Below are 144,179 nucleotides of genomic sequence, written 5' to 3' on the forward strand. Positions count from 1 at the left end.
TTTGATTGTCCAACATATTTTATTACAGGTTAACAAAATAATAAATGTGAAGAGTAGTGTGGTACACAACCAAAAGCAGGATGTCCACATGTACTATTGTGTACTGTGGGCCTGATTCAGTAAGGATTGAAACTGAGATTGCAATAGCGATTACGCACACAGTCGGACTGCGATGATATGCTAATCCACTGCCATCGCTATGCCACCGCAGCACAACATAAAGACGTCCACCTTACCTTACACACATCCATAATACTTAGCAAGACTGCGAAACCATCGGTAACATCGAGTACCATCGCAGCCTCACGCACACTTGCACAAGATCAGACCTTACTCAGAAATTGCTAACCTTCCGGTACACAGTGAAAGCTCAGGCTGTGTATGCCATCGCAGTGGATAATTTACGCATGCCCCTGCAACGGCGTTCAAACGCACTGGCACGCCTGCGTTTCGCCGACCACTCCCCCGTCACCACCCCAAATGGTACTTCATGTCAATCACTCTGCTATGGGTCTGTGTAGCCACTGTGTTCGTGCGCACACACTGCGATGCATACGCAGTATGCAACAATTGCGTGCGTAATCACAATTGCGATCCTTGCTGAACCAGGCCCTGTATTCCCAAAAGTTTCATATTGAGAAATTCAGCAAAAATTATTCAACTAAGTAAATTGTGCTTACCTGTCACCCTTAGGTTCAGTTATGTGTTGGTGTATAGGGTTGTGCTTTTGTTTGTCCACATATTTTATGATTTGCAGCCACCAGCTCTGGTTTTGCCGATCACACTGACCATAAATAACTGAATTTGGTCCTGTAACCACCAACCCGTGGCACCCCTGCAAGTGCCCCATGGCATGGAGTTGCAGATGCAACAGCATATAAACACCAGCAATGGCAGTGGACTCGCCCCATCTCTGCCTGACCTCGCCCTGGACTTGCTGATTTTTGTACACATAGGGGCTGCCTACAAATATCAGAGAGTCCGGAGCTACCGTAAGTGTGGCATATAGCCACACTTACTCGCCCAGACTCACGGGGCGACTTTATTGAGTCAATCCCATTAATGCACAACAAATATAAATTTTGTCGTACACTCTACTGCCACCATGATTAGGCTCACTACCAAGGAGATAAATTCTAATAATAAGATAATCCAACTCTATTAACAAGACCTGTGCTTTGTGAATCAAGTGCATAGGTTAGTGGCTCTGCTGACCAAATCCCTCCCATTGCATACCCCAAACATTGGCTTATCATGCAATTTATAATGAATTCTCATTATCCTCTTGCTGACCCTCTTCCCCAAGAGCTAAGGTATACCAACTTAGGGCCTGATTCAGTACCGATTGCAAGTGCGAATACGGATGCAGATGGAGCGAATAAGCCGCATCTCGTGTGCACTGGGATGGCATTGTGATTATGGACGCACAGAGGAAACCAATGTCAGCATTTGGGGTGTGAAGGTGGAATGGTCAGAAAAACGTAGGTGTACATGTCTGTTTGAACGCCGTTTCATGGGCGTGCATAAATTAGGCACTGCAATTCCTTATGCAGCTTGAGAACTCACTAAGTGTGATGAGATTTGCAGTTTCTGCGGCTGGTCAGACCTGATGTAAATGCTGCGTGATGGGCCGATGTGCGTCGAATGTACCGCTGTATGCGCAGAAGAGCGAGGTTTGACGGATATAAGAAAGCAGCACTGGGTGTCTTTATGCCGACTATGCTTTGGCAAGCAATAGCATATTTTCACAGCTGCGATCTGTAGGCGATTGCAGTTCGGTACTGAATCGGCCCTCAGTACATATAATATAGATAGCCATCCCAGGTTTCAAAGATTTGTCCCTGGAAATGTCTGTTTCTAACAACTGCACAATAAACATAATTTTCTGCATGTACAGCCGGGTACACACTGGGGCGATGTCGGGCTGATATGCTGTTTCGTAACAACATATCGCCTGCATTGCTCAGTGTGTACTCATTATTGCGCACTCCCGCGGTTGCTAGCGACAGTCGCCAGGTTTGATGCGCTACACACCATAACTAGCGCTATATCGCTAGCAGCCAGTGCATTGTTATTGAATGACGTAACAGTGATCGTTCCGTCATTCGTAACAGTCGTCCAGTGTGGATGCACAATCACTGTTCACGGGCATTAGTTCCCAACTGTAACATGACAGTTAGGAGCTGAGTGGCTGGTTGTTTTATCACTCTCCACTTTATCACTTTCCAGAGCTTCATACATCTGCCCCAATAATTACACCTCCTCCTTCTCCATGTGGTGCAGGGGTTGTGCAGACTATTGTAAAGCATAGACCCTGACCGTCCTTGGCCGCCACTACAGTGAGTAGGAGTCTCTGAGCTGGCTACGCATCGTGTGTGCAGGTTATGGCAGGTATCCACTAGACGATATGCTCCATGAGCGATATTGTCTAGTGCAGTGGCGTAACTAGGGTATTTGGAGCCCATGGCAAATTTGAAAAGGGAGCCCCCCCACAACATCTCGATATGTGTGCACGCCTAAGGCGCGCGCTGGAAAAAATGGGCGTGGTCACTTAAAAATGGGGCGTGTCAACATGACACACCCCTTTATTTTCACGCTGAACATTCCTATCCATATGCACCTTAACCCCAGTAGTTCCCCTTATACAGTACCCCCAGTATGCAGTTGTGGTCCCTCTTATGCAGGCCCATAGTAGTGCCCCTTATACAGTATCCCCAGTAGTGGTTCTCCTTATACAGCCCCCAATTAGTTCCCCTTACTCAGTGCCCCCAGTAGTGGTCCCCCCAAATGCAGTGCCCTATGTAGTGTTCCCCCTTATGCAGTGCCTCCAGTAGCCGTCCCCACAATGCAGTGCACCCAATAGTGGTATCCCCTTATGCAGTGCCCTTTATATAGTGCCCCCAGTAGTAGTCCCCCCCTATGCAGTGCCCTTTATATAGTGCCCCCAGCAGTAGTCCCCCCCCATGCAGTTTTCCCAGTAGTGGTCCCCCTTATGCAGGCACCCAGTAGTGATCCCCCCCTATCTAGTGCCCCTAGCAGTAAGCCCCTTATATAGTGCCCCCAGCAGTAGTCCCCCCCTCCCATGCAGTGCCCCCAGTAGTGGTCCCCCTGATGCAGGCCCCCATTAGTGACCCCCCCTATCCAGTGGTCCCTGTAGTGGTCCTTCCTGTTATTGCCCCCAGTTGTGGTCCCCCCAGTGCAGTGCCCCTAGTAGTAGGCCCCTATTATAATGCCCCCAGTAGTAGTTCCCCCCCAAGTAGTGGTCCCCAGTTGAGGTTCCCCCTCCCAATTAAGTGCCCCCTGTAATAGCCCCACCCAGTAGAGGTCTTCCCAATAATGGTGCCCCCAGTAATAGCCCCCCCCCAGTAGAGGTCCTCCCAATAATGGTGCCCCCAGTAGTAGCCACCCCCCGTTGTGCCCCCACCCCAGTAGAGGTCCCCCCAGTAGTAGCCACCCCCCTTCCCTGTTGTGCCCCCAGTAGTGCTGACAGGTTTTTCAAAAAAATAAAAACATACCTGAATCCACGCTGCTGCTCCGGACCGCGACACCGCTCCCTCCGCCCGCCAGTCCTCCCGGGCTGGCGCACTCATGATAATGGGAGAGACGTCATGACGTCTGTCCCATTACCCACTGCAGGAGCCGGACTTCTGCATTGGGGTGCTTAATGTTGTTAATGAGTGCTCAATGTCATTAACAACATTAAGCACCCAAATTGAACGATATATCGTTCAGTGACGTCACCCTCCCTCATCCCTGTACTTGCAGAACCTGACAATATCGTCATGTTGCCCTGCAAGTACGGGTGATGAAAGATGCCATCAATGACCAGCGGGAGCGCGCATTGCTGATCGTTGACGGCATATCCACTGCACGATATTGCGGATGATGAATTATAACTATATAGTTCAAATCGTCCAATTTATCGTGTAGTGGATATGCGCCTTGAGAGGGCGGGGAGGGGCAAGTGTCTGTGGGGGGGCGCAGCCGACAGAACGATTTTAATGTGCTCCCCCCAACATAAAATTGTTACGACGCCGATGTGCACAGTCAATGGCAGGGCCGGATTGAGGGCCACATGGGCCTGGAGCTGAAAATGACCAAGGGCCCATTATGAGAAGAGAGGAGGTGTGACCAGTGCTGTGTGGGTGTGGCCAATGCCATGTGGGCGTGTACCCCCCTATACTCTCAGCCCCAGTGTCTCCCTAAATATATTAAAGAAAAAAATGCTTCATTTTGTGAGGTAAATAGAAATACAATTTTACTACTTATGATTTATGGCCGACTGTGTGGAGAGCAGATGGCCAGTCAACATCATGTTGTCATGACAAAGGGCCTATTTTTATGTGTGGCCTGGAGCTGTAGCTCCATCCGCCCCATTGTTAATCTGGCCCTGGTCAATGGGATGATGCAATGAACGATGCCATGCTGCTAAATACATCATGGAACCCTATATATATATATATATATACACACAACATCGTTGTTTCATTGCGTTGTGCCATCGCTGGGTACATACCAGCTTTAGTTCATCATATGTAATAGTATATATATGTAATATTATCATGACTGTCAAACCGAGCAGCACTGCAGTTGCAGCACTGGAAGAGAGGGATCGGGGGCGCGCAGCCGTGCACAGGAGGAGGAGGGCGAATATGTTATACTCCAGTCCCTCCCCACCATCCTCTCCTGCCAAGCCCCAGCCGCGGTTGCCAGGCACACTGAAACCATCGTTGCCTTGGTGTCTCGGCCTGTACGCCTGCGCACTGACGATTTTCTTGGGTCGGGTGTCATGGCGGCCACCCGGAGAGTAAACAGTGCACGGAGTCATCCATGGTAACAGGGAGCCAGCGGAGGTGCGAGCTGCGTTCCTGCTGGGGCTGAAGACGGTGGTAGCGTACAGAACCATGCAGCCAGACAGGGTGATGCATAATATTATTTACACACATTTCTGCTCGTCATTGGCAAATGGGATCCCCAGCTATTGTGGAACCACAAATCCCAGCATACTCATAGGGCATCATGTGATGTATAGTTCCTCTACAGCTGGGGAGAGCTGGCAGAGCCATGCTACAAAAGTGCACCTCCTGTTGTAGTGACGTTATGCAGCAGCTCATTGCTTTAATGAGATTTTGCAGGTTTATGATAAACTCTGCTGAGTCTTCAGTATAGTTATCCTATCTCTTATGTCATGATAATGTATTCGTAGAACTGTATGTTCTGCCTGTGATATAAATTCTAATGTATCTAATCTTGTATCTGGTCAAATGTATCAAAATTCCTGCTACAATTGTAGCATTATTAGTGTTATTATCTCTAAAGCACTAGTACCGAGTAGGCGGGAATACAAGTGACAATTATAATTGACATGACTAGTACAACCAAGTTAAGTTTCACATAAATAAATAATTACAGCGAGCAGTTGGCATAATTATGTAGGTAAGAGGGCCCTGATCGCACAAGCTTACCATCTGAAGCAGGGTACCAGGGGCGTATCTATAATGGGTGCAGGGTGTACGGTGCACACGGGCCCCTGGGTCCAGGGGGGGCCCGCACCGCACACCCTGCACCCATAATATTTAAAACTTACCTTTTCGAGGTCCCGCACCAGGTGTCAGCGTTGTACAAAAAGCCGAAAAATGGGCATTTTTTTTTACCGGCATTATGCGCAGTAGACTGGGCACACTCTAGTACCCAGAGTCTACTAATGCTCCGGTGGCCGGTCAGCCGCGTCAGTTGGCCGCCGGGAAGAGAGGAGGTGGCCCTGGACGGGGAAGGCACATGGACCTCCTCCTCTCTAAAGATGCCTCTGCCGGATGCACACTACTAGACCATATGAGCAGACATCATATCGTTCACATCGGCCAGTGTGAACCGGCTATGTCGCAGACGATGTGTCGTCCACGTAATTGTCCATTGGAACGGGCGATATCGGCAGCGGGAACCATGTTGCGAATGCAGCATGGCCCCCGCCGTCGCTCCTTGCTCGGCAAGTGTGTATACACTTGCCGGTTAGCAGGATCGTGCTGGGCACACATCGTTTAGTGTGTGCCCAGCATTAAGGGGATATGGGTGGACACAAAAAGGAGAAATGGTCAGACAAGAGTTAGCGTTGGGAGGATATGCAGGGCTGCCAAGAGCCAAGGCGGGCCCCGGTAATAGGGGGCGTGGCCTAATCTCGGGAAGGATGGCCACGCCCATGCCAAAAAAAAGTAATAAATAAGATTTGCAGCGCCGCGAAGCGGCGCTGTGCGCCGGGGAGGGGGGCGCTCTGAGCCCCCGCAGCCCGGCGCAAAGCCAGGGGGGGCACGATCAGTGTGATCGCTCCCCCGCACAGGCATAGGAGACTGCTGTGGCTGTGTCTCCAACTGCAGCTCAGCACACGCTGCGTGCTGGGCTGCTGTGAGCGAGGGGGGGGCGACGTTGGACCCGGGCCCCCGCCGGGCCCCTCAGGAAGCCCGGGCCCGGGTAATCTGTACCCGCCCCCCCCCTCTGGGCGCCCCTGAGGATGGGTGCTAAACTAAAATGAGTTTTAAGAGCACGTTTGAAGGCTGGTAGGCTGGGTGAAAGTCTGGCAGTGCATGGGAGAGCATTCCATAGGATAGGAGCAGCTTGGGAAAAACACTAAAATGTGAGAGCGGAAAGAGGCAATCGGAGGTGAGGGGGCAGACAGAAGAAAATGACGGATTATGTGAGTAAAGGAGGCTGGATATGTAGGGAGGAGAGGTGTGATTGAGAACTTTGTAAGTAAAGAGGGGTATCCACTACGCGACATGAAAGTCTGACCATCCAGTATTCAGACCTTCAGGTCGCCGAGGTGCGTTGCCCGCACTGAACGGCATTCACTGAATGTCATTCAGTGAAGGAGCCCGACCTCCTATCCCTGAACATGCCGAACCTGACGAGTGTCGTCAGGTTGACGGGCATGTTCAGTAGACAGTCGGGGACGGCAGGGACCCAGCGTGCACGCGCATCGCTGGTCCTTGCCGGCTATCCATTATCCGACTTTGTGAACAATGCGACCAAAACTTCCTGGCTTTGGTCCGATTGTTCACAAAGTCGGGTAATGGATAGGCCCCTTAAGGGAGAGGAGCTAGAATTTGAATCTCAGAAGGATAGGGAGCCAGTGGAGTGACTGGCAGAGGGGGCAGTGGAGAGAGAAAAATGAGGTGGGCAGCAAAAGTTCAGAATAGACTGGAGAGGGGTGAGGCGTGAGTTTGGAGCAGCCAGAAAAGAGCCGATTACCTTATTATTGCTTGTATAAATTACTGTAATGGATAAGAGTTTATTAGTATCTTACATGGTGAGGAAGGGCCTGATTCTGGATATATTCTAGAGGTGTTGAACATAAAATACCAGGCTACAAATTCTATAGCATAATAACGCAGAATAGCATGTCCGGGGATAGACATGCGCATTCCATACATGTAACATTTAACATATAATTTTTAGTGCCTTGTCTTAGTTGTATGTAGAATGTTTTTTTGTTTTGTGGGAAATCAATGTTACTCTGCAGATGCAGTGAACAAAGTGAGTATTGATTAAGAATTCACAGAAGAGCACATACAGTACATAGAGCATGAACAAACTACATTACTTTATCCGTGTGATTGCCATACATTGCACTGAGCATCTTAGTGACTGCCATACATTGCACTGATCATCTTAGTGACTGCCATACAATGCACTGAGCATCTTAGTGACTGCCATACAATGCACTGAGCATCTTAGTGACTGCCATACAATGCACTGAGAATCTTAGTGGCTGCCATACATTGCACTGAGCATCTTAGTGACTGCCATACATTGCGCTTAGCATCTTAGTGACTGCCATACATTGCGCTTAGCATCTTAGTGACTGCCATACAATGCACTGAGCATCTTAGTGACTGCCATACATTGCACTGAGCATCTTAGTGACTGCCATACATTGCACTGAGCATCTTAGTGACTGCCATACATTGCACTGATCATCTTAGTGACTGCCATACAATGCACTGAGCATCTTAGTGACTGCCATACAATGCACTGAGCATCTTAGTGACTGCCATACATTGCGCTTAGCATCTTAGTGACTGCCATACATTGCGCTTAGCATCTTAGTGACTGCCATACATTGCACTGAGCATCTTAGTGACTGCCATACAATGCACTGAGCATCTTAGTGACTGCCATACATTGCACTGAGCATCTTAGTGACTGCCATACATTGCACTGAGCATCTTAGTGACTGCCATACATTGCACTGAGCATCTTAGTGACTGCCATACAATGCACTGAGCATCTTAGTGACTGCCATACAATGCACTGAGCATCTTAGTGACTGCCATACATTGCACTGAGCATCTTAGTGACTGTCATACAATGCACTGAGCATCTTAGTGACTGCCATACATTGCACTGAGCATCTTAGTGACTGTCATACAATGCACTGAGAATCTCAGTAACTGCTTTGCTGGCAAGACAGCGGAAACATCGGTAACACAGAGAACCATCGTACCCATACGCACAATAGTGGCTGACCTGACCCTCCTGCAGACATAGCGAGATATCCTGTGTGCAACTAGACCTCAGGCTGCATCAGCAGCCGCAAGGGCTTAATTATTCACGTCCCCTGAAACCCCGTCCAAAGGCACAGGCACGCCTGTGTTTGCCCGACCACTCCCCCGTCACCACCCACAAACGGCACTTCCTGTCAATCAATTGTCCCTGGGGCTGCGGACTCCCTGCGTACACATACTCCATCGCGCTGGCTGGTTCGCGCACTGCGATGCATGCACAGAGCAAAACCATCGACCGATTGCGTGTGGGTCTGCATCCGTGCGTTCCTTGCTGAATCAGACCCACAGTAGGCTGTGCATCCCAATGACTGCTGTGCAGCACAATGAGTATCCTAGAGACCACAATACAGTACATTGAGCATACCAGTAAGCACATCAAGATACAGAGAGCATAATGCAATTGTTTGCCTCTGTGGTACCATCGGGCATTTGGTTTAATTCTTGGGCCAACAGTGAGGGTTACAGATGAAAAGTAAACCTGACAATATAGCCAGTCATATTCCACTTTGCAAGAACAGTTCAGGATACAAATGCTGCTACTTTCTGGGTTCAGACATTAAAGTGGATATCTGTCTTATGTATGCGCACCACAAGTAGTACATTACGGAGCTGAGACAGGAATGTCACACAACTGTCTGACATGAAAGTTTGGAATTCGTTTTGTTCTGCATCCCAGGATGTGCCTCCCAACCATCCTGCGCTGCTGTCCAAGCCCCCATATGTAAGTTGAGAGCTCTCCAACTATGGTCGCAAGTTTAAGCAAATTCAGTTGACAAGGTGTGCTGGGACTTGTAGTCCCATCACAGCTGGACAGGCACAGATAGCATTTTAATTATAAGATCCCCCTTAGTTATAAGATCCCCTTGCTCTCCTGATAATTAGTGTTCATTCTAGCACCCTGCACCTTTTACAACCTGTGCAGTTCCTCTTTCCTGCCTGGGGTGTCGCTCTCTGCTCTGGTACTTCTAGCACACTCAGCTGATGCAACAAACAGCTGAGAATCAGACCAGAGTGTGCTAGAAGCACCAGAGCAGAGTGTGACACCCCAGGCAGAAAAGAGGAACTGCACGGTTTGTGACATGTGCAGGGTGCTAGAATGAACACTAATGATGGACCCGTAGAGGAGGCCACAGGGCTGGGGAGTCTGCTGTAGGAGTTTTATGCTGGAATGTCAGTCTACTCTGGCTGTTGTGTTGAAGGAGGGATGAGGGGGAGAAGGATAGGAAGGGATGGGAATGAGAAGATTGATTGCTGATCATACAGCAAGGTAGCTGGTCTCTGTGGATGCACCAGCTACCAGGAAGCATACCAGAACCGTACCCAGTGAACTCTGGCTGCTGAGACCATGGTGCAGGCAGAAAAAAATAGATATATGCATATAACAGAATTTGGAGATGTATTGGATGTGGGAATCAAAGGATATTTATGCGTTACAAATGATAAGTTGGCCTTAAGCTTCCATTGTCGACAGAAATAGAGTACGTAGGCTGCTTGTGTTGGCTGGTGGAGATGGAGAAGATTGACATAGCATTGAGTAGTACAGACCAACACATAAATATAGTTACATTCTGTTATTGTCCACATAGAGGTGATGATGAAACTAAAAGGAACTCATTCATTTAAAGCAGTGGCTTCAGTTTTCATAATTTTTTCTTATTCCCCTTGTCAATTATTATTATGTATGATCATTTTGCAGCAAACAAATAAGTACATAGGGCATAAGCCCCATGAGATGTTACAGCTACACCAATGTACAATTTACCACAAATAACTAAATCTGCATATGTAAAAAATGAAAACTCAGTCTTCACCCAATTCCATATGTGTTGTGTGACACACTGCTAAGTGGGGGTGTCCTGCTCCGCCCAAGGGGTGTATTTATTTATCCTTATACATAAAAAGGTAATTATAAAGTCAATATAAGACACACACACAAACATGTCATAAAATGTATTTAAAATATATATAGCTGGTTGTGTAACACCTCCTGACCAAGGCTCCTTGTCGGTCAGGCTCAAGCTTAAAGGATCTGTCCCCAGCATATGGGGTTTTTGGTGTCTGACCTGTCTCAAGCAATTAGCCAGATATTTAATGTTTTGCTGCTGTCTGTAGAGTTGAGCCCTATGCCTAACATGGCTGAGAGCCTTTTCTGTCAGGCCAAAACTGGATACTTGGACGTAGGGCGCACAGCTAGTCAGGGCAAGGGGCTGATCAGCTTCTCCTCCCTGATGTCCTGCTGGCTCACCACTCGCCTACTCTCTCCTGTTTTTCCCATTACCCTCTGTTGTCTTCTTGCATCAGTTCCTTTTCTTCCCTCCCTCCTGCTGCCTGCCATCCTGTTTTACACTGTTCCCTTTCCTCATGACTACTCCCCTCCTGTTTCTCACTATCCCCCCTCCACATGGTGTCTGGACTTGTGCATGGGCAGTCTGGATTTGCAATGGGGCAATGGAATCTGGGATTTTAGCCTACTCTTTGCGTTGATCTGGGAGGGTAAGCAACCTTGCCCCATTCCAAACATCAAGAATGTTAAAACAACAATATTAACTTCATAGTTTGTTGTTGGAATGGAACCTGTGTTGAACAAATACTGTACAAGTAAAGATTACAGTGTCTGAAACTGTGCGGGTAACCCAGATTGAGCGTTTCATACCCACAGGGCATACAAGTAACCCTGGTTAAGAACCAGTATTTTAAGGAGAAGTGTAATAGATAGTGAAGAGTAGAGAGCCTAGGACTGAGCCTACTTGCACTCAAAGTGATAGAGGAAATGGAGATGGGTAGATCCTGAGAAACAAATACTGAATAAGCCATTTAAAAGGTAGGTTGAAAACGAGGGTTGGACAGTGTACTAAAAGGGAGCAGGTATATACAAAACAAGTTTTTAAAAATGTCAGCACTGAATTAAACTGAAATTGAATTGCAAACTGTAAGAACTTTTTATTTGTACTATATTTATCAAAACATTTCAGTATTGAATGCAGTGGTCCTCCATAAAAGTGCAGCAATTTAGGTAAACCTAGGGAGATCCCATGTGAGTGTAACCAATTGTTTTTCACTCATCAAATTGCATTTTTAAATATTTTGTGTGTTAATTCAGTTACAGGTTTATAATTAGAATCTGGTCAGAAACTCTATTTGTGCCAGTTTAGAAGATTAGGATAAAGCTTCTATTAACTTGTGCCAACAACAAATGATATAATTATTTTATTTGTCCAATACAGCGCACAACTTGAATATCTTGTTTCTAAAGATTTGTATCTCCTACCACTTATGGTGCGTACGCACTGGGCGATATTATTGTGCGATTGCATAACAGCATCGTAATCGTGCAATCGCTCAGTAATCGTACACAAATTGTGCACTATAATGTCGGAAATGACTAGCGATGCGCGCTTCCGCTGGTCGTTTCCGACATTGTCCATCACCTGAACATGCAGGCCAATCTGCCGATAACAACAGATTGGCTATGTTCAGGAATGATGGAGGGTGCCTACACTGAATGACATATCGGAAAGATGGAGGGTGCCTACACTGAATGACATATCGTTCAGTGTGGGCACTACGATGTCGTAATCGTACTGTCTTTCCTAATCGCCTAGTGTGTACGCACCTTTAGATTCCAACTTCTTTCTAATTTTGCTTAAATAACATATCTAAATAAAGTAACTATAAAAAAATAAAAAAAAATATAAAAACATATTGAGCGCACTCACCAGACTTGCAAGCGTAGAAAAAGTTTTATTAGTGGAAAGCCAACATCAGTAATCGACATTTCAGTCATTGCTAGGACTTTTATCAAGATAACAAATCCAGGTATCCCCACCCCTAATATACCTCCCCAACAATCAAGGCGGCAACTCCCGCATTAATCATTGTACATCTGTGTCCTACAAAAAACAACAGTCTATTGACATACTAAATACACAAAACATACAACACAAACAAACAATACACAGCTATATGTCACTGTTCTATCTTGTTAAAACTGCGTCCCCCGAGACTGACCTGCCATCCAGGAAGTTCACATCAACCATAGACACACAGATCACTCGCGTGTGTATCATAGCGGGACGCAAACAAATCATTAACTTAGCAACCAATCAGCTGCGCCCAGCATCGGACATAGCTGACGGCCGACACATGTAATTACAGTAAGAGATTAATAACTATTAGGATCGGTCAGTATCCAATAGCATTAATGGAGGCATAATATCTTGCACAGTATAACATTGAGTAATACTCCGCATTAAATGTAAATCAGTGTTCCATATATATACAAATATAGTTACAAAAAAACAAATAAAACACTAAAACTCTTTAAACATACACAATGCATAGTATCTGATCAAACACATTCTTTTGTTGACTAAATTATCAATATTAAGATTGATTAAATTATCAATGTTCATAGACTGCATATAGAGCCAAACCAAAAATAAAAACAAAAAAAGGAAAAAATAAATAAAATATTTTGCAAAAAATTATCGAAAGGTTACGGTCATCCACGTACTACATAGGAAATAGATGCAAATTATTTCCCTTAACTGTACTTATAGGCAAAGTCACAAAAAGTCAATCCAAAAAAATACCAAGATGGATCGAGTCATTTAATCCCTGTGACCATACTGTATCCAAATGATGGATCCATTTTGCTTCTCTGCGGAGTAGCATCTTCGCTCTATTTCCACCTCTAGTAAGCGGTGGTATACAGTCTACCACCATACACCTCAAAGAAGCCAATGGATGTTTCAACTCTAAAAAATGTTTGGCTACAGGTTTGTCCGTCACACCCGATGACAAGGCGGATCTGATCGATGATCTATGGTTCGCCATTCTCTCGCGGAAAGGACGAACCGTCTTCCCCACATATACAAGGGAACATGGACAACTTAAGGTGTAAATCACATAGTCAGAGGTACATGTCAGATGATGTTGTATTTTGATTTTCCGACCAGTGTGTCGGTGATGTAAAAAGTTTCCAAATAAAGTAACTATAAATATATTATTATTTAAAAGTGTACGTGTTACGGGGATGTAGTTGGTCTCAATACCAATATCCAAATCCGAGTAGGGATTTAAGATAGGTGCCGAAATCCCAATGCCTATCTTAATCCCGGTGCCGGACCGAACGAGGTAAGTCCGGGTGCCCTTAGCGTTAGCCGCGGGGAAGGGGGGGGGAGGAGGGTTAGCTCCTTATAGAGCGTAGCAGTGTTTGGGTTAGGTTTTGGGGGTAGGGTTAGGGTTAGACACCCCCGGGAGAGGTTAGGGTTAGGCACCCCCCCCCCAGGAAGGTTAGGTTTAGGTTGCGGTAAGAGGGGGTTAGGGTTAGGCACCCCCGGGGGGAGCTTAGGGTTAGATACCAGGGTTCGCAAAATACGAGCTATTGTGCGTATTTACGCGTTACATGCTGTTGGGGACCCAAATTTTAGAGCTAAGTGGGTCCCGCAGGACGCGCTTTGTGCAGCCAATCGTCGCTGGCAGCGGCGGCCTCACAACCAATAGCCGCCGACTGAGTTTCATCATCTAGTCCCCGCAACTCGCCCAATCTCCAGACAGCTCCGACCAGACACCGGGACAGCCAGGCTCCGCTCACTCCCCGGAAGAAGCAGCAGCGCCTCCAGCCAATCACTGGCTTTGTCTGTTCAGCCAATCGCAGCCTGCAGTGTCTTCCTCCCCCTCTCTGAGCCGCTAGCGCAGCGCGTCGATCTGCTGGTCTCTTTCCTCCAGCTCAGGTCGGTCTCCTGCGGTTCCTCTGCATCCTCTACAGGGCACGCTGACCCTGGTAGCCGCCACAGAAACTGTCCCGACTCACCCAGTGCTGTGCAGCCACCATCCTCCTCTGCAAAGGTAAGTGCTGCTCTCTGGGCCTGATTCAGACCCGCTCGCGAGCGTAGGACGCTCGCAAGCGGGTCGATGGTGCCCTAATGCGCATGCGCACGACGGAGGGAGCTCCGTCGTGCGCATGCGTGCGACCCGAATAACGACGGCCAGCCGTCGTCATGGGTCTTGCACCAAAGGGGACGTGCTGTCGATGGTGACTGACAGCACGCCCCCTTTGGTGGGCGTGCTGGGGGCGTTTCCATGGGAACGCCTGCCGTCTGAGTCCGGCCCCACTGACATCAGTAATGATATCAGTGGGAGTGATTTTGGCTCTGATAGAGCCAAAATCACTCCTGGGCTTGCGGCAGCGAGACCCTACCGCAGGGTCTTGTCGCAAGCCCGATGGTCGCGATGGTCTTGACCATCGCGACCATCATCATGGACGCTCGCTATAGCTGTGGGTGGTAACCCACAGCTATGCGAGCGTCCGTGAGGCCGCTCCATTTTCAGGTAGGAGGGCCCTGATTCAGAGCGAGCGCTCTGGTCAGAGCGTCCGGCTCTGAATCAGGCCCTCTGTCACTGCCCCATGATGTGTGGTCCGGTCTGTGTATGGGTAGCGATCCACCGTGACACCCCATACCCCCTCTCCCCAGTACTGCCCCAGCTGATATCTACCCTTACCCCTTCCCTACTCCTAACCTAACCCCATCCTTGCCCCCCAGTCCTGCCCAACTGCTATCTACCCTTGCCCCCATAGTACCCCCATAGTACCTGCCCCTAACGTAATCCTTGCACCCCAGTACTGTCTTAGCTGCTATATACCTCCTCCCTACCCCCACAGCACTGTCCCCAGTACTGCCTGCCCCTAACCCCCTCCTTGCTCCAATGCTGCCCCATATGATTTCTAAACTTACCCCCCTACCCTTAGCACTGTCTGCCCCTAGCTCCATCCTTGCCCCCAGCACTTTTCCAACTTCTGTCTGCACGTACCTCCTCCCTGCTCCCAGCACTGCCTGTCCTTACCCCCCACTTCTCCTGCCTCTTTCTCCAGCTATACCCCAACTACTGCTTACCCTTAACCCTCTATACCCCAATTGCTATCTTCCCCCAGCATTGTACCATAATATGTGATGGGTCCCAGAAAAAGAGGAATAGGACCCCAATTTTTTAAAGTAAAGGGTCCCTGAGACCCACTAATTTTTTCGCTCACCGTGATCACTGGGCACTAGGGGGAGGTTAGGGTTAGGCACCACTAAGGAAGCGTTAGGGGTAGGGATAGGGTACTTACCTTACCTGTCGGGATCTTCTCCCTTCGGGCTGCTGGTGTCGGGATATGAACCCACCGGGACTTCATACCCATTCCGTGTTACCTACATACAGTCTACCTTTAGAAAAAATATTAATATTATATAATGTTACTGTAGGTTTTCCACTTTCTATTTCATTACAAGTAACTTGATGATGTTATCCAAGTATGTGTGTGCATGTACATGTGCTGCTCCTTCTGTTGTTATATGTAATAGGAACACTGCTACGTTCACTGTATGAATGATGACTGTCCTGTTCATAATTATGGCATGAATACATTCCTGGGAGAGACACTTGTACTCGTATTTTAGACTTTTAGAGCTACATAAAACATGTTTGTCATCGTTTCTTTATTGTGATCGGTGATTTTGTGGATCATTCAATTCTAAAATAGGAGAAATTCTCTTATTTTTTTTTTTACCTCTTAGTAAATATATCAGGATGCTTATAGTCAGGTATGAGTCCAGGCTGTTTGCCATCTGCCAGATGAGAAGGATAAGCCGCTCTTGTCTCTTCATTCTGTAATGCTGAGAATCACTAAACTGAATATATAATCTCCCTGAATACAAACTGTTACATGAATTTCTATTTCTTTGACTGTTGTTGGAATAGACATCATTGAAGTGACTTTGTGACTGTAAGCATGGACTAAGAAATAAAACTGTATCCCCATTTTACTTCGTTATCCTCTCTGAGCTGTTAATAGCAATTATCTATATCTTTTAAATGAAAACTTAATGCATGTGTTTCATGCTTTGCTTGAAGTCTGCCATCTAATCATCCTGCAATCACCATGACCATAATTGAGCATGGAGATGTTAACCCAAGTTAAAAGAAAGTTTCTTTGCAAAAGAAGGAAAGTACCATAAGGAATCTACAAATCCCGTTTTAAAAGTAATCGTAGTGAAACAGACCTTGTTAATTCTGTTAATGGAACCTCTGGCAATTTTTCATTGCTAGATTTTTTTTAGTGTGTTTAACTAGGTCACAGCTGTATTGTATGCATTTTCATCTTATGCTAGTCCCATTGTAACTAGTTTTAACATTATTGGTTCTACAAAAAATAAATAAATAAATAAAATCATATAAATTTTGTATACAATGCTGCTAAGTCTGGGTCTAGCAGCTTCACAGTAGAAAGATGACGGGAGTCTCCACCCCTCCCCTTCCAGCTCTCATCGGAGCTACAGTATTATTGATTTATGGGTCATTCCATGGTAACATATACGTTACAAAGTGACAATGCAAGTATATGCATTACTATCAACAGCAAGAGGAATTTATGTGAAATTTTATTTACTGAGAAAATAATAAGGCAGGTCATGCTTGAAAAACCGGTATACAGGAATTGTTAATTGTTTGCTTTGTCAATTTGTAAATTTACCATGGAATGACCCTTATACTTCTGGAGTTTCTACATTACCATGTGACTACCATGGCAACCACAGTTACATGGCACATGATATAGTGAGCAAAGACGCTTTGGAAAGCTCCCCTGAGCTCTCTCTGCACTATAAATGCAGATGCATGCTTAAATGCTACTTAATTAGCTATTTAAAGAAGAAAATAAAAATAAAAACTATTTGGGAATCCTGTTTTAAATTGTGTGGAGTGCAGCAACATTGCAGCTACAAAATGTTATGGGTAGCCCTTGCTGCTCATATTACTGTCTTTAAGAGAGGGGAATGTAAGATTTTAAACTGCATTACCACCTAAGCACTAGAACATTTAAGTTTGCTACTTTAAAATGGAGTAGTTGGAGTGTGTGAATGGAAGGATCAAGCAGGAGCTGCAATCATTCAGTGAAACTTGGTGACTGGGCTCTAAGGTCTGCTACTGAGATCAGGCGCATATTAAGAGATACGGGGGGCCTGGGTTCATTCCCCGTCCGAGCCCCCATTCTCTCTCCCCGGCGGCCGGCAGTAGACTGACTCATCTGATCGCCAACCACAGCATCAGTAGACTCTGGGCACTAGAGTGTGCCCTGAGTCTACTGCACTTGTGCGCGCCATTTCCCCAGCGATTTGTGCAGGGCTGAGACACCCGACGCGGGATCTTGGAGAGGAAAGTATTAGATAATATGGGTGCAGGGTGTGCGGGCACTCCCTGGACCCAGGGGCCAGTGTGTACTGCACCCATTATAGATATGCCCCTGACAGAGAGTGCTACCCGTTATGTGATTAGATTAGTTACTCAGCACCAAAGTGTCCTGCTCCCCCCCCCCCCCCATCCCTCCATAACATCCTAGGGTTGGATACAGGATCTCGGCGGTCAGAATCCCGACGGTTACAATGTTAGCGCATGTTGGTGAGTATTCTAAATATTACCCTAATCCTCCCCCTAACACTAACCCACCCATTCTGCAGCCTAATCCCAACCGTTCCCTTTGGCAGCCTTAAACTAAACCTCCCCTCCCGCAGCTTAACCCTAACAATTCCTTGCCGCAGCCTAACTGTCCCCCTAATGTCATACTCTAAACTTGTCCCTAACCCCATCCCTAATACTCACTGTCGGGACTCTGACGGTCGGGATCCCGGAACCGGTAGTCTGATGCCCTTCGGGATTCTGGAGCCAGTATTCTGAACGCTGGGATCCTGACTTACATCCCTCCATAGCATCATACAGCTCTGGGTCCTGGCTGGGGCGAGGAGACAATCCATGGAGCCCTGAGGAAAATTGTTGCATGAACAAATACCTGGAGCTCTGGGAAGGAACGTGTTAGTAGGTGGTACAGCAAGTTTAACACTACATCTTTTTCAGGCTGAATTAATACATATCAGTGGAATTTACCACTGTGTAATCTCCATGATGTGTTCTTCTGTTTCCATGATAAGAGACCGATGATAAAATGAATATTAAATTTCCATTGCAAAATAGACTTTGAGACAGTCTTCATGTCTTAATAATTACAAATATATAGAGAAGTGAGCGTTGTTTGTTTTGTAAAATATCATGTATGTCTAAACTTGGAGGTCAATCCAACTGTCCGCGATGATCTCACAGATGCGATTCATCACGGCAATAGCTGCGAGCAAAATTGTGTGAATTTGGGCTCAGAGCGGGCCACGAGTGGTGCGGGTTCAGGTGCTGCTGTTGGCGTTTTAACGCTGTTACAACGGCAAATCACACCCTTCGTGGAAAGTTGGATTGACTCCAATGATTAAAAGTAAATACTACAGATGATTCCTTTTAAAATAGATATTGCTTTTTTTTTCTTTTTGCAGAAAACTAAGGAGGACACCTGGAAATCAGAGGAGCTGAAGAAACACCTAAAGGTGACTTATTTTCTTCTGATCTACCACAGTTTTACATAAACACTTCATGGTAATGTACAGTTGCTGTCTACAAAACACAAGCAAACGGCTGCTGGCGTTCTGATTAGTCATAGCCTAGGAGGAGACAGAGGGCCTGATTCAGCAGAGGACGGACACAAGCGGCTGTACAATTCCGTCCTGCTAAAATGCAAATGCAGGTATCTGACACCTCCTTGCTGCATCTGCAATCCCAGTGCTGCGTCCGAGGTCACAGTCTGTGATCACCATCAGTTGCTCCTTTGAGCAGGCTGCGGATGCTGAAGCCTACTGGAGCCTGTCCGGGTCCTGGCAGCCAGCGAGGTCAGGATGTCTGTGTCCATGGACGCAGACCCTTGCCTTGCCATGCCCGGAAAACTGGAGTGGGACCCGTTTTGCACATGCACAGAATACAGAAATCTGCATTAGTTTGTGTAACTTTGTCTTCTGCTGATTCAGCCCCAGAGACCTGAATATTACCAATATAGCAACATATAACATGAGATTCCAATGATGATATCCTTACAATTGCTTGACTTGATGGTTACTCTGACCAAAAAAATAGAAAAAAACAATTAGTAGCGCTATTATGAGTCCTCTTATATATACAAAGGAACTAAATGTTTCCTATCTATAAATGCTTCAGCTGCTGCAACAGGAAACCCGGTAGTGTCCTGGTATATTATAGAAATATAAGTCACATAAAGATAAGCAGCGCTTGAAGCATTCAGTCAATGAAAAATATTTTAATCGTTAGGAATTTTATACAGATTTAAATACTCAACAGTGTAAAATTACATAAAAAATTGATTCTTTCACAAATAAAATGAGGAAAAAATCCCCACATGAAAAACATAAAAAATCACAGGCTGTACACATAAAGAACACTGGAAGGTGTGCATAGTAAATACAAACTTGCGTTAGATCCGTATTAAGTTTCAACGTATGATAATGGTGTATCAAAAGAATTCCAGAGAACAATTACAACAATTTCTTTTCAGTATCAAGCCAATGTAATAAATTCTTGGTCAAATTGACTCAATATTAAGTCCCGATATAAAGGAGGACCAGATCTAGTCAAGTTGTATATGAATATGGTGCTCGTGCATATGCCCCATATCAATCCTCAATAAAACAGGTTGTGGATATCACACGTCTAGGTGAGAATGATCATCTTAGGGCACAGTACCTGTTTTATCCCTGATGTTGTCACGGGGTAAAGGGGTATAGGAGGAGGGCCCAGAGAAGCTGTAAAGTTGAATACGTGGATCTCTGTAACCATAAACTCTCCCGTAGATAGACAATCCGTATGTCTCTGGACGCTGAATTCTGTGCCGACGGTCAGTCAGTCGGAGCAAAGATGTGAATCCTGGGGCACAGCGGGAACCAGGTACAGGGAGGTATTCGGCAGCTGCAGTCTGCTGAAAAACCTACCCGGGTGTGGAGAGTACCTGGTGCTAAGCGGCTGTGGCAAATCGCGAGTCACAGGCATCTCGTTCTAATGGTCCATGAACCTCGGAAGCTCTATTAGAGCATCTGACCCGCTGACAGCCGACCGCTGTATGGACAAAGCGGGTGTCCCGAAATGATAATAAACAGTTCCTGGAACTTGTATATGAAATCCTTGCAAGAATACAGCGCCCAAAGACATACGGATTGTCTATTTACGGGAGACTGTTTATGGTTACAGAGACCCATGTATTCAACTTTATAGCTTCTCTGGGCCCTCCTCCTACACCCCTTTACCCGGTGACAACATCAGGGATAAAGCAGGTACTGTACCCTATAGTGATCATTCTCACCTAGATGTGTAACATCCATAACCTGTTCTTATAGGGGATTGATATGGGGCATATGCACGAGCACCATATTCATATACAACTTGACTAAATCTAGTCCTCCTTTATATCGGAACTTAATATTGAGTCAGTTTGACCAAGAATTTACAATTATTATTTTTCCCAAAACATTTCTTGTGGCTAGCTGTTATTCTTCATATGTCATTACTGTGTATGTGAGTATGCTAGCCCTTTTTTACAATCCTGTTATTATCTTGTTTTAGGCTATGCAGTCAGAAGATCTTCATAGTAAGAGATCTAAGGAAAGAAGACATCACAGAGAGGAAACCAGAGAGGAACGTGCAAAACACAGAACATATGAATCCAATGATAAGACAGATGAAAGAGAGCGTCACAAGTACCACGAGAGAGAGAGTCACGCAGACAGAGAGAGAGAGAATGTTCGAGAGCATCACAGAGAAAAGGAAAAAGTGATGGAGACGGACAGGGGCAAACATCAGATATCTGAAAGGCACAAAATTAGGGAGAGAGAACAAATTACGGAAAGAAAGAACAGTGGGGGAAATCCAACCAAAGAGTATGGGATGGCTGAGCTGAGCAGAGAGGAAAGGAAGATGAGAGACAGTCTAGGTAAGTGACATTTGTGGGCTCTGGGTCTGATTCTAAGTTGGGAATAAAATAAAAAAGAACAAGTAACTGTGCCCCTTGGTAAAACCATGCTGCACTGCAGGTGGGGGGGGATGTAAAATGTGCAGAGAGATTTAGATTTGGGAGAGCGTGCCCAAACTGACATCTAGATTGCAGCGTACAAATAAAGCGGAATCGGTATGCGTCCGGCGGTGCAAATCTGGACAGCGGCTGGCCGACATGGTTGAAAATCCCGATCGTCCGCAGGTAAGTATCAACTAACCCACAGGTTCTCAAACTCGGTCCTCAGAACCCCAAACAGTGCATGTTTTCCAGGTCTCCTTAGAATCACAAGTGAAATAATTAGTTTCACCTGGGGATCTTTTAAAATGTGGTAGTGAGTAATGACTACACCTGTGCACCTGCTAGGAGACCTACAAAATGTGAAATGTGTGGGGTCCTGAGGACCGAGTTTGAGAAACACTGAACTAACCTAACCCCCCCTTACCCTAACCCTTCTTAGGGGTGTCTAACCTTAACCCCCCCCCCCCCCAGTGCCTAACCCTAATCTCCCCTCTAAGTGCCTAAACCTAATCCCCCCTTCCCCGCCGCCTAAACCTAAGTCCCCCGGGGGGAGTGCCTAACCCTAACCCTCCCTTCCCCTAGCCTAACCCTAACCTCCCAGGGGGGTGCCTAACCTTAAGTCCCCCCCAGAGCCATAAACCTAACCCTACCCCACCGTGGGTGTCCGCAGCGGCGCCTGGCATCACTTCGATCGGGATGCCAGGCGCCGGTCACATGACAGACGTCTAGATTTAGACGCCTGTGATTTAACCCTCGCCGGGATAAGGCTGTCGGGCTTACGTCCGCCGGCTTCCCGACTGCATACCAAATAAAGCTAATAGGGAAAATCCAGAGCTGCATTCACTCAATTACTAATAAAAAAAAAGATAATACCTTGACTACTTACAATTTATATTTTAATACATATGCAATAAGTACACACTAATTGGGATAATACATATCACACTAAAAATAAAGAATAAAAATACAATTTATAAGCACCTCTCAGCAGGAAAAATGTATATAAAATAATCCTCTCTTAGTAAGATAAAAATCCAATCACTGAGACTAATAAACGTTCAGAAATCGTTAATAACAATGTCTCACCATAGTGGCATCATTCTTCAGTTTTGGAAATGTAAGCCTTTTTGTGCAGATGGTATGATTGTTGTCCTGAACAAGAATCACATGGAGAATAAATATATACTAGTACTAATCCAGAACCAGAATGTGCAGATAGCCGCAGGAACCGTATCCAAAATCCATCAGGAGCCAATAGCAGTTACTGTGTTCTCTCTTAGAAATCCCACCGAAATGTGTGAAAGCGGCGCCAGAATCCACTGCTGTGTGGGACATGCCCCAGCGGTTTGCAGACTGGAGAGTTATGCAAGCAGGCTAACAGTTTAAATGAGTAGCTCCTGGAGCTCCGGCCAAACACGCTGTACAGCAGTGTGCAATTGCCCAGACAGGTGCTCACTCATACAGGGGCTTACACTCTAAACGGAGCTCCTTGTACTGGGATGTGAGTGAGGTAGCAAAGTGGAAGAGAGGCACTAAAGTACCCCAGTTACACAGCCCAGACCAGTTCTGGAAGGGGATTCTTTGACCAGATGAAACTAAGATCAGCCTGCACAAGAATGATGGGAAGAAAAAAGTATGGAGAGGGCTTGGAATCGTTCATGATCCGAAGCATACCACATAATCTGTAAAACACGGTGGCGGCAGTGTGATGGCTTCAACATGCATGGCATTGGCATTTATTGATGATGTGACAGAAGACAGAAGCAGCTGGATGAATTCTAATGTGTATAGCGATATACTGTCTGCTCAGATTCAGCCAAATTCAGCAAAGTTGATTGGATGGCACTACAGGTGGACAGTGACCCAAAACATACTGTGAAAGCAACCCAGGGGATTTTTAAGGCAAGGGAGTGGAATATTCTGCAATGGCCAAGTCAATCACCTGATCTCAACCCGATCGAGCATGCATTTCACTTACCGAAGACAAAACTAAGAGCAGACAGAGCCATGAACAAACAACAACTGAAGACAGCTGTAGTAAAGGCCTGGCAAAGCATAACAAAGGAGGAAACCCAGCATTCAGGTGATTCTCAACAAAGAATTACAAATGAAAATTTAACTTATGATTATGTTAAGTTTACAAATTACATTTGAGCCCCTAAAAATAGAGGACTGTGTATAAAAATGGTTGCAATTCCTAAACGTTTCATACAATATTTTTGTTCAACCTCTTGAATTAAAGCTGAAAGTCTGGACTTCTAATGCATCTCCATTGTTTCATTTCAAATCCATTTTGGTAGCATATAGAGGCAAAATTATGTAAATTGTGTCAGTTTCCAAATATATATGACCTACTGTAATTGTATGTATGTGAATAAGCTGTTTACATTTGTTGATTTGTTGCTCATTTCTGCACGTCCTTGGACTCCTACACTCTGTATATAATGCTCCCTCAAACACATAGGCATTATAATGACCTGCTCTTGTACTAGATTCAGTGATGTGGTTAATCACCAATGGACCTAGCTTGAATTACCTACTGTCACTGTTTGCAGTGAGATGTAAAACGAATTTTTTTCAGTGGTAAAATCATTATACAAAATGGATAATATGTTCAAATTTCCCAATGGTAATGTCCTGTAGCAATATATCAGAAAAAGGAGTGATCGGACCTCCAAACCCTGCTTCTCTCTCCCTCATTAAGTATTTTATCAATTTGTACAACTACGACAATTTTTATCATTCTTTAAAAAAAAAATAAAAAAAATCAATCTTCATCACTGATAGGACACCCATAGAATCATTATGTTAACACTCTGAATTGACCAAAGAACATATTTCCACTATATATCAAATACTACTTTCCCACAACCAACTCCAAAAGGAAGCACACGTACTGGCATGGGAATGTGATGTGGATGAGATCCTGAGCACCGAGGAGTGGTCCAAAATTAGAACAGAAATTGCTAAGAGCTCAATCTTGGTACGAATTAAGATGAATTCCTACTACCTTTATTTTCTCTGGTGCATGGTGCCCACTCGTCTCCATTTAATATATACCTCAACTTCTGAGTTTTGTTGGTGATTGTGTGGTCACCAGGGAACCCTCCTGCATATTTGGTGGTTATGTCCTCATTTTCAACATTACTGGACAGAAGTTCATAAATGAATTAGATCCATAGTTGGAATTGAAGTACCAAACTCTCCTCTATATAATTTGCTATTTCAACCCTGATATCTCGCACCCACAACAGAAATTGATTAAACACATATTGAACACAGCCAAATGTCAAATTGCAGCACAGTGAAAATTGACTGAACCACCCTCATTGACAACTACCGTTAATTCTATTTGGTCCACTTACAGTACAGGATGTAACATATCACTTCAGTGATACCCTAGACCACTTTGTTAGAGTCTGGACTCCATGGATAAATCATTTTGAGGCTGAACCTCCCCTAACATCTATATAACTTCATTCTCTCTTTATCCATTTTTATTGAAACTTGTAGCTCTCATTGCCTGGTTCCTCCTTTTTTCTCTTCTCTTCTCTTCTCTTCTCCTTTTTCTTTTCTTCTTTTTTTCTTTTCTTCATTTTTTCTTTTATTTTCTTTTCTTTCCATTTCCTTTCTTTTTTCCATTTTTTCTTTTTTCCATTTTTTCTTTTTCCTTTACCTTTTTCCTTCCCTCCCGTCTTTTCTCTCCCTTCTCTTCCCCCTAAGAGTCCTTAGGATGCTGTGGGCAGTGCTCTACTAACCGATGTTGGCAGCTGTGTCAGCAGCCTTGTCCCCTAGCTGGTGGCACTGTCATCAGCCCCGTCCCCTAGGTGTGACGTAATGATGTACGGGTGTAGGGGGCGGGGTCGGCCCAGGGCATATTGCCAGCTTGTTACAGCACTGTGAGCAACTATACATATTTTTGCTTTGCATGCTTCTTTTGATCAGTGTATTCCCAATTTAATTCCTGGTTTGCATCAGACCAAATTCTTTACACCTTAACAAACTGGTTTATTACAGTGAGCTGTACACTGATACATACTGTTACATAAAATACAAAAACAAATGAAGCAAAGATTAGTTAGATACATTTCATGATCTGGTGCCTTCCGAAGGGAAAGGAAAATGCCAGGATGCACTGTACTTATTCCACCCTTGCATATAAATTCACCATATACATGCACTTTGACGTTTTGAAATTGTGTATTAAATGTAATAATGTACATACACATATATTTCATTTATAGTAAATCTTGACATTTGAATCATAGGTAAAAGCAAACACCAAAGTGATGATCGAGAAAGAAGACATCAGGAACGACGGGCAAAAGAAGGGACAAAACGAGAGGTAATCTTTTATCTTGGTTTTGCATTTTATATCACCCTTTAATTCCAAATCTGTACAACTGGTTTTATTTCAAAATAATTTACCTTTTTTTTTTTTTTTAAACTTCTCGCATTGTCTTTTTCAAGAATGAAGATCACAAAGATCGAGACCAAAGACACCGAAAGCACAGGGAGGATTTAACTAGCCAAGATATGCAGCATGAGAGGACAAGGAGTGACCGGAATCGCAGTGAGAACTCTGACAGGGAGAAGAGGCACCATCGCAGACGAGAGAAGGGTACACATGGCGACATGGAACTGAGGTCTACAGGGGACTCCGTGAAATATGTGGACAGAGTGAAAGAGACATCTTCTAAGGAGCGGTATTCACAGAATGAGGAACAAAAACACAGAGAAAAGAGAGAACACAGGACACAAGCAAATGAAAGAATACCGAATGATAGCCAGGTATAGGAAGCCAATACATTTATAAAGTACATCTAGTAGTGTGTGCCAAATATCTATTGACGCAAGAGAGGACACTGACTGCCCTATTAAAGTTATTCTATTAGTACAGTTCCCTTCATGCAAATCAATTCCATATTAATACTAGTGCTCATAGGTCAACAATCCAGTATCTATGTACAGTACAGTTGACAGCAATGCATAGATCTTGTATTTGAAATGACAGGATACACCTATGTGAGGGGTAACCACTTTATTCTGTGCTTGTCGTTTGTTGATAGCCATACTGCACAGTCACCCAGCCTGCACCTGACACACTGCATATGATATGAGTTATATGTGCAACACTGCACTCTAGTGAGCTACTTTACTCTGGTCATGCTCTGTGTGTACTGTGAGCATAATACAAGAAACCAAAGTCACATGTTACATTCCTGCATGCTAAGGTACACCCCACAATAACAACTAACTGCATTTAAAGTACGGTAGTACTAGCATAACATACCTATTACTGTATGATTAATTAGAATGTAAGCCATGAGCCTACCCTATATTTTCATGTTTACATTTATTTTGGGCTGTCTCTGGTATTCTAGCATATGCTTAAACCATGATACAGTTGCGGTTTCGTAGTAGAGAACCAAACAAAAGCATTGTAGCAAAATCAGTATTGTAACACCGTTTAATAATAGTGCTAATGTATATGCCAACAAAGTTAATGTTATTATGTAAATACAACATTGTGTGTCTTTCTGAAGAGTAACATTGTACAAGAGTAGCGTAGTAGTTGCAAGTAGTTGCTCCATTTAATTAATTTTGCTTCTGATATGTGGATATTTAGTTGTTGTGTGTTTGAACTTTTTATAGTAACCTAGAAATGTTTTTCTGTTGTTATTTCACTAGATAAACAGTTCTTCTCAAAGACGCTCCAAGAAATCCCTGACAAAGCAGGAAAGTGATGATGAGAAGGTAACGGTGACCTTGCTGACTGCATATTGTCCGATCTGGTTTCATTATTGCTTTGACTCTCTGTGAAACCTTTCAAAGTAACTCATTAAAAATAAAGTGCTATAAACTTTTAGCTACTAAACTGTTTGAGGCAGATGATGAAAAGTTAGAAGTATTTGCTAAAACTTTTTTTCTTGGAAAATGTCAGCCTGATTGAGCCCTAGAGTGGAGACTGGCTGCCAATTTATTGTTCACCTACCCACCTTGTTGGAAGTAAGAGCATCTGTTCTTTCTGATAATTGCAATGGTAGAATCTGTCCTGTGAAGTATGAGGGAAGATGTGCTAGATAAGCAGTCTACATCCACTGCTGTTTACCTTGATTGGTTTTCAGTCTGAGTTCCAAATCATGCTTTAACAATTTTCCTTCCGCTTTGAATTACTTGCTCAGAAGTCTTTTCTGTTCCTGGGCTTTTAGATCAGATCCTATTGCACAGCAGCGTAAACATTTATGTACTATACGGAACAGATGAAAGCTTTTAGCTGCATTTAGAGACCTTTTCATACACCCACATGCACTTTAAGAGTCGTATGGGGAAAAATGTATATTGTGTGCATGTCATGCAGGTATATAAAGTGTACCTATCGCCTACACATAGTGAGAGCAGCCATGCTTTTGAAGATCCGATGTTCATGAGAATGCAGCTTATCATTTCACAAATGTGTCTTTCTACATCAGGGTCCATAGGGTATAGACAGGATACCTTGGGGTATAGGTGATGATGTCAGGCATCGGGCACCATAGAGTTAAGTTTTCAGCCTCCCAGGATGCACTAGGGTCCCCCTCCTATACCCCGCCACCCGAGACAAGGCATCTCAGTTTTGTTTGGTGCCCGGCCGGAGTCGGATGCACCTGTTTAGAAGGGGGCTAGAATTAGCCCCTGACGTTTTCTACAAGCAGCTGTGGCTGCTCATCTGACGTCCATGCTGTCTTCCCTACACCCCCGCCGGTACCAGAACGCCGGTACTGATCTGGGGATGCTGGTAGGCATCTGGGGTCACAGCTAGCGGTGACCCCAGATGTTTGGGACCATGGCCGGATTCAAGGGGGCAGCAGGTAAGCAGCGGGGTCCCGCGGTGGGTCCCTGCTGAGCACATGGTCCAGAGTCCCCAGGCAGGGGGCTCCCTGGGGACTGGCTGCAGCGTGGAGCCAGGTACCTAACCTGCGCTTTCACTACCCCCCTGGGACAGCGGACCGCGGCTGAGCGGTAGCGCTGTGGCATCCCAGGGGTTAATTGCATGCCAGGGGAGCGCGCCTTCCCTGTAACACAGCCGGCGCCTCCCCCACTGCACACAGCCCTGTCCACTCTGCTGACTGACCCTGTGGCAGCGCTCCTCCCCCAGGCCGGCCTCCTCTCTGCTCCACGGTGGCCATCTTTTGCTGAAAGCATGGTGAGCGCTGCTGGACGCTGAAGATCGGTGGCATCGCGGTCTGGGTCCCCCGGCATACCTCTCCTCCGTTGGTTCAGGTCTGTGTATGCAGCGCTGTGTCCTACCAGGCTCTGTGTCTGCGTAGTTGAGAATCAGCGCTGATAGTGCAGGAATTGATTTCTTTGCATTGCATGTGACTTCTGCTAGCGTCTGCTGCCTGTACTTTCACCTTCTACTGTCAGCCTTTTCACTGTCCCTGCTCTTCTTCTGCTAAAGCCCTTGCGGTGCGGCACGGGTCTTCCATCAGACCGGAACAAAGCCACGGAACTGCGGAAGGTTTTGCACACTATGCTCCAGGCTGGAGTTATAGTGCCTGTTCCCTTCTCCCAGAGGGGCCTGGGTTTCTATTACAATCTGTTTTTGGTGCAGAAACCCAATGGGTCGTACCGTCCGATCCTCAACCTCAAAGCACTCAACAAGTCCTTGCGGGTGCCGAGGTTTCGGATGGAGACCCAATGGTTCATCATTCTGGCGCTGGAACCTGGGGATTACATGGTGTCGTTGGACATACAGGACGCCTACCTGCATGTCCCTATTCTTTCGCGCAATCAACAGTTCCTCAGGTTTGCTATCCGCAACGATCACTTCCTGTTCCGGGCGTTACCATTTGGCCTGGCGACAGCACCACGTGTGTTCACCAAGGTTATGGCGGTCATGGCGGCTTCCCTGCAGCTGTAGGGAGTCCGCATGTTGCCGTACCTGGATGACCTACTGTTGGTAGCAGGATCTCCGGAGCTCCTTCTGCGCCATTTGGATCTGACGATTGCAGTACTGCAACGGCACGGCTGGTTGATAAACTGGCAAAAGTCCACCCTGATCCCGTCTCAGAGGATTCTGCACCTCGGAGCCTTGTTGGACTCCAGTCAGCAGCGAATCTTTGTGACGGGGGAAAAGATCTCTGCCTTGCAGTTGAGGGTTCACAGTTGTCTGCAGAGTCGCCGGGTGTCTCTTCACTCGGCAATGAGGTTACTGGGCTCCATGGTGTCCATATTCGACATGGTGGAATATGCCCAGTTTCACTCCAGACCTCTGCAGCAATTGATCCTGTCCAAATGGACTGCCTCAGTCTCAAATCCCAGACGATGGTGCTCACTCCGGAGGTTCGCCTGTCCCTTGCCTGGTGGTTGCAGACGACCATTCTCAACAAGGGTCGTCCGTTTTGGGTGGCGAACTGGGTCCTATTGATAACGGACGCCAGTCTTCGGGGCTGGGGAGCGGTCACGGGTCCATACTTGTTCCGTACCAGATGGACTCAGACGGAAATGGAGCTTCCGATAAACATCTTGGAACTCCGCGCCATTTTCAATGCTCTCCAGCAGGCCCATCAAGTTCTCCAGGGTCATCCCGTGCAGGTCCAGTCGGACAACGCCACTGCCGTAGCCTACATAAATCGGCAAGGAGGAACCCGAAGTCGGGCGGCACTCGCAGAGGTGTCCCGCATCCTGATCTGGGCAGAGCGCGATCTCCCGGCCATATCAGCGGTATTCATCCCGGGAGTCCTCAACTGGGAGGCCGACTTCCTCAGTCGCCAGGACGTTCATCCGGGGGAATGGTCTCTGCAGCAGGACGTCTTTCAACTTCTGGTGGACAGGTGGGGTCTTCCAGAGATCGACCTCATGGCGTCACGGCACAACAACAAGTTGCCGGTGTACGGGTCTCGCACAAGAGACGAAAAGGCGTCTCTGGTGGATGCTCTGTCCGTCCAGTGGACGTTCCGGTTTGCTTATCTCTTTCCTCCGTTTTCCCTTCTTCCACGGGTAATCTGGAAATTCAAACAGGAAGGAGGGATGCTCCTGTTTATAGCTCCCGCGTGGCCCAGACGGCACTGGTTCTCAGACCTTCAGGGTCTGTCCGTGGACATTCCTCTGCGGTTGCTGTTACGACCAGACCTACTGTCGCAGGGTCCTTGTCTTCACCCGGACCTGACTCGACTATCTTTGACGGCGTGGCTGTTGAGACGGCCATGTTAAGGTCCAGAGGGTTTTCCAGCTCTGTAGTTCGCGCTATGCTGAGAGCTCGAAAACCGTCTTTTGCAAGAATATACCATCGTGTGTGGCATACGTTCTTCCAATGGTGTCGACCGAGAGGTTATGCACCTCGGGAGTTCTGTCTGTCTAGAGTGCTAGCCTTCCTACAGGCGGGACTAGACCATGGGCTTCGCCTTGCTTCTTTGAAGGTGCAGGTTTCTGCCCTGTCTGTCTGGTTCCATCGTAGGATTGCTACAATCCCTGATGTGCGCACCTTTATGCAAGGTGTTCTACGAATCCAGCCGCCATTTGTTCCACCGGTGGCGCCTTGGGATTTGGCGGTGGTCCTGAGTGCTCTCCAGGGACCGCCGTTTGAACCATTGGGTTCTGTGGATCTTAAATGGCTGACGGCCAAAACAGTTGTCCTTCTGGCCATCGCTTCGGCCAGATGTGTTTCTGATTTAGGGGCTCTCTCTTGCAGACCCCCTTTCTTGATTTTTCATGGGAACAGGGCGGTGCTGCGCACTCGTCCTGATTTTCTTCCCAAAGTTGTTTCCCGGTTTCATATCAACGAGGAAATCGTTGTGCCGGCTTTTAACTCATCTGACCTTTCAGTGGGTGAGGCCACTTTGGACGTTGTGCGGGCCTTAAAGATTTATGTTGACCGCACTTCTTCGTTTAGGAAATCAGACGCCTTGTTTGTCCTCTATGGCTTCCGTAAAAAGGGTTGGTCTGCTTCAAAACAAACTTTGGCAGGCTGGATCCGTATGGCAATTTCAGAAGCTTATCTTCATGAAGGCCTGCCGGTTCCATCTTCTGTGAGGGCTCATTCCACTAGGTCTGTGGGTCCTTCGTGGGCAGCTCGATGTGGTGCCTCTGCCGTCCAGATCTGCAAGGCGGCCACGTGGTCCTCTGTCCATACCTTTTGTGAGGTATTACGCGTTTGACACCTTTGCCTCCCAGGATGCTTCCTTTGGGCGGCGGATTCTCCTTTCAGTACAGGAGCGTCCCCACCCTTGAAGGATACTGCTTTGGGACATCCCCAAGGTATCCTGTGGATACCCTATGGACCCTGAAGTAGAAAATATGAGATATGGTAAGAACTTACCTTTGTTATCTCTATTTCTACGAAGTCCATAGGATTCCACAGGACTCCCGCCCTGTCGCACCTGTGCTGCAGATGGGCTTTGCTCTGGTCACCGGTTTTTCCGTCTCCCTCTGGTGAGAATGTGATTCTTGTGTGTGTGCAGATCTTTTTTCTCTCTCTTCCTTCTCCTCCGGCCTATGGCTTGGTACGTAACTGAGATGCCTTGGCTCGGGGGCGGGGTATAGGAGGGGGACCCTAGTGCATCCTGGGAGGCTGAAAACTTAATTCTATGGTGCCCGATGCCTGACGTCATCACCTATACCCCAAGGTATCCTGTGGAACCCTATGGACTTCGTAGAAATAGAGATAACAAAGGTAAGTTTTTACCATATCTCATATTTTCATTCCTCGTGGACCTATATCTAGTCTCAGCTGCCATGCATCTGGAATACATCCATGTAAAATAACTATTAGTTACTACACTGTGTGTGTCATTGGCTCAGTGTGACTATTGGTGACATTGGAATGTACACCTGTGCTTGCCTTCTGTAATTATGGCCATTTTCATTGTCTTTAAGGAAATTGAGGAGACTATATACAACACAGATGTAGCGCATGACTCCACAAACTACGAAGAGGATTTTGAAGTATGTAACCTTTACCTTCTTTACAGTCTGTCTTTATATAGTGCATGCAGACCAGAACTTGATTAACTATTAGGCAACCTAGGCTGACAGCTACAGAACGGCCTAGATTATTTGACCTATTTTTATGTGTATGGGGTTTTTTGCCAAATGGTGGAGGGCTCAAATCAGTATTGTGACTTGAATTATACAGCGTCTTAATCGGACTCTGTTATGGACTGTAAACACAGTCCAGAGCTAATGAATAGCAACTAATGGAGGATATTTTCAACCAAACTGGGCCTACAGTACATCATACACTTTGGTGAACCGGGTGATCATCATTTTGAGTGGATTGATGCCAAATGGACCGGTGCAAAAATCCACATTTGGTGCCCAGGGGCAATATATACTCGGCAGTGGGTTTTCGAAGCTTTTGATATTCAGTTGTTTTATTCACAGGATTTTTAACGCCAATAAATATTGAATCCAAAACCGTTGCTGTTTAGAGACTAATGCTGGGTACAAACTATGCTATATGTCAGCTTTAGGGAGACGGCTTGTGGGGTCAGGAGCTCCTAATACTGGTAACAGGGAGTGTGTTAGATTGCCCGGTTTTATTGACTCAGATTTGTCCTCCTGGGACCATAAGATACTTATCAACAAATTTTCAAAGGGCTAAAGGAAAGAGCAATTCTTTTGGGTGTAGTTTAATGGATCGACAGTAATTAGATCGACAGTCAAAAGGTCGACTGACAGATGGTCAACAGTGCAGAAGGTCGACAGGTTCAAATGGTCGACACAAAAGTAGTCGACACATTCTTTTGTAATTTAATCCTAACACTTCTCCTGGTACCTAGCCCTAACCCTTCCCCTAGTGCCTCACCCTAACCATCCCCTCTGGCAGCCTCACCCTCTCCCTAACCTTTTATTGTTGAAAAACCATAAAAAAAGGAGTCAAACATTTGAACCTGTCAACCTTTTAACCCTGTCATTCGTCTGCACTGTTGACCTTTTGTCCCTGTTAACCTTTTGATCATGTCGATCTATAGCCTTTCGACCAGTTGGTGTCGACCTAATGACTATCGATCTAATTACTGTAGATCTTCCATCCGGGTACCATATCCTCTCTAGTTTTGTCAGCTGTAGTAGTTCCTATTCTTTAGAAGCAGAGAAATCCTAGGTTTTTACTCCAATCTTTTTCTGGTACAAAAACCAGAGAAACCATATTGACCTTGAATTTAATGGAAGTGAGGGGAATGTTAGGGTTAGGTTGTGGGGGGATAGGGGGGGTAGCGAGGTTTAGGGTTAGGCTTTGGGAATGGTGAGTTAGGGGTTAGGCACCTTACGTTTTGGTCGTCGGGATTCTGATTGTCGGGATGCAGTTGTCGGTATTCTAACCGCCGGCATCTTTACACATAAAAGATGTTTACCTCCATGTTTCTGTTTGGTAAGTGCATCAGAATCTACTCAGATGTGCATCGAGGGCTTCACCCACTTTCACTTCATGGCTTCACTTCAGGGCTCTGCCCTTTTGGTTTGGCCATGGCTCCTACAGTTTTACATTGACAATGGCAGTCATGGGGGCTCTTTTAAGATTTCAGAGGATCCTTTTTATTCCTTAAACACTTAGATGACCTTCTTATCAAGCCATGTCACTAGCCTTATTGCAGGCAGATCACAAGAAGGAGAGCCCCAGTACTTCAGCCTGTAGTTTAACTCTTCACAAATCAAAATTTTGCTGGGGTTAGTTTTCGACACAGGAGTGCAGGGTGTTTTTTCTACCAGATAAAAAATTCAGATCTCTTCAAGAGTTGGTGACAAAGGGTTTGAACTTAGACTCACTCTATTTTATTTATTTATTTTTCCTCAAGACTGTCCAGTTACGACAGGCTTCATTCATCTAGGTTTCAACTCAGCAACTTAAAAAATTGGAGATGACCCTATCACCAGTTGTATCTTCAGACCATTAAACTGTATCGGACAGGCATTCTCTGACTTGGTGGCTGAGGGGGGAAAACTTGAGTAGAGGGAGATTTTTTTTTCATCCTCAACTAGATGGTGGTCACTACAGATGCTAATCTTCAGTGATTGTGGACAGTCACCCTGTATCTTTGGTTACAAGGTGTGTGCTCCAGTGCCCTATGTGTTTGAATGCCCTGAGATTAGCTCAATTCCTTATTTAGGGTCTGCCCAAACAGATTCAGTCAGACAGTGCCACAGCTCTAGCATACATAAGTAATCAAAGGACACTTCAGGATCTTAACATGGGCAGAACAGTTTGTCATTGCAATATTAGCTGTATTCATTCCAGGAGTGAGAATAGAGAAGCAGACTGTCTAAGTTACCACTCAATTCTCCCATCAGAGTGTTTTCTTCATCAGGAGGTGTTCAGTCTCCTGGTGGAATCTTGGGAACAACCAAAAATAGATTTGATGACCACCAGACATAACAATAAAGTAGGGAAACTTGTATACCAAAACAGGTGTAAACCAGGCGCTAGAATGAGTTGTTTACCCAAGCTGCTACTAGTAAAGGGCTAGTCACTCCCTATCACATGCAGACATATAGGAAAAAGGGTAGTAGTGCTAAACAATTTAATAACATATATTGGTAAAATGGCATATGGTTTCATACATTCAAGAAGTGTAATAATAAGAATAAAAAAATCACAATACACTGGACATTGTAAAGATATAAAAATGATCACAGTTCGGATGTGGCATATAAAAACATGAGATCTCACCCACAACCTCAAATGTCGTATTAGGCCTTTTCACATACAGCATGAAAGGGGGACACAGGGGTGTCAACTGGATTGATGTCCACTGATTGTGAGTCCTGGGTGCCGCTAAAGGTATGTCCTTTAGAGATGTGATAAAACAAATCAGATGAAAGGGTCCTCAGATTGTGTGGTATCCTTAGAAGACAAAAGTCCCAGTGTAGCTGTAGATGTTGAAATCCTCCTGATTAAAGTCCTGAGTGCAGCTTTATCAAAGGTGTCAAATGTTTGATAAAGCTGCACTCAGTTGCAGCGAAATGCGTTAGGCCTACACAGGGACCATCACCCACACCTATTGCCATTGTGGACTTATCAGAACATTGGATCCATTTGGCCTGAACCAGCTTTTGGGACTATTAGGACTTTAATCAGGAGGATTTCAACATCTACAGCTATACTGGGACTTTTGTCTTCTAAGGATACTGCACAGTCTGAGGACCCATTCATCTGATTTGTTTTATCACATTGAGCGCAAGGTTTTTTGTTCCACCACATCTGAATGTACCCTCCCCTAGGGATAGTTTTGGAGTGTCACTAAAATTAATGTCTCCCAGATATATGAAGAAGAAAACTGGATTTAAGTACTGACTGGGGAACACTGTGTTCCTCCCTTTATAATGTTTGTGTTTTCTCATTGTGAGAGTTTATTCTCCCTTGTTTACACCCTGTCATTTGAGGCTTTGTAAATTAATAACTGATGTTTGATAAAGCCAACATTTAAGTATGACTGCACCCTTCTACTTACAATAAAGTGATTGCTGACACCCCATATGAAAACCTAAGCAGATGACCACTTGCCTGGCATACCTACAAATGAAATGAGAAAACGGAGGAGAAAGATGTATAGTAACGAATGCTCCGGCCCTAGGAATGAAAAAAAAACCCCATCAGTGTTATCATAATGTAATGTACTATAATATGTAACTATCCCACGCAAGAATATTAAGGTATCGCTGCGTTCCATTTCATAGGCTGGAAGGGTACTGTAAGGATGTTCTGAAATACAGAAACTTGTGTATCTCACTGTTTAAAATCTATTGAATTTGTAATGTCATGTCTGTTAATGATTGTGTCAAGTCTTCCAATGAAATCTATAATTATAGGGCACAGGTTCTCAAACTCGGTCCTCAGGACCCCAAACAGTGCATGTTTTGCAGGTCTCACATAATTACTAGTGAAATAATTAGCTGCACCTGTGGATCTTTTAAAACATGCCAGTGAGTAATGACTACACCTGTGCACCTGCTGGGTGACCTGAAAAAAGTGAACTGTGTGGGGTCCTGAGGACCAAGTTTGAAAAACACTGTTATAGGGTAAATAAATGCAAAGATATTGTTCATGTACACCTGTTAATAGAGTTATTAATGGTATTTTTTCTACGCTATTTGTGTGACTGACTTGTAGGATTATGATGATGATTTTGAAGAGGAAAGTGAAGAGGATAAGACAGTGAAAACACAGGAACCTAAAGCCGTTCCTGTGAATGCAGAGATAGAGGAAATCCAGAAGGCTATGCTCTTGGAGAATGAAAACATAGCTTCAGTCCCAACTGTACACAGACACATATCACGTGATAATCATCAACCAAAACCAACAGGTTGTTCATTTGTGTTATACTTGGTACAGCTCTATGCTATTCCTAATATTTCTTTTACGTTTTAATAAAAAGGAAAACCATTACAGGACATATTAAAATAAGCAGAGACTGTACTTCCGTACAAACACAACAGTCATAATACTTAATTTAAATTCAACATCATTTGCAATTCTACATTTCTGATGATGCCAGGGCCTTTTCAATTTAAAATACATAAGATAGTACGCTGTACATATGGAGTGTTGGTGCTTTTAACATAGACTCAGTTTTATAATGAAACATTGTAACTTAGTCTTAGATATTAATAGCACCGCTCCCTGGACCACTTGTGACCACGTTTGTCCACTAGTTGGTTTGCTTTCTCTGTAGCAGGGGAGATCCGACAGGACTGCTCTAGGTGAATTTCGTAAAATGCGTACTCCTGTTATGGTCTACCAGAGTACCTGTGTTTACCAGCCTCCATACCCATAGATCATTTTCTTAGTTCATTTATTATTTTCTTTATTATAGTACTTTTCAGTGCATTATTTTTAGAATAGCTTTACTAAGATAGGGCTGTAGTTACCCACCTTGCTTGGCGCGTGTTCTTTTCTGGGCCATGACCTCATGTTAAGAACCCTTGCCGCCATAGGTCTCCAGTGCTGGGTCACTTTTATATAAACAATTGACTAATGCATTTAGACTTTCTTTTATATTCATGTATTTGTCCCTTAGAGCAAAATGACACCCCCAGGAAGGCGGCTCACAGAGGTGTATTGATAGATTTTGGTTCCGCGAAACAGCGTCAAGTTAGCAGCCAAGTGGCCAGCAAGCAAAAGTAAGTATGTCTAGTTACTCACATTACATAAACGCTAGTAATAGGCAAATTGTAATGAACTGGAGTGTAATCCATGAAAAGTATATACAATTATTATTAAGGACATTATTACCCTGGTGGCTTCTATAGAGAAGTCTCACTAGAACCAGCAGGATGTGTTAGTACTAGTTTGTGTCCAATAAAACTACTTTGCCTGTTATTGTTTGTACAGAGCATGTTAATATAATGTGATTATAATGTAATTGAAAAATGCATGTAGCTTGTACCTTTTAATTTTTTGGTTTAGTACACTGTGCTCGTCTTTACTTACATGTTGGGTACTTCTCAGTAATGTGTGGAAGAGGTCACTGTTACACCTACTGCATCCTGTGTAGTCCAGTTATGTCCAAATTTGGACATGAATATTAAGTGATGCATCTACCAGTTTTCTTAATTAAAGGAATAATGTCACCAAAATTAAAATACATTTTTAGCATTCAACATATTATTAATTACTGCTTTTCCTATAAACGTTGGTCTATTTAATGTTATGTTGTTATTAAAATATTAATTTGTAATATTTACACATTACGTAATAGTCCTTTTTTCTTGTGGTTATAATATGGTATATTTATGGAATATAGGGTAGCACTGGACCCTATACTAAAAAACAAATCAATTTAGAAAACGATTGGTATTCCGGGTTAGAATCTACCTTGTCTTTACATTATGTAATTTGTAAGAATGATTATAGACACAGGCCATCAGTATTAGAGCTATTATTTGTGGGAAATCTGTATTTATTATTTATTGTATTGCAGAGAAGTGATTGCTGGGTGTGGCCCAGCAGAGCCGTAACTAGACTTTTTGGTGTCCTGGGCTAGAGCATTGATGCCCCCTATTTTTCACACAGGGTCATAGTATGTGTGCCCAAAAAAGGGGTGTGGCCTCATGGGTAAGGGCCATGACAAATCTTGCTCCGTATGATGATTAAGGGGTACCGATCCCATTGTACCACTGTTATCCAGGTGTCACTGACAAATACAGTGTGATAAGAGGATATGACTGAAGGTGCTTGGGGAGGGGGCCAGATGGAAGGGGAGTCAGCCAGGTAGGAGTAAGAGAAAGCTGCAAGTGAGAATGATTATAAGCAGAAAATTGACAGGCCAAAATAGCACCCCCTGCCCTGCAGTGCCCTGTGCATTGGCACATGTCGCACCACCCTAGTTAGGGCCCTGTGGCCCAGTATACATTAGTTGTCTTTACAACTTTCCTTTTCAGTGTATAGTGTTGAGCCCTGGACCAATGTTTTGAAGAATAGGACAGCTAAAAAAATACAATGATTGTGGAGAGAAGTGGGCGGTTTGTATGCAAATTGTTTCCCATTGTAAAGCACAACGGAATATGCTGCGCTATGTAAGAAACTAATAATACAAAGCTTCTCTTAGGAATTATATGTTTAGAACATAAAAATAAAGTTGTGTCCCTTTATGGTTGGTGCCACACAATAGTTTAGTAGCGTAGTTTTTGAGTAAACTTTCCTATTGCAATGAATTGGTTAAGCCACACTGATGTCAGAAAAGCACAATTCCTGGACTGTGCATTTCCTGCAGTTCTTACACCAGCATCATAAAGCTTTTCCGTCAGTGTTTTTCTTGCTATACTTATTATAAATTCTATATTACTGTGCTTTTTGGCCCCCACTGTGAAAACAGCTCTTATAAGGCTAGAGTCACACGGTGCTACTTCTTCATTCCATATAAATGTGCTGTCTCGAAAATAAATGGGTTTGCCTACAGTGTTGCCACACAGCACATGTTCTGCTCTGTTGGCCATTAAAAATCTGCAAGTGGCATGTAATGCTATGTGGAAAACCACTTATGGAAAAAATGGGTGTGGTTGTATAAAAGATAAACAGTTAAAAGGTCGACAATGTCCACATAGACACCAGATGTTAGACAGGCAATAGGTCAACAGGGACTAAAGGTCAACATGGAAGAAGGTGGACATGTACGGATGATTGACAGGGTCAAAAAGTCGACCCGAAAATGGTCGACACCACATTTTTGTATTTTTCTAAGATTAATCTTTACTTTAACCTTGGTGCCTAACCATAACCCTCCCTCCTGGTGCCTAACCCTAACCGTCAGGGTAAATGCCTAACCATAACCGTCAGGGTAAATGCCTAAACCTAACCATCGGGGTAAGTGCCGAACTCTAACCCCCCCAGTGAGTGCCTACCCCTAACCCTAAAAAAAAAACAAAAAAACATGTCAACCATTTGTGCCTCGACCATTTTTTTGTGCCAACCTTTTTTGACTATGTCGACCATTTGTACCTGTCGACCTTATTTTATGTTGACATTTCCTGTGTTGACCTTTTCCCTGTCGACCTATTGCCTGTCTAACATCTGGTGTCTATATAGACATTGTCGTCCTAACTATCTATAATCCGGATACCGGAAATAATTGCCTTTTCTCTTATACTTGTCACAGGAGCTGAGAAATTGTGTAGAACTTTACAGGCCTAGTTTTCCTGCTGTATGATCAGCTCTCCTGTGACACCACCCATCATTTAATGCATTATGTGTGTTCTGGTACCCTTTTAAACATATTTTGATCCTACAAAAAAATACCAAGATACAGTGCTTATAGGTAAATACACTAATCAAAAATCATGCGGCTTAATAAAAACATAAATATTCTTATTTATTATGACATATAAAACATGCACAGAAATTAAAACATACCATGAAGAATCAATTATATGGCATTTAGCTTTGTAAATAATGAGACCTTACGGTGTAAACCCAAATATAGGACTGCCAGTGTCAATTGTCCATACAGTTCCAAGTTCATATGTTGGTTGGTAACTGTCAGACCAAAGTTGATAAAAAGGAATTATATTACCAGTCCATGTACTGTAGATTTTAGCAAGTTGTCTTGCACCATTTGTGAAATGTCCTGGAGTCCTTGGCTGGATGTACACTTGGAATTCCTTGAATCGGTCCTGATTGCAGTGCAGAGATCCTCCTGGTCTCAAAACTGGTTAGTAGATACGTGCTTAATTCGTTTCGATGATTTGCTCTCCGCCTCGTAAGAAGCAAGTGTGTTTTGACCCTTATCGCCAAGAAACAGCGTAAGCAAATAAAACTGTACACACCAACTTCCTATCAAGCATTCGCTTTACTTTGCTTACATTCCAACGTTGATTACAGGATTCACAAACATTTATACTCGTAAACATTTAAGCTGGGTACACACTAAATTATGTGTGTACCGGGCGAAATGCCGGGCGCCCCCCCCTCCCGGCTGACAAATGGGGCGGCCGTTACACATTAGATGGCCTGATATGTCGACCCCTGCCGCATCCTGCTGCATGGGGTCATCAGTGGCATTGTTGTGTTGAACTGCATGTAGGGACAACCTGACGATGCGGCTGACGACCATAAGGGGGACGTGCAACAGCCGACATAGTGGGTACTGACTAGACAATTTTGACGATATGCCGTTTCGATCCGTCGGAAATTGGGCATATTGTCCAAGAAAATGTATAGTGTGTTCTCTCTTACACTTGTAAAATACGAGTATAATGGAGCTCTATGGGCTCAAACATATTACCTGTGAATTGGCTTGTTGCTTCTCGTCCTATTCTAACCTAATAGGATTGTGCCCTCTTGTGCTCTTGTTTAGTATGTAGTTTACTGTGCTGCAGGACAGCTTTGAGAAAACGCTTTAACCACTCTGTTAAAAGTAGTGATAATATACAAGGACTTGTTTTTGTTTAATTAGTGTTGTGTTTCAGTGTCTGTGTGTACAAGCTCTTATTGAGCAGGAAAGACCAAGGTCTGTTATTCCGTTGCTGTTGCCCATACATTTAAAGGTGCGACAGTACGATTACGACATCGTTATCGTTCAGTCGTTCCACATCCTGTAGGTGCCCACACTGAACGATATGTCGTTCAGTGTAGGCACCCTTCCTCATCCCCGAACATCATTAACGGCAGATTGACCGGCATGTTCAGGCGATGATTGCTTTAGAAAACGACCAGCGGGAGCGCGCATCGCTGGTCGTTTTCGACATTTTCATGCACGATTCATGCACAATTAATGAGCGATTGAACTATTACAATGTCGTAATCATTCAATCGCTGTTTAATCGACAAGTGGATATGCGGCATAACTCACAACCTTATACAAAAACTATATTTGAGAGAAAAAGGTTTCATTTATATTGTATCTACAATCTAATGTGATTTATTTGAAAATAAAGTATTACAAAAAAAAATGTGTACGGTCAGTAGACTCTACTAAGTTTGTTTTAAAACTAAATTGTACCCAATTAATACAATTGTTTGTTTGCATATATTATGGTTTAGGGTCAATAACCTTTAAACACATTTGTTTCTGCAGCATAGAACCTAAAGCACGGTTTCCACAAACAAAAAAAACTGCTAGCCGCCTAAAAATATTTTTGGTTTTTAATGTACAGGCAAAGAGGGAACGATATTAAATTCTTGTAAAATAGAATTGATACATTATTACATCTCAACTAGAAACAGCCTACGTAAATGTTTATTTTTTCAACAAAAGACAGCAGAAAAGTTAATAACAATCCTTTACAATTCATCATATTATCAATTGAGGATATCTGATTCCTGAGTGATATCTTCTGTTTAGTGTGTTGTTTTCATTTTCAATTTCATATTATGTCTATTGTAAGTTCAATTATGTATTTTTTTTTCTGTTTTTAAAGAAAACGCAGTTTGGAAATTCTAAGGCTCATCGACTTAGATTTTTCTCCCACTTTTTCCTTGTTGGAACTTGCTCCTGTGAAAGAGTATGAGATGTACATCCGGAATTTTGGAAAGACCAACACAAAGCAGGTATATATTATTGAAATGGCTGTGTGGGATGCGGTTAAAATACAGATGGAGAGGATTCTGGCGGTCAGAATGCCGGCGCCGGTATCCTGACACCTGTCAGAAACCCAGCGCCAGAATACTGACCGCCGGCATCCCGAAGGTAGATAGCGGGGTTAGGGAGAGGGTTAGCGTTAGGGTTAGGCTGCATACACACGTAAAGATTTTCTGTCCAACCATCCAACTAGTTGATTGGTTGGAATGAAAATCTGGTAATGTATGGGAGTAACTGATGATCAGCAATTTGCTCCTAAATGCCAGAAAAAAAATGAAAATGGACGTTCAGACAAGTTTGTTAAATGTTTGATCTAAACAATTTGTTCAAACAACAGTTTTTGTCCATTTTCCGGCGTTTGGGAGCAAATTGCTGATTGTCATTTGCTTTTATACCTTACCAGATTTTCATTCCAACCAATCAACTAGTTGGATGGTTGGACAGAAAATCTTGACGTGTATACCCAGCCTTAGGCACTAGGGGGAGGGTTAGGGTTAGGCACTAAGGGGGGGACTTTGTCTTGAAATACTCTCCCTAACACCCTCTTAGATCTACCTCTGACCAATTCCTTCTCTTGTCTCTGATTATCACCTTTCATTGCCGCCTACAAGACATCTCCTGTGCTGTACTCCAGTCTGTGGAATTCCTTACTTACTACATTCAGTTAAATTCTTCTAGCCTTCAAATCTTTAAACACACTATGAAAATTCATCTCATTATTAGCGCATACACTTCTCCCACCTCCTCACACTGGTACACTATCACAGCTGTCCCAAGCATCACTCTTGTCTGCTGTGTCTTTTATCAGTAGATGATAAGCTCTCTCATGAGCAGGGCCCTCCCTACCCAGTACATTAACAACTGTACCAGAGTATTATACAAGTAATGTAATAGCAGAGACAACTGTAGTATGTATGTAGTAACAAATTGCACACCAATTTCAAAGATACTAAAGGACGTAACATGTAGAAATAAATTGCAGGCCAACTACAAGAATACAAAAAGGTATAAGGCACAAAAATAAAAAGATAAAAGACCTAATAAAAGCAAATAATAAAACAAGTAGTAAACATGTAAGAGGGGGGAGAGATTAGGGAAGTAAGGGAAAAATTCCTCAAAATCATTAAGGAGCACCTTCTACCAATAAAAGGCCAGATCATATAAAGAGAGCAATTTAAGTACAATTGAAACACACTAACAGGGGTATTCAATTCGGAGCGAAAATTTCGAAATTGGCGATAAATTATCGCAGATTACGTAATTTTCGCCGATTTCAATTATCCCCGTATTCAATTTCAAAGACTTTTCGCAGGTTCGAGAAGTCTTTGAAAAAAAGCGGGGATAAGGTTTCACCACTGAATAGGTGGCGAAAAAAAGTGCAGAATTGGCGTTTAGGGGTGCAGGCTTAAAAAAAAATAGCCTGCACACCTGGGAATGACATTTAAAAAATAACTGTGTCAAAAAAAGTAAAAAAAAAAAAATAGGGACACCCCAAAAAATAATTTAAAAAACGGGGTGAAAAAAAATATATATTTTTGAAATAGTGTTTAAAAATAGGGAAATAGGTTCTGGGCTATTCTGCAAGTATGCGGCTGGTGTTTTCTAGAATAGACTATTAGCTGCAGGTGCATTTTTGCAGAATTTTTTAAAAATTACTTTTTAGGGACATAAAAATATGCTAGTACCCCTTTTCATGTACCCGAAATTTGATGGGACCACTTAAAAAAAAATTAAAAGAATAACCTAAGTACTCTTCTGCATCACTTCGTCAATGTCGGAAAAAAAACACCTGCCACAGCTATTTAAAACACAGACTTTCATTTGCAGGCTAAAACGGGGGTACCCATAGTGATCCCCCATGTTTTGACAGCTTTAGGGGGGTCCTACAATTTATTCCAGGTAAATCCCGTTTTTTTTTTCGCCGATCCTATTTTGCCGGCTCCCGTTTTCGTAGCTTTTTAAATGAATACGGGGATAAAGCGGGCGCGTGCCCGATACTTTATCCCAGGAAAATCAGCGATGTGGAGCGAAGATTCCAGCACAGACTTTTCACTCCCATATTGAATACCCCTCATAGATAGAAGTGTTTAGAACAGAAGGATTAACATGCCATGGAATGAGGGAGAGTGAGAAGGGGGTTATGGAAGTGGTATCACAGGCCCCAAATCCGGGGCTTATGTAAAAGCTGCAGCTCAAAACCTATTACATAAGCCCCCTGGTGTTTTTTTTTTTTATTTAATTTGTTTTCATGTGTGCATTTATTTTTTCTACCTTGTATGTACTCACTGCCTGTAACTACAGAGCACTGTGGTGCCTGGAAATCAATGACAAATAAAAATAAAATGTTATTAAAAAAGCCCCTCTGTGCACTGTGAACCAAGGCCGTAACTAGGTGTGTGCGAGTGGTGCGGCCGCACAGAGCGCAGCGCTCTGTGGGTGGCAACACCGCTCACCCGCAGCTCCTGCATCTGGCTAGCAGGGTGCCTATAACGGCGCCCTGCTTCCAGGATCTCTGCAGCAGTGCTGCCTGGAGCGTCCTGAGGACACTCCAGACTGTCACAACGCTGCCCTTACAGCACCCAGCGCTGGGTGCATGCCACACCTCCTCCACATGACATCATACGGAGGGGGCATGGCCTGAATCGGGCGCCGGGAGCTTCAGTGATGTCACTAATTCATAAGAAATTAATAGGCTGAGATCTAGTACATATTGTTACAGCAGGAAGCACACTTTAAGACCTAACCTCATTCAGTGCCTTATTTATCAACGAGTTTTATCATTCACAACGAGCAATAAAACTTGTTGCATTTTTCAAACAGATGAGTTAGGAGCTGATTGGCTGGAGCACCATTTATCATACGCAACAAGTTTTATCACTAATGATGAAACTTGTTGATAAATAAGGTGCTCAGTGTGTAAATGCCACATAATCCTCCTCCTGCCCTCTAGTGGCATCTACTTTGTCATTGCATGTGCTTTATTTTGTATTTTTTTTTTATGTTCTTATCAACAATTATTATATAAAGATCACCAGGACACAGAATGGATTATTCAAAAGTAACTGTCAAATTATTGATGATTAAAGTAGGGATTTGGTATTTCTAATTAAAATCATTTCACTTTAGTTGACAGTTAAGGACAGTGTTATTAGCCACTCATACACTACATGCATAAAATATTATTCCGTATACTATTTATTATAATTTATTATTATTATTATTATTATGATGCTGCTGCGAATCATAGCCACCCTCACTTTCCCCTCAAGCAATTACAATTGTTATTCAGCTACATTATGTGTGGTGTGTTCCCCGCACCTCTTAGATCAGTGGTCAGGGAACAAGGGTTAATTACCCCACATGGGGTAAAAATGAAATTCTTGGGGGTAATGGACGACAGCTGGCATGCATATACGTCATTCTATAATATAGAATGATTCATAAGCATGCCCAGCTGCGCCGCAGGGAGGCTCTAAGCCGGATGCCTGCTGAGATGTTATTACCAGCGGGCGCCCAGCTCCTTCCCTGCAGCGCCGCGTTAGCCGGAGGCTGGAGTTCTCTTCTGAACTCCAGCTTCCGGCTCTCTCCATGTGCATTATGGGAGAGACGTCATGACGTCTCTCCCATAGTTCCGAGGAGCAGCCGGGGCGGACAGGACGGCGGCGGATGCAGGAGTGTGAATTAAGGTAAGTGTATTTTTTTTTTTTTTGTACAAGCGGCACTACTACAGGGGCATAACTACGGGGGCATTATATGGGGGCACTGCTACAGGGGCATTATATGGGGGCACTACTACAGGGGCATAACTATGGGGGCATTATATGGGGGCACTGCTACAGGGGCATTATATGGGGGGTACTACTATATGATTTCATTCCTTTCAAATCAAGGGGGTAACGTCGGCGTATCTAAATATATTTTGGGGTAAAAGGTAAAAAAGTGCCCTGACCCCTGTCTTAGATAGTAAGCTCTTTTGGCCTAGGGCAGTCTTTACTTTCTGTTTCTTGTCATTATGTGTAATTTGTTTGTGTCATGACCCCCCCAATGTACAGTGCTGTGTAATTTATCACCACCTTATAAATAAAAGATAGTAATCTTATTTCAGGCTTATGTTCAGTGCAATGATGATGCTGTAGACCGAGAGATTCAAACTGAAGAAATAGATATTGAAGAAAAATGGACACAACATCCAGGAGAGGGCGCTGCTGTGTGTGGAGGTGACATTAGTGTGTACTTCTAGTGATAGGCACAATGCTATGAATACAAAATGATACAAAGATCCCTAAAGCACTTTATTTCTTTTTCTTTTCTGACAGAAAGAGAACTAGACAATTTTTAATAACTGTATATTGACATCTATTTATATCAATTTTCCTGTTCTCTATTGGATTGTAAGCTGTTCATTTTATTGAGCACATCTCTGGCAGTGACAAAGTACAACATAAAGCACTTGACACCAATCCGTATTGTCTACAAACTTAATCTACTTCCATGTATATAACATCGGTCAATTACTAAATGTTAATCTGGCTTCTAAATTGTGTTTCAGATATAATTTGTGCTAAGCATGATTGATAAATCTGCAGTTAATAATTACGTAAAGTCTAATAACATTGCATTGTTATTACTACAAATTCCAGTTGAAATAAAACCATGACCATTCTTCTCTCTATAGTTCCTTCTCTCTATAGTTCCTGTTATAATGCCTTAAGTGTTCTTTAAAATAGATGTTGCCTAAAACTTTACCTTTAAGCTCCGTAAATATTTTTCCTGCCCAGTAGATGTCAGAATTAAATACACTATAAAGTTGTCACAGTGAATGTAACATATCTTTAGTTATATGTTCAGATATCTATCTATATGTGGTGTGGTATTAAAGCGACAGGCTTATTTTAGCAAATTGATCCACAGCATTGTTTCTTAACTCCAGTCCTCAGGGACCCCTAACAGTGCATATATCCCAAATCTCCTACTGAGTGCACAGGTGTATCCATTACTGACTGACATGTTTTAAAAGATCCACAGGTGGTGTTTATTATTTTACTTGTGATACTGAGGAGATCTGTAAAACATGCCCTGTTAGGGATTCCCGAGGACCGCAGTTGGGAGACACGGATCTGCAGGATATGTTTTGTAGCGGTGTTGAGGTGATAAGGGGTGGGTCAAAAAATAGATTCTAAATTAGATAAACAGACTTTATCACTGTGCAAAGCTAATTGTAGACTTCTGGATGCAAAGAGATTAGTATCTCCTTTTGTAAAATACCACATATAATGTATGCCTTCTCTTGGTATCATAGGCCACAAAAATAATACAGCAGAGGACATGGGGCTTGTAACCAAGGTGGACTCCCAGCGATTGACGACTTTCCTTCACTCTGCAAGCCAGGTAACTCTACATTACTTTTTTGTCTCATCTAATAATATGTTTTCTTACATTTAATTAATGGTTTTATATTTGCTTGCAAAGACATAGGGCGGAATTCAATTCTCTCCAGCCCCTATCGCGCCCGACGGAGCTATTCTATTCTTGCTCCTGTCGGGCGCGATCGGCTGCCAAGCGCTACATTTCAGCTCGCAGCCCCTGGGGGATGAGAGCTGAAATGTGCGAAAAGTGACATGTTTGGGCGCCCAAACATCACTTTTCGCGATCGCGCCCAGCACTTTGGTCTGGTTTAGCTGCTTTACGCGGCTAAACCTGACCTCTATGGGCGCGATCAGCGTGAAATTCTGGCACAATTGAATAGCGGCCCGCGATCTCCTGTCACTTTAGACGGGAGATGCGGGCCGCGTAATCAATTGAATTCCGCCTATATAGTTTAAGTAGGCCATGTCACAGTTTATATAAATATAAAGTAACAAAGACAGAATAGACACCATATACACTTTGTAAAGTCTTTGTTGCTCTATTTAAAGGTCATCACTGTCCTGCTTGAGGAGAATCGTGCGGAAAACCAGTTTAATAGCAAAGTTCGGCCTAAAGAACCTTGCATGTCCATCAGTGATGGCTGCTTCTCGTTAAATACCAACCTGCCATTTATACAAGGTAAAACATGAAGTTCTCATGGTGTCCGTTTTAGAATAAAGAAACAAGTGAGAGAGAATAAATGTAAAACTGAAATTACAAAACAAATATATCTAATATCATTGAGTATCTTTATTATCTTGGACTATACAGTATATGTAAACTTTTTTAAATTTTTTGCCAAGTGCTATAAATATATGGCATTATATTTACACAAAATGATCTTTGAATTTTTTTTTTGTAGGACTGCAGTGTTTATTGTTATTCAAAATATGTTTTATAACATTGAATTTATTACAACATTGTTATTGTAATTAGTGGTTGGTGTTTCTATTTAGTATGTTGTTTGTGCTACACACAGTCTATATATTTTTATGAGTAACAGCTACAACATTCAGTTATTTTATTATATATTTATTACCAGTTATTTATATAGCGCAAACATATTCCGCAGTGCTTTACAGAGAATATTTTCCCATTCACATCAGTCCCTGCCCCAGTGGAGCTTATGGTGCATACACACGATCAGATTTTTCCTTCAGATATGAACGATAACGATTTAAAAATCGTTCAGTCGTTCATATCTGAAGGAAAATCGTTCATATCTGACATGCCTGAACGATGGACGATCAACGATGCGCGTTCCCGTTTGTCAGATAACGATATCTGACATCTGATGGGTTTGCAGTCAGACTTGGACGATTCCATTCATTTTAATGCAGTCAAAAATCGTTCAATCGTTCAAATCGTTCAAAACTTTGGTAAAATCGTTCAAATCGTTCAATCGTTCAGTCGTTCATCTGACAAATCTGACAAGTCTGACAAATCTGACCGTGTGTACGCTCCATTACACTCTATATTCCCTACCACATGCTCACACACATATACACACTAGGGGTAATTTGTTTTGGGAGCCAATTAACCTACCAGTATATTTTTGGAGTGTGGGAGGAAACCGGAGCACCCGGAGGAAACCCACGCAAGCACAGGGAGAATATACAAATTTCACACAGTTACGTCCATAGTGGGTCAGTTCAGTTGAATTATGAAGCTGAAACTAACCCTTTCTCATTCTTTTTCACAAGTGCTTACCCCATCTTCTCACAATTTACAAAGAGAGAAACCGCACGCATTATTTTTTTTCCACCACTTACCTCCGTCCACGTAGACGTCATCATTAGTCTATTTAACAAGTAGCGAATAGGTTTTGGCTATACCCAGTAATGGGCAGGGTCGTAGAGAGCCTAATCGCGGGATGCGTGGCCACGCACCATCAAGCAAAAAAACGAAACAAAACACTCCAGCGTCGACAAAAATGGTCGACGCAGGATAATATGTATTTTTTTTAGGGTTAGGTTTAGGGTTAATTCATCTCATTAAATGCTGTGTGTGCGTCTGACTTGTCTGAACCCTGACGCTGAGGGTGCGTCTGAAACCCGACACTCGAGTCCCTGCACCCCATAACTGTATGGGTGTATCATTGCAGGGTGCGGAGTAGTTGTGGGGCTATGTAGTTCCGTCAATACAGTACTGCAACATTATTGAACAGGAAATCATGTGGTCTTTTTGAAAACAGGTTGTGTTTGAGTCCCTGAAGGGCGCAGTGAGGGAAGCATAATAATAATGATAATAAAATTTTGTCTTCCTACATGTAAACATAGTATTACACCATTATTGAATAATAATTCATCCTGTCTCATTGAAAGCTGTGCGTGAGTCTCATTAATGTTTTGGTTATACCGTCATAACAACACGGCAATTACACTACTATACAGTACTGTACTCTATGTGTAATGATTTGTGTCCCGTTCAACGAGTTTCTGCGATATTATTAAAAAGATTGGTTGTGCGAACATGCAACATGCAAATACACTGCAGTAGTGTCCCAAACGTGATTGGCCCTCTTGTGAGGGATATCCATCCACTTCTGCAGTATGGTATACAGTAGTATAAATTTCATCAGTGGGTCACTCGCCACCCAGCGGTTAAACTGTGTATTACATGCTGTGGATTCTCTTACATTGTAGAACTCCACGGTGCGCCAAAGTACAGCCATCCCACAACGTTCCAAGGCGCCACTCAGAAGCCTAAATGTTGCGCTAGGAGCAACAAACTAGCTGGGCCCATCTGTAGATCAACTTCTTTTTACATTGTGGCATTTTAAGTTGATTAAGTACATGTTTTCTTACTACAAATGTGTCCTCACACATCTATGCTGCAGTCGCACCAAAAAAGCTGCAAAATTTTAGCCAAAAAACAGGTGAAAACGGCAACAGGCGAAACAAAATGGAGAAAACTTTTCTCCATCCCAATTCAGGAGATAAAAAATGCAAAATCCCTATTTTTGGCTAAAAATGTGGGGATTTCCTTCAGAACCCTTTGGACACCCCTCCCTAATGATAACTTAAAAACGAACGCACACATTTTAGGGGAAAAATATAAAAATCATTGAAAATGGTTTTAACATATTGGGTCTGATTTTTCAATGGGCGGTATGGATGCGTCAAGTGTTTTAAACATTGCACACGGTCACAGTAGGCGTTTTTTTAATGGTTTTTCAAATGTAATTTTTACGACACCCCCAACTTTAACGTACCCTCAGTTTACGCGGAACAGTAATTTCCTGGAAAAAAAATAGCTTTCTATCTTTTTTTCATATGAGACACTAGTATAGCTGTGTGCGACTGAGTCTCTGAATCTATATACGAAGTTCTACGATGCTCTGGCCGTGACTTTTTTCCACACCAAGTTCATTGTGTTTCGTATACAGACTCAGTCACATAAAGATATAGACGTATCACATATCAAATTAATCAGTGCATTCTCCTGGTGTGTCCTAGAAAAGATGCCTAACGCTAGCAGTTGTATGGGACCTGGCGGCTCACTCACACCAGGCATCTCGCGCTGTGTGGCGTGTTGAGGCTTGATGTACGAGGACACATCTGTACTTGGAAAATATCTATAACAGCCCCAATATGGATTAGCTGGTGTTTACAGGGAACCGTGTCTGCCATATTTAATGTGCCGTGATGAACACATTTTTGTTTGTCATTTTTGATACCTTCACAGGTCGGACTGTTTACCACCTGCGTTTCTCTGAAGCCCAAAGACACCTGTTACTTACCGTGCATGACCAGTGCAAGAACTCTGACTCTGCCATTCTGTGTGAGAAGTTTATTATCTGTGTATGGAATATATGGCAACCATCCACTCCCCAGAAAGTTCTCATTTGTGAGTGTGAGGTATGACGACGTGCAGTCAGCGGGGAACATCAGGGATTTAGTCTTACTCACTCCTGGGAGCTGAGACAATATAGCAAAAATATATGTAATGTACTATGACATACACCAGAATTGGCAAGCACCTACATTGCTTTTATTTCTGTATTTGCACGTATGTTTTACCTCTGTGGGATATTTAGCAGCACTGTGCACTTAATGAATTGTAACTTGCTTATTAGGTTTGCACTTGTATACTTTCCTACTATAATTAGGTATGTTGTATTGGACTTTCTGTAAGAGTTTCATTTGTCCTTTAGCTCTTCTTAGCCTGATATTAGTGGATACTCACCATCTGACTGCTGCCGCCTGTAGAATGGTAATGCGAGTATCTGCCTTTGTATAGTACAAATGTGTGTAAATGCATGTAAAAGCCTGTCCCACCCGCTGCTCTTACCACCACTGCTGCAGCCATCATCATTAGTACCTGGGCTTACACCAGCCCCATGCTGGGTGCAAAAGATCTGGCTGATACAGACAACCCATCTATGTCCACGCGCTATGATCAGCCAACAGGCCCATGAGATGGGAGACTTCCGTGCAACTGATTGGTCGCCGCGCGGTCACTGCCTAGAAGTGACCATTTCACAGACTCTGTGATCCATCAGCGGATGGATCAATCTGGACGTGCTAGGGATCTCGATCTGTGTGTAGATCCCTGATCCAGCGCATGCACAGAAGCCAATTTATTTATTTGGTGTATGTGGAAAGGCGTGAGATCCGTGCGCACTGCGACGTGTTACGCTACTCAAAATCGGCCCCATAGTCACAGCATACATGTTATTACTGTATGATAAAATTGAAAAATGTAGGGTTTTTTTGTTTTATTTTATTATGATAGTACCTCTTAAGGCAAACAAACGCAAATGTTAAAGGTCCTAAACTACATCACCTATATCAACAGCGGTTAGTGCTCATACAGAGTGAGCAAATGAGCAGGACTCTAAACACATTGATTATATAAAGAGTGCAGTCTCTAAAATGCACATGGCTGTGGTTAATGTACCTACTGTATTGAAGTAACAAGATGTGAATGCCCTGAATTATCACAGACAGTGGCAATCACGTGCATAAGGCCACAGTTGCAGATTGTAATGTCATACCTACCAGTGATACTGACCCATTGATGCAGAATATTATTTTCCCTGGTATTATTACTGATAAGAGCCTGAAAGACTCTTCTATTGGTATTATGTAGGTGAAATGCTGCTGCTTCAGCCCTGGTAAAGCATCCCTGGTGTTTGCTGGTACAGTGGATGGCTCTGTGATAGTTTGGGATCTACGCGAGGACTTCAGTATGCATCAGACTGTGAAGATAGAGGACACTAATTGGGCATTTAGATCTGCTACATTTTCTACAGGTTAGTGATTTCTGGTTCAGTTTCTCACCAGGTCTTGTCATATTATTGTACAGGTTGAGTCTCCGATATCCAAAATGCTTGGGACCAGGGGTATTTTGGATATTGGAATATTCCATATTTTGGAATATTTGCATATAATAATGAAATATCATGGGAATGGGGCCCAATATACACACAGAAAGCATTTATGTATTATATACACCATATACACACAGCCTGTAGGTAATATTATACAATATTTTCAATAATTTTGTGGCTCAAATAAAGTTTGTGTACATACTTAAAATTCAGTTATGTTTAATATACACCTTATACACACAGCCTAAAGGTGATTTTATACAATATTTTCAATAATTTGTGCCTTGGACAAAGTTTGTGTACATTGAGCCATCAAAAATCAAAGGTTTCATATTCTCAGTCATGCCAAAAAAAATCCGTATTTCGGAATAATCCATATTTTGGAATATTTGGATATTGGAGGCTCAACCTGTATTTGTTCAGGAATCAGTATTTGAATATGCATATTCTTCACATAAACTGAGGGCAAAATTATAAATGACCATATTGATCAAGCTACTTAGAATTTGTCTGGTATGCAGTCATAATGTTGACATTCTGAATGTCAACACGGACAGAATATCAACATACTGAATGTCGACATTGTAAATGTCGACATCCAAAGTTAGGGTTAGACTGCAGTTAGGGTAGGTTTTGGCTTATATTCACAGTGAATGTAAAATTGTATTGTCGACATGGCGATTGTTGACATTCCCAGTGTTGACATGCTGGCATTGTTATCATTCTGAATGTCAACATTCAAAATGTCGACCTAACATACCTCACCCATTTGTCTGGTTTAGTATGTAATCCTTCAGACCCTTGCATTTCCCAGGTCTTGTTGCCTTATAAATCCTGTAGTGACTTTAGTTACTTAATGTTGCAGTCCACGATCAATTATTAAGTATTGATCAGCGGAAACCCTGTCATACCCTTCTCACAGAATACTCCCTCCATGTAGGGAAAAGTTGGGTTCTGCCATTGCTGATATGGATGCAGGCTCTGCCATATGCCCAGTCTACTCCAGACATAGGGGTGAGGATACATCTAGTACTCTTCTGCTTGTACCCTGTTCTTCTCCACTGTTACAAAATTGCTACTGTTGACAAAATTGTTTTTGGAATCGCAGAGTGTCCTTGGTCATAACCATGCTAATCTTTCCAGATAAATGCACGTCATTAGTAAATTGTTTCTGAGTGCAGCAATGTGGTTTGATGTTTATAGATATATTTGTGTTAATTGCAGATGGCGTTTTCACTCAAGTGAGTCACACTCTCCCAGTAAAAGCCATAGAACCTGTCCCAAGTGCAGAGGCAAAGGATCATGAGATCTCTTCTCTGTCCTCTCATGAAGGTACATGTGATGATTGAGGTTTTTAATGACTACAAATAATGTTATCTGGAAATAAATTCATTCAGGGCTGTAAAACATATGGCTTACTCTGCTCTCTACCTTAAATGTGTATCATTTAATGATATACTGATTTGGGCAGAAGGCGCTTTCACATACTACAACTAAGTAGTAGTTAAAAAAAATATATATATTTTTTTACAAACTTTTTTTTGTTCATTTTTGGTAAAATCTATATCCTTTTCTTGGGTAGTAATCAGTTTGTCTGTATCGTGACTGATGTCACAAATGGGCGGGCATTTAAATGTGTGTATCAGCGGTCGTCCCAGTCATACAGTACGATGCACCAATATATCTGCAGTTATATTAGGTATCAACTGTGCTTTACAGCCAACGCGATATGTCTGTGCACACTGGCCGACGCACACACACAATAAATCCGCCGTTCAAGGGCCGATATGTTGGCCAGTGTGTAACCAGCATTAGTAAGGGAAAAAGAAGGGGAGGGTAACTGTTGGCAAATGCCACCAATAGCGAAGAGCTATATAGTGTCAGGTGTGAGCCTCATGATAAGTTCTGGGACACCAGATTCTAGTATACTTGTGTGAGCATTCATGCAGGTCCCTAGTGATATGTGCCAAATGGCGTTGTGTAATGCAGAAGGGGGGGGGTTCTGCCTTCTCCCATGGGCACAATTAGCAGTGTTGCGGATGTGCTTGGTGAGCTTTTTTTTTTTGTTTTTTTGTTTTTTTTAAATCTTGAAATGTAAGTATTTATTGTGAAATTAAATATTTTATACAACATTTCGCTTTTGTAGGTAAAAATTACAGACGTCCTGCTGGAAAATGTATATATTCTGTTATTTATGGTACCTTATCTCATTTAAGGCACACATCCACTAGATGATTAAATTGAACGATTACGAAATCATTCAATCGTTCAATAATCATTCGCAAATTGTTTGAAAATCGTTAAGAAAGATGTCTAAAACGACTAGCGATGCGCGCTCCTGCTGGTCATTTAGACATCTATCATCGGGCAAACATACTAGACAACCTGACGATAACATGAGGCTCAGCATGTTTGCAGATGATGATGTGCCTACACTAAACGACTGCTGGTCCAGTGTATGCACATCACAGACTAACAAACGACTGCACGATTACAATGTCGTAATCGTCCAGTCTTTTGCCTGTCTTCTAGTGAATGTGTACCTTGACTTGGGTACATTGGATAGTCCACAGTCATTTAATGTATGCATAAGCACTCAGTCTGCTATATTCATAAAGGGCAACATCAGACAAGTATTTTAGCACTCCATGATTTTCTGCCCAGAAAACTTTGGCGCTGTAAGGACTTACACAATCTCCATCACTGCATCTCCCCCAGTGCTCAGTCTTATGGCTAATAACACTGTATTGTCGTTGGGAAATGTGAGCGAACACGTAACTCCAAGTCTTTATGCTATTTTGTACTTTGTTCCCTTTTAGTTAGCTGCTTATGAATGACTGGATATGGTTTGATAAGTAATGGCACCTGTTTTCGCAGCCTGTGGAAGTCATATTGAGGCTTCACCTTTAAATGATGTTACTAAAATGAATGAGGTGGTTTTGTTTTTATACACAGTACATAGCATAGGAGTTGGTATTGTATTCCAACACTGTATGCACCTTATGTTTCTTATTCACTTTCATGATACGCTGAGCCTATTGTCACTCTGGAACACAACATTTTCCTGGGCAGAAAATGATAGTTCTAAAATACCTGTAGGACTCTGCTCTTGTGTATGGAGGACTGATGCATTGTGTGTTATTTTACTAGATCTACTTGTTGGGGAAAAAACAAATAGTTCATAACGGAGTATTAAGAAACAGCTTTTTTTTCTATTCAATCTTTCTGGTTTTTGTCCTCATTCTTCATTCGTGCAAATTTTTCATTTTCACTGTACAATTTGTATATTTGTATATAGCCTTCTGTCTTTTTGTTTTGCAGAAATGTCAGGTTTGTCATTTCAAGTGGCATCACTGGATGAAAGTGGCCATCTTATTTTTTGGGTATGTTTGAAAGAAAAAAAAAAAAGACCTTATATGAAGCATAAAGTCTTCGCTTGGATTCTCACTGCAGTTCTGTTAAAAAAAAAAATTAAAAAGGGTATTTATTCGCCAGGAATTGGGGACTTCAGGTTCTATTTTGGAGGAGACACCATCTTTGGAGCTTACATCTGTATCAACTAGTTGGATGATTGATTACCAGAAATGTGAAATAATGGAGACGGTTTTCCATCCATCAATGTGGATATCTTTTGGGATATCTGGAATTTTTTGGATTACTTGTACATCTTGTGCGGTGCCACGGATTGCCTGATTACGAGCTGTATGCAGCAGCATCTATGTGGGCGTCTTTTACTAGCCCTTTACTTGTGTACATCCGTGTGTCGCACCATCAAAACCTGCACCTGCCCTATGTGCAGTGCAGGTTTTCCATCTTAGTATGGCCTCCAATGTGAGCGTGTATGCAAACACTTCAGCGTCACACCCACGACACTCCCATAGCACACCAATAAGAAGGACCATCTCTGTGCATCTGATTAGCCACCTTGCAGTCACCGCCCAGGAACACCCAATACATTTTCACTACACTTTCACTTCATACATGCCGACCCTCCCGGTTTTCGTGGGAGGCTCCCGATTTTTCGGGTAACCCCCCGCACCCTCGGAAGGGTAGGCATTTCTCCCGCATTCTGCCCACTTCCTAGTGAAGTGGGCAGAATTAGGAGAATACCCGCGGCAATCGCGGGTCTCCGTGAAGGGGGCGGGGCTTAAGCTGTGATTCTGCATGAATCACAGCATTTGGCCCCGCCCCCTATGTAAATTGTGCCCAATCGCGGCAATTTTAATGCGAGGGGGCGGGGCTTAATGGCGCGAATCGTCAAGCCCCGCCCCCGTCGGCCCCCTGCTGCATCTCTTAGCCGGGCTTCTCCCGGGAAGAGAATGTTAAAGGTAGGCAACCCTGTTTTACTTGTGTGCATCTGAAATAGCTACTGCAACTCTGTACGAACACAATGGGGTCACATGCGCACTGCAACTTAGATGCATGTGCATTAAAAAAAACAAGACTTTTCCTATGTACATTTATGTATATGGGAACTTGTTGTACAGTGAAGATTTATAAGAACTGGTAAAATACACCAGATATCTTTTTTTCAATGGTTTCTAGACATAAACAATCATTTATTGAATTTTCAAGATTTGGGGTCTGATTTTGGGTTGGGATTAAAATAAAAAAAAAAACTGGACAAAGCATCTTGCAATGCAAGGGGTGCAAATACATTTATACCCTTTTTCCACTGACTTAAAAATACCAGGTTATCGCACATGATCCCGCAACAACCTGGGACTTTTGTCAGTGGAAACGGCTCCACCCGGGAATCCTTCCTGGGTACCTAGTAGGGTTTTACACTGGAAAGACCTGGGTGAGCTGCAGTGTAAACTGTTAACCAGGGTCGTGTTCACAGCACGGGGAGAGCTGCATTCTGGCGCAAGGAGATTATGTCATCTCCAAATGCCAGCACTGCACCAGTGTACAGTGTAAATGGCACCGATCCGGGAATAACCCGAATCACTGCTGCAGTGGAAAAGTGGTCAGACCCGGGACCTTGGTGGGAAAGTGGTATTATTTATTTTTTGCATGCCAGGTAATCTGTGGCTGCTTTTGCTTGTAACCCACAAATGCTCGAAGGCTTTATTTTTACACAGCAATTTAGATTAAGTTTGGACACCCCCCTCCCAAATCCAAATCTCTCTGCACATTTTAAATCTACCCCTCAGTGCAGCAGGGTTTTACCAAGGTCAAAGTTACTTGCTCTTTTTTTCTTTACTCCCAGCACAGAATCAGGCCCTTGGTGCTGAAATCAAATTAGTATTCATTTTCATAGGTCTTAAATGGGTTTTTGTCATTTCAGGTAGTGGTAGAACTGAGAAAGGTTGACCTAGCAGGCTCCCAAAGTGACTTGGGTAAGTTTTTGATGTAAACACAGATGTGCTTGATAGTCTGTGTGTTGACTCTACAGTTCAAAACTGCTTTTATCTGTATATATTACAGCAAGCAACAAAAAAAAGTTCTTCTCGTGTTTTGTGGGTTTTTTCTGGTTGCTACATTTTTTTTGTGTGTAAAATGGTGGCACTATGAAAATGAACGCTAGTAATAATACTAAGAAAAGAAAGCAGAGGTCTTATGAACACTAAATGTGTCGGGACCACAGGTGGCTCATCACTGATCACAGAAGTACAGTACCGTGCAAACATTTTAGGCTGGTGTGGAAAAAATGCTGCAAAGTGAGAATGCTTTAAAAAAAAAAAATAGAAATGTTAATAGTTTATTTTTAGCAATTAACAAAATGCAAAGTCAATGAATATAAGAAAAATCTAAATCAAATCAATATTTGGTGTGACCACCCGATGCCTTCAAAACAGCATCAGTTCTTCTAGGTACATTTGCACAAAGTCAGGGATTTTGTAGGATTATAGTCAGGTGTATGATTAACCAATCATACCAAACAGTTGTGTAGGAGGCTTTAAACTGGATGAGGAACAGCCAAACTGGTATGGCTGTGGTAGACCATTTCATGTCACAGGTTATACACCATGGAACTAGGTAGTTATACTGCATCAGCAAGGTCTATCCCAGGCAAAGATTTCAATGCAGACTGGGGTTTCAAGTTGTGCTGTTCAAGCTCTTTTGAAGAAGCACAAAGAAAATGGCAACGTTGAGGACCATAGGTGCATTGGTTGGCCAAGGAAACTTAGTACATCACACATCAGATGAAAGACACATCATGCTTCCCTTCAAAATCAGAAGATGTCCAGCTGTGCCATCAGCTCAGAACTAGCAGAAACCAGTGCGACCCAGGTACAGAAGACAGTTTGTTCGCCGAAGGGCTGGAGAGTTGTACAGTGTCTGCAGGCAACAGTGAAGCATGGTATATTTTTGAAAGCATTCTTACTTTGCAGCATTTTATCCACACCTGCCTAAAAGTTTTGCACAGTACTATGTTTTTTTTTATTGTCTCTTTTTTTCCCTTTTGTTATTTTTTTTATATGTACCTGTGTTTCTGATTACAGAGTCCAAAATATAAGTGCTCGCTTATGTATTTTTTCTAATTTATTGTCTATTTAGCAAATAAATTACATGATATTAAAATATTTTCCAGGTTTAATCCCAGGGGGCAAGGTGAAGTTGGTACATAGTTCCTCCATACATTTAAGTGACAAGTAAGTGCACTCTACTTTAAACAATTGTTGAAGGGTCTCAGATTTAAAAAAAATATATATTAATGGATTTACTTCCCTCTACTCATCTTGGTGAATATACAATAGGGGGTATATTTACTGAAGTGGAGATGTTGCCTATAGCAACCAATCAGATTCTACTTAACATTTAATTAGCACCTTATAGAAGATAATAGCTAGAATCTGATTGGTTGCTATGGACAACATTTCCACCCCTAAAAACCCGCACTTTAGTAAGTATAACCAATTTCCCAAATCTATCAGGCTTGCTTAGATCCCATTTTCTAGGCCAACTATCCAGACATATTTATGGTCAGGGAATAGTTTGTGTGGTTGTGGGATTTCTAATATTAAAACAAAATTCTAGATGGAACCAATGAATAGACAGTGGGCCTGATTCTGTCGCATGTAATGCTGTCACAAATCCAAAGCCTCTGGCGATCTGAAGTCCTATGCAAACACCTGCCTGTAGTCGTAAGCAAGAGTAGCCATCGTCGCTAGTAACTGCACTTAAACCCACCCCATGCTTGGTGCAGAAGATAATACTGAAAATGATGTGCATTCTACACATGTACAATAGAATAGGTCCCAACTCTGACTACACGCGCATGATATGCCGATGGGATGTTTCTCTTACGTTCGAACAACTCATTGCTGCCCAGTTGACCCAGTGACACGCATTCAGCTGTCAATGAGAAATCAACTAAGATGTTTTAAATTCCTTATCATTCATAGCGGCTCTGAGTTGCTTTTGTCAGTTGAGATACATGCGCATTTTGCTGATACTTTGCTGTATGCGGCACATTCAGACCTGCGTGAGAATGAGTTAAACTGTATAAGACAGCTGGAAAGAGGTCTATCAGTCAGGGGCAGAACTATGGGAGACAACGGAGGCGCCTGCCGCCAGGCTCCAGCTCTGAAGGGGCACCTCCTCCATTGTCCACAACATATTCACCCCACTTAGGGTTGTAACTATGTACCCGGAGTGTACCGTCACGGGCACCCAATACATGGCACCCCTTCCAAGAGAAGTCACCATACACTAATGGAGAGCTCGAATCGAACTAAATTGCATCCTTTGAAAAATATATACTTCCTAGGTAGTAATTGTAGTGACTGTGCGGTCATATTGTTGCTGAACAGGTTTTTACGGTGCTACACTCAAAGAAAACTTATTATGTTATTTATTGGGATGCAATTGAACAATGATTGCAAAACGTGAGTCATTATTTTTTGGTGTTTGTTATGTATATGGGATATGCTAGCAATAATTAGGTTCCTTCAATTAAAAAGAAATCAGAGATTTATATAGTATATAATAATGTAGATTTGGATGTTCATAAGAGATATTTTATGTAATGAGAATGGAGGTAAATTAATATAAGTTACCCTCTGGTGGGACAACATATGTTATAGGGTGGATATAAGTTTGGTATAAAACATTAGATAATGTGTACAGATTATTAAGAAACTGTAATACTAGTGGTAAACATTTAAGTATCCGCTGTTTAAGATATATGTTTTTTATTATTATATTTATTTTTATTTTTATTATTATTTAATGTTATTAGTATGTATTACTTTTAATTATTATTATTATTTATTATTATTATTATTATTTTTATTTTATTTATTTTGTGCATGGATTAAAGTATTATTCCAATTTGGGGGATTGTTTAGGTCCAATTACCATTCAATGATATGATAGATTGCAGTTTTCACTAATGTCTAGGTTTATGATATAAATTTATGATATTTAGAAATATTAGGATCTTCCCTCATGCGGTTACTCTATGAGAAAGTGTCACGTGAGGGCATGACGTATAAACCATTGGGATTCCACTAGCGCGGTTTAATATCAAGTATAATCACGTGGGGGATTGACGCTTGGGATTCCTGCCCATGTGATTTTCTGTGAGAGAACGTAATGGTTCTCTGGGAGCTCTGGCTCACGTGGTTACACATCGAGACGGTGCCACGTGGGAGAGTGACGTCGGGGATACCCGCTCACATGACTCTGATGGGAGAACACAATGTCACGTGATTTGGTGACGTCCGGATGTATCGGGAACTCCGATCATGTGTATTGAGATAAAATCACGTGAGGGGAGGATATACGGGATCTCCGCTCACGTGATCGCTGATTAGAAAATGGTAATATTTAACAATAAAGGAAATAACGTAATGGTGGATTAATTTTGATCCAGCTTTTGGCTCTGATTAAGGTAGGATTTAATAGAGTCGTGTGAATCTTCTTTCTTTTTATTTTATTGTGGTTATATAACATTGTATTAAATTGGTTTCTCAGGTGAAATACTTCCACCTAATTGAAAAGGGTATTTATAAGCAAAAACTTGGTGTAGACTATTCATTGCCTCTGATAAAGCTGTCAGGTACAGGGAAACGCGTCAGGCTGAAAATAGAGGTTTCCACACATTGATCATTGGATTTTCCTGCTTGCTGACCAGTTATATCCATATTGGAAAAGACCACCACATTCCCACTGGTGTGCCATCTGCAGTAACGGGATACAGAGCATTACAGACCACAAACAGTGTCACCTGGACACTCTTGTTCCCACTTGGGACATTAGAGACCAAGACTAAGGGACTGCACAAGCTGCAGGATATTATTAACCCACTTGGACATCATCCACACTGTCTGCACTTGGAGTGATACTGTGCTTCTGAAATCCCTTTTTCATACAAGCTCACAAGAACTGCACAGGTTGCAGAGAACTTTATATACTTGGGACATCACCTGCACATCACATTTGAGAGTGGTACTGGTAAATATACAGGAGACTTTTTCTACTTCAGCATATGATTGAATATCAATGTGAGCGACATACCTCTGATTCATATCTCCTATACTACACTTTTTACCTATATACATTTTATGTAATTGAATATATAACTATATTCAATCCATTTATATGTCATTATGTCTATGATGTTTATTAAATTGTTTAATTTATGAAGATTTTCACACGACTCTATTTCTATTTTTATACCAGCTATATATCAGCTAATCATTTTTATTGGTTATTATATGTATTAGCCACACATGCGCCGTAGTGTGTGTATATATACACTAATGGAGAGCTCCATGTCAGACTATCAGCTGCTGCCTTGGTCTATGTGTAGCCTGTCTGCATACGAATTGCTAAATGACAGTGTCAGCGGCTGTGACGGGGGGGCACCAAATTATAACTTGCGTCTGGGACGAACTTATGAACTGCTAATAGTCACCCACTTCATTTTACCCATCATACAGATGTGTCCACATACATCTTACTTCCTTGCGCGTTAAACAACCCTTCTAGTCACGACTCGTTTGTGCCGAACGTCGTTTCGTGCAACTTTTTACCTTGAAATGCGTCTTATTTGCACAGTGATGCCAATGGATGCAAGCTGCTTTTGCTGATTAAAATTATATGCGGCATGCCTATACTGTATTCTGTGTGTGATTGCAGTTACATTTGCATGCCAAATGCTACGTTACAGTGTCACAGCCGCTGACACTGTAACGTAGCATTTCGCATGCCGATACACCCACAGTTGCACACAGAGCATAGGCATGCTGCATATCATTTTAATCAGCAGATGCTGCTTGTGCATCCTATTTGCATTGCTGTGCGAATAATACATATTTGAAGGGAAACACTGGCACACATAGACGCTCAGCTCTACCAAGTCACGCGGCGCTCACGTGTTATGTTTAACGTGACTTTTAGCACACGGAGGAAAGATGTATTTGGACATATCTTTAGTAGAGAGACAATTGAATTGCAAGGCTTGAGAGTGTGGATAGAAACCTATCAATAATTTTGAAACTCTCCTCCAGGATGTAATCTCTTTGCAAGCTGCTGCACATGTCAGAGCATTGAGGCATCATCTCTAAGTGGAAAACGTGGGCATCCCTGGTGTCTGTTATTGTCCGGATCCTAAATACAAGCTCATTCATAGTAACCCCAGTGACTTTTGCATTGACAGACGAATCACCTAGTAACTGCTCCACATGCTATATAAAGAAACCAACAAGCTTTGGTTGTACATTACAAAGAGTTATAGATACAAATCTGAATTATGACTATGACGTTGCTAAATGATTGCTGGGGTATATTTATAAACTGGTGCCAAAGATAAGGAGGCTGTTGTCCATAGAAATCAATCAGATGTAATCTATTGTTTTAACTAGTGTAGTTTCTAAAATGAAAGCAACCATCTGTTGATTGCAATGGACTACATCAATCTTTTCCTTCTGCGCCAATGTTTATATATGTTCCTGCAGATAATATATAACATTAACATAGACCCATAAGGGATGCAGAAGCGGACAACTTCATTACAGATATGTCCACATACATCTAGTTTCCTTGCATGTTAAACAGCCCATCTAGTCGCGCCTTGCCGTGGCGTGACAGTAGCACTAAGCGTCTTTTCATGCAACTTTTTTACCTTTATATGCGTTTTATTCGCACAGCAGTGCAAATAGAATACACAAGCAACTTCTGCTGACTAAAATGGTATGCAGCATGCTTATATTCTGTGTGCAAATGTGGGTGTAGCTGCATGTGAAACGCTACGTTGCAGTGTCACAGCCGCTGTCACTGTAATGTAGCGTTTCGCATGAAGATACACCCACAGCTGCACACAGAATATAGGCACGCCGCATATCATTTTAATCAGCAGATGCTGCTTTTGTGTCCTATTTGCATTGCTTTGCAAATAAGACATATTTGAAGTGGAAAAACTTGCACGTATAGACGCTCGGTGCTTCCGAGTCACACGGCACTCGTGCGTTATTTGTAACACGACTTGTAGTGCAAGGAGGATGGATTGATGTGGACACATCTGCATTTCTTTGTTCACAAAGGCTGGTAAGGGGATCACTAAATCCCAAAATTGGAAATGCCAACTTTGCCAGAATGGTCCTGTTGAGAGAATAGCCACATTTTAAATTTTTTGCAGTGTCGTAATAAGTCCTCATATAGGTCACAAAGTTGACATTTCTGTGACATGACTGGTCTGCCTCTGTGCATAAATCAATCAATGCACATATTATTTTCTACAGAGACAGTCTCCAAGCTACTGTTGGTTGAAAATACTATAATATAGAGAAGGACATTGTAACTAGTTGTAGAGAGATGAAAGACAACACAGGATGGACAAACAGGGGCCAATGTAAAGTTGCATGCAAGTCTATCTTGTGGCTTTTAGAACTATAAATGCTCTCGAGTCGGACATATGCATCTTCTTACGATTCTAGGTTGCATCTTCACTTGCGGCTAAAGAGGAGTAACTGTGTGGCTTAGTTGCAATTGCACGTAGCCAAAGTTTAGTGAGTACTTGTTGGGGGCTGTGTAGACTGAACTACAGTCTTAATGATAATGAGGATAGCTATGTTATCAAACGTACGGGTATGTAGATGCGGTCTTACAGAGGCATACATTCAGCATACAGGCGAGAATCTGCTTTTAGTTATATACACACAATGTGGTTGTAATTACTGGTGACTTGTGTTCAACTCTGCATCAACCCCACTGTTGTTAAGTAAATATGAACGTGTGTTATTTAAGGTAGATCATTCATGCCCATAATACACAACCTTTTATATAATGGCAAATAGTGGTATTACTTGCCCTTAAACCTGGCGCTTTCATGGATCATCTATATTTATGTTCCTTTCCTCTGTTAATTTTCTTTAAACATTCGTTTTTTTCTGCTACTCGAGTTTGTGATCTGAGAATGTCAATAACTTTGTTTCGTAGGTTTTTTCACAAAGATATCCTAACTCTTGGAATCCCTCAAACCTTCAATATAAAATTTCTCCCACAGGACCTAAATCACTTTGTCATTGGAACAGATATTGTAAGTTAAACGTACATTAAGATATACAAATGTTCTCAATATTCCATATTAACTAAAGGGAAATGGGGTTTTCACATATGCAGAAGACTGCCAAATATATTCCTAATCTTATTACACATGCTTACATTCACAGTACTACAGCTGTGCCCACATACATCATACCTCGGGGCGATACAAGTCACGTTAAACGTAACGTGTGAGCGCCATACAACTCTAGTGTCGTGCAACATTTTACCTTCAAATGCATCTTGTTCGCAAAGCAATGTGAATATGATGCACAAGCAACTTCTGCAGATTAAAATGATATGCTGCATGCCTATATTCTGTGTGCCTCTGCGGGTGTATCTGCATGCTAAACTCAGCTTTGACACTGTAACGTAGCATTTAGTTTGCAGATACACTCGCAGTCACACACACAATATAGGCATGCCGCATATCATTTTAATCAGCGGAAGCTGCTTGTGCGTTCTATTTGCATCACTGTCCCAATAATACGCATTTGACGGTAAAAAGTTGCACAAAAAGACGCTCAACGCTATCGAGTCACCCCACAGCATGGCACAACTAGAAGAGCTGTTTAACGCACAAGGAAGTAAGATGTATGTGGACACATCTGTACATCTTTCTCCATCTTATCTGGAGAACATTCAGACCATTGGGATGTGTTCATAGTGTGAGATCTGAGCACTTAAAAGGTTAACTTCATCAATTCCTCCTCCGTTTTAAGTAAGTGCCGAAGGTGTGTGTGGTTTCTGTGGAGCTACAGTACACCTGTACTTAGGGTTTTTTATTTTACTTTATTTAAATTTCAACTAGAAGTGCTGCAGCAGTCTCTGTTTAGATCACAGTGGGAGACAGCTGTAAAATCAGTGGGAATAGGCTCATTTGGGTCTCTATCTCTTGCCCCTTCTAAAATACTGGGGGACACCCTTATTTGCTTTTATTTAATTCACCCACTGTATTCAATAATGGACCTGAGCTATGCCTAGTGGAGCTGTGTCACTGCTCTGACCCTACTCACAGAGGAAAGAATTCCGTCCAGATGAGTGGGGAACATTTTTTTTGCCATTTTATGACCAGCGCTTCTTAAGGAGAAAGGTCTCTGCTTCCGGAAGTATGCTGGGTGGAACATTGGGTCCACTGGAGATTATTCTAATGCTCCTGACATAAAGACAAGGTGCCCCAGAGACCAGTTGACATCTCTTGTGGATGTTATATTTATCTACGACTTTGCTCTGATTCCAATGCTCCCTTATAAACTAACAAAAAGGAAGAGGTTCCTGTGATCCCTGTGGCTTCAGATTGGTAAAGAAGGACTTGTTACTCTGACATGCTTAGCAAAATAGTTAGTACCAGTTGGCATCTGCCTCTGCAGTGTCCCCCACATTGGAAGATAGATGAGAGAAGTTTTGGTACTTGCAGCAGTGGTTCCCAAACTTTTTTGAATCATGGCGCCCTAGAGTATCAGCATTGTTTTCACAGCACCCCTAAGCCAAATGTTTGTTATTGAGAAATTCAGAAAAAATGTAGTAAAGTTAAGTAAATTGTGCTTACCTGTCATCCTTATATTCAGTTATGTGGTGTAGGACAGGTTTGCGCTTCCATTTGTCCACATATTTATGTTACATTGACCATAAAGAATTTGATATGGTGCTGGACCACCTTCCTGAGGCACCCCTGCAAGGGTCCCGAGGCACCCCAGGGTGCCACGGTGCACAGTTTGGGAACCACTGACTTCCAGTACTGTTAAACCTGTCTCTCTGGATCTGAGGACACTGTATTCTTACACTTTCATTCAGTATGAAATACGTTTTTTATTGGAATGTATTGTTTTCCTTGTATTCTTTGTTTAACCCATGCTTTTCAACTTTGTAATTTAGAAACAGGAGGGGTTGGTTTGAGAAAGAGTTTTAGCATTCAAAGAATGAAGTTAGCAGTTTAAGTGCCAAGCTCCAGCTCCAGCTCCCAACCAATAATTAGCAGTGTCTCCAAGATGGATTCTTATCTTAATATATATGGGGTTGTATAATACAAATATACTACACCATGATTTTCAGCTTTTAACTAAATCATACAGATTTATCATTTGAATTTTTGCATCTGATATTCTCTTAATTTTACATTTTTCAATAGGGAATAGTAGCTCACGGAACACGATATGGATTAATAGAGCCACCAATGCAATATACATCTATGCACAGCAAGCTGAGACCATCGCAGGTCACTGCCATTGATTTCTCACCATTTGGAGAACCTGCATTTTTGGTAACTAATTTAATTAGGTTCATTTGAAAGGTGTCTGATAAAAGAATAAACGTACATAGAATAATATGTACATTACAATGTGCTTCTAATGTAGTGTTAAAAATACAGTGTATGTGCACCAAACAGCAAAATATCAATGAAGTTAAGTTTAAGGACAGTCAAATACATTTAAAACAAAAATAAAGACTTTCCCATTAAAGAACTGTCAGCCACCAACAACATACATTGTTTAAAAACTCCACCATTTGTTTATGGGGTTTTATTGGACTTATTCTCATTTCTTTCACCAGAGACATGTTTAATGCCACTTTATATTGGCCACATTTTATACCTTCAAGTTTGTAGTGATTTTTTTCTCTTTGTATCAGTTATGTTTATTATACTAGTACTTTGGATCTGTCATTTGCCAGGTCACTAGCTATTATGCAGGATTCATTTCCCCTCTCTTTCCTTATTCCACCTGTATCTCCCCAATTCTTCCTGTCTCCTCCTATTCCTCTTATCTGTCCCTATTTCTCCCATCTCCCCCTATCTCTTTCATCTCACGGTTTGTTGTATTGTAGTCTTCGATCCACTGCTCTGGCCGCTCACTATGCAGTCTGAACCTTCTCCGGTGTGGTGTACGGTCCTTTTACTATACATTTATCCTGTACCTATCTATGCCTCATTGGTAAGCTGAAACTTTGATTCTCACAGGAATGGGTCATCTTGCCCCAGAAATCCATACAGTTCCTCATAAAACCGGGAGTAGCAGATTAATCAGGTTGTGTAGGTCACACTATAGGTGAAAATATTTTTGTTTGTATGTTTATTTTACAATGGCATGTGTTAGAACAGCTGTGGGTGTGAGCAAAATCCAAACTTAAGACCGTATTCAATTAGCGGCAATAACGGCCCTTAATGTCAAAAATCATATACACTGCATGGGAAAGCTTGTCTGGGTCTGATAAAAGTACTTTAAAAAAAAAAAAATACTATAGTGTAAAATTAAATGTTATTTTTTATATGTTAAATGCCTATTTTTCTAATCCATTTTATTGTTAGTAAATTTATTAAATGAAAGTTGTGGTAAGTTTTGTGGGTATAAATAATTGCGATAGCTACTAATGGAATAATCTTGAATTAGTGTTTTTTGCTTTAATTGTTGCTGAGTTTTCTGTATATATAAATAAAAATTAGGAAAACCAATGTGATGCTAATTAGGGAAAATCGACCCGGAGTCTTGCATGAACATATTAAATTAATCCATTGGTGTTGAAATGATTAAGGAAGATGTATAGAGCTGTGAAAACAGCAAGTACCGGGAGAACTTTTGTTTTTTCTATTTATAGATGTATTTTCAGTACATAGTGGTTGTCATAGGTAGGTTATTTTATGCCTACACGTATGAACATACATTCTCGCTGTACAATCAGCCTGTGCAATCCCTGAAAAGCACAGCAAATAATGGGTTATTTAATGGTATCCGATATAATATGCTGTATATGAGTTAAATGCTGAATATCTTTACTTTTCCTAGTCTTTCAGAATGAAAATGCTGTTTATCCAATATTTTTTGTATTTGTTGTGTTCTGCTTTATTAAGGCAGGATGCTCGGATGGCTGCTTACGATTACACATAATAAGTGCAGAGTACCCAGCAATGCAGTGGAATGATAGCACCAACGGCCAGTCCATTACTGCATTACAGTGGTCCTTGACAAGACCAACTGTGTTCTTTGTTTTGGATGCAGAGTCTTCTATCTACATATGGGATTTGTTACAGAATGATTTAAAGCCAGTAGCCAGAGAATCTATTATGCCTGACCAGTAAGTACACGCTGCCTTGTCTTTTTTTTTTTTTGGGGTGTATAGGCTCTGCTTTTGCATGCTAGTGGCGATGTGTGGGGTCCTGTTGGAAATTACTATTAAATGGGGCAGATATATGAAGTTCCTGCTTCCCCATAGGCTATATTAAAATGTTTTAATTTAAACTGAATGTGATTCAAGACTTTGTCCATTCTGCTGAGAACACTATGCAGCAAGCATCATTACCACACGTTACACTTAGTCCTGGGTGCCAAAATAGGACCTCATTTACGAAGTGCAGTCAGAGCAGTACCCATTTGCCCCTATGCACCAAGAGTGTCCAATCTGTACTTACCAAAGTGCATGCCTACTTGTGCTGTTGATTTTTGAAGAGGTGCACAGTGTAACAGCGCAAACATCACAGCAAAAAATCCTACCACTTTAGAAGTTAGAACCATCACTTTACTTAAATAAAACTTTTAGGTTTACAATCTGAAATGATACTTGGTTTAGCCTCATCAATACCTTAAATTAATCATGAAAGTGAGTGAACATCAGGACTGTCTTTATTACATATGGCACTTTGTGCGTTTTGAAGTTTTGTTTTACATTTGTTGATGCATATCTAGGAATGCACTTCTCTGCTAGGGCATCAGAAAGGTGCAATGTGGGTCCTATTAAAAGTATAGGATGAGATCCAATGTATGCCAGTTCAAACCTGGTGCAATAATAAGTCCTTTTCAGAAATGGAACTAGCTGTGTACTCCTCCGCACCGCAAAGGGCACATATAATGGTGCAGACCAGGTGATTGTTTATTATTTGCTGAGATGTGATTTAGAGTTGGGACAGTTTCTGTTTCACGTGATTGTATAACTTTGTTTTAGAATTTGATGCAAACTTCATTATTCTTCTTAATTTGTGCAGCGTGTTGAGTATGTCGCTTTTTGGTGAACCAGAAAAGAACAATAATCTAATGGGACTGGCTGTAGCCAAATCTTCAGGAAAAGTGGAGATCCAATATATTAAGAAGAAACTGGCCAAGATTCAGCCAAAGGAGTTAGAGAAATTGCATCTAATTTTACATGAGATTTTATAATGATCTAAAATATTAGTGCCAGCGACATAATAAATATCCTTTATTATTGGTTTACCTTATATATTATGACCGATATTTGTATTCTACAATCTAATGAATAATAATTTATTGCAGATATATTCATATCTATTTTTGTACTGAATCATCTTTGTTTTGGCACTTACAACATTACATTTGTAATTTGCATTTGTAAGTATGCATTTGAGCACAGCACAGACATGTCAAAATGACTTATGCCATTGGCAATTAGTTGACATATACTGTAGTTACAAGGACAAGCTCACAGGTTTGAGCAGTTTCTAGGGAAAATTGCATGCATTCTTCAACATTAAAATGGAACCAGGTTGTTTTAATTATGATATAATATTATACTCTAAAGGCTATATTTACACACGTCTGGCTTTTCATTTAACGTTAATGCCCTTTAAATCTCGCTGGCAGAACTGCCAGCAAATGGTGGCTTTGAAAATCCTCTGCTTAGTAAGAGACCTCTAAGAAGTACTTTGCTAACAAAAAACCTCCACACTACACATTCATCCAGGGAAGGGTTCACGTTCTAGTGCCCCCAGTATTATAAATGAATTGGGCAGCTGTATTTCCCTACCACTGTCCTATCTACTCTCTGTCAGTGCTTCCGACCTGTTAGAAACATTGGGGCACTGGCATACAGTAAATAAGGAAGGCTGATGCAACAGAGACACTCTCTGACTCTCTTGCATCTATACTTATCCTTAAATAAAAACAAAAAATATTCTCTCTGGCAACAGATCGGCTTCAGTTTGGCAACACCAGTAAGTGTATAAGCAGACACCATGATAGTTGGAATGTGGAAGTCTTATAACACAGAAAAGTGGGAGTCTTATGACACTTTTCCTGTAGTAATGTGCACTATAGACTTTATAATGTGGTCTTTAGAATGTACATTTACCAAAAACACTGTTTTCCATGTATCCATGCACAGCGTGACATCACATGAACAACTAGCCCATTCCATCTCACTAGGTGGTGGTATGTGGCCACCCTTGCCTTGATTCCCACCTAATTCACCAAAGTATCATGTTACATAGGGACAGGCAGACGAAAATTGTTTCTCTTTAGTACAAAGATATATCACACTGAAAAACACTTAATTATGTTGAATATATTTTCAACACAGAAGCCTTCATTTTACAGGTCTGTAATTTGCAGAAAGTAAATCTGTGCTGGTATTAGAAGCTTTCAGAGTCATTTTTGTATTTGTTTTTTGTTGCACATTTTGAAACTCTTTTATTTAATCTTTTTATAAAATGTGCTGTAGTTTGTACAATATTATGTAAATAAATACATGAATACATTACATACTGGAAATTTTGAATTCAAAATTTTGTATTGTATGGGGTCGACTCAATTAGCCGTGAGTAAGTGTGGCCAGTGGCGTAACTACCATGGGTGAAGGGGGTGCGGCTGCTATGGGGCCCGGACCAACGTGGGGCCCGGTCCTCCCCCTGCACCTACGGTGCCAGGCCTCTGTCCGCGGCCCCTCCCTCTGCACCCTCCTCACTCCCCCATCACTCCCCTCTACTCCACTTACCTGCTCCGTGGCCGCGCCCCCCCTGCTCCGTGGTCGCATCTCCCCCCCGTGCGTGCTCCGTGGTCACGTCTTCCCAGTCAGCTCCGCCTCCGGCTCTCCCCATTGACTGATACTGGGAGAAGGCGTAGTCGCCTCCTCCCAGCATCAGTCAGTGAGATGGAGCCGACTGAGAGAGAGGGTGTGCCTGCCCTGCACAGCGCGACCATGGATCAGGTAAGTCGGGGAGTGAGGAGGGAGTGGGGGCCAAGGGGGGACCACGGAACGAGAGCAGGGGGTGGTAGGCTAAGAGGGTGGCCTGTAAAATTTTTTGCTATGGGGCCCCCATAGGTATAGTTACGCCGCTGAGTGTGGCCATATGCTGCACTTTACGGTAGCTCCAAACTTGCTGCTTTTTCTTGGCAGCCTCAAAGGGCTGCGTACAAAAAACATGAATTTGGGGCAAGATTAGGCCAAGACAGGGGCGAGTTGAGGTGCGATTGACATCGTTTCCACACTGTTGTAACAGCAATTAGACTCCCTCGTGGCTGAATGAATTGACCATGTATTTATATACGATTTATTTTGTTGCCGAAGTGGCAATCTCAACTGGTATTTTCTATCTGTACACCTTTTATTATACTGTGAGTGCTACTTGCCATACCAAATTTGTGATTCATACATTGTTGTATCCCTGCGGCTACTATTCTATAGACAATACAATCCAGAATCTATTACAAAAGATACAAGGTATTGCAAATAGTAACTACAGTAGATGCATCAAAGCATACAACCCTCCTTACATTGAACTTAGATCTTCTTATTTACTCAGCAAGGGGGATAAGAATACCTGCTTAGTTTTCCAATTATCAGCTGTTGGCCCTAAAAGGAATCTCTTCATCCTCGACTAGGAGACACAGGGACATAATTTTATAACCTGGAAAGGAGAGTCTGGGCACCAAAAAGTTACAAATTCTTTCCCATCAACCCAGGCCTTCCTCTCCACTATACCCATGCCCTGGCTATTCAGTTTTCATTTGGTGCCAGGGCAGGAGCAGGCACCATTTTGAGGGGGCTGCTAATAAGTGGTCCCCTGGTTACACTTATTTATTTTTACACTAAGGATGGTCTTTGTAAGAAGTCCTAAAGGATGCCCTCATAGCTGCTCCAGCACCGGTGGTGGCAGCATCGGAGACTGGGTCAGTGTCTTCCGCTGCGGGACCCTGCAGGAGATAGTTGGACTCAACACTGTCGGCACCCGCAGCCTGCATTTGGGGTCAGGTAAGCATGACTCCCTGCTGGCAGGGAGCCGCATCCTCGTGGCTGTACACCGCTGGTGTAGAGGACCACTGGCGGTGCTGGTATGTGTTGGACCGGGGTGCCCTGCTCCTTACACTGGACCACCAGGGCCCTTTGGAACAGGTTACCACTTTAAGCGATAATGGCCAGGCCCAGGGAGTTCACACCAGTGGGGTAGAGAGCTTCATCCTGTTAGCTCCTCCCCCACCCTTAGGCACGCTCACACCGGAGTTCAGCACCCCTCAGCAGGGCTGCCATCAGAAATTGTGGGGCCCGGTACTGAGAAAATAGGCAGGGCCCCCTCCCTGGAGTAAGGGACAGAGGTGGGCGGAATTGTGGATGTGGGTGGAGCTACTTCAGCGGTGAGGGACAGGGAGGGCTGGAGCTATTGGGAGCACAGGGATTAGACATGGTGGGGGGGCGGTGGCACAGGGGGCATGGAAGGCTGGACAAGGGGGGGTACTGGGCTGGGAAGGGTGGCACAGGGCAGGGAAGGCTGTGGGGGCAAAGGGCAGGGAAGGCAGGCTGGCTGGAAGGGGGGCGCAGGGAAGGCTGGTATATTATTGTTAATATTACTATATCATCAATTCATTTTTTTTTGTCATATTCGAGATTTAGACAATTGCAAAAAAAAATACCTTTAAGCACCTTATAAATTTTGGTAGACACAGGCAGCCTGGGAGAAAGAGCATCGGCTGCATTTCCGGAGATAGAGGGGACCCAGGTAGCAGAGCTGCAGAGGTGTGGAATGCAGTGATGTGCGGTACCGCACGTCATCACTGGTGGAATCCACCCGGCAGCCAGAGAAGAAACGAAGAGTGTCGGTGGCATTTAAAACATAGAGCTGGCCACGAGCCAATCACAGCTCGCGGAACGGCAGCCAGCCAATCAGCAGCGGCTGCTGCTGATTGGCTGCTGTTCCACAAGCTATGATTGGCTTGCAGAACTGCAGCCAATCAGCAGCGGCTGCTGCTGATTGGCTGGCTGCTGTTCCCAAGCTGTGATTGGCTCGCGGAACTGCAGCCAATAAGTAGCGTTCGCGGCCGGCAGACTGCTTTTTTCTCTAGCTTCCAATGCATTCCACCACACCTCTGCTACCAGGGCCCCCTCTCTCTCCGGGCCCAGGACTCGAATCCCCGCAGTCCCCCCCTGATGGCGGCCCTGCCCCTCAGACACACTCCTTTCTCCACGGGAATGCTGAGCTGCCATTTTACACACAGTGCCTGCCTCTGCTCCACATGGAGAGAAGCTTAGGGCCCTGGTCTCCACATACACCTTGCTCCTGGCAGCTTGGCTATATATATTATGTTGCTTCCTGCTACTGGCTGGATTGTTGAGCATTATTTGCCCATTTTAATCTGCATTGAGTGCGTGTGACTTCTGCTGTGTGTCTGGTTGTGCCCTGCTGTTTGCTGCCCCACTGGGATACCGGTACTGGGACATCCCACGGTCAGTCTGCTGCTTTAGTTTACTTTTTTATATATGCATCTCTTGCAGCCCCACTTATTGTAGTTGGTGCCACTTGCCACTCCTTGCATTGCCCTGTAATGCCACCGCATTAGCTTTTGTCTGTGGGGACATCTTGGATTGCATTACAATGTCTTTCAAGAACAAAGCTCCCAAATAGGTGGGTGCTTCTGTGACAAGCACGTGTAGAACCTGTGCTAACACACTCCCCACGACCCAGCCCACTATGGCCTCTTATGTCTCAGTCGCCTCTGACATTGAGACTTCTTCAGTGCCTGAAGATTCCATGTCACAGGTAGATGTTGAGGCACTAATTAGGGCAGTTAGATTTGTACTCCAGAGTGAGGAATCTGAACAAGCTTCTAAATCTGGTATTCAAGCAAAGAGGGTATCTACTGTGTTCCCTGCTTCTGCACAGCTTGATGGCCTCCTCGTGGAGGCATGGGCTCACCCTAATAGGCACCTCCAATTATCTAAGGTATTGGCTTAGTTCAACTCACTCCCAGTTAGGGAGTGGGCCAAATGGGAATCCCCTCCTCCGATTGATGGCCACATTGCCCGTCTGGTCAGACCCTCTTTCCTTCTATTTCCGAATATGGATTCCGTTAAGGATCCAATTGATAGGAAATTAGAGACCTTCCATAAAACTGCGTATTCCCATGCGGGTGCTATTGCACGCCCAGCCCTTGTGTTGATGTGGGTGTCGAAAGCTGTAAGCCGCTGGGCGTAGAAACTGGAAGAGCGTCTCAGATCTGGTAATAACAAAAGGTAATTATTGCCTTTAGTGGAGCACAATAAGACTGCAAGGTCCTACTTGGGTGAATCGACTGCTGACACAGGGATCTTAACTTTTAAAGTGTTGGCGTCTACTGTGGTTACCAGTAGAGCCCTCAGGTTGCATTCCTGGTGCGCTGACTCTGATTCCAAAAAGGTGTTGAAGGTGCATCCTTATTCATGAGACATATTATTTGATCAGGAATTGGACGAGATAACTGCTACAGTGGCGGCATCCAAGACGACATTTCTTCCTTATGCAGCTCCTCCCTGGGACAGAATGTCTACTTTTCGTTCCTTTTGCCCACAGGGAAAGGCCAGGGACCAGGCATCTTCTAAATTCCAGGGGTCCTCCAAGGGATCTAATCCCTGAGGCAAGCAGCCTTGGTCTACTAGTCATCCCGCACCCAAGCCTGCCGACAAGCCTGCTGCATGGGGGGATGGGCCTCCACCTGGGGGACCCCAGCGTGGGAGGCTAGCTTTTACCTTTCAACCGATGCCTGTGTCAGAGACGTCTCTCAGGGATACACTGACTTTTCTATGGTGTTTTCTGGTTGGTTCTTTTCCACCAGATTTCCAGCAGATCCAGGAAAAGCAAAGGCTGTCAGGTTCGCACCCTTCTGGACTCCAAGGTCATCATTTCGGTCCCTTAATCTCAAAGAGGTCAGGTTTCTATGCCAACCTTTTCCTAGTCCAGAAACCAGGCTGTTTATTTTGTCCCAATCTCCATCTCAAAGTGCTGAACAGATATCTGCGGATCCCAAGGTTCTGCATGGAGTAGCTTGGTTCCATTATTCTAGCACTGGAGCCGGGGGCTTTCATGGCATCCTTAGATATCCAGGATGCATATTTGCACATTCCCATCCATGTCAGCCACAAGCGCTTCCTCTGATTTGCGGTTTGATCCAACCATTACCAGTTTCAGGCCTTACCATTTGGACTCTCATGGCTGCTTGTGTTTTCACAAAGGTCATGGCGGTTATTGCAGCGAACCTGCACCACAGAGCTGTAAGGATTTTGCCTTACCTGGATGACCTTCTCCGGATGTCTTTGTGGACCATATTTGTGTGACCCTTCTCGGGTAATGTTACACTTTGGTGCCCAGCTGGACTCCAGGGTGTATATTTACTAAAGTGAGAATTTTTAGAAGTGGAGATGTTGCCGATAGCGAGTGGGCTCTTCATCAGGAGGTCTTCCAGTTACTGGGGTCTTCCAGATGTAGACATGATAGCGTCTCGGCACAACCACCAGCTGCCAAGGTATTGCTACCACACCAGGGATCCTGGAGCTCTCCTGGTAGACTCTCTGGTGGTGTCATGGACGTTTCTACGCATCTGTGTCTTCCCTCTACTCTCAATGATCCAGCGAGTTCTCCTCAAGTTCAAGTTGGAGAGCGGCATGATTATTCTAGTGGCTCCATATTGGCCTTGGTGTGTGGTACACTGATCTTCTAGGCCTCTTCATCGATGCTCCTCTGTGTCTGCCCCTCCAGCCGGATCTTCTATCTCAGGGTCTGTGTTTTAGTCCGCACCTGGCCCGCCTCATTTTGATGGGGTGGCTCTTGAAACATTCATTTTGAGAGTGATGGGATTTTCCAACAAGGTCATCCGCACCATGCTTAGTGCCTGGAAGCCACCTTCAGTAAGAATCTATTACCGCATTTGGTGGACATACTTTGTGTGGTGTTTGGCCAGGGGTTTCAGTACCAAGTCATTCCGGCTCGCACATGTGCTTTCCTTTCTGCAAGCAGGGTTAGATTTGGGCCTCCGACTTTCTTCATTAGTACAAGTCTCTGCCCCATCTGTCCTCTTTCAGCAGCAGATTGCTCTCCTACCAGACATTCAGACTTTTTAATCAGGGCATCATACATGTACAATCTCTGTTTGTTCCTCCTCTTGCCCAATGAGATTTATTCTTCAGGCTCTCCAGTCTGCTCCTTTTGAACCTTTGCACATGGTGGACATTAGGTGACTTATGTAAAAGACTGTTTTCTTGCTTGCCATTGATTCAGCTTGGCGAGTGTCTGGCTTGAGTGCCTTGTCTTGTCACTTCCCCTTTCTTAGTTTTCATACAGATTGTGCGGTTCTCAGGACTCACTTGGGTTGCCTCTATAAGGTGGTTTCTCGATTCCATATTAGCCAAGAGATTGGAGAATAGTCTGGATCATTGAAAGACGGTACCACAGAGGCAGCCTCTCTGGATGTGGTGAGGGTTCTCTTCATGTATGTGAACAGGACCATAGATGTCCGTGAATGGGACACTCTTTGTCCTGTTTGATTGTCACAAGTGTGGCTGGCCAGCTTCGAAAACAGACTTTGGCCTGGTGGCTCCGCTTGACTATCCGTCATGCCTACTCGGCGGAGGATCTTCCTGCTCCTTCTGTGGTGACTGCTTATTCCACCAGGACAGTAAGGGCATCTTGGGCAGCTCAGTGTGGTGCTTCAGTGGAGCAGCTTTACAAGGCTACCACCTGGTTATCTGCCCATACCTTCCTTTTGATTCTATGCATTTGACACCTTTGCGTCTTTGGACACTGCTTTCAGGTGAAGGGTTCTCAGCACAGCCGAGGAGCGTCCATGCCTATAGGAGGACAGCTTTGAAACATCCCATTGTGTCCCTGTGCCCCCTAGTGGAGGATGAAGAAAAGGAGATTTATGGTCTTACCTGGTTAAATCCTTTTCTTCGACTCCATTGAGGGAACAGGGCACCCACCCTGATGTTCCTGGCTTGCGGGGTCTTGTTCCTTTGGTACTGGTTCTCTGAACACTGTCTGTGTGTGATTCTGTGTGTGTGTGTGCTGGTCTTCCTTCTCCCTCTCTTTCTCCTTGCTCCTGTGTTTGGCTTGTTATTTTAACTGAATAGCCTGGGCTGGGGGTGGGCAGAGGCGTCACCGGTCTGGTGACACCCGGTGTGCACTCTGGAAAACTTCTGCATGTTGGCGGCACTCCTGGCCGAAAAGAGGTCATCGCCTCGCGAGGGTTCCCGATAACACCATCCGGGGGCAGCCCGGCATCACCGGAGATGCTGAGCTGCCCTCGGAGACTGGGCTCCTCTTCAATGACAGGAGTCGGGTGCTGCAGGAGAATGTCACACTGCAGCACTTGGCTCCTGTCACTGCAGTGCAGCCGGCATTTTGGTGTCACCACCACCGAGGGTTACACCCGGGTACGGCCCGCACCCCCTTCATGACTCCTGGGGGAGGGGTGTAGTGGAGAAGGATGCCTGGACTAATAGTAAAGAATTTGTAACTATTTGGTGCCCAGACTCTGTCCTCTCCAGGCTATACCATTGTGTCCCTGTGCGCCCTATGGAGTCGAAGAAAAGGATTTAACCAGGTATGGACATAAATCTCCCTTGTTTTCCTTTCAAATATTGCCTGACACATAGTATAGCATAATTATTAGAGTGAATAGGAAGTGAATATAGAAATGGAAAATATTTCCTTTTTCTATCACAGATATTGAACGGCAGCATATACTGATCCACAAACCAGTTAAGTAATATAAATAGGGTAAATACAGTCAGGTGCATAAATATTGGGACATTGACAGAATTTTCATATTTTGGCCTCTATTCACCACCACTATGGCTTTGAAATTAAACAAGATGTGCTTTAACTGCAGACTTTCAGATTTAATTTGAGGGTAATTACATCCAAATCAGGTGAGCGGTGTAGGAATTACAACGGTTTCTATATGTGCCTCCCACTTTTTAAGGGGCCAAAAGTAATGGGACTATCAACTCAAAAGCTATTTCATGGACAGGTGTGGGCTATTCCCTGGTCATTTCATTATCAATTAAGCAGGTAAAAGGTCTGGAGTTGATTCTAGGTGTGACATTTGCATTTGGAATCAGTTGCTGTCGACTCTCAATATGAGATCCAAAGAGCTGTCACTATCAGTGAAGCAAGCCATCATTAGGCTGAAAAATCAAAACAAACCAGAGAGATAGCAAAAACATTAGGTGTGGCCAAATCAACTGTTTGGAACATTCTTAAAAAGAAAGAATGCATCGGAGAGCTCAGCAACACCAAAAGACTCGGAAAACCACGGAAAACAACTGTGGTGGATGACAGAAGAATTATTTCCCTGGTGAAGAAAAACCCCTTCACAACAGTTGGCCAAATCAAGAACACTCTCCAGGAGGTAGATGTATATGTGTCAAAGTCAACAATCAAGAGAAGACTTCACAAGAGTGAATATAGAGGGTTCACCACAAGATGTAAACCATTGGTGAGCCACAAAAACAGGAAGACCAGATTAGAGTTTGCCAAACAACATCTAAAAAAGCCATTACAGTTCTGGAACAACATCCTATGGACAGATGAGACAAAGATCAACTTGTACCAGAGTGATGGGAAGAGAAGTGTATGGAGAAGGAAAGGAACTGCTCATGATCCAAAACATACCACCTAATCAGTGAAGCATGGTGGTAGTAGTGTCATGGCGTGGGCATGTATGGCTGCCAATGGAACTGGTTCCCTTGTATTTATTGATGATGTGACTGCTGACAAAAGCAGCAGAATGAATTCTGAAGTGTTTCGAGCAATATTATATGCTCATATTCAGTCAAATGCTTCAGAACTCATTGGATGGTGCTTCACAGTGCAGCTGGACAATGACCCGAAGCATACTGCAAAAGCAACCAAAGAGTTTTTTAAGGCTAAAAAGTGGAATGTTATGCAATGGCCAAGTCAATCCCCTGATCTGAATCCGATTGAGCATGCATTTCGCCTGATGAAGTCAAAACTGAAGAGAAAATGCCCCAAGAACAAGCAGGAACTGAAGACATTTGCAGTAGAGGCCTGGCAGACCATTACCAGGGATGAAACCCAGCGTCTGGTGATGTCTATGTGTTCCAGACTTCAGGCTGTAATTGCCTGCAAAGGATTTGCAACAAAGTATTAAAAAGTGAAAGTTAGATTTAGGATTGTTTAGTTTGTCCCATAACTTTTGGCCCCTTAAAAAGTGGGAGGCACATATAGAAACCGTTGTAATTCCTACACCGTTCACCTGATTTGGATGTAATTACCCTCAAATTAAATCTGAAAGTCTGCAGTTAAAGCACATCTTGTTTGTTTCATTTCAAGACCATTGTGGTGGTGAATAGAGGCCAAAATATGAAAATTCTGTCAATGTCCCAATATTTATGCACCTGACTGTATACACACAAAGATGCAAACAAAACAAAAAGCTGTTTTTTAATGTATAGAGGATCTATGGCCCTCATTCAGAGGTCGTCGCAAGAAGCGATCACTCTCTCTGAATGAGAGAGGCCGCTTCATTTTTGAAGTGCGGCCTCCTGGTCATTAGTTAAGATGTGGGTTACCACCCACAGCTTAACGACCGACCAGGTTGATGGTCGCGATGGTGAACACCATCGTGACCATCGGGGCTTACGATGAGACCCTAAGGTTGATCGAGCAGGAAGCTCCCCAGTGACATCACTGATGATGTCAGTGCGGCCGCCCACAAAACGGTTCCTTAAGGAATGCCTCCGTTTTGTAAACAACCCCCCCCGGCCCACCTACAACACAGGGCGAGCTGTCGATCAACATCGACAGCCGCCCCTTTTGTAGAGAGCTCCAGAGCGAGAGAGTTTCTCTCTTGCTCCGGGGCTTGCGCATTCGCAGTGCGGCCGCTGCGTGTGCACAGGGCTAACTATTGACCCGGTTGCGAGCACATCGGTGGTTGTGACCGGGTCTGAATGAGACCCTATATCTACCTCAATGAGTTAATAGGCATTAACAGGTATAAGATGCAAATGGGCCTGATTCAGCACGGATCGCAGCTGCGTAATTGCACGCTATGAAGCTCCGAAAATATGCTAATGTCTCCCATCGCTCAGCCAGCTATTCCTTGTACACTGGACTGGCATCATGTGAGTGTTTGTGTAGCTGCTGCTATGCAGAGTTGGCTGGCACCTCTGCCACCCATTGTCAGAGACTTGTTCTCAGCTGTCTAGAGATATGCTTCCGGCAGCACAGGTGTGCGGTTTTGTGGCCAAGGGACTTTTACCATAGAGCACCCCTCCTCTGAAGACTGCTTTGGGCCGCCCCAGTGTAATCTCCAGTGTCTTCCAGTGAATGAAGTAGAAAACTGGATTTCTGTATTTACTAGTAAAATCAATTTCTCCGTTTTCATGAGGACACTGGACATTCTCCATGGGCTCTGGATGGTCATCTATTCTGGTTCTGCCTCTACAGTAGTTCTTTGAGAATGGTCTGTAGTCCTGCTTTGATTCGCCTCTCCTTCTTATTTCCAGCTTGTTTTAGGGGCTTTGTTATACATTAACTGGGCTTGCTATGGAGGGGGTGGAGCCTTTTCCAACTTAATTCAATTATTAAAGTGCCAGGCTCCTCCACCACTACCTATAACCCAGTTAAATCTCCAGTGTACCCATGGAATTGGAGAAATGGATTTTACTGGTAAGTACATAAAAACAGTTTTCCCTCCAGATTCTTAACTGGAATGAGGAGAGGTCACTGCAATAAACTGAATCTAATGATAATAATCCAGTATCATAGCATAGAGAATAATTGGAATAATTATTCTATAAAGGCAAATATATATGATTAACACAGTTTTCAGATATGCTGTGGTATTCACTCATCACTGTGCTCAATAAGGGGCTCATGCAAAGTTGAAAGAACTTCAGTTTGCACAGCATATATTGCGTGAATTTGCACTGAATATGCTTGGAAAGCTACCATCCTTGTATGTGACTCTGCAAACCCATATGTACATTATACTTCTCAAACCTTATGACTGGGGTGCTGACATGAAGGCAATGTTGACACATATGGCCTATGCAGACCAGCACATACGTGTATGCCTTTTGGTAGGCATACATTTTTGGCACCTAGTATAGTGCAGGTGCAAGTACAGTACTCATTGATGATGAATTACAGTAAACCAGGTGGCTATTAAACTATTGATGCAGTAGTGTATGCATATTGAGATGCATACAGCTCTGCCTAAAGTAGCTGTTGAAATCCGACATTTGCCCCTAATAGACTCAATGGGCCAAATGTTATAGCCAGGACTTTGTGGCAAGTGCTGAGGTTTTGGTTCTTTATCCACAAGATTTAGAGCAGCAATTATTTTAAAGGCAAAACCAAACTGAGGCCTGATTCAGAAACGTACAGTGTGCTAATGCATTTGCAACTGTGATCCCGTATGCAGCTGCTGCACGAAAATATGCTAACGCTATAGCAGCCTGGAAATGTAATGAGACGCCCACCGGCAAGGAAGTCTATCTACAAACACCTATCAGTAGTTGTAGATCTTTTGATAATCTACCATCTGAGTAACCCTATGGTCACGAAGAATGGCTGCGGGAACTGAGACACTGGCGGCATGTTTTCTACATAGTTGTAGGCTGAGACATGCCCCGAAAACTGTTGCGACATGCCTGCGTTTTTGCTTCAACTCCCTGTAACCGCCCTGAAACTGTCCCTGACTGTCAATCGCTTTGCGAAGAAATTCTCACTGGGAGCGCCATCGCTAAGTTACCATGGCATGTGCAAGTGTGACCATGACGCATGCACAGTCGGCCGATAATCGCTCAACGGTGTAAATATTGGCGTGTAAATTTCTGAATCAGACCCTGAGAACGTGCAGACTCCATGCTGATAATGCCCTGGTTCAGAACCAAACTTATGACCCATACTTACCTACTATAAGTTTTCCCGGGGAGGAGAAGCAGTGGTGATGGGAGCGGGGCCTTATGGCTTGCGTCGCTAAACCCCGTCCTCTCTCTGTAAATTACAGCGAATACCGCATATTTAACTAGAGAGAAGAGCCAAATTGCGCAATTCTTAAAGAATCACGTTATTAAGGTCTGCCCGACTGCCGATCTCCAGGAAAATTCTCCCTGTTCTGCCCACTTCACTAGGAAGTGGGCATAATGTGGGAGAGGTGCTTACTCTTCTGGGGGTGCGGGGGGTTACCAGAAAAATCAGGAGCCTCCTGCAGTTCCCAGAAGACTAGGCATGTGTCATGACCCCAGTGCTGAGAGACAGTGATGCTAGCCACTGCTCTGCCCTGTTATTTACAGTATATGTAACATACAGCCAACAAGGGATGGGTAGCTCACAAGCCTGTTCCCGTTTAGTCCTAATTTATGTTGTACATTATGTATAGTTTAGCTTTTTTTTTTTTTAATAAAATTTCTCATACTTCACTTTTTTATTACTGACATTTGTTCATTAATTTTACTGCAAGTGAATTTAATGACTGATTGCAGGTATTAATACTAAACACCAAATATAATATTTTTTTTTTTAAAAAGCGAGAGAATTGCCATTTTTGTAGCTATGATACAGTAGGTGATGGTTTAAAGGTCAAAATAACAGTATATTGTTTTCTATTATTCTATACTTACTAATATCTTTTTTTTATTCAACTGCACGTAGGATTTTAGTATAAAAATTAAGATTTGCAAATACAATACGGTTGAAATGTATTTATTAAACACATAAACACCAGCAGGTGGCAGTATTTCCCTTTAAAAGTTTTGTGAAACAGAGTGCTATTATTAACACATTATCGTAAGGGACAAAGCAAAAACAGTTCACTTTTCTAACTGAGCAGAGACAGGGGGCAGGGAAATTTGTAATGAAACTGATGCCTCATTCGACACCTGTAATGATTCCCTTACACAAACTGCCATAAACATTTGTATGTGAATTAGAAGCACATCAACTACAATTTTATGCTCTACTAGGTCCAGCAACAAAGTAAATAATTTAAGTTTAAACATCAAGAAAATTGCCAGTTTTTAAAATAAAATACCTCCATTTTGCTGCCCCCCCCCAAAACTCGTTACCTGAGACTCTTACCTCATTATACATATAGCTCCCTTTTGTGAACAAATTGCTGCTTTAGAAAAATCACACTTTTTAATGTGGTAATACAATGTGTAACAGACCACACAGTAATTAAGAGATATATTATGTATAAATGAAACTCATACTGGGAATTTTATAGTTACCTGAACCTGAGATCAGTGAATTCCTGTAAAATGAATGTGATGGTGCAGTAAAAATTAATGCATTGCATGCTCTAGCTTTGGGACCTGCACTGATGGTCAGTTGTGAGCTTCAGGTAATGAAGGGAGATTTAGGCACTTACTAGGAGGGTTAGGGTGCGGGGTAAGCAGGGTTAGTAAGACGGTACAAAAAAGGAGGGTTAGGGTGTAAATAGGAAAGGGGAACAGTACCCACCGTTAACCTGTCGAGATTACAAAATTACAACCATCGGGATGCCGATGTCAATGTACTGACAGCCGGCATCTCCTCCGTTGGTGTTTCATACCGATTCCCTGTGAAATAATAGTGAGTGCAGGCAGTGGAGGAACCGTGCATCGGTGGGAGTTCAGCTGCTGCTATGAAGCCTAACATGGAAGCCATTTCAGCCAATACTTTACCCCCTGACTACTCAAGAATTACGCAAACGAGTACTGGGGCCCATCTCAGCAGATGCAGGGCGACTCGGCTGAGCCGAGTGTCTTAAAGTCTCAAAATGTAACTCTTATTTGCACAAATGAAACAACAAAACTACTTAGCTAGACTGCACTGATCAATTTTATGTGTAACATTTGTACATCTGTGTTCGAATGAGTAGGAATCTGTATACAAAGTGCTGCGATAAAGTGTCCACAGCTTTTCTCACGCCAAGTTCCGTTGTGCTTCAACTGTGACTTTGTACTTGTTTAAAACTAATTCCTGTGAGGATAATGTCGCGGTCCAGCGTCTCTAGTACACTTTGGCATTTTGTTGGGATTTTTAACATGAAGAATTTCACTGATTCCCTGATGGATCAGCAATCATCGGTGGCCTCCAATCGGCCTTTCTGACTGGCGCATTGCCGGTTCTGGTTGGATCAAGGAATCTGTGAAATGGCCATCTGATGTATGTTTTAGTGTTTTAAAATATGTTGGATACAATTTTAAGCCATGTGGGTCTATTTACTAAGCAGTGTTAGGAGACAGAGTGAAAAGTGATAAGATAGTGATAAGGTGTCAGCCAATCAGCTCCCAACTGTCATTTTTAAAACACAGCCTGTGAGATGACAGTTGGGAGCTGATTGGCTGGCACCTTATCACTTTTCACTCTGTCTCCTAACACTGCTTAGTAAATAGACCCTATGGATCTGTCATTGCAAGGGTTAGTACACATCTTATAAACCACTACAGTGGATACATAAACTAGGTATGAAAAAATTAATAGCATCTTGCATAACTTTAATAATTACTTCAGTATTTTAGATGCAAAATGTATTGAATACAATAGAGCAGAGGTTCCCAACCACGGTCCTCAAGGCACACTAACAGTCCAGGTTTTAAGGATTGCCATAGTTGAGCACAGGTGTCTTAATTAGTACCTCAGTTATTTGATTTAACCATCTGTGATTAAGCATGGATATCTCTAAAACCAAGACTGTTAGTGTGCCTTGAGGACCGAGGTTGGGAAACACTGCAATAGAGGTTATAACTGGAGTTTGCAATTAATCCTTCAGACTACTCACTGATATTTTGTTTAAGCAATCCAGGTGTCAATTATTGCTAATTAAGCTCCCTACCCTTCAACTATAGAATTAACTGGTTTATTTTAGAAAGGGACTGATTCCCATGGTGATTTTATCCACTACTGTAAATATGTTATTAATTAAAAAACAAAATCCATTTACTCAAATTTGATTACCAAGTGCGACAGATAACCTGCACACAAAGTCTAGGCATTTATGCTGAATAGGCCTGATTCAGCAAGGATCGCAATTGCAAAGCTGCACACAAATCCTTACTATGATGCAAATGCAGCAGGAGGTGTATGTCACCCCCTGCTGCATTTGCGACCCAGCACTGGATCAGTCTGGAAACACCATTGTGACCATCAGTGGTTGATGGTTGCGATGGTGGATGGGACCGGGCCTCCGGCCAGCTGAGTAAACCTCAGCTTACTCAGACTAGCCAGCTTGCAAGCCCAGAACACTGTGTTGATCAACGCAGATCCTGGGCTGGCCACTCAAGGAAAATGGGCTAGACACGCCCCCGTTTACGGGAATTCCAGTCGCCCACCCAATCCCCCTTAAATCCCTCTGCCTGTTAATCAGGCAGAGGCATTCAAGGGTCTGCGTGCGACTACGCAGGACCCGTTCTGTAGATAATGTAATGTAGAATGTGTCTACATTACTGCAGCGCTCATAGGTGTTACTTTTGCAATCTTGAAATGCTTTTTTAAAAGTAGGTAAGTATGAGTTGTGTGACCAGCAGAAGCTGCTCCAGAAGTGGGGCAGCAGAGCAGTCCAAAATTCAAATAGGGTAGCTACACCAACAGTCACCCCAAACGCTGCCAAACATCACCGGCCGGGAATCCCTGGCAGTTGTTGTGGCTCCTTTTGTTGAATGCTGGATATATATATATATATATATATATATATATATATATATATTTATATATATATATCCAGCATTTCAACAAAATAAGAAATAATATAAATTATCTAATTTTGTGTATGATGTTTATTAACATTTTCTCATACTATTATTTTACTACTGAACCCTATTCTATTGCTAATTTTGTACATTCAAAAACAGTGTTAGATTGCCACAATAAATCAAATGCAAGCTTTACATCATTAACATCTTAAAATATATTGCTTTAGCAAATGACAGCAGAGGGACCAGAGTAGACATCTCATTAAGAAATGTGTCAGGTCTCCAAAAGTGTCTGTTTTTGGAGGATTGACTCCCGGACTGCTTGTGATAGAGTCTATTCTGCACTTTATTATGAGTTATTTTGCTCTGGTACTGTAGAATTTTGTTTTTGTTGTGGCTCCAACTGTGCAAGTGTCAAATATACGTAGTATATACATTTGTTTTTCATTCTCTCTCTCTGGGGGTATATTTAAATAAATTTTCTCTTATGACTACTTCATATGCTTACAAAATAATGGTACAGTCCTGGTCAACATTATTAGTATCCTTTAATTTTAAGTTCATCATGTACAATATCTCCTGAAAAAAACCAGCTTTGGTCTATAGACAAGCATGTTTGGCACAGAACAGCTAAGAATAAATAATAACAATTGTTAAAATGGCGGATGCAAAATCTGTAAGCTTTGCCCCATCACCTGAAACCCCGTTCATACTCTCCTGAGTTGTGACTTCCCTCCATAGAGCCCTCGGCTGAGACTCTTCCAGCTTTGCTATCCCCGTATTGAGACAAATATCTCCCCACTTATGGACTTGTCCTCTGTGCCAGTGCCTGAACCGCTCCTGCCACAGTTTCAGTCAGAGGCTTCCTATGTGGCCATCTACCTCAGTGCCATCTGTTGTTATCTCTGGGCCCCCTCATCAAACCTCCCTCCTCTACCCTCCTCAAAACATCCCTTCCTGCATGTGACAATACATGTATCACCAAATAGATTTTTAAATAAAATCAGGTGACCAGCAGTGTAGTGCATATTCTACTACTCTTCACTCTATCTTTGATTCTGCCCCCCCTCCTGTCCACAGCCCCAATCTGTACACTGAGGTTAACTCCACCTCTATGCAAAGGTTTCAATTTGCCATCACCATGCTGTGTGCCTAATAGGGGAATGTGACCTCTGTCAACCCTTTTACAAGTTGTGCCCTTTTCTGAAGTGGCTCTAAAAATCTGTCTCTCCAATGAGGAAGGGCAAAAACAGCCGACCAAAAAAAGATTCAAGTAGGCCCTGTGACTGCTTACCCAAGGCTGTATTATGCTCCTTTCTTAAAATTTCACATGCTGCTGTGCCACTTGCCAACTCCAGGTATGGACAAGCCTCCCCCTGGCACTATGGCTCAGGCTCCCCAGTTGAGCAATCTCCATTCTCTAAACGTTCACCTTTTGGAGGGCAATAGGAGGGATAATTTCCCACATTAAGTCACTCACCTCAAAACAGGAGGTACCCAAGTCCAGACTGCAAGAAACTCACCAGGTTCAGGTTTCGCTTGTTCAGGCACCTGGATTTAAGGATCGCTTCCCTGTAGAAGGACAAAGAAGCTTCTGATGATCTCTTGTCCCAATCCGAGACACGGCCCAGCAATCAACTGAAATGAAAGCCATGCAATTTAAATCAATGACCTCAGTAATAGAAGCCGTTACAATAATATCAGAATTTCTTTGGTGACATTCTGGGGCTGGATCCTAATGACACTATTGAATTTGATTGTGATATAATATGCAGGCTCCATTATTTTTTGCTGAAAGTGGAGATCCTCCAAGAGGTTCGGAGTTTAGATGGTGTTGAATTTAATGATGCTAAATTACAAATATATCCTGACCATTCCTGGTGTACTCTCCAACAGTGCAAACTCCTTTGCATGACAGAGGAACCTTGAGGCATGAAATACAACTGGGGTTTTCCCCTGTCTTCAAGTGACTCACAATGGCCGGGTGGTTTCACTCTTCAGGCACATTAAGATCTTCCTACTTTCTGCTCCACTTTAGGCCTTTTGTGCGTGCAAAGATATTATGCCTATTATGGCTTCACTATTAGATGCATGCTGGGTTATATCTTAATATGTTCAGCAAATGACCAACCAAACAATTGCAATCAATATAGCATTCATTGTCAGTACAACAGATGCATTATAGCAGCGAATGTGACTGCAATTAACCCCATCTGTGATCGTAGACTTTCTATGTATTGCAATCAATATAGCATTCATTGTCAGTACAACCGATGCATAGCAGCGAATGTGACTGCAATTAACCCCATCTGTGATCGGAGATTTCCTATGTATATGAGACATTAAGGGACATTAATACTTGTATTGTCTGTTTGTGTTAATATATGATAAAGATAATAATGAATATACACTGAGACATAAAGGCAGGGCCGAAACTAGGATATCTGTCACCCGGTGCAAGGCAACAATTTTGCGCCCCTCCTTTCCTATACCTAGATTTTGTCCTTGCTCCTCCATAAGGCAGTGCACTAGTCAAACGTCCCTGGTATTTACACATTATGCCACACACTGCAATGCCTATTACCAAAGTGCCAATTACATATTTGCCCGACGCCATTTTATGCCCCACAGTAAGGCTTCTAATTACTTTAAAATTACCTGCTTGTTGCCATGGGGTTTATGCTCTTTGCCAGGGGGTTTCACGGGAGAAGATGCAGCTTTCAGCATCTTCTCCCGACACTTGCACTGGCCTAACAGACACTAGAGGTCCAGTAGGACCTCTAGTGTCTGTCTTCTCCTTGGCGGCGGCCATTTTTGGATGGACGTTTTCAGCAGAGTCCATGCGGGCGGCTAGTCCGTATGGAATCTGCTAAAAATGGCCACATCCAAGGAGGAGATAGACACTAGAGGTCCAGTAGGACCTCTAGCATCTGTCTCCTCCTTGGCAGCGGCCATTTTTGGATGGCTATTTTCTGAATCTGTAGCCCCCAAGCCACCGTGAGTCAGCCCTTTTTCACCCCCTGCATTCCGGCACCCGGTGCACGTGCACCTCTAGCCGCCCCCTAGTTGCGGCCCTGATAAAGGCAACTCAATATTGCTACATAGAAATAACATACTGATGGATTTCTGCTTAAACATGCAGGTAATCTAAAATTATATCTTATTGGACTGCTACCAATACCTGGTGTGACATCGATGTTTTTGACCACAGTAAGATAATTGATTCCACTGACACACAAAGGCAATTCAATATTGCTACATAGAAGTAACATATTGATGGATTTCTGCTTTAATATGCAGGTAATCTAACATGATATCTTATTAGACTGCTATCAGTACCTGGTGTGTGACATCAATGTTTTTGACCACAGTAAGATAATTTGCAGGGATTGATTGATGTAAAAACTTTGTTTAAAAAGATATCTAAATATCAGAGACACATTCATCTATATACAAAGACAACTTAAATACCAACAAAGCAACATTTGGATTAATGATTTAATGGGCACAAAATCGATTTTTCAGTTGCGGATATTATAGAAGATACAAAGTTGCTGATACTTTAAAAGCAACTGAATCTGCTACAATTGGATTCAAACCAAACACTGCCATTTGTCGTGACTTATGACAAAGTGGCTGTAGTCTTTTTTTTTTTTTTTTTACTACAGCAACATAATCTGCAGAGATGAATCGATGTATCAATGTTGCTCATTTTTAGGGATCTATTTGCCTACATACAGAGGCAACCTTAATATCAGTATAGTGATGAGTGGTTCATTGATATATTCGGTATAACATCGATGTTTTGAATCTGGCAATATAACCTGTAAATGTTTAAGTGATATAAAGTTGCAGATAGTATAGAAGCAGCTCTATAAGGATATTTAAATATCAGGGCCGTATTCGCCTATACATAAAGGTAATCTTAATACCAATAAAGTGATGATTGGACCAATGATTTAATGGGCATAACATTGATTTTTTGATTTCAGCGATACAACTCTCAAACGATAATTGATAGTAAAGGGCTGATACTATATAAGATACAAAGCTGCTGATATTTCAACAACTGAATCTGTAATATTGAGATTCAAATTGAATACTGCTATTTATCGAGATTTATGATAAAGTGGCTGTAGTGTTTTTTTTTTTTTTGACTGCAGTAATATAATCTGCAGGTATTAATCGACGTACAAGGGATCTATTTGCCTATTTATAGAGGCAACCCAAACATTAGTATAGCGATAATTAGACCAATGATTTAATCGGCATAACATCGATGTTTTGAATATAATTTGTAAATGTTAATTGATATGAAGGTGCCGATATTATAGAAGCAGCTGAATCTGCAACATTTGGCGTATAATCTACAAATTTTATAGATTATACAAATTATGTACTGTGGGAGTTCACATAGGAGATCCAAGATATGGATCAATAACAGACGTATAATTTAAACTATATCCGATCACAGATGAGATAGTTGATCTTCTCACTAGAAGATATTGATTAATAAACCATTAAAGAGAAGACCCTCAGTTTAATTTTAATTCTAATTTCTTCTTTCTCTATATATTTTAATACTTCGCCGCTTTATTTCCCTAGAGGGGTGATATATATTATAATACATATCTAATAAAAGTTATGTTTTAAGTAATTTGTAACCAATCGACTTGTGCACCGATATACTACCTCTTTTTCTTTTTCCTTGTTGTATGCACTTTAGGCCTTGACAAGTTAACTGTACATGACTGGCAGGACCTTATACCCCTGTTGAACGTAATTCTGATCTCCCGCTTTGGCAAATGGTCCAACATTACCAGGTGAGGCCGAGAGATAATCTATCCACTTGCTAAAAAGATCTCTCCTAATTTCTCCTTGACATGGCTCCAACTGACCCTACTTATTTTTCTGTGCATTTGCATATATCATTCTTCTTTTTTTCTGCAGGTCTGTGGACATGTGTCCAGAGACTGTGACCATCACCTCCTGTCTTCCATTGTCATTGGTTGTATCTTTTTCTCTAAATGGGATGTGATGTGTGATAACCACATTACTCTGATACTACTGTCCCTGTATTTCATGCCTCAGGCCCTTTCCTGTTGGTTGGACATGTTGCCTTTTTCAACTTTTGTGTTTTTGTTTTTAACTATGTTTTCAGATTTAATATTATTAGCACTACATTCCATTTCCTCAATGTAAGAAAAAAAGGGAAAATGTTCTCCGAGCATACTGCAAAGACCAGCAATATGATTTGATACTACACATACTTGCCAATCTTTCTTTGAAACTGCCGTGTATTTGTGCTGCTGCTCTGTTGCTTAGTTTAGCCAGCCAGTCTTGGTGAACAATATAGTGATCTGTGAGGTGGACAAAATTGACTGGAAATTAATGTTATTGAAGTCAATAATACTGTAAGAACAAAAACAGGCCCAAATGACATGATTGTAGTTGTTTTTATCAATTTTTAAATAAAAACTACATCCAAAAAACAAAACACGTGAGGATGGTTTTGGCAAAACCAAACCATGATGATGCATTAGAATCAAAACCAAAACCGAAATACAGGGGTCCGCCCACATCTAATTTTTTTTTCAATAAAATGTTTAAATATTTTTTAAAAATACATTCTTCACTTTATTTTAAAAAAAAATATCGTCAGTTAAGTGGTGAAGATGATGATTCCCATATACCTGCCATGTGTTTCAAATCAAGACCTGATTGAGAGTCCTAAAATGGTTTACTACAATGTGAATCGTTTGACTATTTTAGTTTGCTGACTATTAAGAGTATTTGGTTATTTATTTCAACCTGTGTAATAGCTGTATATTCGATTGCCCCTACCTTCATCATGTTATGTCTCTTTTGTTTCTCCTATAAAGATATATATAGAATGAAAAACACATTTTACTTATCTTGAACATATTCACCCATCCACTTCCATGTGCATTATAATGCTATGAAGTGTTTGTTTTTTATAATAAGCTACGATTGGTTATTTCTGTCTAGCTTGAATGGAAATCAAATAACAAAGGTGAACTACCAGCATAACAAGCTGAATAAATAATGGAATGTACAGGATGGCCTATAATAAAATATTGATTTCACATGCCCTACATATCATTGAGCAACAGTCAATAACTATTTTTTTGTGACTTTTGTGGAAGTAAAACTGACTGTAAATACATTGGGCCTGATTCTAGTACCCAGCTTCGTATGCAATAACGTGTAGTGAATCTTCACAAATTACGCTGTAGCGGACCTACGCATCTTTGTCCAATGACTCTTGACCACTTCTCTCAGTAAATATATGAGACTTTCTGGGTGGTGCATATGCCAATTGGGAGCCTATTTCAGATGAATCTCTTGCCCCTTGACATAGGGTAGGTGTAAGTCCCAATACTAGTGATGATGACTGCACTAGCGGAAGGAAAACAGTTGGCAGGATGATGCATATAACTATAGACGTGCATATACTCGAGTTAGCTTTCCATTATCAAAATAACCACGTTCCGAATGTGACCTCCTCCTGTGTTCAATTCAGAATCAGGCCCATTATGATCAATAACAAACAGAAATTATATATCTACTAAGCCATGATAAACCAAGCTTCACTGATGCACAGTGCTAAATAGTTGTCAAGATTCTTGAAAAATAGTAGAGATAAGGCACTGCTTTGTCAAGTTGATCATTATGAGCCAGTTGGGGAAAATTTATCATTTATGAACATTCTGGCAAAACAAATTTGATTTTGATTAATTTTGAAATTTAATAGCCACTCATAAAAGCAATATATTCAGGGCAAGCCGTTTGCGTTATATTTGAATATAGCCTCATTATGCTAATGAAGACAGTACTCACACCAAGAATATGCAAATTTGAAGTGTGGATCATAATTAAAGCAGTAGTGAGGTAAAGCATACTGTATCAAAGCCAACACAATATTTCTTAATCAGATATATTATGTCCCATGGCTCATGGGGTGAATGAACAAACTTCTTAATTTTTAAAAACCCATCTTCAAAAGTCTAAGCTCTTCATAAGTAAGATTAATTGTTAGATGCATATGTTGCTAAAATATCCTGAGCTGGGGCCGCCTAGCAAGATTAGTTTAGATCACTATTAACTTATCTTCTGTAGTTGTTTTGACCTAGACACATAACATCAGATAAGATCCAATTGACCCATAGTTTGTCCACATATTCTGTTTCATCTCAATAAGCACTCTCTGCTTGATGTTGTTTATTCTTATAAAATATGTGTTTTGTTTTATAATTCTGTCTGTTGTTGTATTCGGGTTTACAGGGAAAGACAGATATATCTGAAAGTGATTATTGTTTGTTAGGATAAGCTCTGTGTTTTGCTCAGGGCCGTAACTAGGTTAGTGTGACCAGTGCCGTGGCACATGGCACCGCAGGGCAGGGGGCGCTGTTTGGGCCTGTCAATTTTCCTGTTTATTATCATTCTCACTTGTAGCTTCCTCTTCTTTTATCCCCAGCATCTCCTGGCCTCCCCTATCTCTTCCCTGGTCCTTCCCCATGAGGCAATGGCCCTTTTTTTAGCTGCACAATCTTATGTCCCTATTTAAAAAGTGTGGGGGGGGTTTGGGCACCAAAAGTCTAGTTATGGCTCTGGCTTTGCTTACCTGTTTATGTCGTGGAACCGATCTACTGGGTTTACAAAGGCTTCCGTGCTCCAGTGCTGCTCTAATACATATCAATACCACTTGTTTCAAGCAGTGGTGTAATCGATATCAGTCACTTTTGACCCTTCCCATCATTGGGTATATGTATTCTATGTATGCCATAAAGATAGAGCTATATTACAGTTATTATCAATATCAATATTATAGATATAAATCGCATTACACTTATCAATGTATATTGTGTGTTTTAATAGGTTTTATAAATGTCATAACTGTAATGTGAAGAAGCCCATTTACAGAAAAAGTTATGCAAACTATAAAAATAGTTAACATTTAAGTGGAATGGCCCAGTTTACTGTATATCAGAATAAGGGTATTGGAAGGCTTCCTTTTGCATACACAAGTGTTCAATTGGAATAATGTACACCTGATGCACTGTTATCATTGTCAGTAGCACACACAAGGGGGGTTTCTGAACCCCCCCTGACAGACTGAAGTGCAGGAACCATGTTCTTAAGCCCCGCCCCCTCATGGCAAATTTTCACGATTCGTGGGTCAATATGGAGGAGGTGGAGCCAATATGATGCAATTTCATTAGAATTTAGTCATTTGGCCCCGCCCGGCTTAAGAACATGCTGCCAGCCTACTAGGTCCTGTCACGGTCAGATCTGCTGTTAGGTAAGTTTGTTTGTGTATATGTGACATAGGTGTGTGTATATGTAAAGTATGTGTGACATATGTATGTGTGTGTATATATAAATGGTTATTGGTTTCCTTGCACACTGGATAATGTTTATGTTGTAGGGTTTGCTGCAGGTAGGGTAGAGGTACCTATTCCTCTTGATATAAAGTTAAGAACAAAGATATTTACCACGCTACAACCCCTATATGTAGTGTATGTCTGTACATCTAATAATGGGCCAGGATAGATATGCATAAAAATCTGTTTAATGGTTAATCACAATATTAACCTCAGAATTATAACACATTATGTTTATAGTAGGTAAAATTGAACATATATATATATATATATAATTATATATATATGTGCATGTTAAGGTGGTCAACAAATTCCGTTAGAAGCTCCTCTCCTCCAGTCCACACCAAAAACAAATCACCTATATAACGTATGTAAAAAAATATAAATTGTGAAAATGTATCATTGGCCATGATGTGTTGCTTCTCATACATATATATATATATATATATATATATATATATAAATTGGCATACGATGGGGCCATGTTTGACCCCATTGCAGTGCCACATAATTGAAGAAGAAAAGAAATTTAAAACATAAATAATTTTTTGCGCAATACAACATCAATCAACAGAATCAAAAACTCAACACTGGGGCCTTGATAATGAGGACTGGAGGAAATAAGACTCCGAATGGTGTCTAAACCATCTGAATGATCGATGTTGGTATACAAACTAGTAATATCTAGTGTGACCAACAAACTAGAATCAGGTAAAGGGCCAAGTTCTCCTAATTTATGGATGAAATCTGTGGTATCTTTCAGATAGTAGCTAGTATTTTGTACCACGGGTTGTAACCACAAATCTATGTACTGTGAAAGAGGCAGACACAAAGATCCACAAGATGATATAATGGGCCTCCCAGGGGGCTTAACCAAAGTCTTGTGTATTTTAGGCAGTACATAGATTAATGGAGTTCTCAGATGAGTCCGAGTGAGGAAGTACATAGTTTGTTCATCTATCCATCTATTACAAACTCCCAAATTAATGATGGCATCAATCTCTTTTTTATAGGAGTAGGTAGGATCATAGGTGAGTGTTTTATAACATTCCTTATCGGATAGCTGCCTTGTAATTTCCATTACATAATCTTCCCTTATCGGAGGGGCGAATCACTATCCGATTATTGTTCTTCAGGGAATTTACAGCAAGATTCTCCAATTTAGTTAAGTTAGTATATGAAATGTGTTGATGGTCAATAAAATCGAGAGTATCCCATTTTATTAACCTGATGAAGGTCTCTATAGAGGGATTCAGCCCAGGGGGCTCAAAGACACTCTTGGGTTTGAACTTAGTATCACTAGATGCAAGTTGATTAGGCCTGAGCATGTCTAGCAAAAAAATCTTTTAGCTTTAATAACCGATGAAAACAATATAATTCAATACCAGACTCAAAAAAGTTCTGCCTAAAAGTCCTAACAAAGCATAAGCCCTTTGAGAGTACTGATAATTCGGGGGGGGGGAGGGGGGTGGGTTCATAAAATGACAGATTGAATACCACTATCTCCGCCCCCTCTGTCCTCTGGTTCTGTTGTTTGTGTTATCTGATCCCTCCCCTCGGCAGGGCTTTTTTCTTTTTGGCCCTTGCACTTGGACCTGGCACCCCCTACCTTTAGAAAATTTGGGTCATGCTGGTTCACGCAAAACCCTGGAATTTCTATTGAGGCGTTACTGGTGGCCTTCCATGAAAGCTGATATTCTTGAATTTGTTACTTCTTATCTTGTTTAGCACAAAACTCCTTGTCTGACTCCTGCCAGACCCCTTCAACCTTTGGCTGTTCCTAAATAACCCTGGGCCCATATTTCTATGGATTTTTTTTTACTGACCTTCTATCCTCTACCCTCTCTTAGGCGCTGGTCTCCATGTGTGCAGGAGACAGGGTGCCGTTATCTTCCCCAGGATCAGTTGATTGGACCACTGCCAATCCGGAGCTGACATTGAGTCAGCTGACTTCTGGATCCAAACCCCACCCTTCAGGGGGGGGGTAAAAGGAGCAGCCCAGGAAATGTGAAGTTGCCAGTGCAACTGTATTCACAGCCTAGTTAAGTGAGGAGAGAGCGCTCCATGTTTATTCGTCAGAGTGATTCCTGGTGCTATTCGCACCTTACACCTCTGGCTTCATCAGAGCTACCGATACCTACAGTCTATCAGTTCAGGCTGATGTCCGCAGTCCATTGGTCCTGGCCAATACTCATAGTGTATTGGCTCCAGCCAAATAACCACAGCTTATCGGTTCTTATCAATAATCACAGCTCCTTAGTCCTTGGGCCTGATTCAGCAAGGAAAGCAGCCACGAATTTGCACGCACACGGCCAATGTTTGCATTCTGCGCATGCATATGCATCGCAGTGCGTGTGCGTGGACCGGGCCGCAGTAATCGGGAGTCTCAGTACACAGTGATTGACAGGAAGTGACCGTTTGGGAGTGGTGACGGGGGGCTCAGTGAAAAGCAGGTGTGCCAGTGCATTTGAACACCATTACAGGGGTGTGCATAATTAAGCCCCTGCGATGGAAGACGCAGCCAGAGCTCTAGATGCACACAGGAAGCAGCCCAAATCCTGAGTGAGGTCAGGTCAACCACTATTATGTTAATGGAATCGATGGTTCTCGATGTTAATTATATTTTTGCTGTCTAGCGAGGTATTGCAGATGTGAGTAAAGGGAAGTGGGCGACATTATGTAGTGGTGGGCGTCTGGTCCTTGTGCTGCGGTGCCATTGCAATTGGTTTCATTAGAATATTTTTGCAGCAGCTGGATGCGTGCGTATGCAGACTTGCGTTGCGTGCTGAATCAGGCCCCTTGTCAACAACCATTGCTCATTGGTTCTTACTGATAACCACAGCTCATTGGTCCATACCGATAACCATCGCTCATCAGTCCTTACCGATAGCTACAATTCATTGGACCTTACCGATAATCATAATTCACCAGTCCTTACTGATAACTACAATTCATCTGTCCTCACCAATAGTTACAACTCATCGATCCTTACCGATAATCATCTCATTGGTTCTTACTGACAACTAAAACTCATAAAATCCTCAGACCATCGGTCTCTACTGATAACCAAAGGCCATCGATTCCTACCGATAACCACAGCCCATCGGTTTACTGCCAATAAACACAGATCATCAGTCTAAGATGATACCCACAGACCCACAGCTCCTGTCCATTTTCCTAGTTTCAGTGCTAGTACTGAATGACCCAGCCAGGGGGCCGCGACCTGCCTGTCAAACGCAGCAAAGTCTATATCTCCTTGCCCTGGTGAACACCGCCGATGGGTTAGACTTGGCGCCTCTAGTTTGGGTCTCTGCCAACACTCAGTCCTACTTTCAGAACCCAGGGCCTGATTCAGACCCGGTCGCAAGCGCTGAACGCTCGCAACCGGGTCGATGGTGGCCCACAGCACATGCGCACGACGGAGCCGTATCCATCGTGTGCATGCGCAAGACCTGGCTAGCGACGGCAATCCGTCGCTCCGGGTCTCGCACCAAAGGGGGCGAGCTGTCGATGTTGAGTGACAGCTCACCCCTTTTGGTGGGCGGGCCGGTGGGTGGCTGCCCAAACGGAGGTGTTCCCAGGAGAATGCCTGCCATTTGGGGGCGGCCCCACTGACATCACAAGTGATGTCAGTAGAGAGATTCCGGCTCTGTTAGAGCCGAAATCTCTCTGGGGCTTGCGGCCACGAGACCCTACCACAAGGGTCTCATCGCAAGTCCGATGGTCGTGATGGTCTTGACCATCGCGACCATCAACCTGGCCGCTCGCTATAGCTGTTGGTGGTCACTCACAGGTATGCGAGCGGCCAGGAGGCTGCACAAAAATAAAAAAAACGCCCTCTTTCAGAGCGAGCGCTCTTTCAGAGCGTCCGGCTCTGAATCAGGGCCCCAGTTCCACACATGAGCAGGAGTTACATTCGTCCAGCAATCTTCATCACAGAATCCACAGAGTCCCTATCACGTCCAGACCCTAGTACGGGTTGACAAAAAACCCTATCTGTGACAAATGTATCTGTTTTATATAAGACTTTACCATTTTTTATACAAAATTAATGGAGTGAATACAAGAATGTGCTTGTGTTTTACAAATGTTTATGTTTATGCTGGTGAACATTATATTTAATTCTAAGCCCTTTCTAGTTGAGAGTGAATATTCTATTTATGTTAAATAGTGAAGCAAGTATGTTAATCAAAATATGATAACTATTTAAATCTAGTATCGTTAACCTTTCAGAAAGGTGAGTTGCAGTCTAATAAAGACATACAATTCTTCTCCTGATCTACTGTCATAGGACCAAGATATTCATACCCTGACCTGACTTATAACGAAGATTGCACACTGAAATAAGACAGATATTCTGCACCTGCATTAACATTAATGTTACATAAAAATCCTTATATATAAAAAAAGGAAAATAATTTTTTAAAAAAATTACGGTCCTGATGTTATCAAAGAGTCTCTGTAAAGCACTATGTAAGTGGTATATACAAATATTTAAATACAATATGCAACACATGTTTGCATACTCCTGCCCATGCCTATCGTACCTAAGGGATGCATGATAATAAGATGGAAAAGTGCACATATGGATGTATGCAGTTTTGCATATGCAGTACGGATATGTTTCCAACACAAAAAATTGAGGTACATGTAGCTCTAAATAAGTCAAATAATGAATGGTTGCTGTGGGACTTATAGTAATATGTGAAGAGATGGGCATAATCTGTTTGGTCACTTTTGGTATATTGTATGAGCACTGCTAGCCCAGGGTGTGGGTCCATGGTAAATATAAAGTAAAGGTAACAGTATATAGCAGTAGTGGCTTCTCTTGCAGCCAAAGACATCTGATGATGAGATTCTAATAACAAATAGAGAGAGTTAGCAGGGAACAGTTTAAATATAGTGGTTTATGAGGGATTTTCCCTAGAGGGACCCTTTCATCCTCTGGGTCCCAGTGCTATATTGCTCATAGTTGCACAAGATATTATTGGGGGAAATTCAATTGAGTTTGGGCACCTAAAAGTAATGGGCACCTGATGGGTGATGATCAATTGTTTCTGCCGATGGGCACGAATACCATGGGTGCCAATTATTTTTGATTGCCCCACTTGGGCACCCAAAATACCTCTAGGGTGCGCTGCCCAGTACTTTGCACGGGTTTAGCCACTTAACATTTCTAAACCCAGTGCATTTGTGCCAGAGTGCAGCGGTCAGCCACCGCAACTCTCAGACCCCGGCTGCGGCAGGCTACCGCTGTCTCTTTAGAGTCCTGGCTGTGGCGTGCTCATGTAGCTGCTTCGGTCTCCAGCTGCGGCAGGTTCCTGCTGCTCCTTCCCACTCACGGTTGCGGTGGTCACCCCGCTTATCACTTAGATGGTTGGTCCATGAGGTGATCTTGTTCGGGGGGTCTGGTCCTTCCAAGTACGCTGGCCTAGGGGTCTGCCATGACACTTGATTACATAACTCTGCCTTAGCTAATAACAGAGACACTATAGGCCACCTGACGCACTCCAGCCTATCACAGTACCACCATAGGTATAAAAAGAATCTTTGAGTCAGGGAATGTTTGCCTGTGCAACGACACTACTAGTTACGTCTCAAGGCTCCAGCATTGCAGTCTGCGGCTAGTCTTCAGAGTGTTTGCTGTTTCATCCTGCTGAACCTTCTGGTTTCTTCATCGCTATGTTCTGGTCAGCCTCTCTCCGGAGCACTCGTTCGATTATTGGCTAGGTACAGGTTGACCACTACTCTCAGTCAGTGTAATCCAACTTGGTCATTATTTTCGGTTCTGACTGATACATCAACACAGCGTCCAGCTTTGTTATTACTTTCGGTCTTGACTGGTTTATCAATGCAGAGTTCAACTTGGTCATTATTCCAGTTCTGGCTGACACATCAACACCAAGTCCAGTTTGGTATTACCCCTGGACTTGGCTGGTACAGCTCCGAGTTCTACTTGGTCATTCAATCCGGTTCTGGCTAATACATCAATGCTGAGTCCAGCTTGAACTGGTTGCCGCCAAGTCCATTCCGAGCCACATTTCTGGACTTCGACGACACTACTCCTCCTATGTTTCCAGTATTCCCATTGGTTACATTGGGATCTGCTCTTGTAGTCACTTAGGAGAAGGACCTATATTCATTCTTCATACTTTGTTCACAGCGCTGCCTCTCCCTCTACTCCTGAACCTGTCCAGGGAACTCCTCCACATCCAAATCCCATGACAACTTGGGTGCAACATACGTGATAAGTAATGGACCCCCAAAGCACTCGTGCCCATCTGCAAAACAATTGAATATCACCCTATGATTATGAGTTAACCATCATGTGTAATGCTCTATATGTTGGGCATAATCTATTCACCAGTTCTATTTGTGAAGTATATAATTTATTTTAATTTACTCTCTAAACTAAATTCAACAAACTTTCTCCCTGTATCAAACTTTTATTTAAATTGATTCATTAATTTGCTACTTACTGTGACATTTCAACAAAGAGGTGAGATTATTATGTTTCATTTTATGCCCATTTCCCAATTTCAATCTACCTTTGTGAACAGTTGGGAACAACAAAATGTAATTCACTTTCAAAGAGTGACACTATAAGTACTGTTAATGAAGCAAGTTTTTATGGTTACATTTCAGGTCTGCAATTACTCTCTTATTACACAAATAATAGGAGGCCTTAAAGCAGAGATTGATTGATGCTTTATATAATTAGGCTCTAAATTTAATTTCATGTGTTTAAAAAGTTAAACCTCCTTCAAAATATTTTCTATATCTGCTTTGAGAATTCTATTTTAATACTTGGGGCCTGATTCACTACAGATCGCTATTCTGCTTATACTCAGGCAACGCAGTTGCTAATATCAGCGGTGATATGTAAATGTTTGCAATCGCATTATGTTCGTAGCCTGCCATAAGGACGCCCCCACTTTCCCTTACTCACATCCGTATACTTTGGCAACATAGCGAAACAATCAGTAACATTGGACCCATACACAGGGGCACCGAGAAGGGGGGGAGCGGTTACTAATTGCCCGGGCCCGCACTTGCTGGAGAGGCCCGGCACCGCTCCCCCCCTTTTACATCACAGCAGTCCAGCAAATGCTGCTGTGTGCTGGGCTGCACTAGGGGACTGCTCACACCCCCAATGGTTATACGCCGCTGCGGGGGCTCACTGCAACCCCCCTCACCAGTGAGCCCTTAAGGGGGCATGGCAACGCCTTCCGTGATTAAGTCACGCCCTTTTTACCTGGGCGTGGAGCTTCTCTTGGCGGGCCTGCCATTACGCACAGTTAAGGCAGGTCAGACCTCACTCAGGAGTTGCTTATTTCAGCGCATGCAATGAGACCTCAAGCTGCTTATGGTATCGCAGTGGATAATTTATGCACGCCCCTGCAACGCCATCCCAACACACTGGCACACCTGCATTCGCCCGACCACACCCCGTCACCACCCACAAACGCCACTTCCTGTCAATCACTTTGCCATGGTTCTGCGTAGTCGCAGTCCCGATCGCAGTGGCTAGTTCACGCATGCTCATTGCGATGCATGCGCAGTATGCAACAATCGGTCGATTGTGTGCATATAAGCAACTGCATCCCTTGCTGAATCAGGCCCTAAGTTAGAACATTGACAACTACAGTTGCAAAGCTTTTATTACAATATTTGATTTTGAAAATAATACTCAATGTCTCTTGTGTAAATTTATTCTGCTTTGTCAATAATTTATTTAATTACACATGTACAAGCCTTGACAAAAAAAAAATATATAATTAATGTCAATACTTCAAATTAATTATACTTTTTTTTTGTCAAGGCTTGTACATAAGTGCAATGCTGAATGCAGATTCCCGATTACCCTCTCTGCGAATGTGCAGAACCGGTCCTGCTGTGTTCACACTATGGGTCTCATTCAGACACGGTCGCAAGCGCCGATGCGCTTGCAACAGGGTCGATGGTCCCCACAGAGCATGCGCACGACGGGGGCCAGCTCCGTAATGCGCATGTGCACGACCCGGCTAGCGACGGGCGCTCCGTCGCTAGGGGTCTCGTAGCAGACAGGGCGAGCTGTCGATGTTGAGTGAAAGCTTGCCCCGTTTGCTGGGCGGGCCGGGGGCGTGCCGTTTTGGGGCGGCCCCACTGACATTATTGATGATGTCAGTGGGGAACTTCCTGCTCAAACAGAGCAGGAAGTTCTCTGGGGCTTACGAGTGCCCAGACCCAACCTTAGGCTCTGGTCGTAAGCCCTGATGGTCGCAATGGTGATCACCATCGCGACCATCATCCTGATCGCAAGCTAAGCTGTGGGTGGTAACCCACAGCTTAGCTTACAACCTGGAGGCAGCACTTCAAAACAAGAAGTGCCCACCCTCATTCAGAGTGAGTGATCGCTTCTTGCGATCGACTCTGAATGAGCGCCTATGCCTCTGCCTGATTGACAGGCAGAAGCATTTAAGTGACTGTGCGTGGATGGCCAGCATTCCTGGAAATGGGGGCATGTCAGCCCCATTTTCTGCAAGTGTGGTGGCCAGGGGCTGCATCCATGGACACAGGGCCTGATTCAGACCCGCTCGCGAGCACTTAGCGGGTCGATGGCCAGGCAGTGCACATGAGCGGCGTGCGCAAGCCCCGAAGCGAGCAAGAAATCACTTGTTCCGGGGCTAGCTACAAGACGGGGCGGCTGTCGATGTTGATTGACAGCTCGCCCCGTTTTGTAGGTGGGTCGGAGGGGTGGCTGCGCAAATGGAGGTGTTCCCTTTGAGATGCCTGCCGTTTATGGGTGGTTCTACTGACATCACACGTGATATCAGTAGTGAACTTCCTGCTCTATTAGAGCAGGAAGTTCACTGGGGCTTGCGATGAACGAGACCATACCACAAGGGTCTCATCACAAGCCGATGGTCGCGATCATCGCCAGGCCGCCCGCTAAAGTGGCCTGGAGTGGCCTGGAGGTCGGGGTTAAAAAAAAACATCCCGCCCTGATTCAGAGTGAGTGCTCTCAAATAGCGAGCGCCTCTGAATCAGGGCCACAGTTTCCTGGCTTCGCAAGCCAGCCAGCATGCTTAAGCTGAGGCTCATTCAGCTGGCTGACACCGTCCACAATTGCGACCGATGGTGGCGATGGTTATCCCAGCATGTGACCTCTGTTGCAGTTACAAAGCTGCTTGTGTGCATCTTTGCAATTCCTCCTGCTGAATTAGCCCCCTAGACTGGAAATGACTGTAGATATTATCACCATACTGGTAAGAGCTCACATTGAGTAATTCTCATCCTGTACATCTCTGGTTTGCCTTTGCTTCCCTGAATTCACCATATCAAAAGGCAAGCATTGTACTTTGAAGTGGGTACGTTCAAAAGTTGACATGTTCTTTAAATTACCTGCATGATAAATAATTTTGTGCATGAGATTAACTATAAGGGGCATATTCAATTAACCATGGTGCACATATGGACAACTCCTACCAAATTCAGTCACTGCCATGATGCAAATAGTAGGACTCCCCTTTTAACTTATATAGGGTTGGTGAACCTTACCTGGATTTTCACTACAGGTCATCTTGAAATAAAAGTGTGATGGATTATTTCCTTACTATGTGTAATTTTAATTAGAGATGTTGTCACGGCTGCCGACACTTGAGACTCCTGGAGGGAGGCAGGCCTACTAGGCACAATAAACTAGGGTGGTCTTAGGAATGACCTTTCCATGAAACTCAGTAGCACAGGATAAAAGTAAAATAGAATTTATTCAGAAAAGAATTATAATCAGCAAGGTCTCATATAAACTCTCAAACAGCACAGAGGACCTCATTCAGAGTCGGTCGAAGCGACCGCACGGTCGTACGCCACCGATGTTCTCTATACTGCGCATGCGTAAAGTTCACAATGCGCGTGCGCAAAGTAGCCGCTATGATCAGAAATTTTTCTCTCCTTGAACACAGCCAGGTCGGTTGTTTGAGTGACAGATTGAGGCGTTTGTGGGTGGTAACAGGGGAAGGTGCTTGAAAACGGGGGAGTGGAGATCCGAACGCAGGCGTGCCTAATTATGCGAACAGCGTTTTATGGGAGTGCATATGGTTTATGGGAGTGCATAATTAACAAAGTAGCGTCATGGCACATGTGACATGGGAGGTTTTTACACTGACATGATCGTAGAGCTTAAGAGAGGGTATGGTCAACCTTAAGCTCTACAACCAGTTCTGATGGTTCCCGATGGTCTCGATTAATCCTTTTATGCCCGGAGATGACGTGTAATGCGTACGAGAAGGGGGCGTATTTTTTTTAAATTCCGGCCGCTTCCTCCCCTTGGTCGGCCAGCTACCGATCCGAACTTAGGGACGCAACTTGCGAGGGAATCAACCCCCTTTCCCGTACAACTGTGCGGCCGCTTCGACCGACTCTGAATGAGGTCCAGAGATTCATATATGCAATAATAAGTATAGGAGGGAATCCCCAAAATATATATGCAGTCTTTAACATATAAGAACTAACGTGGTAGAGAACCCAGAGTCCAGTATGAGGGTAACACCTCAGGAAGGCATTGAGGACCTTGGCCAGGGTAGAACCCTGTAGTAATAGAAATCCAGAGCAGATCGAGCTCTGCAGAATAATTAAGTTCCAGGACAGGGCCGAGACCTGCGGTGCAATGAGAGATGAAGCAAACTTGAGCCTTGTGGTATAATGAAGACGGAGCAGGGTTAAACCCTGTAAGGCGATGAAATTCCAGAACAGGGTTGAGCCCTGCAACGTGGCTAGAGTAGGAGCGGGGTTGAGCCCCATGATGCGGAGAAGATTATAGCAGGGTTGAACTCTGTGGTGCAGCTAGGGTTCAGAGCGGGGTTGAGCCCCGTGATGCAGAGAAGATTGTAGCAGGGTTCAGCCCTGTAATTTAGCTAGGGTTCGGAGCGAGGTTGAGCCCCGTGATATGGAGAAGATTGTAGCAGGGTTGAGTCCTGTGGTGAGGCTAGGGTTCGGAGTGGGGTTGAGCCCCGTGATGCAGAGAAGATTGTAGCAGGGTTTTGCCCTGTAATGTAGCTAGGGTTCGAAGCAGGTTTGAGCCCCGTGATGCGGAGAAGATTGTAGCAGGGTTGAGCCCCATGGTGCGACTAGGATTCGGAGCGGGGTTGAGCCCCATGATGCAGAGATAGCATGGTAACAGTGCAGTTGACAACTGTAACAAGGATGAGTTCAATATCCACAGGAATGGAAAGACAACAGGCAAAATAAATAGTGCAGCAAATTGGTGAAACCACAGTGATGGAGCAGTAAGCAATACTTAGGCAATAGGAATGCTGGGCTCAGTAGTGCAGCGGGTAACTGGCATCAGAAGTTCATCTGGAATATAACAAAGTCCACAGCAATCCATAGGCACAGCGGGGATCTGGCAGAAGTCCAAGAAAAGACCTCGAAGCAACGTTGCACAGACACTGAAACATAGTTAGTAACAGGCTTTATACTAGAGGTCTGTGATCCATAGGAAGTTTCAGAACATATGACCCAAATGGTATCAGGTTTGAAATAACGAGCAATCTTGGAATTCCACAACCTGACGACACCTGGGACACAGATGATCACTTTAACACTCTGGGCCTAATTCAGACCTGCTCGCGAGCGCTCGCAAGCGGGTCGATGTTAGCCAAGTGCGCATGTGCACGATGGAGGTGGCTCCGTTGTGCGCATGCGTGAGATCCGAATAATGATGGCCAAGCCGTCGTTATTGGTCTCGCACCAAAGGGGGCGTGCTGTCGATGGTGATTGACAGCACGCCCCCTTTGATGGGCGTGCCAGGGGCATGGCTGCACAGATCGAGACATTCTCATGGGAACGCCTACCGTCTGGGGCCATCTGTGATAGAGCCAAAAGCACTCCAGGGCTTGCGACAATGAGACCCATCGCGACCATCATTTTGGCCGCTCAACATAGTTGTGGGTGGTCACCCACAGCTATGCGAGCGGCCAGGAGGCCGCTCTTAAATTCAGAGGGACGGCCCTGATTCAGAGCGAGCGCTCTGTCAGAGCGTCCGGCTCTGAATCAGGGCCTCTATCCCCTGAATGAGAAGCATACCAGCAAGCAGGATAGCTCCTCCAATGACCACAATGGAACTTTGGCAAAAGTAGTCTATCTTTATGTACTGAAATAGTTGCAGTCCTGACAGTAACCCCCCCTTTTTGGGTGGTCTCCGAACACCCACCAGGCTTTAAAGGGAGTTTAGCATGAAAATTACGTATCAACTTAGGAGCATGGACATTCACTTTCCCCCAGGCCATAACCCTTCCAGTCTACAAGATATTGCAATTGATTTTGATGCTTATGCGAATCCAGAATCTTATCGATCTCAAACTCCACACCTCGAGCAGTTGTTATGGGAGGTACTTTAGGCAAGCTTTCATTAAATTGATTAAGAATCAATGGTCTAAGCAAGGAGACATGAAAGAGTTAGGTACACGCATAATTGGAGGTAACTGTAACTTACATGCCACTGGGTTGATAATTTTTATAATACGAAAAGGACGAATATTGTGGGGAGCAAACTTCATGGTAGGTACTTTAAGTCAAAGATTTCTAGTAGACAACCAGACACGATCCCCAACAGAATACTTATGTACCTGGGTCCAAATTCCAGAAAAATGTTGGAGGGTAGCTTTAGCTGCTGGGACGTCCACAGTAGGAATTGACTGAAGCTCAGGAACTCAAGGAAGTCGACCAGTATTGGCAAAAAAAAGACTTACACCTGTAGCAGACAAATAATGAAAGTTATGAGAAAAGCCCAGCCCAAAAAATCCATCCAATCATCTTGGAAGGAAGAAATATACATTCTTAAGAAGGTCTCCAACTCCTGGTTCACTCTTTCAGTTTGTCCATTTGACTGAGGATGATATGCAGAAAAAACTAATTTAATTTGCAATGATGAACATAAAGCCCTCAAAAACCGAGCAACAAACTGGACACCCCGATCATACACTATCTCAGAAGGAAGTTCATGAAGACGAATTGTCTCTTTGATAAATATTTGTGCTAATTTGGGGGCTGATGGAATTCGAGCCAAAGGACAAAAATGAGCCATCTTGGTAAAACGATCCACCACTACCCAAATAACTGTAACCCACTAGACCAGTGTTGGCTTACCTTGACACTCCAGCTGTTGTGGAACTATATATGGTCTGTAAAAATAGTAACAGGATGTTTTGCGCCTTCTAATAAATGTCTCCACTCTTCCAAAGCTAATTTAATAGCTAACAGTTCTTGGTCCCCGATGGAGTAATTACTCTCAGCACTAGAAAACTTTCGTGAAAAGAATCCACAAGACACTGTTCTCCCATCTGCAGCCACTTGAGACAAAACAGCCCCAACTCCATAAGTGGAAGCATTCACTTCTAGCATAAATGGTTTCTCAACATCAGGTTGAACTAGAATGGGGGCCGCAGAAAATGCATCTTTAAGAATCTGAAAGACATTCAATGCTCTGGGGACCATTCTTTGGGATTAGCCCCTTTTTTGTCAGAGCAGTAATTGGGGCTACAGTCGTTGAAAACGCTTTGATAAACTTTCTATAGTAATTGGCAAAGCCTAAAAATCTCTGAATAGACTTTAACGAAGTGGGCAAAACCCAATCTTGAATATCCTTTAACTTTTCAGGGTATAACTGGAACTTCAAAAACACACTTGGAGATCTTACCATAAAGCTTATTAGCTCGAAGACGACTTAACACCTCTTTAACATGGGTATAATGATCAGAAATATTCCTGGAAAAAAATCAAAATATCATCAAGATAAACATAACAAACTGGTAAAGTAAATCTCAGAAAATTTCATTCACAAACTCCTGGAACACCGCAGGAGCATTACATAAACCAAAAGGCATGACGAGGTTCTCATAACGGCCATCTCGCGTATTAAACGCAGTTTTCCACTCATCACCCTCTTTAACTCTGATCAAATTATAAGCTCCTTTTAGATCAAGTATAGTATATAGTTCAGAACCCTTAACTCTATCAAACAATTCCGTAATGAGAGGTAAAGGATATTTATTTTTTACTATAATCTCATTTATACCTCTAAAGTTGATACATGGATGAAGACCACCATCTTTTTTCTTTATAAAAAAGGAGCCCGCTCCAGCGGGAGATGAAGAAGGCCTGATAAACTTCTTTCGTAGGTTATCTTGCACATACTCCAACATGGCTTGAGTCTCAGGAACAAGGAGAAGGGTTTACTCAACCTTTAGGTGGCATTTTACCAGGGATAAGTTCAATAGGACAATCCCAGGGTCGATACGGTGGGAGTTCGTCTGCTGCCTGCTCAGAAAAGACATCAGCATATTCATGATAAGGCTGTGGGAGAGAAGATGGAACATCTACTTTCACTTCAGCCAATCGTACAACAGGAATCAAACAATTTAATTTGCATTTGGGACTCCAAGAAAGAATTTGAGAACAAGTCCAATCAATATGAGGGTTATGAAGAGTTAACCATGGTAAACCAAGAACTATATCATACATAGAAATAGGTAATACCAAAAACTCTAAACTTTCTTCATGCAAAGCTCCTACCCTCAACTTCACAGACTTTGTTTGATGTGTAACATATCCATTAGAAATTCTAATCCCATTTACTGCAGAAAGGGAAAAAGAACGGGATAATTTGACAACAGGAATTTTCAACTTTTGAACCAAAGACAATGAAATAAAATTAACAGCTGCTCCAGAATCTAGCAATGCAGAAAACTCTTGACATAAACAACCAAAGTCAGGAATGCTCACAGAAATTAAACAATCTTTTTTGGGGGAAACTTTGGAGAGTACCCCTAGTTTGACCCCCTCCATCAACTAGGGACGACCGTTTCCCAGACTTATTGGACATTTAGCCAAAAAATGTTCTGAGGATGCACAATACAAGCACAGATTAGAACGCCTTCTACGTTGCTTCTCCACTTCAGACAATTTGACTTTATTAATTTGCATAGGCTCATCAGATGTACCATGAACAGAACGAGACTGGGGAAGAGAATATTTAGAACTCTCAGTGCGATTCCTCTGAACCCCTCGTTCTTGCATACGCAGATCAATTTTAATAGTCAATGAAATTAACTCATCCAAACTCTCAGGAAGATCCAGAGTCACCAACTCACCTTTAAGTCTCTCAGAGAGACCATTCCAATATGCTGCTCTTAATGCCTCATTGTTCCACTTAAGTTCTGTGGCTATTGTTTGAAAACGAACCACATACTGACCAACTGGAGCTGCTCCCTGCTTCACTCGTAAAATGTCCACAATTGCAGCCACTGATCTTCCAGGTTCGTCAAATATCCTTTTAAAAGTAGAAACAAAAGCTTGGTAATTAGACATTAATGCATCATTTCTCTCCCATAAAAGAGAGGCCCACTCAAGAGCAGTACCAGACAATAATGACATAATATAAGCCACTTTGACAAAAGGGGTGGTAAAATTCTGAGGTAACAATTCAAAATTAATCTCACATTGGTTGAGAAATCCTCTACATGTTTTTGGATTACCATCATAAGAGGTGGGAGTTGGTAGGCGTAAATGAGAAGCTGACACCCCTGATGTACTTGTAACAGGAATTTTAAGTTTATCAAGACGTATGGAAAGATCCTGTAGACATTGTAAAACTTGAACTTGAGTATTTTCCTGTACTTCCAAATGGGCGGTCAAACCCTGAAGCACCTGTACCCCGGTAGCCTGATCATTTTTAGGTCTGTGCAAACTGTCACGGCTGCCGACACTTGAGACTCCTGGAGGGAGGCAGGCCTACTAGGCACAATAAACTGGGGTGGTGTTAGGAATGACCTTTCTATGAAACTCAGTAGCACAGGATAAAAGTAAAATAGAATTTATTCAAAAAAGAATTATAATCAGCAAGGTCTCATATAAAGTCTCAAACAGCACAGAGATTCATATATGCAATAATAAGTATAGGAGAGAATTCCCAAATATATGTGCAGTCTTTAACATATAAGAACTAACGTGGTAGAGAACCCAGAGTCCAGTATGAGGGTAACACCTCAGGAAGGCATTGAGGACCTTGGCCAAGGTAGAACCCTGTAGTAATGGAAATCCAGGGCAGAGCGAGCTCTGCAGAATAATTAAGTTCCAGGACAGGGCCGAGACCTGCGGTGCAATGAGAGATGAAGCAAACTTGAGCCTTGTGGTATAATGAAGACGGAGCAGGGTTAAACCCTGTAAGGTGATGAAATTAAAGAACAGGGTTGAGCCCTGCAACGTGGCTAGAGTACGGAGTGGGGTTGAACCTGTGATGCAGAGAAGATTATAGCAGAGTTGAACCCTGTGGTGTGACTAGGGTTTGGATCGGGGTTGAGCCCTGTGATGCAGAGAAGATTATAGCAGGGTTGAACTCTGTGGTGCAGCTAGGGTTCGGAGCGAGGTTGAGCCCCGTGATGCAGAGAAGATTGTAGCAGGGTTGAGCCCCGTGGTGCAGCTAGGGTTCGGAGTGGGGTTGAGCCCCGTGATGCGGAGAAGATTGTAGCAGGGTTAAGCCCTGTAATGTAGCTAGGGTTCGGAGCGGGGTTGAGCCCTGTGATGCGGAGAAGATGGTAGCAGGGTTGAGCCCCGTGGTGCGGCTAGGGTTCAGAGCGGGGTTGAGCCCCGTGATGTAGAGAAGATTGTAGCAGGGTTGAGCCCTGTGGTGCGACTAGGGTTCGGAGTGGGGTTGAGCCCCGTGATGCGGAGAAGATTGTAGCAGGGTTAAGCCCTGTAATGTAGCTAGGGTTCGGAGCGGGGTTGAGCCCCGTGATGTGGAGAAGATTGTAGCAGGGTTGAGCCCCGTGGTGCGGCTAGGGTTCGGAGCGGGGTTGAGCTCTGTGATGCGGAGAAGATTGTAGCAGGGTTAAGCCCTGTAATGTAGCTAGGGTTCAGAGCGGGGTTGAGCCCCGTGATGCAGAGAAGATTGTAGTAGGGTTGAGCCCCGTGGTGCGGCTAGGGTTCGGAGCGGGGTTGAGCCCGTGATGTAGAGATAACACTGTAACCGTGCAGTTGACAACTGTAACAAGAATGAGTTCAATATCCACAGGAACGGAAAGACAACAGGCAAAATAAATAGTGCAGCAAATTGGTGAAACCACAGTGATGGAGCAGTAAGCAATACTTAGGCAATAGGATTGCTGGGCTCAGTAGTGCAGTGGGAAACTGGCATCAGAAGTTCATCTGGAATATAACAAAGTCCACAGCAATCCATAGGCACAGCGGGGATCTGGCAGGAGTCCAAGAAAAGACCTGAAAGCACTGTTGCACAGACACTGAGACATAGTTAGTAACAGGCTTTATACTAGAGGTCTGTGATCCATAGGAAGTTTCAGAACATGTGACCCAAAAGGAATCAGGTTTGAAATAATGAGCAATCTTGGAATCCCACAACCTGACGACACCTGGGACACAGATGATCACTTTAACACTCTATCCCCTGAATGAGAAGCATACCAGCAAGCAGGACAGCTCCCTCAATGACCACAATGGAACTTTGGCAAAAGTAGTCTAACTTTATGTACTGAAATAGTCGCAGTCCTGACAGATGTGCACGGACTTACGTGTTTTAGTTTTGGTTCTAAATCTTTATCGTGTTTTGGTTTTGAGTTTGGCAAAACCACCCTCAAATGTTTTGCTTTTGGATTTTTTTTTTCAAATTGATAAAAACAACTAAATCATGCAATTTCTACCTGATTTCTTAATATGGTATTATTAACATCAAATACATTAATTTCTAATCATGTTCAGTAAATTTTTACCTCCTCACACCTCACAATATTGTTTTCACCATTACTGTATGTACAACATATGGCAGTTCAAAAGAATATAGCACATCTGTAAAACATAGTGGCATAGAATATTTCATTAATCAAGATCTAATAGCCTGAAAGTAAAAACCTAGTCAAATAGATAAAATATTAATAAGTTAATAACAAACTTCTCCAAGCAGCAAATCACAGGTCCGAGGTCAGTACAGGAAAATGGAGGCAGAGTATTTATTTAGTTGAAGCCACGTAAAGCATTGATTGATTACTAATAATAATAACTATAAAGGAAAAGTAAATTCAAAAACGTATTAAAGAACAAGCTTCCAAATGTGAGTTTTCTAATGGAATTGCAAACTGAATCCAAGCAGCAAGTCACAGGCCAAAGGCCAGAACAGGTAAATGGAGGAGGAATATTTATGTGGTGGAAGTCAGGTAAAGCATTGATTGATTAATAACAGTATTAACTATAAAGAAAAGTAAATTGGAGACACGGAACAAACTATTAAAAACAAGCCTCTAAATATGTATTTTCTAACACAAGTCCAAGCTGAATACGAGCAGAACATCACATGCCTGAGGCCAGCAATTTGTAAATGGAAATGGAGTATTTGTGTATTGGAAGCCAAGTAGAGTATTGATTGTTTACTAATAGTAATAACTATAAAGAAAAGTATATTGTAGACATGGAACAAACTAATAAAAAATACAAGCTTACAAAATCCCAATGAGATTTTTTAAAATGGCATGTGAATCCAAACAGCAAATCAAAGGCCTCAGGACAATACAAGAGATTCAAGGCAGAGTAACAACTTAGTAATAACCTAGTAATAAGTTGATGATAATTATTAGAGATGAGAAGTTTGGTTTAACAATATTGGATCAGAACCTCTATGTACCCCTGCCTGTACCTTCTAAAATCCTTCCTATAAACCTCTAAGGATGACGCTAATTTGCGTACGCAGTCACACCATAAATAAAGACTTAGACATAGAACCTGTGGTTCCAAAGCACAAGTGATATTCAGGTAAAAGTTCAGACAGTTACACGCAATTGATCAAGACACAATTTAGGCGCAAAAGTAAATCATACAGACCACAAACACAGTATACGTATGCAGGTGCTTCTGGACCCAGAGATAGGCTACAGCAAGAGACCCCTCGTCATTCAGCATTCAGCACAAAGACTCCCAAATAGTGTCTGTGCACCCATACTTATACCCCCCCAGTATAAACAAGACAAAAGGTATGTCTGTTGCTGATGTCATTGGTTCTCAGAGGTGAAGCATCTGTTACAGTGCATCTAATAGGCTGGTTTAAACAGACTTTCCCTGCCTCTAACAGCTAGGGGTCTTCCTCCTCACGCCTTCTTCAGCATCCTAACAGTTGAATCTAAAATATACATTTTGGTTGCTTGTAGGTTCTGCGGTCCATAACTCGAGGATGCATAATGCGATCTACTCGCCGATAGTACCGGGAAACTGTGGAAAGAGTATGCATCAGAACAACTCCAAGAATGACATGTTTATCTTGTATAATTCCTTAGTTAACAAATATCTTTATTTCTTAGCATTTAAACTAACTGAACCTTCTTGAATCATACACTTTAAAGCTTATTGAACCTTATGTATGAATATGAAATGTGTGGGTATTCAGGGTTTGGTAGAAAGACATATTTAATGTGTGTATGAAAATGCATTTGTCTCTAACTGAGTGAACATTTTAGCAGTGTGGCATGCTGGGTTAGATAGTTCTACATGTCCTGTCAGCAGCCCCCCCCACCTTTCCTGTGTTCAAAGGGAAAATACCTCTGTCAGTCTCTTGTGTGAAAATGCAAACTACAAGAGACATTCTAGCCAGACCACCCGTAGTGAGCAAACACTATGCAGGAAACTTATCTACACAAGCCAGTTGTCACCTGGCCACTTGCTTATCAATACTATAAAGCCATTTCTGGAATATATCCTTTATAATACATAAAGTAATGAAATAGGCTTTTAGTGAATCACCGTAACATATGATAATGGTCACAGATGCATTCGCATGATGCTAATGGTATTATCGCCACATGTACTAAAATGTGAGTTTATCTAAAATGGCGCTTAGGCAGCCATTTCGCAAAATGGCATCTTGCGGCCAGTCGCAAGATGGTGTCGCTGCGATTCAATTTTAAACTGAACTTGTCTCAGCCAATTATTCAGCTTCGACAGGTTCTACTAGGCTAAAATCAGATCTGAAAAACGGCTCTTATGGGCTATCCGGTTCTCAAGTGTTTTGGATAGACAATAAGATAAATCCAAACTTGCGCTAATTTGGTGAAAATAACTGAGTAGAACCAAGCCAATCATATGTATTAATTATATGATTATATTATTATATTATTTGATTATACTACTCTGTATCTGGAGAGAAGCTGCAGGAAACAGGACATATACACCTAGATAAGAAGCTGGTGATAAATGGCCTTGCAAGATACAGAAGAACATCAGCACTCCAGTAAATAAAGTATTATATGCTGCCTGTCAAACACACACAATAAAGGTTGATAAGGAGAATGAGCTGGTGATCGATAGTCTTACCAGTTACAGAAAAACATAAATGGCCCAGTAAAGTACAGTATCATACGCTGCCTATCAAACACACACAATAAAGCATGATAAGCTGGTGATGGATGGCCTTGCAAGATACAGAAGAACATCGATGCCCTAGTCAAGTACAGAAATATTTGATTATATGCTACCTGTCAAACTTACATGGTAAAGGATGATAAGGAGGATGAGCTGGTGAAGAATGGCCTTGCAAGAAACAGAAAAATATTAACACCCCAGTAAAGCAAAGTACAGTACAGTAATACACAAATATTCTGTATGCTGTCTATCAAACACACACAAACTTGGCAAAGCACATAATGAAAAGTGGTGCACGATTAAATTGTCTTTGGGCCGTCCCATCCACCTTTATGTGATATATATACTTCCGTTATACTAGCTGAAAAAGGAAAAAAGAGAACCAGTTGCTAATATCGGTGGATAAAAACATATATATGTATTTTAATTAAAAAATCCACAAAATACATCTATATATTACCACTGGAGAAGGCAGCAGCTGCATACAGTATGTCCAGCAGCGTTGTGAACTCAACGAATAGACTGTGGAAGCAATCAGTTCATTCTACTACTTAAAGTTTGCTGTGGTGTGAGAAAGTTATATTTTGCTAACTACTAATCTTTGCAACACTGGAGTTTGGACAACAAAACCAGAATCCCACTGGTAACATAACTCCTTTTGCTAAAGTAGGAATCTCATCCATATACTAGGCAAACGATGCTGGTTGCCATGGCAAATGATACCTTGATGTGCAGTTTAAGCTGGTTGCCATTGCAACCGACCATTGCTAGTCAGTTTAAGATGGTTCCCATGGCAACTGACCATTGCTAGGCAAACAAGGCTGGTTGCCATGGCCTTGCTGTGCACTTTAAGCTGGTTGCCATGGCAACTGACCATTGCTAAGCAACCGAGGCTGGTTGCTATGACAATTGAAAACTTGATGTGCAGTTTATTGCTAGGCAGTTTAAGCTAGTTGCCATGAAAACCGACCATTGCTAGGCAACCAAGGGTATGTGCCATGTCAACCAAACCCAGGCTGTGCAGTTTAAGCTGGTTGCCATGGCAACTGACCATTTCAGGTACTTTAAGCTGGTTGCCATGGTAACCGACCATTGCTAGGCAGTTTATGCTGGTTGCCATGGCAACCAATCGTTGCTAGTCAGCCAAGGCTGGTTGCCTTGGCAACCAAACCCTTGCTGTGCAGTTTAAGCTGTTATCCATGGCAACCGACTGCTGCTAGGCAGTTTAAGCTGGTTGCCATGGCAACCAACCATTGCTGTGCAGTTTAAGCTGGTTGCCATGGCCACCAACCATTGCTGTGCAGTTCAAGCTGGTTGCCATGGCAGCCGAGGCTGGTTGCCATGGTAACCGAACCATTGCTGTGTAGTTTAAGATGGTTGCCATGGCAACCGACCATTGCTAGGCAGCCAAAGCTGGTTGCCATGGCAACCGAAACCTTAATGCACACCTCCAAACATGACCCTCTCCAGGAGGGACACAATGCTCTGGTTCTGGACTTCCCTGGTAATTTATGATTGGTGGAGGCTCCAGAGGTGGGGCTGCAGTACCGTCCAAAATTCAAATAAGGGAGTCACACCAACTGCCAGTGAGTCCCAGCCAGTGATGTTTGGCAGCGTGTGAAATGACAGTTGGTGTGGCTCCCCTATTTGACTTTTGAACTGCGCTGCAGCCCCACCTCTTACCAGGGAAGTCCAGGACCAGAGCATTGTGTCCCTCCTGGAGAGGGTCATGTTGCGAGGTATGTTAATGTGTAGTATAAGCTGGTTGCCATTGCAACCGAATGTTGCTTTGCTAGGCAGTTTAAACTGGTTCCCATAGCAACCGACTATTGCTGGGCAACCACGGCTGGTTGCCATGGTAACTGAACCCTTGCTGTGCAGTTTAAGCTGGTTGCCATGGAAACCGAACCATTGCTGTGCAGTTTAAGAAGGTTGACATGACAACTGACCGTTGCCAGGCAACCAAAACCTTACTATGCAGTTTAAGATGGTTGACATAACAACTGACCGTTGCCAGGCAACCGAAACCTTACTATGCAGTTTAGGATTGTTGCCATGGCAACCTACCATTGCTAGGCAACCAAAACTTCCTTGATGTGCACTTTAAGCTGGTTTCCATGGCAACTGATCATTGATAGACAACGAAGGCTGGTTGCCATGGCAACCGACTCTTGCTGTGCAGTTTAAGCTGGTTGCCACAGACTTATGATTTAGGCATAGAACACATATGTATAAGCTGTATATGTTTAATGGAAAGGAGAATATATGAAATGAATGGTTTATTTATTTTCTTAGCCTCAGTAATGTATATATTTATAGAGGTACAACTGTTCTTTTTAGTAGTGTGTTTGTGCCCTGTAGGGGCTAATGTACACTTTACACTGTTTGATGGATGGGAACATAGGAGAGAAAGCTAAGGGGTCTGAAGCAAGGAATAGAGTTATATGTACACGAACCAGGTGGCTTTTTGTGCCGCTGTTAAGAAAGGAAAGCTCCAGAGCCTCTCGAGCCCTCTTAGCTGTCAATCATCCAGTTCAAGGCAGACAGGCTCATGCTGATGGCAGGAGAATGGAGCCAGGTGCCACTGGTCAGATAGGAGCAGCAGAAGGGGCTTTTGCAATTCACTCCCTCTGAGTGCACACCTCTCAGGACCGGCTCTGCAGCTATAAACACTAAGCTGTAAACAGCAGCAGCCAAACCTAGAGAAGCATGTGGCCAGAGAGGGGGAGTCCAGGGCTGACCTGGGAAATGTTAGCTGGCTGCTGAAGGGAGCTTGGCAGAGGAATCCATCTAGCCAAGCATGTGACAGCTCAGACTAGGGATAGCCATCAACCATCGATGATTCATAATCATACTGATGGCCATCCCTAGTTCAGACAGGCAACTTCTAAGAATCCAGATGGAGTGTCCGAGGCTCTGCCCCTTTTCTCAGAAAGAGGCTCTCCACTGATCACCAATGACAGCTATGGTGTAAGAGCTTGGGGTGTGACAGCAGCAGGACTTCACAGGCAGCCAATCAGAATGGACTTGTATTGGTAGGGTAAGCTAGCCTGAATGCACTCCACCCATCACCAGCATAAATAAAGCAAGCAGCAGGATAGTACTGGCTCTATTTAAATTACAAAGCTTATGTACAGACTACTATACATTTCAGTAACAGGACCTCAGGAGTACAATATGCAAATATTTCTGGCTGTCAGATGTGTATAAGGAAAGCAGCATTCCCCATCTAGTGGACAGTGGTAGCAAATGCCATCCTGTTTTGCAACAAAGTCAAAGGAGAAATGATATAAAATATATAGCTATATATTATTTGAGCTACGAGACTGTTAACATAAATCTGGCACCTTATCTGAGGACTGGAACTCCATTCTCATTTTAGTCACTCACAATATATAGGGATATTTTTTGTATATATATATATTTTCTATTTTTTATTTTATGAGACATCCAATATGTACATAAAAATTAAAATTATAATATAAAATTAAATGAACTTTATTTATTGCTGTTATTATTTTCTTACATATTTTTTTATTTTATTTTATATTCATTGTATTTAATATTTTATTTTATATTCAATCTATTGTGTTTATAATAAAGATTGCCTCCAGAAAGAACTTTGATATTGTGTATACTTTATGTTTATTATATTACTACAGAGTAACATAGTTGATACGTTTGTTATAGAGACTGATATTGTTACAAATTGTTTCCTGTTCAGTAACCACGGAGCACAAAGGGTCACATTTTCAGGTGCTATTTATTATGGGATCATCAACCCTTTTTAAATGGATCTTGTGGATTGAACGGCATCTGCCTCTGATGAAGCCGTGGGTGGAGCCACGGGGAAACGCGTCAGCAATGCCGTTTCTCACCTGCAGGAATCAGGCCTTACCACTCACATACCATCTCCATAGTGGACCGGACAGCCTCATATATCATCCCGGCAGCCCAGTTGCTTGAAGACACAAGGTCAGCTAGGATTAGCACTAATGGACTCTGCCTTATATCAAGCTCGGCTACACTACACTGGTGACACAGGATTTCGTGCCAACTGTGTATTACAACAGGTGAGCTCATCATTGAGAACCCTTACATCATGGAGGCTTTCTGTTCAGGGCGGCGTGCAGTGTTATCACTACTGCTACTTAATTTGTGACTTTGTATTGGATTGATACCGCTCGAGGTAGGAGCGTAGGATACGGAGCTACTCAGTTTCAGTGTGAATATTATTTCCAGCTTATCACAAGCATCCTAGGAGACCTCTGTTTCAGGAGGGCACCTTCATTGGACTCCAGCTTGTACTTATTTTTTCCTGTACTGATTAACATCTGATTTGCTCCCGATTTGCTACTGCACATGTTGCATTATTTATTATTTTTATATATGTTTGGATTCCTGCATTTTTATTGCTTAATTGGTTTATATTATTAAAATTATCATAGATTCATTTCAGTCTCTATATATTTTATATCCTATATTACATTAAGCGCTGTGTATTATCTTTGTGGCCATTTATCCCTATGTGTGGGAGATTTGAGGTTTGACACTCCTCAACATAGCTGCTAATTAATCTGTTTTATGATTCTACTATCCTGCGCCTTTTTGGGGTTTTCTTTTTCCAGAGTTACAGGGTGACTTTACTTTTGGATGCATCCACTGAGATCGAAATATACACTTAGGTGCAAGTTTGGTTAGTAGTCAACATGACCCATACACACCATTACTATTAATCGTGTGAATGGGAGGGAACCATTCCAGGGAAAAGCTTTGTATTATGTGGGAATCTCACAAACACCACTGATGAGGCTATTATGACTGAGATGTTATTTCTCTATGGAGTAAAAGACCCCAAAATGATTTATAAGCAGAAGAGGGAAAATGGAGAGTAATGTGCAGTACTGTTTACTACTGACAATGAATTAGACTCTTCTTTAATCCCTACAGTGGTGGCTGTTAGGGCAAATCCTGCTTGTAGGTGGAAAATTGTATGGCCTAAAAAGTACAATAGTGAAGAGGCTTCTGAATCTCTAGCTGTAGAGGACATCCACTCCCAGACCAATGGAGGCTCCTTCCATGGTCATGGGAAAGGATGATCCTTCTCAAGGGGTTGAGGAAAAGTTGGGAAGTCAATTAGAGGTCATAGCTGAAAATGTAGTACACCAATTAGAATGCTGGCACTATGCGGGAAGCTATAGGAGGTTGAGAATTTTCTCTGGGATGATTCCTCTACCTACAAGTGAGGAATCCTATGAGGCCTGGAAGAAGGTGGTCATCCAGCAGTCAGAAGAATGGCATTGTCTTGACCATATAAAAAAACAATGAATTGTAGAGAGTTTTCGTAGACCTACTATGGAAATTAGTCGGGCCACTAGAAAAAGCAATCCTTATGTTGTGGTTGCAGACTACTTCCAGTTGTATGCCTACAGGACACTAGAGGATGTAGGTGACCTGGTTGCTAGATTTAATCACACTTAACAGGAGCATGGGGAGAAATTGTCCCAATATGATTATAGATTAGACAAATTGATCCATCAGATTGTAGAGAAGGGAGGGTTTTTAAAAGAGGAAATAGATAAAAGTAGGATGAACCAAGTATTTCAGGGAGCCCTAACAAATTACCTAGAAGTGCAGTGCTTGCGATGTACTGCTGCCCTCTTAGGAAGTCTTACTCTTAATGATCTAATTAAGGAAATTACTCATGAGGAAGCCCTACTAGCTAATTGTGAGAAAATTCAACAAAAAATATCAAAGTAGTGATACCCCTGAACCAATAACTCCAAAAGAAGACCGATTAGTTAAACTGATGAAAGAACAAAACAAAAAGATGGATCAACTCATTGCATTATATACAAAACCTGCACCTGCTATGAGAGTCCCCTTTAGTAAGAAAAGGGGGTTTAGAAATGGAAGGGGAAATTTTATGAGAGGTGGAGGTGTGACTGCCAGAGGGTGTTTTAGGTGTGGGCAGCCAGGCCATAGAGCTCCAGAATGTATCTTTGGTTGGGGTCAAACCAGATTAGAATCTATAGCATACCCTGAGATCTCTTTGAAAAAAGAAAATGATGGCGGGAGACTTGCTGACCCTTCACAGTCTCCCATACCTTAGATGTAGATTCAGTGGGGAGTGCCGGTGGAGTAATTCATACCTGTTGGCATGCTTGAGCCAGCTCCATGGGTGGTTGCAAAACTAAATGGATGCCCATGCACAGTATTATTAGACAGTGGGTCCCAGGTGTCCATTATCTTCAAGCAGTGGTATAGGCAGCATCTTTCTGATGTTCCAATTATGCCCTTGGAAGGACTTGTAATATGGGGATTAAGTGAACACAAATATCTCTAGCTAGGCTATGCGGTGGTGAACATTGAATTTCCCAAGGAATTCATTGGGGTAACTGGGCAGCTACCACTGATTGCTTTAGTTTGCCCGGAATCTTCAGGTGAAAAAGACAATGTACTTGTAATGATTGGAACCAATGCTCATCTTTTCAAGATTCTAAGTGCTTGGTGTTTACAAATGAATCAAGAAGCCCAGGCAAGAAGCATGTCGGCTCACAATGTGAATTCTCATAGAGAGGTGTACATGCACAAGGATTCCTCAATGGCACCTGAACTGTCCATGGAGGATTTGAATGCAGGTTTCATTGTAGTGACATTAGGCTGGATACTCATAATAATTTATGTAAAGAGTTGATAAAACGACCACAGGTCTTTCTCTCTGTGAATGGTATTTGCGAACATTGTATAAAATTGACCGATGACACACCATTTCGGGAATGGTCAAGGAGACTTGCCCCTGCCAATTTTGAAGATGTCAGACAACATTTGCAGACTATTTTGAGACCAATGTAATTAAGCACTCTGAGAGCCCCTATGCTTCTCCTATTGTGGTAGCTCATAAAAAGAATGGGAAAATCCATATGTGTATTGATTACAGGACTCTTAACCAATGTACCATGCCTGATCAGTACACAGTATCTAGAATAGAGGAAGCATTGGATTGTCTGCAGTAAAGTCAATGGTTCTCAGTTTAGACCTAAGAAGTGGTTATTATCAAATCCCTATGAGTCCTGATGACCGAGAGAAAACGGCCTTTACCTGTCCTTTAGGCTTCTTCAAACTTTTAATGATGCCTCAGGGTATAAGGGGTGCCCCTGCCACTTTCCAGCGTATGTTGGGTGATATGAACAACCATGAGGTATTAGTGTACCTCAATGATATCATTGTTTTTGGATCTTCATTGGAGGATCATAACCACCATCTGCTGAAGATGCTGGATAGGTTGCAGAAGAGAGGGCTTAAGCTTTCATTGGAGAAGTGTAAATTTTCAGACGGCCCTTTGTCACTTACCTGGGACATGTAGTGAGTCAACATGGAATTTCCACTGATCCAACCAAAGTGGAGTTAAAATCATTCTTTTCAAGTTTTGTAGGTACTGTCGTCGCTTTGTGCCCTATTACTCCTCCATATGTCGGCCGCTTACTTACTTGACTAAGGGGTATCCGCCAGCTGGCAAAACTGCTTCAGGTAGGTCCTGTAAAAAGGAGGGTTACTTTAAATAATCTGAGGAATTTGGGGACAGATGAACCCCTGAGTGTGAGGCTTTCATCAAACTAAAATGGAGTTTTTATTATAAGTAATAGTGGGACCTGTGCACTGAGTAGATGTTAAATAGACAATGTATTGTACACATTACTGGGCTGTCCGTACAACACATTGAGATAATTTCAGGTTCAATACTTTTAAGATACAGTACTCTGCACTTTCCCTCTCCATTCCTCTCTTTGTTAGGCCACCCAAGTCCCTTCACCACCTCCCCCCACCATCACTCATTACTATTTAATCCCACTGAGCTCATTATATGGCTCACCACCATCCCCCACCATCATTTGCTTCTATTCAATGCCACCGCATGCTTGAGCCCACTATTGACACTGTATTGTACAGCTTCCCTGCTGTAAAGTCATACACGTAACAGCCATAGTCTTCCCAGCCATTGACCTCATGGCACCTCATTATCATTTACAGTACATTAAGTCAATCAGTATGCCTCTATGGCAGATACTGATGGGATATATAATGTACTGTACTTACTATGCCTAACTTGGACCCTTAGACTCTGCAGCCATCGGGGGTCTCTCTGGGCTAAATTGCCCCCCCCCTCTTTTGAAGGGAGTGTACTGTCCAATGCCAGTCATATTTATACAATATGTCATGGCGGCCATTCATATACGCCAGCCATTTTTCAATATTGTTGGTGAGTGCCCTGTCCCGCAAATGCAAGAGGATGAGCAGCTCAGCCCTAGAATAAGGCCTATAGCAAGGTGCCATATTGTCAGGAATGAGTACGCTTTTAGGAACCAGGACGGCAGGATGCTGGATGCCCCGTAATATGTACAATACAATGTCTACTGTATAGTGGTTAAGCGTAAAGTGCAGCTGGGTGACATACAGTAACATGGAAATGCCAGGTGGTGGGAAGTTGAGAGCAATGTATGGAGTTTGGCAGAATTCTTTAACAATATTGAACTTGAATTGCTGTGTCTTTATTTAATGCTGGTTGTGCGTCTTCTGGTCAACACAGATATGTATTTTTAGAAATGACAGAACTCACACCAAATTATTTATTTTTAATCCTGTAGTGAAGATTTAAAAAAATAAAATAAAAATATTGATGTCCAAAATGACATTGACCCTTTCTGGACCTCGAACCCAAGCCACCAACACTGTAAGACGCTCTTAACCACTCGCCCACACACGCCAACCATATCTAGAGCCACACCTGTTGTATATGTGATGTTACGTGTGCGATCAATAGCAGTTCAGTGTAAAATGCAGCTGGCTGGCATACAGTAGCATAGAAATGACAGGTGGTGGGAAGTGAGTTCAGCAAAGTTCTTTAAGAATATTGAACTTTAATTGCTATGTCTTTATTTAATCCTTCATTCATGACAAAACACAGTCCAGTACTACTGTATAGTGTAATGAATGACAGGTTCCATCAGCCAATCAGCAGGAGACGGCACTACAAAAGCTTTGTTAGCTATTTGACACATGCGCTGTGCAGTTTTGGAAAAGTGACATCGGGTGGATAGGAAGTTGTATTATACACTCCGGCTTTTCCAGCGCTTCGCTACGTACGTTGTGCCTTACTGCAGCATGCTGCAATATACATTGACAAGCAGTGGTATGGCAGAGCGCGACTAGTATGGCGCACTACATGGCGTATGGAGCAAATATGTAGCAGGACACATCTGTAGTTGACGATCTGGGGTAACAGTAGGAGTTTACAAGAAATTATATATAGTGTTGAATTACTATGTAATGATAATATTTGTTTATGTAAGTTTGTTTGTGGAATTTTCTGTTCTGTAACAACATAATAAAAGTAATCATCTGAGGAACAGTACCCAGAATATGGTGTAAGTGGCGTCAAATATATATATATTGGAGGTCATGTACCACATACGGGTTGTCCTATTATTATACCCACATATACATTGTGATAGGGATTTCCCAGGTAGACCCTATATACTAATAGTTCCATTCACATACTGTACTCGGGTGGAGACACAGAGGATATTGTGTGGATAACTATATACAGAGTTAGCTAAAAAGAGGGGTTTGCCAGCCTGGAAAACACTGAACTGTATTAAAGAGCAGCCATATGCTGGCAGCAGGGAGGTGCCAGTGCAAGCTGACAGTTATAAAAGGAGAGGGAGAGAAGCTGTTAAACAGTTTTTTTAGTCAGTTGAGTTGGACGGAGCAAGAGTGCAGCCAGTCTGGAGCTGCATCTTACCACAAGGAACATCAGGGGCTGGCTGGCAACCTTTAGCCTGGGGGGCAAACACAAGCAAGTGGCCCCGGCTTTTCTAGCAGCACATTGTGGAGCTTGGCCCCGATAGGGTAACGCCATCTCCAGGTGGCGTTACCCTATAGTAGCCTATGGGCTACTATTTTCCTGGAGAGGGGTGCTCTGTATCCCTCTCTGTTGGCCCTTGAAAGCTGCTCATGCACAGTGTGTGCCGAGGATCCGAACCAGAAAGCATTGTGATAGAGTTACGCTATCACACTGCTTCCAGCTCTATTCCAGGACAGGCTTTTATCAGAGCCCGTCTCCTGGCAAGAAGATTTTAGTAAATTTGCATGAAAATATTAACACATTGTGAATTTGGGCATAAAATATTTATCACATCTACATAAAAAATTCAGATTGTGATAAATAAGTCACTTAGTAACAGACTTGCCATCCTTAGGTTCAGTTTTGTGGCACTGAGGGCCTGATTCAGAGCCGGACGCTCTGAACGAGCGCCCGCTCTGAATCAGGGCGTGTTTTTTTTTTGCGAGGCAGCCTCTTGGACGCTCGCATAGCTGTGGGTTACCACCCACAGCTTATGCAAGCGTCTATGATGAAGACCATCGTGACCATCGGGCTTGCGACGAGACCCTGCGGTAGGGTCTCATTGCCGCAAGCCCTGGAGTGATTTTGGCTCTATCAGAGCCAAAATCACTCCCACTGACATCACTAGTGATGTCAGTGGGGCCGGACCCAGACGGTAGGCGTTCCCATGGGAACACCTCCGTCTGGGCAGCCACGCCCCCGGCACGCCCACCAAAGGGTGCGTGCTGTCAATCACCATCGACAGCACGCCCCCTTTGGTGCGAGACCCATAACGACGGCTATCCCGTCGTTATTCGGGTCTCGCGCATGCGCACGACGGAGGTCGTCAGCGCTCGCGAGCGGGTCTGAATGAGACCCTGAATGCGAAGAGTGGATGTGTATGGGAGACGAGGTGGATTTGTAGTGGCGAGAAGGTTAAAAGTGTAGTGGGGAGAAGGGAGCATGTGTGTGGTGGAGGAAGGGGATTTGTAGGGGGGAGGGCGGGTATGTAGTGGGGAAACAGATGTGGTAGGGAAGAGATATGATTGAAGGGAGAGGAGGAGGTAAGAAGGGGATAATAGAGGAGCAAGGAAAAAGAGGGACATTAACAGAAAGATGGAGAGGAGTGTGGGTGGAGGAGAAAGACAAGGGGGCAGATGGATAGATCCCTCCTCCGTAGATGTAACCTGACGTTATCAGTTACTGTCCAGCGTCATTCCCTACTATCCACGTGGACATAGAGGGGGAATATAATAATGTGGTGAGCGAAGTGAGCCCACAAGCGGACAAGTATATATACACAAACACTATATATATATATATATATATATGTAGTATGTATGTTTGTGTATATATATATACACAAACATTATATATACTGTATATATATATATATATATATATATACTATGTGTGTATGTATGTATATATATATATATATATACTGTGTTTATATATATATATATATAGAGAGATACACACACAGTATATATATATATATATATATATATATATATATACACGCACACTATATATATATATATATATCTATATATCTATAGACTGTGTATAAACAGGTAAAGGCAGTGTGGGTGAATAAATAGGCCCCTAGGTGCAGTGAGCAGGGAGTTAGGTGTGAGGGAGTCATGTGGGAGGCATAAGGCACTGGGGTGGGAGCTGAGTACATGGTATCACCAGCAGTGTTGGGCAGCAATCACTCCTCCTCCCCCTCCCAGAGAGAGCCACAGTTACTTACCAGCACTGAGGTCACTTCTCCGGATGGGGGGATATAGCAGCCACCAGTCCAACTACCGCTAGCGCCGCTCGGCTGCCACCGCAGCCTTCCATGGCTGCTTCTCCTGGCACTCGTAAGCGCCCGCTATTCGGGGTATACCACAGCTTCCGGTTTGCGTTCCTGGTAGTGCACAGTCGGCGGATGACAGCTGGTCCTGTCAGCTGATGTGAGCCTGCCAGACAGGCAGCCCGGCAAAGGACTGGCCGGCCCTAATGCTGCACAGTTGTACCGGCCTGGGGGGCAGGTGGCACCCTGCCCCCCTGCCCAGCCCGCCCGTGGGGAACATACCTAGTAGCGGAGGCGCTATTTACGAGGCTGAAGTTAGATTCTTATGTTGCCAGCTTCTTATTTACTTCTTATTCATGCTCCAGCTTCTTATACAGAACATATTATATTAAAACAATTAAATCAAGTTGGATCACAAAATTGACATTGTATAAACAAAAAATATGTAACCCTTAGACAAATTTCCATTGTGTTTTGCCTGGTTCAAAAAGGTTTTTGGCATGATATACTGTAGGTTGGCAAAGTAGGCAGAGGCAACAGATTATTATTGTTTTGAATAATTTGCTGTAATGATGCAATGATTAAATTGCCTTGGGCCACAAATTTGACACGTGCAACCAACAGTGGCGGTATGGGTGCCGGCCACCTGCTGGCACTTATAGTTCCACAAATGCCAAAAGGCAGGCATGCTGGCACATGTAGTTCCACTGTAAAATACAATAGTTTACAACTATTTAACACTTTATTACCCCCATACCCACCGCTCCGGGGGGTGTGGGGAAGAGCCCCGGGCTTCAGACCAAGCCTGGGGTTTTGGGAGAGGAGGGACCCCTTTTCTGGGGGGACCCTCTTCCCCTGAGCCCCGACTTAGCCTGAGTGGCTTGGGGTGAGAATGCTTTGGCCATGGAGACCCAGTAGTAGGGTCTCCTGGCTGTGGCATTACACCCCGGTCGGTTTGGGTCCATTGCTGATTTTAAATATAGGGGGACCCCTATGTATTTTTCCCCCCAATATTTAAAATCAGCACTAGTCCTGCAGCCAGGTGCTGGTTCTTAAATTACGGTGGAACCCTACACGTTTTGTTCCCCATAATTTTTGGAACCAGGATTGACTTATCAGTCCAGGTGTCAGAGTTCAGCCGGGGATCGGCCGTCCCTTACCATCCCGCCGGCTTCCTCTGACTTCCCGGGCAGTCGGGCAGCTGGTGCGGCGACGTGGGAGGTGCTGAGCATTCTCCCTGATGCTGGTGTCTCGGGGGGCCTGGTGCGCGGGGATCGGAGTCCCTGTCATGGGCGCCGCCATGACACTTCCTTTTCTGACTGTCCTTCCTTCCCTGACAGTCTGGCCGGTCAGCTGACGCTGTGGACCAATCAGTGGGCTTCCAGGGGTATATATCCGGCTCCTGTGTATCAGTTAGTTGCCTGAACAACCATTGTCGCTGCTAGTGTTACTAGTGGTCTCTCGTTCCAGGTTCCCTTGCTTCCAGTGATCTATTCCTGTGTGCAGCTATATCGTTTATCTCACCAGTGCTTTACCACCTCAGCCTGTGTGCAGCTATATCGTCCATCTCACCAGTGCTTTACCACCTCAGCCTGTGTGCAGCTATATCGTCCATTTCACCAGTGCTTTATCACCTCAGCCTGTGTGCAGCTATATCATCAGTGCTTAACCACCTCAGCCTGTGTGCAGCTATATCATCAGTGCTTAACCACCTCAGCCTTTGTGCAGCTATATCATCAGTGCTTTACCACCTCAGCCTGTGTGCAGCTATATCATCAGTGCTTAACCACCTCAGCCTGTGTGCAGCTATATCATCAGTGCTTAACCACCTCAGCCTGTGTGCAGCTATATCATCAGTGCTTAACCACCTCAGCCTTTGTGCAGCTATATCATCAGTGCTTTACCACCTCAGCCTGTGTGCAGCTATATCATCAGTGCTTAACCACCTCAGCCTGTGTGCAGCTATATCATCAGTGCTTTACCACCTCAGCCTGTGTGCAGCTATATAATTCATCTCACCAGTGCTTTACCACCCCAGCCTGTGTGCAGCTATATCATTCATCTCATCAGTGCGTTATCACCTCGCCTGTGTGCGGTATACCTCCATTCCACCAGTGCGTTACCACCGCCGCCTGTGTGCAGTATACTATCCATTTCACCAGTGCTTTACCATCACAGCCAAGACCCGTGGATGCGGAGGTCGTACATTCAGATGTCAGTGGGGCCGGCCCCAGACGGTAGGCGTTCCCATGGGCAGCCATACCCCCTTTGGGACGTGGGCACCATAGACAGCACGCCGCCTTTGGTACGAGACCCAGAGCGACAGCTTGATCGTCGCTATCCGGGTCTCGCGCATGCGCACGACGGAGCCGGCTCCGTCGTTCGCATGCGCACTGGGCCACCATCGACCCGCTTGCGCGCACTCAGCGCTCGCGAGCGGGTCTGAATCAGGCCCATCATACGGTCATTAATTTGACATACAGTAGCGGAGAACAAGCTTGCCATCCCTTGTGGTAAAGCAAAACTCTATTATACAATGAATAAAGCTAGTAAATACTGTTAAATTGGATGAGGCTTAGAACCAACAAAACACAAATACATTTATTTGAAATTGGCAGTTTCTCATTCAATTTGAGATTATCAGAAAAAATGTTTATTGTTTGCCCGAAAGCTCTGTACAATTTAAATCATATATTGCAACAATAAATACAATGAGGCCGTGTCATTACAATCCATTCCATAATTCTACAGAAATAGTTACAACATTACAGTACTTGTCCTTTTCTTGGCTATAGATTGCAGACAATTTCTAGCAGCTTAATTTTTTAATGTCGAAGGTGTCAGTTGGTTTAAAATATTTGACAGAGCCACTGTTGAATAAGATATCAGTGAATCAAAAGGATTTGCAGTATAGTGGGATTATAGATTTCTAGGAAGTCATGTACAGTACATTTGGGGAAATGTGTTATTGTTATATTGAGTGATGTCTTTACTAAGTGCTAAGGCGGGCTGTCAATTATTAAAACCATATATAAAGACAACATACAGTATGCTGCGTGGTTGACATAGTTAACATTTTCTCAGACTCGTTGTTCTTACAGTATGTTAGAAAAATTGTTCCTAACTGTTGATAGAGGCCTCTGGTCTTTGTTCTGACTTGACTTGGCTTCAACATGTAATCGTTAATACAGTATCTACAGGAATTGCACTGTTTGGATTCACTGCAGGGGCGTATCTATAATGGGTGCAGGGGGGGCCCCACACCGCACACCCTGCACCCATAATATTACTTATCTCTCCGGAGTCCCACATCGGCGAGGGTGTCCGGCGCTGTAAAACGACTGGAAAATGGCCGCGGCGGCCATTTTCCCGTCGTTTGCGCATGCGCAGTACAGGGAAAATGGCCGCCGTGGCCATTTTTCCTGTGACCTGTGCATACATTATAGACTCTGGGCACACTCTAGTGCCCAGAGTCTTTAACTCCGGTGCAGGCCGCGCACAGCTCAGTGCGCAACTGGCCGCAGGGCGGAGAGGAGGGGGCTCGTGTCGGAGACTGCACATGGGCTCCCTCCTCTCTAGAAACGCCCCTAATTCACTGACATTTTGTTTCATCACCTCGTTAGACCTAAATGATGTTTGTTGTATTGTCTGACATATTATATCTTAGACTGATCAGCATATTATAGAAAAAAATAGTGTGATTTCCACAGAGATCAATTTTCTCTATGGTCAGTTCCGTTCATGTTGCAGTCAGATTCATTGAACTGACACCAGACACTGCACAGGAGCCACAGAAAGATTTGTATCGGTCACATACTGTATTAATGTAACATAACCTAAAGGAATCCTTCAGTAACTAATTGATAGGACACCACAGTGAATATTTAGAATACTTTGAAATGTATTATAAAAATAGACTCTATAGATTACAAGTAGATCCCTCTTACCTCTTTGTCTGTCTGTAATTACCCATTCTTGTTTGATTACTGTTCAATTACTGTTTTTTTACTAATTGTACAGCACAATGGTATATGCTGGCTCTGTATAAGTACATGTTAATAAACTATATAATAAAATGTTTCTTATTTTATAGGCTGAATTAGTGTAAAGGTTTCTGTTTCAATCTATTGAATTTATCCATTCACTTCTGAAGCATCAACACACTAATTTGTTTTGGTTTGCGTAGCTGATCTGATTTGCTTCTTAAAATTAGAGACGTGAGCAGACCCCAGTGTTTTGTCTTTGATTTTGGTTCTAAATCTTTATTGGATGTTGGTTTTGGTAAAACCACCCTCAATGGTTTTGGTTTTGGATCTGAATTTCTTAAAACAATATAAAAACAGCTAAACTCATGTAATTTGGACCTGTTTTTGTTCTTACAGTGATATTCACAGCAAAAGAATTAATTTCCAGGATTTTCCAGTCAATTTTGACCACCTCACAGCTCACAATATTGTTTTCACTAATAAATGCCAAAGGCTGCTGCAAGCTAGCTTGCTAAACTAAGCAACAGAGCAGTGGCAGTTTAAACAAAATACAGCACATCTATGAAACTTTGTTTACACAGTAGTGACAGACATGATGGCAGTTTAATAAACTATATGACCCTATAGAATGTTGTCATTAATCAAGAACTAATAGCCTAAAAATAAAAGCCAAGTAGAAAATGGGATGCAGTCTGGATGCCAACGGTCTAAATGCCGACCATCGGCATCCCGACTGTCTAATCCCAGCAAGTGTCTAATGACCGGCTTCAAAATCCTGACTCCTGTCATTAGTCCTACGCCTTGAGCCCAACACCCGGCTTACTGATCGAAGGTAAGCCGGGTGCGGACAGCCGCAGGGGGGGTTAGGTTAGGGGCTCCCCGGGGGGGACTTAGGGTTAGGCACCCCCCCAGGAGGTTAGGGTTAGACTAGGGGAAGGGGGGGGTTAGGCACCCCTGGGGGGAGGTTAGGGTTAGGCAACCCCCCGAGAGACTTAGGGTTAGCAGGCGGGGAAGGGGGGGGGTTAGGTTTAGGCACTTGGGTGGAAGGTTAGGGATAGGCACCCCTAAGGGAAGGTTAGGGGGGAGGTTAGGTTAGTAAATAGACAAAATACTTACCTGTCGGGATCTTCACTGCCGGGCTTCCGCTGTCGGGATTTGCGGCTGGCGGTAAATCATACTGATTCTGTAGAAAATGTATTACTAACACATTTCTTCAAACAGCAAATCAGTACTCATAAATGGAGGTGTACTAACAGGCTAGTAATCTTTACACCAATGATGAAAAGTTGTGCACAATGAAAATGTCCTTGGGCTCTTCCACCCATCCATATACTATATTTCCTCATCCTCAGTGAATAGGATGTCACTTTTGAGACAGAAGTGCTTGACTTGTTTTTGCCCCATAAAAGAATATATTTTGGCGGTTTGGTTAAACCAAGCTACCAATTGGTGTCATGGCTTCAGTGATCTGCCGTGCAGCAGGATGGTGGCTGTTTGAAACTGCTAGTCCTCTTTGTCTCCTTCTGTGATGAAGATTAACCCCAGCAGCAGCAGCTCTAGCACGCAAGGATTCTTCTTGGGAATTGGATAGTGGAGGATTCAGTTTGCCATTGTAAGTTGGATGCAGGATTACCTCCGATCATTAATGAGAAGGTTGATGATGATGGTATTGGTGATCTAGATTGCATGTGCTGGGATCTATTCATGCTGCTGGTAGCTGATGCTGGACTGTTTGTTATTATTTGACAATATTTTTCCAGATTTTTATAAATAATCTGAATGAACTCACTGCAAATTAAGTAACATGAAGTAAGTGCCTAAATGGTTGACACCCCTACCTCTACTTTGGTTTTACAAATTCTTCAGATTCTTTGACAGATGTTGTAAAATAAATATGCAAGGACATTGTGTTTTTTTGGTCTTTTGCCCAGGCAATGCACTTCTTCATATCACTGGCAAGAACTCCTGCCACTAATGGCTGAAGTACTTTGACACAAACAGCATCATCCTCCTGAATTTTATCAATGTGTTCTTGTCCAACACATTCATCATCAACATCCTCATTAGTGTCAGATATACAAATATCCCCCTCATCCTTTTGCACTTCCAAAGTACAGATTTGTTCACCTCTAATATTAATGTTTTCTCAATTGAATTTTTGGATCTGGTATTAATGGGTCAAGATTTTAAGATCTCAACATAGAATTTCATTAAAAATACCAACAGCTACCTCCACTACAAGAGTAATCACTTAAAAAGATGGAATGACAACATACCATATTTACAATTCCATAGGATCAAACGGAACTGCAGTGATAAAGACACTTGTGACCAACAAATTCAAGTCTATAAACAGAGGTTCTGGGATAAAGATTACCCAGATGACATCTTGAAAAAAGCAAAACAAAAAACTGAATGTCTGGTGAGAACAGAGCTCTTGTCATACAGAAATAAAGAAGAACAAGGAAATACGTTGATTCCATTCATCACCACTTACAGTGGGCAGGAACAGAAAAAAAGGGGAATCTTATCCAAACACTGGAAAATATTTTTACTTGATCTGGTGTTGAAGGATATATTTCCACCTAGGCCACCAATTGTATTTATGAAAGCCAAGAACTTAAAGGATACTCTAGCCTGTAGAATGTAAAGTAATGGCAGCATAAAACAGAAGGAGGTTATACCCAGGTGCCTGGGATGTTATAAATGTGGCTGATGCAACATCTGTAAATTTCTTCATCCACAAAAAAATCTTCAAAAATCATGACAATTCGAAGGAGTATAAAATTAAACAATTTATGAATTGCAACTCAACATCGGTTATTTATCCACTTGAATGCACATGTAGCATAAAATATGGGGGAAAGACTAAGAGGCCTATCAAACTTAGAGTACAAGTGCATATTAGAAAGATCAAGAATACAGTCGCAAGTCACATGGTCTCCAGACACTTCACCTCGCATCACGGATCTAACCCAGAAGAACTCTCCTTCAAGGCTTTTGAACATGTCACCTTGGGAGAAAGGGGAGGGAATTTGAGTAATAAATTATCGCAACAGGAGATGTTTTGGATTTTTGAATTATGTACCCTATCACCAATGGGATTCAATGACAACTATAATATAGTCCCACTTCTATGAACTACCACCTTTATCTTTATGTTTTAAACTGTTATGAAGCAATCATATGGTCAGGGCACTATAAGACGATGGTAGCATATGTCCAAAAAAATCACTGTACAACAAATTAATACTTTTGATTTGTTTCCTTTCTAAAAATAGTCATACGTTACTAATTTGAGGTCAAGAAAAACCAAAATGATTTCAGAATGTTTTTGCTACCTCTATTTTTTGAGCTACACTACTTGCACTATACTATATGTACATTAGTAATATAGTCATAGTGAAAAGCTATTTTAAAATAATCTGATATTTTCTTGATAGAAAATAAATAACAGTTGTTTTAATTCAATCAATCACAAATAAGAACACAAAACGAAACAAACATACTGCATACGAAACAAACATACAGCATAAGAAACAAACATACAGCATACGAAAGTACTATCTAATATAGTGGCCTATTCATGGGGGTGCTTTCTCTTTGCTTGTCGCTTGTACTCCTCTTCTGGGGCATCTCTTGTCACTGTCCAACAGTAGTGATCACCTACCCTGATATCTTTGTTCCATTGCTGAAATGTCTGGTGGAATTGCTCACTATGCTTGTCACTCAGTGCACCACAGTTATCTTGGGTGGGTAATCCCGTGAATCACATATATTTGAATCGGGGAGGGGACAAATAACTGATTCATTTAATTGGGTCATTAGGCCCCATCCCCTCTGCGCGGAATGCAGATTGCTGGTAAGATTCTCTCCATTCTGCCCACTTCACTAGGAATACCCCTACATCATCATAAATGGGTTATATCTCGGAACTCAGAGCTAACTGAGAGTTTTAATGTCATATTCATTCTTTGCATGCTGAAATCAATTAGAAGTAACTACTTTCACATCGGAAACATTTTCATTGTTGTGCAGTGTAATATATCTACAGCCAAACCAACATGTAAATGCCCAATCTCATCCGATCTCGGAAACTAAGCATAGTTGGATCTGGTTAGTACTGGAATGGGGGACCGCCCAGCAATACCAGGAGCTGTAGTCATCAGTCTAGTGCATAAAAACAAAATATGCATGATCTTACTTGTTAAACATATATGCTTTTTATCCCCAAAAAATTTGTTAGGCTTATTTGGATTCTACTCGCTCTTATTTTTTTTAACCTAAAAAGAAAACTATTATTAGCATTTGGATATCTGATCCTATGTATATCTTAAGTAAGTGGAATATTTCCTACATTAGAAAAGAAATTCAAGTGTTGGTTGAATTGAAGTACCTATTGATGACTATGATCTGTGGTGTGGCTCCTGAATCCCAACTAATAAGTGTGATTTTATTGTCCTTCAGGGACATTATGTATACAGTACTTTAGGTATTAACACGCTATTGAATAAACAACCATATTCCATAATTAACGACATAAACCTAACTAAATTATACCAATAAAGATAAAACCTAGACAAAATGGGATGTTTAAAGTCATTGTGTATGAAATATCCCGAAACTTTATCTCTTTATATACATGCTATAATCTGTGTTTTAAATATATAGGTATCATCCAAGATGGCTGCCTCCAGATGATAGGACTAAATAAACCTCGAAATTAGGACTTCTATACAAAATAATTTCTGACAAAATAGCCACCGGGAGAACATTACCGATGCCTTCCCTTGAAATATTGGTATTTATTTTCGGAACTCGGATAGGACATCTATAAACTATGGGCAGGTGCTTTACAGGAAATGATAGAAGAAACCACCGCTATCTGAAGGGAAAGACGGGCACGCATGCGCAATGGATATTAGACACAACAAGATGACCGCCGTTAGTGAAGACCACCTGTGTGAACTATGGGCACGCAGGCGCAGTGTACATTATGTGCACTAAAGACGGACGGAAGTGACGTCACTTCCATTTGAGAACTAAACACTAATATAAAGACTTGGACACAACAAACTAACTGTACAATCCTGTGGTCTTTAGCATTAGTAAAATTACAAAACAGCTGCATTTTGGAATAAAGATTTTTTTTTAGAATTTTTTTAGATAAAAGAAGTCACGTTACCTGGAAGTGACATCATAATGGACTGCCCTGGTACTAATTGCACTCATTAATTTCTGAATGAGAGATCAATTAAGCTCAGTACCTATTCCTTGTTTTTAAATCTTATTTAGCCTTTTACTATTTTCTTATCTATTTGGTATTTTTTACGGCGTTGTTAACTGTGGAAGCTTTTTATGGTGCTTAGTTATATCTTATCTTATAGTAAATAAACTATGTTTTATTTTTTATTACGAAAATGACTGATTTTCATCACTTTAAGTTTAAAATTTATGTACTGAGACATTCTATATGTTATGGAATTGCCTTTTTATGAATTAAGACTTTAAGCTGTTTACACATCTATATTTTACAAGTTGCTGCACATATGCACTTGATTACAAAACATTTGTACACTTGATTTGAGTTTTTAATCACTTATAGGTGATTTAGATCAACGTTATTCTTATAAATATTAGGGGTGTGCACCGGCCACTTTTCGTGTTTTGTGTTTTGGTTTTGGATCTGGATCTTTCTTCGTGTTTTGGATCTGGATTGGTTTTGCCAAAACCACCCTTGCGTGTTTTGGGTTCTGGGTTTTGTGTTTTGGATCTGAATTTTTTTGAAAAAAAGCATAAAAACAGCTAAAATCACAGAATTTGTAGGTTTTTCTGCTCCTATGCTATTATTAACCTCAATAACCTTAATTTCCACTCATTTCCAGTCTATTCTGAATACCTCACACCTCACAATAGTGTTTTTATGTCCAAAAGGTTGCACCGAGGTAGCTGGATGACTATGCTAAGCGACACAAGTGGGCGGCACAAACACGTGACCCATCTAGGCGTGAAACTGCAGTGGCAGACAGGATGGCATTGAAAAACTAGGCCCCAAACTGTACATAATGCAAAGAAAAAAAAGAGGTGCAAGATGGAATTGTCCTTGGGCCCTCCCACCCACCCTTATGTTGTATAAACAGGACATGCACACTTTAACAAACCAATCATTTCAGCGCCAGGGTCTGCCACACAACTGTGGCTGAAATGATTGGTTCGTTTGGGCCCCCACAAAACAAGCTGGCAATTTATCTGTCCCTGCACAAACTGGCTCTACGGAGGCAAGATGTCATCCTCATCCTCCTCATCCACCGATTCCTCACCCTCTTCAGTGTGTACATCCTCATCCTCACAGAGTATTAATTCGTCCCTGCTGGAACCACAGGTCCCTCTGTACGTTCTGGAGGCTGGTCTCCCTGGAAGAGTTGATAATTAATTTTATGAACATCATCTTCTCCACATTTTGTGGAAGCAACCTCCTACGCCTTTCGCTGACAAGGTTCCCGGCTGCACTAAACACTCTTTCGGAGTACACACTGGAGGGGGGGCAACTCAGGTAAAATAGAGCCAGTTTGTACAGGGACCTCCAAATTGCTTCTTTTTCCTGCCAGTACAGGTACGGACTGTCTGACATGCCTACTTGGATGCTGTCACCGATGTAATCCTTTAACAGACAGACGCACGCTTGTCGCTGCTGCTTTGAGGATGCAAGTGCGGCTACAGCACACACAATTCACAAAGACAGAAAAAAGAAGAAGAATATTTTAATTGTTTGTGTAGAACACTTTGAGGTGTCACCACCCTTTAACAGACAGACGCATGCTTGTCGCTGCTGCTTTAAGGATGCAGGTGCGGCTACAGCCCACACATTTCACAAAGACCAAAAAAAAAAGAACAATATTTTAATTGTTTGTGTAGAACACTTTGAGGTGTCACCACCCTTTAACAGACAGACGCACGCTTGTCGCTGCTGCTTTAAGGATGCAGGTGCGGCTACAGCCCACACAATTCACATAGACAGAAAAAAAAAGAACAATATTTTAATTGTTTGTGTAGCACACTTTGAGGGTGTCACCACCCTTTAACAGACAGACGCACGCTTGTCGCTGCTGCTTTGAGGATGCAAGTGTGGCTACATCGCACACAAGTCACAAACACATTAAAAAAATAGTTTTTTATTTTTTGGAACACTTTGAGAGTTACACCACCCTTTAACAGACAGACGCACGCTTGTCGCTGCTGCTTTAAGGATGCAGGTGCAGCTACAGCCCACACATTTCACAAAGACCGAAAAAAAAAGAACAATATTTTAATTGTTTGTGTAGAACACTTTGAGGGTGTCACCACCCTTTAACAGACAGACGCACGCTTGTCGCTGCTGCTTTAAGGATGCAGGTGCGGCTACATCGCACACAAGTCACAAACACATTAAAAAAATAGTTTTTTATTTTTTGGAGCACTTTGAGAGCTACACCACCCTTTAACAGACAGATGCACGCTTGTCGCTGCTGCTTTAAGGATGCAGGTGCGGCTACAGCCCACACATTTCACAAAGACCAAAAAAAAAAGAACAATATTTTAATTGTTTGTGTAGCACACTTTGAGGGTGTCACCACCCTTTAACAGACAGACGGACACTTGTCGCTGCTGCTTTAAGGATGCAGGTGCGGCTACAGCCCACACATTTCACAAAGACCAAAAAAAAAAGAACAATATTTTAATTGTTTGTGTAGCACACTTTGAGGGTGTCACCACCCTTTAACAGACAGACGCACGCTTGTCGCTGCTGCTTTAAGGATGCAGGTGCGGCTACAGCCCACACATTTCACAAAGACAGAAAAAAAAAGAACAATATTTTAATTGTTTGTGTAGCACACTTTGAGGGTGTCACCACCCTTTAACAGACAGACGCACGCTTGTCGCTGCTGCTTTAAGGATGCAGGTGCGGCTACAGCCCACACATTTCACAAAGACCAAAAAAAAAAGAACAATATTTTAATTGTTTGTGTAGCACACTTTGAGGGTGTCACCACCCTTTAACAGACAGACGCACGCTTGTCGCTGCTGCTTTAAGGATGCAGGTGCGGCTACAGCCCACACAATTCACAAAGACAGAAAAAAAAAGAACAATATTTTAATTGTTTGTGTAGCACACTTTGAGGGTGTCACCACCCTTTAACAGACAGACGCACGCTTGTCGCTGCTGCTTTAATTATGCAGGTGCGGCTACAGCCCACACAATTCACAAAGACAGAAAAAAAAAGAACAATATTTTAATTGTTTGTGTAGCACACTTTGAGGGTGTCACCACCCTTTAACAGACAGACGCACGCTTGTCGCTGCTGCTTTGAGGATGCAGGTGGAATCTAGACGGGATTTGGAACCGAGGACACACTACCTCCATCAATTGTCTAAATCCCACTGCACTAATGTCGGATACCGGACGCACGTCTAACACCAACATAGCAGTCAAGGCCTCAGTTATACGTTTTGCTTCAGGATGACTGCTGTCGTACTTCATCCTCATCGCTAGGGACTGTTGGAGGGTCAATTGTTTAGTAAAAGTAGTGATGTTCCTACTTCCTCTCTGGGATGATGAACAACTCCCAGCAGCAGCAACAGCACTAGGAGGAAGTGGTTCTTGATCTTTCCCTATTTTATTTTTATCGGAGAAAGTTTGGTCCTCCATTTATGTTATATTGATATATATACGTGCGGCTAAAGCGCACACAAACACAGAAAATATTTTTTTATTTTTGCTGGAGAGTAGTGCACTTTGTGGGTTACACCACCCTTTAAGAAATGAGCCAGCCGGCTCTTTACTTATGGGACACAGGCGCACGCTTGGCGCTGCTCCTTTGTTGATGCACGTGCAGCCACAGTGCACACAAGTCACAAACACAGAAAATATATATTTTATTGGTTTGGAGTGTACTTTGGGGGTTACAGAACCCTTTAACGGTCAAGCCAGCCGGCCCTTTACTTATGACACAGGCGCACGCTTGGCACTACTTTGTTGATGCACGTGCGGCTACTGCGCACACAATTCACAAACACAGAAAATAATTTTTTTTTTGGTTTGGACTGGAGTGTACTTTCGGGGGTTACAGCACCCTTAACGGTCAAGCCAGCCGGCCCTTTACTTATGACACAGGCGCACGCTTGGCACTACTTTGTTGATGCACGTGCGGCTACTGCGCACACAATTCACAAACACAGAAAATAATTTTTTTTTTGGTTTGGACTGGAGTGTACTTTCGGGGGTTACAGCACCCTTAACGGTCAAGCCAGCCAGCCCTTTACTTATGACACAGGCGCACGCTTGGCACTACTTTGTTGATGCACATGCGGCTACTGCGCACACAATTCACAAACACAGAAAATAATTTTTTTTTTGGTTTGGACTGGAGTGTACTTTCGGGGGTTACAGCACCCTTAACGGTCAAGCCAGCCGGCCCTTTACTTATGACACAGGCGCACGCTTGGCACTACTTTGTTGATGAACGTGCGGCTACTGCGCACACAATTCACAAACACAGAAAATAATTTTTTTTTTGGTTTGGACTGGAGTGTACTTTGGGGGTTACAGCACCCTTTAATGGTCAAGCCAGCCGGCCCTTTACTTATGACACAGGCGCACGCTTGGCACTACTTTGTTGATGCATATGCGGCTACTGCGCACACAATTCACAAACACAGAAAATAATTTTTTTTTTGGTTTGGACTGGAGTGTACTTTCGGGGGTTACAGCACCCTTAACGGTCAAGCCAGCCGGCCCTTTACTTATGACACAGGCGCACGCTTGGCACTACTTTGTTGATGCACGTGCGGCTACTGCGCACACAATTCACAAACACAGAAAATAATTTTTTTTTTGGTTTGGACTGGAGTGTACTTTCGGGGGTTACAGCACCCTTAACGGTCAAGCCAGCCGGCCCTTTACTTATGACACAGGCGCACGCTTGGCACTACTTTGTTGATGCACGTGCGGCTACTGCGCACACAATTCACAAACACAGAAAATAATTTTTTTTTTGGTTTGGACTGGAGTGTACTTTCGGGGGATACAGCACCCTTTAACGGTCTAGCCAGCCGGCCCTTTACTTATGACACAGGCGTACGCTTGGCACTACTTTGTTGATGCACGTGCGGCTACTGCGCACACAATTCACAAACACAGAAAATAATTTTTTTTTTGGTTTGGACTGGAGTGTACTTTCGGGGGTTACAGCACCCTTAACGGTCAAGCCAGCCGGCCCTTTACTTATGACACAGGCGCACGCTTGGCACTACTTTGTTGATGCACGTGCGGCTACTGCGCACACAATTCACAAACACAGAAAATAATTTTTTTTTTGGTTTGGACTGGAGTGTACTTTCGGGGGTTACAGCACCCTTAACGGTCAAGCCAGCCAGCCCTTTACTTATGACACAGGCGCACGCTTGGCACTACTTTGTTGATGCACATGCGGCTACTGCGCACACAATTCACAAACACAGAAAATAATTTTTTTTTTGGTTTGGACTGGAGTGTACTTTCGGGGGTTACAGCACCCTTAACGGTCAAGCCAGCCGGCCCTTTACTTATGACACAGGCGCACGCTTGGCACTACTTTGTTGATGAACGTGCGGCTACTGCGCACACAATTCACAAACACAGAAAATAATTTTTTTTTTGGTTTGGACTGGAGTGTACTTTGGGGGTTACAGCACCCTTTAATGGTCAAGCCAGCCGGCCCTTTACTTATGACACAGGCGCACGCTTGGCACTACTTTGTTGATGCATATGCGGCTACTGCGCACACAATTCACAAACACAGAAAATAATTTTTTTTTTGGTTTGGACTGGAGTGTACTTTCGGGGGTTACAGCACCCTTAACGGTCAAGCCAGCCGGCCCTTTACTTATGACACAGGCGCACGCTTGGCACTACTTTGTTGATGCACGTGCGGCTACTGCGCACACAATTCACAAACACAGAAAATAATTTTCTTTTTGGTTTGGACTGGAGTGTACTTTCGGGGGTTACAGCACCCTTAACGGTCAAGCCAGCCGGCCCTTTACTTATGACACAGGCGCACGCTTGGCACTACTTTGTTGATGCACGTGCGGCTACTGCGCACACAATTCACAAACACAGAAAATAATTTTTTTTTTGGTTTGGACTGGAGTGTACTTTCGGGGGTTACAGCACCCTTAACGGTCAAGCCAGCCGGCCCTTTACTTATGACACAGGCGCACGCTTGGCACTACTTTGTTGATGAACGTGCGGCTACTGCGCACACAATTCACAAACACAGAAAATAATTTTTTTTTTGGTTTGGACTGGAGTGTACTTTGGGGGTTACAGCACCCTTTAATGGTCAAGCCAGCCGGCCCTTTACTTATGACACAGGCGCACGCTTGGCACTACTTTGTTGATGCATATGCGGCTACTGCGCACACAATTCACAAACACAGAAAATAATTTTTTTTGGGGTTTGGACTGGAGTGTACTTTCGGGGGTTACAGCACCCTTAACGGTCAAGCCAGCCGGCCCTTTACTTATGACACAGGCGCACGCTTGGCACTACTTTGTTGATGCACGTGCGGCTACTGCGCACACAATTCACAAACACAGAAAATAATTTTTTTTTTGGTTTGGACTGGAGTGTACTTTCGGGGGTTACAGCACCCTTAACGGTCAAGCCAGCCGGCCCTTTACTTATGACACAGGCGCACGCTTGGCACTACTTTGTTGATGCACGTGCGGCTACTGCGCACACAATTCACAAACACAGAAAATAATTTTTTTTTGGTTTGGACTGGAGTGTACTTTCGGGGGATACAGCACCCTTTAACGGTCTAGCCAGCCGGCCCTTTACTTATGACACAGGCGCACGCTTGGCACTACTTTGTTGATGCACGTGCGGCTACTGCGCACACAATTCACAAACACAGAAAATAATTTTTTTTTTGGTTTGGACTGGAGTGTACTTTCGGGGGTTACAGCACCCTTAACGGTCAAGCCAGCCGGCCCTTTACTTATGACACAGGCGCACGCTTGGCACTACTTTGTTGATGCACGTGCGGCTACTGCGCACACAATTCACAAACACAGAAAATAATTTTTTTTTTGGTTTGGACTGGAGTGTACTTTCGGGGGTTACAGCACCCTTAACGGTCAAGCCAGCCGACCCTTTACTTATGACACAGGCGCACGCTTGGCACTACTTTGTTGATGCACGTGCGGCTACTGCGCACACAATTCACAAACACAGAAAATAATTTTTTTTTGGTTTGGACTGGAGTGTACTTTCGGGGGATACAGCACCCTTTAACGGTCT

The 144,179-nt window shown here is 43.0% G+C and overlaps 1 protein-coding gene across 2 annotated transcripts; it reads left to right on the top strand.

Annotated features, from left to right (window-relative positions):
* Positions 1-4,699: 4,699 nt before the first annotated feature.
* DYNC2I1 (dynein 2 intermediate chain 1) lies at positions 4,700-72,160 on the top strand. 2 transcript variants are annotated; one of them, XM_088445433.1, is made up of 23 exons: positions 4,700-4,919; positions 18,914-18,964; positions 21,042-21,408; positions 25,758-25,834; positions 25,960-26,280; positions 27,181-27,246; positions 32,347-32,415; positions 36,578-36,770; positions 37,485-37,587; positions 42,322-42,451; positions 46,588-46,699; positions 47,782-47,870; positions 48,398-48,527; positions 51,576-51,748; positions 52,983-53,145; positions 54,448-54,555; positions 56,545-56,606; positions 58,514-58,565; positions 59,762-59,822; positions 65,614-65,713; positions 67,847-67,978; positions 69,563-69,786; positions 70,691-72,160. In XM_088445433.1, the coding sequence occupies exons 1-23, from the start codon at positions 4,905-4,907 to the stop codon at positions 70,860-70,862; spliced, it is 2,970 nt and encodes a 989-aa protein (XP_088301559.1). In that variant the 5' UTR covers positions 4,700-4,904; the 3' UTR covers positions 70,863-72,160. The 2 variants fall into 2 exon arrangements, with proteins under 2 accessions (XP_088301559.1, XP_088301560.1); XM_088445434.1 differs by lacking the exon at positions 70,691-72,160 and having other exon boundaries at positions 69,567-69,700.
* Positions 72,161-144,179: the final 72,019 nt, after the last annotated feature.

Source organism: Taudactylus pleione, unplaced genomic scaffold, assembly GCF_031769625.1.
Source record: "Taudactylus pleione unplaced genomic scaffold, aTauple2 ptg000380l, whole genome shotgun sequence".
In the NCBI taxonomy this organism is placed as follows: Eukaryota; Metazoa; Chordata; class Amphibia; order Anura; family Myobatrachidae; genus Taudactylus; species Taudactylus pleione.

Coding starts and splice junctions, on each gene's coding strand:
- DYNC2I1 (XM_088445433.1), top strand. Junction 26,281..27,180: donor GAATACCGAATGATAGCCAG/GTATAGGAAGCC, acceptor TTATTTCACTAG/ATAAACAGTTCTTCTCAAAG. Junction 47,871..48,397: donor TCCTTCACTCTGCAAGCCAG/GTAACTCTACAT, acceptor CTCTATTTAAAG/GTCATCACTGTCCTGCTTGA.